This window comes from Acanthopagrus latus, chromosome 19, assembly GCF_904848185.1.
Source record: "Acanthopagrus latus isolate v.2019 chromosome 19, fAcaLat1.1, whole genome shotgun sequence".
Taxonomy (NCBI): Eukaryota; Metazoa; Chordata; class Actinopteri; order Spariformes; family Sparidae; genus Acanthopagrus; species Acanthopagrus latus.
The window spans coordinates 14,785,211-14,907,999 of record NC_051057.1 but is presented as its reverse complement, the minus strand read 5'-3'; the positions used below and the strand labels follow the sequence as shown (position 1 = coordinate 14,907,999).

General features: G+C 41.4%; 14 protein-coding genes and 1 long non-coding RNA gene across 18 annotated transcripts; 5 read left to right on the top strand and 10 right to left on the bottom strand.

Moving 5' to 3' along the window:
• Positions 1 to 17,994: 17,994 nt before the first annotated feature.
• si:ch211-161h7.4 (muscle M-line assembly protein unc-89) lies at positions 17,995 to 28,100 on the bottom strand. The gene is made up of 17 exons (XM_037079338.1): positions 27,594 to 28,100; positions 27,086 to 27,129; positions 26,829 to 26,893; positions 26,583 to 26,737; positions 26,093 to 26,150; positions 25,460 to 25,673; positions 25,170 to 25,259; positions 24,933 to 25,013; positions 24,371 to 24,550; positions 23,312 to 24,234; positions 22,530 to 23,039; positions 21,373 to 21,973; positions 20,506 to 20,576; positions 19,437 to 19,577; positions 18,725 to 18,885; positions 18,499 to 18,589; positions 17,995 to 18,307 (listed from the first exon to the last, which is right to left on the bottom strand). Exons 1-17 carry the CDS (start codon positions 27,615 to 27,617, stop codon positions 18,225 to 18,227), a joined length of 3,492 nt encoding a protein of 1,163 aa, XP_036935233.1. The 5' UTR covers positions 27,618 to 28,100; the 3' UTR covers positions 17,995 to 18,224.
• Positions 27,156 to 36,239, top strand: LOC119008720. Its single transcript, XR_005071495.1, has 3 exons — positions 27,156 to 27,597; positions 29,100 to 29,215; positions 35,881 to 36,239. It is a non-coding gene; the product is annotated as an uncharacterized LOC119008720 (long non-coding RNA).
• Positions 28,442 to 31,802, bottom strand: LOC119008718. Its single transcript, XM_037079340.1, has 8 exons — positions 31,768 to 31,802; positions 31,056 to 31,164; positions 30,512 to 30,656; positions 30,186 to 30,299; positions 29,777 to 29,921; positions 29,549 to 29,697; positions 29,309 to 29,448; positions 28,442 to 29,176 (listed from the first exon to the last, which is right to left on the bottom strand). Exons 2-8 carry the CDS (start codon positions 31,156 to 31,158, stop codon positions 29,025 to 29,027), a joined length of 948 nt encoding a protein of 315 aa, XP_036935235.1. The 5' UTR covers positions 31,159 to 31,164; positions 31,768 to 31,802; the 3' UTR covers positions 28,442 to 29,024.
• LOC119008719 lies at positions 32,695 to 35,655 on the bottom strand. Its single transcript, XM_037079341.1, has 8 exons — positions 35,518 to 35,655; positions 35,296 to 35,413; positions 35,056 to 35,200; positions 34,817 to 34,930; positions 33,702 to 33,846; positions 33,447 to 33,595; positions 33,229 to 33,368; positions 32,695 to 33,108 (listed from the first exon to the last, which is right to left on the bottom strand). Exons 2-8 carry the CDS (start codon positions 35,393 to 35,395, stop codon positions 32,957 to 32,959), a joined length of 945 nt encoding a protein of 314 aa, XP_036935236.1. The 5' UTR covers positions 35,396 to 35,413; positions 35,518 to 35,655; the 3' UTR covers positions 32,695 to 32,956.
• A 1,400-nt stretch (positions 36,240 to 37,639) lies between the features above and the next one.
• nanos2 (nanos homolog 2) lies at positions 37,640 to 39,742 on the bottom strand. Its single transcript, XM_037078873.1, has one exon. It carries the CDS (start codon positions 38,474 to 38,476, stop codon positions 37,985 to 37,987), a length of 492 nt encoding a protein of 163 aa, XP_036934768.1. The 5' UTR covers positions 38,477 to 39,742; the 3' UTR covers positions 37,640 to 37,984.
• An 8-nt stretch (positions 39,743 to 39,750) lies between these two features.
• Positions 39,751 to 47,807, top strand: kpna1 (karyopherin alpha 1 (importin alpha 5)). Its single transcript, XM_037078872.1, has 14 exons — positions 39,751 to 39,891; positions 40,633 to 40,766; positions 41,449 to 41,562; positions 41,696 to 41,795; positions 42,104 to 42,198; positions 42,452 to 42,583; positions 42,804 to 42,892; positions 43,003 to 43,102; positions 43,293 to 43,456; positions 43,790 to 43,868; positions 43,958 to 44,083; positions 44,190 to 44,317; positions 44,776 to 44,951; positions 45,790 to 47,807. The coding sequence occupies exons 2-14, from the start codon at positions 40,641 to 40,643 to the stop codon at positions 45,975 to 45,977; spliced, it is 1,617 nt and encodes a 538-aa protein (XP_036934767.1). The 5' UTR covers positions 39,751 to 39,891; positions 40,633 to 40,640; the 3' UTR covers positions 45,978 to 47,807.
• A 233-nt stretch (positions 47,808 to 48,040) lies between these two features.
• On the bottom strand, positions 48,041 to 51,152 carry fam162a (family with sequence similarity 162 member A). Its single transcript, XM_037078874.1, has 5 exons — positions 50,985 to 51,152; positions 50,192 to 50,296; positions 49,657 to 49,768; positions 49,136 to 49,244; positions 48,041 to 48,926 (listed from the first exon to the last, which is right to left on the bottom strand). The coding sequence occupies exons 1-5, from the start codon at positions 51,025 to 51,027 to the stop codon at positions 48,810 to 48,812; spliced, it is 486 nt and encodes a 161-aa protein (XP_036934769.1). The 5' UTR covers positions 51,028 to 51,152; the 3' UTR covers positions 48,041 to 48,809.
• A 387-nt stretch (positions 51,153 to 51,539) lies between these two features.
• Positions 51,540 to 54,021, top strand: ccdc58 (coiled-coil domain containing 58). Its single transcript, XM_037078875.1, has 5 exons — positions 51,540 to 51,646; positions 52,382 to 52,507; positions 52,607 to 52,753; positions 53,568 to 53,627; positions 53,719 to 54,021. Exons 1-5 carry the CDS (start codon positions 51,596 to 51,598, stop codon positions 53,761 to 53,763), a joined length of 429 nt encoding a protein of 142 aa, XP_036934770.1. The 5' UTR covers positions 51,540 to 51,595; the 3' UTR covers positions 53,764 to 54,021.
• Positions 54,022 to 56,200: 2,179 nt separating this feature from the next.
• LOC119009157 (leukocyte cysteine proteinase inhibitor 1-like) lies at positions 56,201 to 57,034 on the bottom strand. The gene is made up of 3 exons (XM_037080191.1): positions 56,877 to 57,034; positions 56,673 to 56,774; positions 56,201 to 56,514 (listed from the first exon to the last, which is right to left on the bottom strand). The coding sequence occupies exons 1-3, from the start codon at positions 56,949 to 56,951 to the stop codon at positions 56,380 to 56,382; spliced, it is 312 nt and encodes a 103-aa protein (XP_036936086.1). The 5' UTR covers positions 56,952 to 57,034; the 3' UTR covers positions 56,201 to 56,379.
• Positions 57,035 to 58,944: 1,910 nt separating this feature from the next.
• Positions 58,945 to 60,873, bottom strand: LOC119009156 (testis-expressed protein 30-like). The gene is made up of 5 exons (XM_037080190.1): positions 60,588 to 60,873; positions 60,111 to 60,347; positions 59,968 to 60,019; positions 59,488 to 59,702; positions 58,945 to 59,185 (listed from the first exon to the last, which is right to left on the bottom strand). The coding sequence occupies exons 1-5, from the start codon at positions 60,603 to 60,605 to the stop codon at positions 59,024 to 59,026; spliced, it is 684 nt and encodes a 227-aa protein (XP_036936085.1). The 5' UTR covers positions 60,606 to 60,873; the 3' UTR covers positions 58,945 to 59,023.
• A 1,908-nt stretch (positions 60,874 to 62,781) lies between these two features.
• LOC119009158 (leukocyte cysteine proteinase inhibitor 1-like) lies at positions 62,782 to 63,605 on the bottom strand. The gene is made up of 3 exons (XM_037080192.1): positions 63,452 to 63,605; positions 63,248 to 63,349; positions 62,782 to 63,096 (listed from the first exon to the last, which is right to left on the bottom strand). Exons 1-3 carry the CDS (start codon positions 63,521 to 63,523, stop codon positions 62,962 to 62,964), a joined length of 309 nt encoding a protein of 102 aa, XP_036936087.1. The 5' UTR covers positions 63,524 to 63,605; the 3' UTR covers positions 62,782 to 62,961.
• An 8,477-nt stretch (positions 63,606 to 72,082) lies between these two features.
• LOC119008678 (leukocyte cysteine proteinase inhibitor 1-like) lies at positions 72,083 to 72,910 on the bottom strand. The gene is made up of 3 exons (XM_037079274.1): positions 72,753 to 72,910; positions 72,549 to 72,650; positions 72,083 to 72,397 (listed from the first exon to the last, which is right to left on the bottom strand). Exons 1-3 carry the CDS (start codon positions 72,822 to 72,824, stop codon positions 72,263 to 72,265), a joined length of 309 nt encoding a protein of 102 aa, XP_036935169.1. The 5' UTR covers positions 72,825 to 72,910; the 3' UTR covers positions 72,083 to 72,262.
• Positions 72,911 to 79,113: 6,203 nt separating this feature from the next.
• LOC119008236 (cystatin-B-like) lies at positions 79,114 to 80,574 on the bottom strand. Its single transcript, XM_037078297.1, has 3 exons — positions 80,413 to 80,574; positions 80,214 to 80,315; positions 79,114 to 79,461 (listed from the first exon to the last, which is right to left on the bottom strand). The coding sequence occupies exons 1-3, from the start codon at positions 80,482 to 80,484 to the stop codon at positions 79,333 to 79,335; spliced, it is 303 nt and encodes a 100-aa protein (XP_036934192.1). The 5' UTR covers positions 80,485 to 80,574; the 3' UTR covers positions 79,114 to 79,332.
• A 3,531-nt stretch (positions 80,575 to 84,105) lies between these two features.
• Positions 84,106 to 87,373, top strand: si:ch211-161h7.8 (thiosulfate:glutathione sulfurtransferase). The gene is made up of 4 exons (XM_037079507.1): positions 84,106 to 84,327; positions 85,671 to 85,793; positions 85,873 to 86,035; positions 86,983 to 87,373. Exons 1-4 carry the CDS (start codon positions 84,150 to 84,152, stop codon positions 87,035 to 87,037), a joined length of 519 nt encoding a protein of 172 aa, XP_036935402.1. The 5' UTR covers positions 84,106 to 84,149; the 3' UTR covers positions 87,038 to 87,373.
• Positions 87,374 to 87,566: 193 nt separating this feature from the next.
• Positions 87,567 to 112,294, top strand: drd3 (dopamine receptor D3). 4 transcript variants are annotated; one of them, XM_037079504.1, is made up of 8 exons: positions 87,567 to 90,310; positions 92,054 to 92,380; positions 100,239 to 100,351; positions 103,188 to 103,324; positions 105,146 to 105,339; positions 106,963 to 107,028; positions 109,942 to 110,317; positions 111,231 to 112,294. In XM_037079504.1, exons 2-8 carry the CDS (start codon positions 92,096 to 92,098, stop codon positions 111,425 to 111,427), a joined length of 1,368 nt encoding a protein of 455 aa, XP_036935399.1. In that variant the 5' UTR covers positions 87,567 to 90,310; positions 92,054 to 92,095; the 3' UTR covers positions 111,428 to 112,294. The 4 variants fall into 4 exon arrangements, with proteins under 4 accessions (XP_036935399.1, XP_036935400.1, XP_036935401.1 ...); XM_037079505.1 differs by lacking the exon at positions 87,567 to 90,310 and having other exon boundaries at positions 91,931 to 92,380; positions 109,945 to 110,317; XM_037079506.1 differs by lacking the exon at positions 87,567 to 90,310 and having other exon boundaries at positions 91,931 to 92,380; positions 111,292 to 112,294.
• Positions 112,295 to 122,789: the final 10,495 nt, after the last annotated feature.

The following is a 122,789-nucleotide window of genomic DNA, read 5'->3' as shown; positions in this document are numbered from 1 at the left end:
CCTAAGGAAGGCCTCTCGGATGCCAGTTAGGGAGGCATGCAGTTATGAGCGCCAAATTTTCCCTGGTCTGGAGGCTGAGGATAAGCTCTCTTTGCTTAAAGGCTCCCCGTGTTTTAAAGGATGGTTTGCACTTTGGCTTTGCCTCTGTGCTCTGTGCGACGGAGATGTGTTTGTTAAGCACTGCCGCAAGCTGCCGCGAAGAACAGAAAGATGAAACCGTGATATACATGGTGCATCATAACGGACGTAAGCCACTGACAGCCAACTTGATTTTCTCCGTGGTGAGGTATGGAAGAGCAGCCTGCCAGCTGTGGTACAGAGCCACTCAGCTGTCATCTTTTATACTTGAGCTATACATTCTCATCCATGTCTGTCTCTGCATACACTCCCCTCTGCCATGTGTTGATGGTCTATTGATGAGACAATGAATTTGACTTCGTTCTCAAGATTCCCTGCAGTCAGCTGCTTGAATGTCTAAATCACTCTGGAAACTGTATTTAGACCCCCACAAAAAAAAAAAAAAAGAAAAGAAATCGTCATCATCCACTTACTCGTTCATTTCCTCGAGCTTTCACCATGGATGAAGTGCAGACACTCGATGTGATTATCAGGTCCTTGAAAAACTTTTTTTGACCATTAGCATCATAGGTCCTAATTGCAATTTTAGCGAAGTCATTTCAACCATAATCACAGTGTTCCTCCAATCTTGACCTAAATCTAATCAAACCTTAACCATAGCTGTGTAATATCACAAAAAACGCTTTTATTTCCTATTTTTACAACAGTGAGTTTGAAATGTGTTTTGAAGGCACAGAAAAATTGCAGTGCTCTGTCGATAAGAGGCATCTGAACTCTCTCCGCAGGTCGTCAGGTACTGATGATTTAAAGTAAAAAATGGTCGTAAATGTCAAACACAGTTCTTAATGTGCGACTTTAACTTCTCATGTTGAGGGAGTTGACCTGAATAAAAGGATCTAAGTACTTCGTTCAGCACTCGTCAAGACCCCTCCATTTTCTTCAGAGGTGATTCTAGGGTAACAAAACACGCAAACACAATCAGCAGCGACTTGATGAGCAGTCTGAGCCTGATGCTGGAATGACTTCGGCGTCTCTTCGAGCACAAACAGATAGCCTCTTTTCACCTGTCAGAGTGCACAATTTTGTGCTTGGCAATCATGAGACCATTGTGATTGACAGACTGGCAGACAGGGACGCGTGACGTACGGTGACATCAGTGGTGAGTGAGCCGCTACATAGACAGCGTGCCATTGATCTGCAATCAGCACAAGATGTTTTTAAATGCCTAACCACTGTCATGACATGATGGAAGTATCTGCCATTTGGTTGAAGGACTTCCTCCTTCCCCTAAACTCACCCATTGCTCCTGGTACTGATCAGACTGTCTTTGACAGAGAGCTGCTCCTCGCTCACACCTCCCAGGGTGGGAAATTAGTTCAGCAGAATGCTATTTCACACTGAGACCTCACCTTTGCTCCAGTGTAATCATTTTGTTTCTGGAGTGTAAAATGGTTATGGCCTGTAGACGTAATTGAAGGATCTGAGGTTTGACCATGTCCGCTGGAATAAAGTAATGTTCCTTGCACCTACGCATTTGCTGGAATTGTAGGGCATGTGGCATCTTGTACTCGACAAGTGATGCATACCATGTTTTCAATTTCAGTAGTGTTACAGATATAGGCCTAACTTTATGATATGGACATCCATTCAAACACCCCTTTCTAGTGCTTGTCCCTGTCCAAGTCTTGCTGGCTCAGTCCTCCTGTTTATAGGGATCGCAAGAACGTTTCAAGCCAGATGGGTCGCATAATCCCGCCGACGTTTTGTGGTTCTTCTCCAAGTCGATAATGACAGGAAAACTGCCACAGGAAGGCTTTGGGGAGGTTTTCGAACAAGATGGTCAGATCACCATCACAATAAATAAACTGGCGAGGGGATGTTGCGCAGCCGAACCAATCAGCGCCGTGTTTGCCACACCGGCAGATCAACACCAGTTGGATGGATTACTGTGAAATAATGTGCTGACATTCATAGTCCCCGGAGGACAAAGCCTATACTTTAATAATCTGCCTTTTCTCACACATGTGTGGTTTAGACTGAAATATCTAAACAACTATTGGATAGACTGGGAGAGACAATCATAAACCCATCAGGATCAATTGTAATAACCATTTATAGAAATCCAGTCCTTTGAATTAAAGCCTGATAACTGCAAAACTAATGAAATTCACATCAACCAAAGCTCCCCTATTCCCACATGTCATGTGTTGGGTAAATACTGATAGCACAGTGTAATGGCTGTGAAAGAGTGACGTCATTTACGTATTGATCGGTTCCCTATAAACCGCGCTGGATTTTCCTGGAAAAATACAAGGTCACATTTTGCCAGAAATAAACTCTCCTGCCACTGCGAAACCAAGACAGGAAGTAGTATAGTTGTGCTCTCATCCCTAGCTGACGGTGGAACATCTGGAATAACTGTTGAAACTCCACACCTTAAAAAAAAAAAAAAATCCCCACCGATGAGTCAAAGAGAACAAAGAGGGAGACTGATAGCAACTCTCAATGGAGAGCACCGGTGTTGTGTGAAAGTCTGTTCCCCTGCTGAAATGGGTTCCCTCTTATTTAGCAGTAACTTAACAGTTCAAAAAGCAGCATTATTTCTGCTGGATCAGTAACATTAATGCAACTAAGGGTTTTACTCTTGCCCTTTCATCGCACTGACATCCTGGTTGCTTTGAACAGTAGCCAGTCTGCTAGCGGTAGCCATGCTGCCAACGCTGTCTTTGCTCACAGAGATGCCATCGTGACTGTAGACGCTTGGTTCTTAATTAGGGTAATAATTAGGGTATTTATGAATAATTCTAAAATGTAATCATGACTAATTCAGAGCATCAGCTAAATACAAAACTTCCACATGTACCGTGCTTTACTGACCAGAGGGTTTTGCCTCACATTTCTTCTTCTGCTTCTCCTGTTACCCTCCACTTTTAACAACCTAATAATCTATTATTTAATACAATTCAGTGTGTGTGTTCAGGCTAGCAGGAGGGTCTGTTCTGAACATGCTCTGCAAGGACACCCGGAGAGCTGCCTTGGGAATCAAAATGAAATTGGTCCATTTCTAAACCTCAGCTCGGCAGAGTAAGAGTCATTTTGTTCAACAGCTTTCATTTGGCAGCGACAGTTAAAACGGCCACATTATTGTCCAGTGACTTGTTCTGTCACATCTGTGTGAGCAGCTCTTTGATTCTCCCGAATCACCAAAATTATATCGTCCTAATCTTTGACTGCATGATAAAACACTGTCAGGGTAACTGCAGCACAGTATGATTGTGTCCAGGTGTTCAAAGTCAGAAAGTTTCCCAGGTGAAAAGATGCATTGTTGACTTTGATAAAGTCGTAGTTGACCAAAGTACAGTCAGATATTCTCTTTTGAAATCCCTGACCTGTTGGCTGTGGTTCAGTTCCCGGTGAGCAGCGCTTTGCGAAACTGCAGGGAGACAAACAGGCTTGTCTGAAAGAAGCAGGCCAGCAGAGAACTGAGACAAGAGGGAAAATGACTCAAGAGAGGCCCCTTAAAATGGAAAGCTCAAGGATTTTAAACTTGGACAATAAATCTGGATCTGCCTCGCTCTGAACGTTCGGCCTGACAGGCACAAGACCTGAAGATGAATCGCCGACAGCTTTGAGACGTGTACTGGCATTTGGAGAACATGTCAGTCAGTCAGGGTTGGTCTATTTTAGTTCACCTGTATGTGTCTGAGCGACTGTTTTAGACTGAAAACCATTTAAACTCTGATAAGAAATCAATGCCGCAAAATAAGATAAAAAAAAAAACTAGAGAGAAGATGTATTTGTGGTGTTTATAGCTGCCGAGCAAGGTGAAAATTTCACATTTGTGTAATAGTGTAACCAAATGTCCAGATTATTTTGTAGGCAAATTATTTCATACTACAAATAAACATTCATTTTGTGTGGGAATTGTATAAACACTGACCACCTCCCTTTGCGGAGGAGCAGTTAATAATTTTTGCTTTGCTTTATGACTTGATACCTCTAAAACTGACACTCCCATCAGCTTCAGCTGTACCATGAGTTTAGTGTTAATTTGCAAATAGTACCATGCAAACACGCTGAACAAAAATGGTAGGGTATATCATACCTACTTAACATCAGCATGTTGCCATCATCATTGCGAGCAAGTCTTGTTTGTGTGTCTGAGTCAACCATCTGAGTCAACATCCAACTGTTAACATAATCCGTCTCATTATAAACTTGGGATGTGGCTATATCGTTTCCCCTCAAGACAGACAAAGACTAATCCTGAAATGGTCTGATGTAGTCTTTCCTCTCGAGATGAAGGAAATCGTCTGTGTGAGCTCTGTTGTTTGATGAAGTGATGGTGGCCAGTCTCTATCAGAGAGCATGATGGTTCAGCAGGGTAGAAAACATCATTGTGAATATTAACTTCATATTGGCACGCAGGATTTTTCTGCCTTAGCAGCCTCTTCGGCATCAAACCACCAGAGTCAGTCACCTCCAGCAGTGCGTCGACCGAGTGCAACACGAGTGGCATGATGCGTTCCGTCGTACCAGATGATATTCCATGACTGTAAAGTCGAGAGTTCTTCTGTTTTGAGCGGAGATGACACAGCTTGCTTATGGGGTTGTCTGGTGTGATTACATCACTGCTGGGAGTCACTGTAGGCCGTCTGGAGAAACAAACAAACAAATAAGAAAGGAAAAAACATTCACAGTTTTGACTGCCGGCATGCTGAGCCCCGGCCACGGACAGCTGGTGTGAGCTAAAGGCTCAGTGAATGTGGCTCCAGAGGGACGAGTGTACTCTCTGAACTGAACATGAAGCGGCCTATAGCTTCAATGCCGTCAGTCGCAGTCTTGATCCTGAGGATTGATGCTCTTCACAGGCAGTGGCTTTTTAATTTAAAAAGAAAATGTCTATTTACTCTCAAATAGAGCCGTCACACAGCAACATGTTTCCCCGTGTGGTGCACGCTGGCAAAGACTTCACAATGAACACTGAACTTGTGTTTTAATGCTTTAGGTGTTCAGTTCACGTTTTATATACAAGGTTTCAAGGTGTTACTCAGCTTCTTATCATGCATGTAAAATGAGCTACTGAAGGTCTACAGGTCTAATTAAGATTACATACTAATATAGTCAAGGACAGAGGATTTCATCCACTTTCTAGTTAATTGCCCTCTCCCAAAGGGAGGTGGACAGTGTTTATAAATTTTCCATACAACATGAAATATTCGTTTGTCATGTAAAAATGTGCCTTTAAGCTACATCAGTTATTGAATATGAAGTAACTGATGACATATCTCCCTAAAAGTCATCAAATACAGAAGTGTATTTGTTCAAACGAACATGATACATGTGGAAACTTCACATATAAGTAAACATTTCAAATTACTGTTTGTTCTCGTGTCATTTCCAGACTGGTGTAATGTTGAATTGAATTTCACATGTAACATTTGCACACGACACATTGATATATAGCTCACTCGGCCTTCAGTCACATTTATTCACCTTATTAGAGTTTCGTTGCAGGATTATTTGTGTTTATTTGCCCCAAACAGCCAAAAATCCTTCACTGTACATAAAGTGTGAGATAGCCAGCACTCTCAAGGAACTCAGCACTCACCAGAGACTCCACTAACCCCTCCAGCGGCAGTCGGCATTCAACGCGGTACATGAACACCTGACAATGGTGGCTACGTCCGTCAATCACTGCTGCAGTCAGGTTAATAAACAGGAGTGAAGATAGAAACGGCTGTGAATCAGACCAAATCTGAGTCCAGGTGTTTATTCCTCCAGACAGTTTGGCTCTGCACACAATCCCGTGGTACGTGCACTTTTTTCCCCCAAACTGTAGTTAATCAAGACACCATTAGATATGTCAATATGTTGGATGAGAAAATACTATATTATAATCTCAAGGTTTCACTTTATTCATGTCGGTGGAGTCTGTTGAATTCTGTTGAAAAAAGTGTCTGCAAGGTTGGTGACTGAGGCACTGAGCGCGTGTTCGCTTAATGAGAAAGAGACAGGATTAAAGGGTTCATCTGATCCAGTAAATAAACTCAGCTTCTCTAAATTACTCCAACAGCGACTGAAAACAGCTCAGCTCACATCATCTCTGACTCCAGCAGAGAAAATCAATGTTAAAAAAAAGGGAAAAAATCAATTTCATGATTCTCCTTTGCTTACTCTGTGACTTTTGAAGTTTGTTGGTTTGATGGACAGTTCAGAGCAGGTTTGTAAAAGATGAATAACGACAATTTAAGAAACTGGAATTTTGAAACCATAAAAACAGAAAATGTAACTAGTTTTGTTAGTAACCTTCTCGCTGTTTGGTAAGTGGCTTGCTAACACCTCTATCCTCACTTTCGAAAAATGTATTGTTTGGTCTTTCATCTTCGCACGAATGGGATTAAACCGATGATGTCACAGATCGATGTTGTTTTGGTGCCAGAGACCAGTTTGTGCGCACAGCAGAATGCAGACATATTTGAACATCCTTCTGGGCCTGTCTGGATGAACACTGTGCCAGTTTCTGGTGTGTGTTTTTTTTTTTTTTTTCTCACCAAGCGTGTCACACTCTTTATTCATTACGTTTAACTGAACCTTTCAATTATTTTACTGCGTTTTTAACTCCACCAAAGTGCCTCGGAGGTACGTCCTGTGCTTCGTTTCAATCCAACAGACCTCTGCAAGCCAAATTACATGAATCAAAATTCAAAGGTGTCCGTCCAATCGCCCGGCTCTGCTTCACTTTCAGCAGGAGCGGCATCTGAATAAAAAAACACCATGATGGATCGACAGCCAAACCTACACACAGAATATGGATGCAAATGTGCGACGCCATGTGAATAAATTCCCCACATAATGAGTTTTGTTTGACGCGAGCAGTTTTTTCTTCCGCCATCTCCTCTCCTCCATCCCTCATTGAGTTTGTACTGTCAACTCACATTACGGAGCAGAGCTTTGCCAAGTGGGACAGGATATTAACCTGCTAGCTCTGTATGAAACTGACAAACTGCTTTATCAGCTCTAAATCAAATTTCCAGCCTTCTTTTTACACAACACCCTGATTATACGTCAGACATCCGGGATCAGGTTTACCCCAACAACATGGAGATACTTTAAAAGTACATCAGATAAAATGCATGGACACGTCTCACCGCTGAATTAGCACATGCCTGCCACTCCAGTTAAGCTCCAGTTACTGGTTTAATGTTGACCAGTAAGATACTCGAGATTGGCCACACAAGAAGATGTGCACTCATAGCTTCCCCACCGCTGTATATGCTGGCACTCATCGCTGAATCTACGGAGTGTAAATGTTGATCACGTAACAACTCACATACTTTTATTTGTTACTATAATGAAAAAAAAAAAAAGCTGGCATGTGTTGAAGCCAATATGAGAAATCTCAAACTGTAACGCCTCCCATTTTGGGTTAAACCAATAGAGCATCACAAAGAAATGTTAACACGTATCGCAGAGACTAACCAAAAAAAAAAAACAACAACCCAGAACTGATGGGTTAAAACAAAGTGTGTTGACATTTTCCGGACAAGTAACCTCCAGTCATTGTGTGAATTATGTTGTGCGTCAGCACAGGCAGACGCAGTTTGACATATTTATAGTGCACAAGGAGTACAAAGTGTCTGACTGTGGTGTTGGAGTCCCGTCTGCCACAACAGTTAACATTCCTTTCTTCAAACTATGACCTCAAACTTTCCTCCATCCTCCCCTGGAAGTTTTGGTCGCCCCACTAAAAGCTGCACAGTGAACAGCGGTTTCATGAATAAAAGTCCTGTGATCACTGATCTCAACCACCCAACCCCAACATCCATCGTAGACAGACTTTTTCACCCTAACGTTTCCTCACCAAACTGCCTCCTTTGCTGCCATAATATTTGCTACAGCCACTAGAGGTCACCACCGGATAACTATCTTCAGTATGGAGTTTTAATGAGCTGCTTTCACAGTCGACCGAGATGATTACTTTCCTGATGAGGATGAGCTGGATTCACTGTCTGGGTTGAGTACTGTTGTTCAATAGTGTGTTACTGCAACTTCAATTGTCTTACATGACAAACATCACCTTGAGGCTTCAGCCTCAGCAATCATTTTCACACAGTGTTGTACATTTACCTCAGGCTGTGCTTGGCAGTACACCTTCACAATGAGGAACACAGGCACATATGTTACTCCTGTTAGAGCACCCAGGGGAGAAACCCCCCCATACATTTACTGTTATGAGTGTCGTTTGCCCTTTAGGCACGGTTCAACACACGCTACACACATGTTGCTCAATCAACCCGCAGATGATGTAAGATTCACTGGTGTAGAAATGTGGGACTCGAAATAAAACGTTGTGACTTGAATGTTGATGTCGTCACCAGAATGTTATAATTCCAGCTGCTGGTTTAAGTTGTGTCGCTCAACAAGATACAATTTCCTGCCTAATCATCTGGAGCTGTTCTCTCCGGTATCACTGGAAAACTGTCCACAACACAGGCAGCAGAACCGCTGACATGAGCACCTGAAGCCAAGATCGATCAATTTAAGGGTAGAATATACACCGTTCTACCCTGAAACACTGTTGGGAATGCGCTTATTTGGACAATATCCATCACAGTTAAAAATTAAAAGTTTCCAAACAAAAGTATTTTCAGATGTTTAAGATATCAGCAGTTCCAGTCTGGTGTGGAGGCATCAACAGACCATAATGCAACAGAGCCAGAGGACATCCATGAGTAGGAACTGCAACTCCGAAATAGAAAAACTCGCTCCTTTGCTCGCGCCTACTGAGCTAAAAACCCTCGACACACAGCTGAAGGCAACAGGTTGACACACTTTATTGGAGGTTTTCAAAAATAACTTGGGGGAATAAAGGAACTCACTACCTGGAGACGACTGGCTCAGAGTAAGTGGGAGTAAATTGCAATACAGTATCATAAAATAACCCAATGCGCCAACATTGATCGATGATGGGGAACGTTGTGAACAAACACAGCTGTATTTTTCCTTTGAATGTGTCTTTATTGGCTCTTTCAAACTTTGTGCGTCCTTCGCAAAGCATTAAAAGCCGTGTAGGGACAGGTTTTTTTTTCGCTCTTTAACAACATTCATCTTGATAAACATTATTGTTTGAAACCCCAGGCTCTTGAATTAGGAGGTACCTGAGAGAGCTGAGTCTGTATATCGCCTTTAGATTAATTTACTCCCTCAGACCACAGATGGATTTCAGAGGCTATTGGCTGCTTTCCCCCTGCCATTATATCTCCCTCCAAATGTCACACTCACAAGGTGAAAGAGGGGAAGATCCGCGGAGCTTTTATACTAATTGCTGGCTTTATGAGTGCGACGGGGAGACTTGGCAGTCCTTCTTTAACAGCCTCCGATGAGCCTCCTGACAAAACATCCCTCCACAGGGTGCCAGCTGCTCAACTTTGATTGTGGCTAGAAATAAACCTTAACGTGACTGTCCTGTCCTCGCTTTCCTTCCGTGGACATCCTGTCGAGAAACACGTGTGAGAAGGCTGGAAGGAAAAATGTTCCAAAAGTCACATGATAAAAGTGAATACTTAACAAAATTATGAGAATGACTCTCTTAAAGTCATGAAAACATCATAAGCGTCAATGTGTTAGTCCGTCTCTCAAATACTTTTTTATATGATGACTGTCTGTAGCTCTCAGCTCACAAAACATTGTCAGCTACTGAAGTCACAAATCTTGCAAGGTCACAGAAAGACACCTATATCTTAATCGTTTTTTGTTTTTTGTTTTTCTTTAAAAACCTGAATTTCTCTGAAACCACTGAATGCCTGTTTCGAGTAAATAAACTATGGTGAAGTTATGGTTATTGCAGCTCTGTGACGTCATGCCAACTCCACCACAACTCTCTCACCCTCACCTCCCATAAAGAACGCTCCCATTGCCTGCATTTAAACTGAATGCTGGCAGTGAATGTAAATCGTGAGGTGCATTATTGTGCACTCTGGACGTAACTCCAGGAGACACTCCTGACAGGAGGCTTTATACAGAAACAAAATGCTGGAGGTGGCTGAACTGCACTGCCTGTGTTAATGGCACCCAGCGCAATGATGTGGCTTGTTGCATTATAATAGTTTTCAGTGTGTGTGACATTAAGAGCAAAACAGATTACCTCAGTTTTCACCTCAAAATCAAAGACTGTATCTATCTGAGAGGCGGTTAACACCATGTAAACGGTAAGTGTTCGCCAGCTTCACTTTAACTGAACTTTCACTGCAACTGAAGATGAATGAGTTGTTTTTAACCTTGGATGTGGCTGATAAATGAGATTTTAAACCACTGATAATTGAAATGTGGCATCTTTATCCATGGATTTTTTTCTTAAGAAGAACTGAAATACAACGGTTATTCATTCATTTATCAAGCTCAGAGACATCTCCGCTTACAGCTCATGACCTCCATGTGCTATTGTCAAATAATCATCATTGCTGTCGTCATGTACCACAGAAGTATCTCTCACAGGAAGCTTATACTGGACTGTATGAAAATGTAGAGCGCTATAGCATGAGAGATTGAATTTCTGGAAATATAGCTGTTCGGGTCCGAGGCAGCACCTCATCCTGCTCGGATCTACTTTGTGTCATGCTTCCCCGCCCACGCTCGCTTTGAATTTACTGATGTTGGTTTTTTCTGGACTGGATGGAGGGATGCAGGAAGAGAGCCCGAGCCTCACGCACAGCGCTAACATGATTATTCACTAAATCACCGTGTGGTGACAATGTCAGTATTCAAGTCACCGTGAAGGAACTTCACAGAAACGTGATTGCATTGGGATGATACGTCTGCCAGAGGAGAGGCCCGGCAGGATTAAAAATAAACTGATGGGATGTTATGGATGGGGACCAGTCTGAGAGGAGACAAACATCTGTCACATAACTGTCTCATGTTAATATTCGAGAGTAAAGGTTATCTCACCGCTCACTGCAGTGATGACTTGAAGCCGAAAGCAGGAAACAAAGTGAACGACTGAATGAAAATGACTCAGCTGGAGAGGGAATCTTAAGAAGAGACACCCTCACCAGTGATGTTCATATTTTTTTAAACCCTCAAACTGACCTTTTAAATTATTTTTTCAGCCTTCCCACGTTAAAGACAGAGTGAGAAATAATTTGTTTGGGTGGTCAGCTTAGATTATGCCACGAGAAGGAAAACTGAATGATGAGCCAGATAAAAAGGGCAATAGAAAATATAAACTGCTGCCACTGCTGATGGTGATCTATTGGAAATCAACAACCAATCCCTGAGGCTGAGACATCGGGGCAAATCTTACAGCCCTGTGTCACATTTTATGATAACATGGGTGACAGAAGGAGGATGCCGATACTCCACTGCTGCTGTGAATGTGTGTGATATTTTTAAAAATGAATAATTTTTTTTTAATGTATATCGGATCCGATAAGCAACGGGAGAAATTGTGTCATGAGGACGCTGTTATGTTTCCCCTCCCCCGCCCGTCATGTTCCAAACATTCAATTAAATTGATTTTCAACACTTAGGTCTGCTCGGTGCGCCTGTCCTCCTCAGACGAACGACCGCATAGAACAAAAAATCAATCCGGCAGGTCATGCCAACCCATATTTACATTCATTGTTTGGTGGCAACCTCTGCTGGTTGTGGTCGGTATTACAGCTGTCAAGGAGGACGTGAGGATAAGAGGTATGAAGAGCGACGGCTCCATGGGAAGGCGGTCAGGGATGGTGGATGGGTCAAAAACAAGGACGGGACATCAACTCAGGAGACCAGGTGTGGCACCAACAGTGAGTTATTTTGAGGTAGCAGTCAGTTCATTACATGAGCACTTTGTCAAGAAGTAACCATGATGTTTTTTTCTAAACCTGACAAAGTGCTTTTCTTGCCAAAACCTAACCAACTGAAAGTGTATGAGGAGAGTCTGGTTCTTATGCTGCGGAGCCACTTTGTTACCAGTGATTCTTCGATAAGACTAAAGGAATCGTCACTGATTCAACCTTTTGGTCAGTATTAGCTCACTGATTGGGCTTTTGTTCATCATTGTTGGCTAACTGTTTGAGGCCATTTATTGTTTCGCACAGCTAAACGTTTAATTCTTTTAACCGAAACTACCAGCCAACAGCCGACCAACTCAGCCTTTGATCACCACTTTTAGCGAACTGTTTCAACTGTGTTACAGCAGAAAAAAAAAAAAAACATTCCTTTCCTGGATTCCCATTTAATGCACAATTAGCTGCATATGTGTATTTGCATTCCCCCTTCCTGTGGAGTCCTCTAGCTTTATATTGCAGAGTCTGGGTTGCCCACAAGCAGTTCACATCCATCTGGACATGCTGCTGTCATCATTTATTTGCACTTTTGAAAGTGTTAAAGGGCAGCAGGCTGAATTTCAAGCAAAGAGAGTTATGAACAGGCCGTCCAGAAAGGTGTCTTAAAGTATGCATAAAACCATTTCAAACTGATTGGCTGAATCAATCGCATGCCGCTTAACAATGGGGACGCACAAACTTGTAGATGCCTGTAATTTTTTTTTTTTTTTTTTTGGTTTGTATAGGCCTATTGATTTCTTTTCGAGCGAATATTGCGAACAAACCTATTATGTGGACAAAAGGAACACTTTGGGTTGAAGCTACTGAACCAGCTGCCAAGGGATAATTGGAATTTTTGATTCAAAGGCTGTTATTGCTCCCAGAGGACTAATCCAAGTGTACCTTGAGCATGTACTCTGCTGCACCCAATATCATTTATTTTGTTACGTTCTCAAAAAAAAAAAAAAAAAAAAAAGAATCAAATTCTTTGTGCTTTTTTCTCTGAGAGTCCGTCCGCTGTGTAATCTGTGTGCAACAGAGGCTCAGAGGATGAAGGCTCAAACTAACAGGGGAGATTGTGGGTGGATGTAATGAGTTAAAACTTGGGTGCCGATGGGTGACAAAAACAAACATGGATTTCAATTAAAAATGGTCCCGGGAGAGATAAATGTATCACAATGATCTTTTTATTCACAGAAGAGCTAGTGCTGATAGATGTCCTGTTTAAACACTAATAGCACACAGTGGACAGCTGAATTGTCATTAAATAGAGCTATCATTTTTCTTTATCAACACACTGCGATCGCCTGATTGCCAAACAAATCAAGTTACACTATGAAAATGAGTTTTCACGGTGCCATATTTCAGCCAAAAATGCATTTATTTTGCATCAGAAACAAAGGGATCTTAATTATTTTTTGGAAAATGGAACATTTTAAGAGGTGAAAGCATCTGCTCAACTCTCTTCTTTGCAATCACCCACTTAGTGTCCAAGCTTTCAGTCTGAGTGGACAATCCGACTTCTCACTCAAACAAATAAGTGCCTGACCCAGCCCGTATTACACCCAGTACATTGTTGTCAGTGTGTTATTGTGTTGTCAGTCAACTACGTGAACTGCAATCACGTCGCTCTCTTCTCTCCTCATGCCCCTTAAATAAAAGCCAATGAATTATTAAACACCTCAAAGTACTGTTGGTCAGCCATTTCGTGCACTTTTTTCAAAACTGCATTCATTTTGCCTGCTCGTCTTTACACACACGATGGGTAATGCAGTTCGGTGCATTCTGCTGTTTGGCAAAGTCAAACGAAAGCGCCTGGACTGGACTGAAGGCAATTATTTCACTGATGGTTCCCCCTCCGCTCTGTTTAACCAGAACAGGGCGCACAGTCTACCTACGAAGAGGTTTTGTACGCTACACACCTGAAGCATCATAAATTAGGCCCCTGGTCTGAAATGTATTTAAATTAATATTTTTATCATTTATATTTTTTTTTTTAGCTGATACCTTTGTCTTCCTGCCCCCCTCGCGTCTGCCTAGCATGAGCCAACAGGTGCAACTCCAGTTCTATCAAAACCAAACAAAAGACGTTTTATTGTTGGGTGAGCCGGGCAGAGCGTGACGGCGCAGATAGAAATAAATGAACAGATTCTGCTCTGATTCAGACCCAGAGGAAGCGCTCAGAGGTTACTTTTAAACTTTGGTAAAAAAAAAAAAAAAAAAAAAATTAAAAATAGCAGATTCATCTTCACTCCCAGTCATTAACCTGAGTGCAGCAGCGATCCGCGGAGGTGACCTCCATTGTCGGGTGTTTATGTGATGTTACATTGAATGCAGGCTGCAGCAAGAGGAGCAAATGTCACTTTACATCATGGATGGAACATTACAGAGATGAGAAGGGAAGAAGAAGAGATGGAACCAGAGTCTCTGCTGAGTGCCGAGTTCAGTCATTGACCTGAACTCAAACACAAAGATGACATTTACAGCCCCTCTGTGTTTTGATGCTTCATGTTTTGATGCTAAGGTCCAGTGAAGTCATCTGGCTGTAGAATAAGATAATCCCGTGATGAGACTCAGGGTAATGTTTTAGTTTTGTTCATGTTACATTTGGAAGCATTTGCAGACTTCCTTCCTCACTCTACAGCCACGGGTGACCAAATGAAACGCACCGTTATCTTGAGCAAATGTGTGAATTTCTCAGGGTTTGATCACAATAAAGTAATCACACGAGCAAAGGTCTAGTCATTTTTATTCATAGTAATGCAGAATAATTCCATATTATATCTTTTAGATTAAGGTGGATAAGACATCGTGTTGCACCTCAGTATTATCTGCCACACAGATGCCGATGGACCCTGTTGGTAGTCCTGACCTGCTCGGCCCTTCAGGGCGAGGGAGCACTGAGTTTATCAAGTGCGCGCCTTGCTTCATCCGCTCTTGTCAAGAAGACTGAACAACTTGCTCCAAACATTATGCAACACACAGAACCAAAAGGACCTCATGTTCAGGTTTTTCCCGGTCAAGTGCAAAACAGTCTCATAGTTCAGGCCGCATTACAACATGGAAACAGCTCAGTGTAGTAAACAGATGTGGCGTTTTTGTGCATTCTACGCGTATTTCCACGTTGCACAATGGATGTGTTTATCATTTGTCGTATTAGTGGCTGGGACATTGAGCTTGTTTATAAGAATGAATTCTTCATTAATCAAATAAATTGCCACCAGCGGTGCAAAGATTTCCTCAAAGTCTTGTTGTCTCTGTCTGTGTTGCATGTTGCAGTATTGTCTGTTTGGGTGTAGCCAGGATGTTAAACAAATCCAGTATGGGGAGGTGGGGTACGCGTCTTGTTCTGCTGTTTGTCATGTGGGTGTAAAAATTGCATAAACGCCGCCTCCAAAAAGCATTAAGAGCCTTTATTTCCCTGTTAAATCAACTGCTTCCTTGTGTAAAAATGAATAAACATTGAAAAACGATTCCTGCTATTTGCACGAACCGGAAAGAATTCCTAGATTGTTAGAGGGATGATTCATGGAGCGGCACACAACAGACGATACATCAGCTTCATTGTCGAGAGTTTATCAGCCACTCTTGCGCCCGTTGGCTCAAGTGCTGCCGCAAAGAAACACTGAGGGCCGACTTGAACAAAGGAAGGAAATCATACTATGCTTGAAGTCTGTTCCAAGAAGTGAGACTCACAGAGAACCTGCGTAGCCTTTGTGTGGACAAATGAATGCATGGCATGCAAAGCTCAGCGATGGGCGAATACTAAATATACTCAGATTACTGAATGTGTCACCAGGTTTTGTTTTTTTCCTGCTTCTTCAGGCCTTCGTCGCAAGGGAGTTACATTTGTCACTTGCATTGTAAGCATTCGCCGAGTTTAAGAGGCTTATATTAGGTTTCACTGCCTTGAAAAAAACTGTGGTTGAAATAAATTAAAATACTCTCAGAACTCTGAATATTTCAAGGGTGATATCTCTGGAGATTAGAAGAAAAAGTGTAATGTCACTGTCACAAATTGAATGTAATGAAGTTTCATGAATACCTGTTGATGTCTCTGTGAGTCGCCTGGATCAGATGCATTAAGAAAGAGCAAACAGGAGTGAGACAGCAGCAGAAAGTACAGGGATAAAGGATAAGCTCCATGTGAGGCAGACGCTCAGGAATACATTATTCAGCAGCTGTCTCACCGCTTACTTAACAAACTTAACCAAGGATGGAATTCTGCATTTGAGCTTCACCTCAAGTCATGAAGTCAAACAACAAAAACACAGGCTGCTTTCGTTCGTACTTTGGTACGACTGTACTCTTTGTGCCACCAGCGAGTCAAAGTCTTCATTCATCCTGTGAAATATATCAACTTCCTTTACATGGACTCGCACAACGTTTTGTACAGATATTCATGGTTCCTCAGCAAAGTATTTTAATGACTTAGACGATCGCCCGACTTTACAGTCCTGCCTCAGTTAAAAGGACAGCGATTCCTCACTCATTGGGTGGCATATCTTGAGTGAAACGCACCAAACAAGCCAAAACCCAACACCTTCATCTCAAAGTGTTCATTCTGTACGGAAAGTCTCTCACAAACAATCCTTTTTTCCTTCACGGGAACACAGGCTGGCAGATGTATCCCAGCCATTTCGCTGCACAGATGTTATGTTAGCGGCAGCATATTTGGTCATCGACATGGTTTATAATTAAAGACCTGGGAGGTCGGCCCTGTTTATACTCTGCTGCATCCACTTCTCTGAAGGGGATCCTGCCTGGAGGCATGTCAGACCGCTGGTGCACCAAGCACAGCTAAAACTAGACATTCAAAAGTAATAAATTATCAAACTGGCAAGCTGTTACAGCTCTACTGTGGGTAAGACACTCTTTTCTGTTTTATTATTGAGGGACAGCTAAATCGGCGTGTAACATGTTGGGGCGCAATCAAATATTAGACAGCAATCCCAAGGTTCCTGTTTAAGAAACATGTCGGTATCAGTTTATCATTAAGTATTCAGGGGTGCACAGGGAGGAGAGATAGCAACTCTCAAACAGAAAGATAATCCAGCCCTCGTGAAGTAGGTCAGTAAATGTTTCATGACAGAGCAGTGGGTATGTCTTGACGCCCACCAGAGGATGTGTGTTGTGTCGGAGTGGGAATGCCAGTGTTTCTGTTCTGCGCGAGAAACTTTTAATTGTGTGTGAGCTATTAATTTCCAAAGGAGGAGACGAAGCCAGAGACTGATAGCGATCACTCTGAAGATGTAATACGTTTAAGACGTCTCAAGGGCAGAGCAGTTTGTCTGATGATGGCTCTTCAGCGTGGAACAGCAGCCATCAGCGTGAGTCCACGAGGCAAGCATCATTAGAGCTGCCGAACCTTGAGTTTGGGTGGAAGGCCTTGACATATCGCCTGCAAGTGTTTTTTTTTTCCCGGTCCTGTTCCTGCATGTTTCAGACGTTTCCCCGCTCTTAACTTTGCTCTAAGACACCTGATTCAAATGATCAGCTAATCATCGGGTGCGTCGGGGTTGCAAACCATGTAAAAAAAAAAACATGTTGGGCAGCGGGCACTCATGACTAGGACTGAAAAACACCAATCTACACCATTTAAATGATGCCCTCCTGCAAAAGAAAAAAAAAAAAGCCAAAATGATGTTCTCCACAAATAAGACACACAACACACTCACCACTCTCTCACCACTTTCTTCCACGTCACTTTACATTAAAAGGTGGCAGGAGTGCACATTAATGTCGGCTGCTACCCGCCATAAAACAGGGAGAAAAACAACACAGTAACTCAGCTTGCTGCTACCACAGTGTGGCTACTACAGTCTCCTAAAATGATCACTATTGGTAGATTTTATTATGAATTCTTTTGGTCAGGATAATCATGGAGTGACGACTAGACTGGAATAGACGACTGGTGTATGATAATCTGAGGCAATTCAGATTTTACAAATATACACCTACACTTTACTATATTTGTGGATTTTTTTCCACACAATACTTGCCTTTTTCTTGTCTGCATGCTGATTAAAATCATTTGTGGACTACTGCCTCTAAGAGGCTGGAAAAAGTACATGCACAGTCAAAGGAATTGGCCCAATACAACTCAAGTATCAAAAAGGAACAGAGCTTTATTTACAAGTCTTTTTTTTATCCGTTTTATCAGATTTAAGTCATTACAAGCGTCACGGCAGATGAAATCATTAAAACCAAAAGGCAGAAAATGTCTATTTACATCTCAGATTTCATCACAGAAAATAAGTCACACTTAAATACAGAAATAACATCACAAATTCAGGCGTCTGACATTTTTTTTAAGGAAGAATACAAAACACTTCAATCTGAACTTTCTGCTAAAATCCTGGTGAAGTACAGAACTGCAGGCTGTGCAGTGATGTTCTGGATGCTGTATGCATGTCCTGCAGGAGTAGAACAGTAACGTCAGTACGTGAAAACAAACAAAGCACTATTAATTTCTATAGGTGTGCATCAGAAACGTGTACAATTACAGTTAAACGGTCTTTTATTGTCACTTCCCAAGAAGGAATTTACTGAAATACAATGAAATCTTAATTCTGCCTTAATATCTGTTATGATGGCGTATTCTTACCACATTGCACCATGAAAGATTGTCCTGGACTGGAACGGGACTCCCTGCTGTTGACTGTTACACTCACAGAGCTTGTTAGTAAGTTAAAAACCTTTAAAAGAAAATACAACAATGATTAATAGAAGAAAGCATTTCAAGACACGAGCGGTGTACAAGAGGACAGAGAGGACAGAGATGACATATAGAACACAACCACACGAGAGACGAGAGTGAGAAGTGTACTGACTGTTGTGGCGCTGTGATCCACCCACAGAGGCTTCTTCATGTAGGAGCCCAGCAGGATTTTTCCACTACAGAAGGAGCCACCATTCACATCCACCATTAGGCCCATCGCTCTGCCTTGATAGAAGTACCAATCAAAGTGGTCCGGACTGATCTCAGGACCATCTGCAACAATATCAAACAGTAAGAATTATTCAATAACAGGTCTGGACAACCATTACTTGTGTTGTATACCCTTTTGTAAAGACTATTAGAAGATAATACAGGGTTTTGATTAAAAAATATGGTATCTATGTTTCAGATAACAAGCAAAAACTAATTAAAATGCTTTCATGCAGATGTGAAACAATGTATTATGTGAAAATTAGTTGTTTTATCAAGTATTTTTGATGGATTGGGACATCTATGTGATTGTGATTGTGATTATGCATATTAGTGCCTACTTTTGTCCACGTTTCCTGGCCTTTCCAGGTCTGTTAAGATTTCATTTACATTTTTAATAACCAAAAGTAATAACAAAAAATATTATTGTTATCAGTCACAGAATATCTCTGAAAGACTTCATACAGTGTGTATGAGGAATCTAAATAATATTGGTATAACATAAGTGAATTTAAATCTGCTCAGCTCCATAAAGTAGACAAATGATGTCACTGCAAGTATATCTGTAAATGCTTCGAACAGTTGCTTGTTTAGCAGAAATTTCATGGTCTTACTTTCGATGGTGGTAGACCAGAGACTCTTGAACCACTCTATCAGGTTGGCCTTATCCTTCGGCTGTAAGATCAGCGGTTTGAGAGGAGGAGCACACAGGTCCGAAGCAGACAGAACAGCCTCGCTTCGGTTTGACGGCAGAACTGGAACAAAGCAAAGACAAAAGTAGAAGTTCATTTAAATGATTTAAAAGAAGAGGAAAACCCCATTTAGTAGGCACACAATCCATGATCAAACATTTGTCATTTATGTCAATCGAGGTGACAATGAAAGCCCCAGAGGGAGCGATTTAACCTAGTGATGTGAGCTACACATCCAGGTGAGAAAGAAAGAGCTGCTCCATTTTCAATCCCCAACAGAAGGTGAAAGGGCAAAGAATAAATATTTCAGTGTGGCTGCCCACACTCAGGACAGAACAACTGTCAAATGTGGCATATATGCAAAACTGAGCTCAAATGGCTATTTCTCTCTACAGTGCCTGGAATGAATGTTTATATTTCAGCCTACATTCATGAGTTGCAACCTTGACTTTTTTGTTCTGTTTTGTTAGTGTAACAAAACTTGCCTCTTAGAGGCTATTTATTATCACAGTACACATTCATTGGGGTACATTATTTTTTCAGCCTTGTAAGAAGCCCTGTGTACACTGACAGTCCTCACACTGGTTGATTTTCATGTAAACTTAACAAATATTTCAATTAACACTGCTTGTGCTCTCAGACTGTAGCCATTATTTTGGTCCAATGATGGCAGGAAAGAGATAAAAAGCCAGATAATATAAAGAATCATATGTGTTTAAGGTGTGTGCGTGTGTGTGTGCGCATGCGTGCATGTGTGTTTAAAGACTGTCTGGATAAAGAAAATTCAAAAATCCGAAATTTAGAACCCAGCTCTTGATATTATGATTGGCCGCAGCTACTTTCCAAGACCCAGCTCTACAGCCCTTACAGATTAATTAATTGTTTCATAAAACATGACTGATATAAACATGTGTGTTGATTTTTTGTTATATTATCATACTGATCTACAAATAATAAAGTTTATATGTGTGTTTTGTGTTTAACAACATACTCATGTCATCATTCTCCTCAAACTGTTCCAGCTCGATCATGGAGGACGGCCCACTTCTGAGGGCTTTTAACCTGCCAGAAAACAAAAATAATTTAGTTGTAAACTCACATAAACCAACAGAAGCCCAAACTGGAGGGAATTTGACTGGAAGGTCAAAACGAGGTATTTCAGAACTCGTGGAAAATATGGAAAATCTCCTGCATTATGTTGGAGGGGTTCCGAACAACCAGGTGACCGGTCACACATATTATGGGCCTGTCCAAGTCTGCCATGTGACCGGGGGATGTTGAAGAGGAAAGTAAAAACAGCAGCTCTTAAATATAAAATCAAGCAGTGGCCAGGGGAACATATTTTGGGGATCTCTCTATGAAATCAAATAGCAAAAAAAGAAACGTAATTAAGTAACGACCCTTTATCAGCCAAAAACAACTACAATCCTATAGTTGCAGCAAACCCCCTCAAACATAAAACAGTGGCAGCACTAGGTGAATGAGGTGCACATTATGTAAAAGGTTGCAGCTAAAATACAGCCAAAAAATGGACTCTCTGGAGATATGGTCTCCATGGATACCAGCCAGTCAAAAACAAAGTGCCAAATCACTAAGACATGGAAAAATGAATGTCTCATTTTCGATATAATCACAAAAATGAACTAATAAATTAAAAAGTTTGTTTAGTTTTTTTGTGTTGTGCTGTTTTATTCTTTTAATTTCTTTGGTTCTTAACTATAGTCCAATAAATTCATATGTCGAGCTAAAAGAATGTGGTAATGTTTATTTACTAAACAATGTGATGTATGAATTTTGCGGTATAGAAAAAAAAACAAAAAACATTTGTATGGACCAAAAGAGAGAAAAGCTTCCTTACGTGTTCTCTGACTGATAGTGGTCGTCCTGGTTCAGGGGGCTGATGGACTCACCAGCATCCATACTGACAATATCTTCATGTTTCTTGCCAAGTGTTGTATAGTCAGTAACAGTCACTTCCACAGCAGGATGTGCAGTAACTTTACATTTTTTCCTCTGACCCGTTTCTTTACTGCTCACAATAGTCGGTGTGACTGAAGTGGAAATGTCATTAAACATAGCCAGAGAGCGTTTGACAGTCTTAGGAGACGACAATGGCTTCACTTTCAGTCGAGGCACAGGAGCGCCCCCTTGTGGTTTTGGAGAGACAACCATGTTGCCATTTATGGGCGTCCCAAGTCCAGGAGATCTGCTCTGTTTAGCCTGCTTTTTTCTGTCCTTGCGTGGTTTGGGCCCCTGCTGCTGGGGCGGCAAGGAGACACTGTCTACATCCTCAGACAGGCCATTAACAATCCACCAGTTACCGGTCGGTCTCCTCCTCCGTTTCCCAGGTTCTACCGATCTGAGCTGCTCCCTCTGTCCTCTGGGAGAGACTGGCGCTGGTGAGGCGGACGCTTTTTCGTTAGGGACGTGATGGTAGACTCTTTGAAATACCTGATCCCCTGTAAAACATCACATTGTAGTCTGTTACAAAGCATAGAGGTTATGTAACTGCTGTAACTGCAAGCCCAGTAAATCAGCCATGGTCTGAGGAAGCACCATCAAGTTTGCTATCTAACTCAGAGAGGTGTGTGCAGCAGAGTCAATAAATGCCTTAGCTTAAAGCTGCCAAGTGAAAACAATATTATTGTACTTTACAACAAACATGTAAGGCACTGCAAATAGATAAATGTTTGGTTTTTGTAATGTTTGTACACAATGCTGCTTTAGAAGGACTTTCTAAATAAAAGGGGTATTCAAATGATAAAAAGTGGCCTTGTGCAGTAACATAGATACCTGAAGATGCCATACACTGAGATGCATCGAGAATCGTTTTGCAATCGAATCGTTGACAGCAGAATCTCAATGAAACAAATCATGAGGCCAGTGAAGATTCACACTTCTAGTTCGTATGGGTAACTTTCCCTTTTACTAAAGTATTATTTTAACAGGATATCTTTACCTTTACTCAAGTATGACTTTTAAGCATTACATTTTCTTCAAGGTCTGCGTGTTTACCTCTGTTTTGGCTGTGCTCTCTGTGAGCAAAGACCAAAGGGCTCGACTCCATGTCTTCGTCCGCGACCTCCTGCTCTTCAATCTGCTCTGCCTCAACCATATCGAATACTTCTGATGCTTTCACCTTAGCTGGAGTGTCTCCTTTTGTTTTTCTGTTTCTGTTCTGGCTGGTTTTCTTTTCTTTAGCTTTATTTGTCTTCTGACGAAGTGACGGTGCAGGTTGATTCCTTCTTTTCATACCTCCATCCTTCTTAGTCTTTACAGGAGACAAGACTGTCGCGATGGGCTCCTTCTTGCTCTGCCTTGACTTTTTCAGGGTGGTCTCGCTGTCTGAAACCTTTGTTTCCTCTGTGCTCGGAGAGCCGCTCACCCACCACTGTCCAGGCTGCCTCCTTTTCCTTTTCCCAGGAATCTGAATGTCTTCGGATGAACTCTCTTCAGATACGGCCAGTGGTCTGTTCTGTTTATTCTTTTCACCTGATTGTGTTTCAGAATTCATGATTTCTTTCTCTGTAAGAAGAAAACACAAAACAGTGTATAGATGTTCACTTAGATGCGGATAGTAATCTCTACTGTGATTTTAAATGTTTACATAATTTTCACACTGCATCACTTAAAATCTCCCTCTAGTGAAATTTGCCAATTCTCTATCAGTTCTCAGGGACTACAAGAGCAGCTTATACAGTTCATTTAAAAAACATTTACATTGATTAACTTGACATAATAACTACCATAAAAATTCATATTTGCACACATGAAGAGTTTTAGCTGAAGGAGATTACCTGGAAGAGCATCTACAGGCTCCTGACTTTGCTCCTCCTCAGCCTCAACACGCACCATCTCTATCACTGCACCTGACTCCTGCGGCACTTTTTTGTCCCCCTTTAATGACTTAGCCCTGCTTGTCTTGGCATTTTCATTCCCCTCTTTCAAAGACTTTGATCTCTTCATGTCAGAGGAGTTCTGAGCTTTCTTTTCCAGAGTGGGCTTCTTTTCTTCATCCATGGCTGTGTCTTTAGGTTGCTCCTCTGCCTGGTCACTTTCTTTAGAAGATGCCTTCTTCAGTCTTTTCTTTTTGTCTGGTTTCTCTTGTGTCATTAGGTCATTTGCAGGAGGTTCCTCAGGACTGCACAGTTCAGGCTGCTCCGCTGCCTGGTCACCGTCTTTCGCTGATGCCTTCTTGTGTCTTTTGTTTTTGTTTGGTTTCTCTTGTGTTATTAGGTCAATTGCAGGAGGTTCCTCAGGACTGCACAGTTCAGGCTGCTCCGCTGCCTGGTCCCTTTCTTTCGCTGATGCCTTCTTGTGTCTTTTGTTTTTGTTCGGTTTCTCTTGTGTCATTAGGTCATCTGCAGGAGGATCCTCAGGACTGCACAATTCATCCATATCATTTCCAGGTTCAGTCACCTCATTTTTCTTCTCTTTCACTTTCATCTTCTTGATTTTCTGATTGACAGTCTGACTTCCCAGTTTGCTTCTTGCCTGTTCAGCTTCCTGCTGTTTTTGTTCAGTCTCTATGGGGCTATCCTTTGCTCCCTTCTCATCTGAGCCGTCCTTGCTGTTGCTGGAAGTTTTGTTCGGTCTCTTACTGGTGGCACTTTTACTTGGGATGCTAAACCAAAGAGGCGAATCATCCTCCAAAATCAGGAAATTGTCCTCTGGCTCAGGAGGAGGGGGTGCTTTTATTGGTGAAAGAGACTTCCTAGAACTTAAACACAAATATTTATTGGATTATTCATAGTTTTAGTACACCAACATTACTTAGTATACATATTTTGGTTATTTTCATTTTTCAACGGGAAGGAAGACTAGCTGCAACTTATTAAGGTGCACTCTTAACTCACCATGAGGGTTTAGGCTTTGTAGCTTCTCTTAGCTTCTGTAGAAAAGTGGTCATGTCGTGTCCCACACGGGCAGGTGCCCCAACAAACGGCTGCTTCCGAGCGCTTTCTGTCTTTTTCTCAGGAACTAAGACTTCAGGCTCGTCTCTCACTGCTGACATGGGTGGGTCTAGGATTTCTTGCCTGATAAACAAAAAGAAAGAAAACATACCAACCTGTACCTGATGCATCGAAAAATGTATGTGTGAGGTTTTTCTGTATTTTTGCCTTTTATTATCAACTACTTTGACTCATGATATGGCTGGAAACATCTGTGTTATAAATATAATTATTATAAATAACTTGTTCTGCCTGTCATGTTTATAAGCAAGTTTATTGTAAATAAGATATTAAGCCACACTTTAATGACCAAATTCATGCGACGCCAGACTTGATCATCAACCAGGACATTGTACACCAAGTTAATGCAGAGCAATACGTTGTCAAATGTCGATATTGTCATTATATCTTAAGTGAAAGCATAAAACTAACTCTGATGATATATTAAACACTTATTAGTTCTCACCTTTGTGCTTTTCTTTTGCCTTTCAGATCAGCTGTATGAGGTTTCTTGGATGCCTTTTCTTTCGCTGGCTGACTCTCTTTGCTACAGAAAAAAAGATTTAGAAAAAAAAAAAAAATCACATACATGTATGTAAAAACTCTCGAAGGGCAGTCCTCAAGTGATGAACATGAGTTCCAAACAAATAAAGGTCAAAACCAAACACTGTATACTGCAATCACTTTTGTAGAGGACTCTTACCATGATTCCTCCCCCTTGTTTTGTTGACTGGGTATGGGTTTGCTTAAAGCAATACTGCTTGGAGGAGACTCCAACTCAAAATCATCCAATCTAGAGGGAAATAAAATTGTTTAAGCTAATGTACTGTAAACAGTGAAAATTTACTGGCAAACGCTGTTAGTGCTGACCATAAGTATCGAAAGTAGAATCCTAAAATGTGTACAAACGAAACCTCTGAAATGCAAATAATCATTCAAAGAATTTATGTCAAACAACTTATTTCCCGCATGAAAGGCATTATCATTGCTTACTGCTCCGCAACGAGCCCGTTGCCTTGCTGTTTCTGGGTGGGTAGGAACTCTGTCTCTGCCTCTTCTTTTCTTTGATCCTCATAGACAAAGAGGACTGGGGACATGACTGTGTCTTTTTCATTATCCATCTCTACTTCGCCATCCACAATTACTTTCTCTTCAATAGGGCTGGATGTCTTTCTTGGGCCATGCACTTCAAATGGGATGTCCAAATCTGTAATAAGAAAAAGCAGCAGCTTTAACAAGATAAACATTTCTAGACAATCACCCACCTAAAATGCTGTACTGAATTCTCTTCCCAGAAAGCTTAACAACCAGACACACGTGGGCTCACCTAGCCAGAACATCCCACATGAAGGCACCCCCATACAGGGTTTAAGAGCATGCAACTCCCCTCCAACTGGGTAGAACAGAGGAAGCCTTTCGGATGTGGAAACATCTTCAAGAAACTGAAACAAGTCCAGCCGCCTACAGTATAACACTTAGAATTACCATGACCTGGATGGCTAGACCTTCATCTACACTTTTCTAAACATTTTTTTTAAAAAAAAGCAAAAAAAAGGCAGACATGTGACCTGTACATTTAGAAAAGTCAGGTATTTTCACAATGGAATAAAGACTTGAGTCTCTTACCAATGTCTAGTTTTGGACTGGGTGCCCCTGTTGTAGGATGTAGATCTCCTTTAGGCTCCTAAAGAGTTACAAAACATACATTTCAAGGCATCAAATCTTTCGTAAATGAAAAATCTGCTTAGTCTATATACAAGCACAAAATCTAAAAGTGGAAGACCTCTGTTTAAACTACGAAGCTTCAGTGGTCAAACACAATGTGGCTACTTTGTCCCACAAATGCAAAAATCATCCCACTGAGTTACTATGAAAAGTTTAGGTGAATTTTGAAGTGTAAAAAGCAAAATGTGTTTTGACAGGCTCATCTGTCTTTTTTCAAGTGAGGACAACACAACAGTAAACAGCTGCTTTTAGATGACAAACAAAAGCACTCCTAAATGTTAAATCAATCACCAGAGGCTTGTCAGAGACAGAGACAACACTTGAGTAAGACACCTTTTTACTTCTTATATGCATGTCAGCAGACGTCATCATAGTAATGATCGTACATTACCATATGGCAAACTGGAACTTTTTCTGTTAGTTGTCCTTCCTTCTCCGGGTCTGAAGGAGAGTCTCTACCCGTCTGATTTGCGTCAGTCCCAGTCTCAGAGATCTGGAGCAGAAGCGACTGAGGTACTGGGTCATCTTCTTCAAGCGAGGATGGCTCTGAGAAGAATAATGAAGTATAGGTTAACATAGTGACAATGCAAAACAATCTGCAAAATATTAAGGTCAAATAATCCCACACTCGACTCACCCAAGTCGTCAAACATCTTATCGATGTCTTCCAATTCCAGCTTTCCCACCCATTGATTAGATGTACTGAAAACACAAATGTTTATATGGTGACTAATAGATCAACAGCTCAGCATTCTCAATACATTTAAATCTGCATTTAAACATCTTTTCAATAAAGCCAATTTTACAAATGCACATACAAAATTCACAACTTTAATATAATGTGACAGTAACTTATTCATTATTTAAAATAACAAGGCATGCCCTTTAAACTACCTTTTCTTGTTTGGCATGTAGCAGAGTTTCCTCTTTGGTCTCCTCTGTGAACAAGCAGTTGAAGAAAAATCAGTTAGTTTTTAACTGTGATTCAGATAATTTATATATCTCACAACAAAAGAGAAGATCTAACATCACTTTAGCGTCATGGTTAGAAGCCAGTTTATCAGTTTATTAGGAACACAAACTTAGAACTACTGCAGTATATTTGATGCAACAGGCCTTGCTCATGTTAACTGCCACAGGATGGATACAATATTACGGTTCAACGACATCATAAGCTACATCCTCATAAATCATCATGACTCCCAAAACCGCAGTGAAGCTTCGAATTATTAAATTGCAGCTTTATTGGTCTCAGCTACATGAGCTTGTTTGTAGTTGTACATGGCAACCGAGGGTTACAAGCCCTTCCTCTTGGTTTCGGTTCACGTTACGTATTTGATCGCCCCTCTTTCCTCGCAGGAACAACAACAGATAGATGCAGATTAAAAATAAATTAACTCACCAAGGTAGGGTAGTTTTCCTCCATGTATGTTAGCTAGCTATTTCAAACGTACGGCGATAACGTTAAGTGACTGTTCGCGACAGCTAACCCGAGCTAACGGTTAGCCAGCTAGCATTTTGTTTTCACTAACTGCTCTTCTTATTCGGTTTGCCCCCGGAATGAATATGTTTGAAGACGCTCTCTGAAATTAAGCTGTGATTAAATCATTACTAAAGTGAACGCTGATAAGAAAGCTATTTCGCCCATTTGATAGGCGACGTTAGAGACAGTTAGCACAATGGCGCTGTTTACAATTTGTAAATAACCCGCGCGCTGATATACGTGGGCCACTTCCTGCCCTCAGTCCGGCCTCACAGACATGCCTGTCGCTACAATGGCAATCCTTACGATTACGTTTTTTTCAAAACCATAGAATAAACTTGACTACATCAACAATATAATATCAACCGAGCTATATTACTGATGGAGGTTGTTGCCAATGCGCGAAGGCTTTGAGTGCAACGACTTTGTTGCCTGAAAGAACACACTCAGGAAAAAATATCACAACTACCAGCTGATGTTCTTCTTCTACGTTTTAATTTTGGCAGTTGGCGCTTAGCTTTCCTGCCCACTACAGGTTAATAGTGGTGAGGATAATTCTATCCTTAAAATGAATGATAAGTTTTTTGTTGTTGTACATGATCAACTTTTAGCAAATGACTTACATTCTGATGTAATATTCAATTATGATAGACCTTTTTTAGTAGCAATTTTCTTCTTTTATTGTGATATTCTTGTTAATTTGCCACATTATTAAGTAAGCACCCTCATTGCGGCTGTATGTTTAAAACACTCGGTATCAAGCATGATAAATTTCACAATTCCTTTATTTCAAATAAATATGTCAAGATGAGAGAAGTACAGTAATCACTGGAAGGGAACATCTGGTATTAAACAAACAAACTGTAAACAAATGGTAAAGCATATGGCCTATATTGTTAAGTCTTTGATTACAATGTGCCCCTGTGCAGTGTTGTAAAATTATCCTAATCAGAGCCTAATGAGTTGTGTTAGCAATTTGTATGTTAGAAAAGAGGCACAAGGTTTAAAGATCAGTCAGACAAATTACATTTATTACATTATTTTACAATGCAAATTGTACTAGAGTGTATTTTAAATAATACTGTGTGACCAAAATGTAATAAGATTTATTAAAGGTGCACTTTGTTATTCTGGAGACCCTACTGCCTCTCTAGCTTTAAACACTGTTCTGGGGACCTTTTTTCCTCTGAGAACCGCTTGTTTATTGAGTTATGAAAAATTCAGAGTTTGAATTTCTTCTCCAAACCTACATAGTGCCCTTTTAAATGTTTCATAATATGACAAAACAAACCAAATGCACAACCTAGCACATTTGAAATCACTAGTCACGGTGTGACATCTTAAAAATGTTCAGCTAAATATCTTTTTCTGCTTCTTGGCAATCTCCTTTGGTTCCATGGCATCTGGACTGATGTCTGCGTACAGCGGCTGCTTGATGTGTCTCCACACCACCAAAACAATCCGGATGGCAAACAGCACACAGGCCAGGGCCAGAAGCACAACTGAGAGAAGAAAATCTAGTTAGTCCTCATACACTAGAGGTAAAATGTTACTCTAGTTGGACCACTGTTTCAAAAGCTCTCTAACTACATTTACTTTCACATATTATTATGATGGCATTTCTCCTGTCTTACCAATGAAGATGCCATTGCGGCTGGGCGATTCAGCATTATAGTTTTTGTCCAGGTTTCCGGACAGCGCCCAGATCACAACGGGGTAGACGATGAGGACGTACCTCACGTGTTTGTCAAGGACAAAGTTTTCCAAAACAAACCTTGCGAACACAAAGAAGATTCACATTGCCTCACAATCTCACAGACATTTTTGCGCATTGCCTCTCTAATTTTGGGCATTTTTAATTGAACTTAACTTACCACACAAGCAGAACAACAGACAAAACAGAGTACGAGACGGTGGCAGCATCCAGTGGGGACATATTTACTTCATAAGTCAGTACAATAGCCACGTTGATTAGTGTTGCGATGGTTGTCCACGTTGTGTAGATCATCACACCGTTCTGAACCTGCACATATCATACATCACGTTAATTCAACGCTGACCTACACTTGATGATGCAAATCCTGTATGACTGTCGTACTGACCAGCACACGGATGAGCCACAGATCAGCGTTGTGGTATTTCTTGAGCCAGGGTCCATAAATATGGAGTCCATGGCAGATGAAGAATAGCATGGAGTAATTTGTGCAGATGACCAGGATGAGAAAAATCAGTGCTGCAATCATAATTCTTTAGAAAGGCACAAGAACAGCAGGAAAATAAGTTTATTGTCTCTTTTTGGATCAGTTCCTATGACAGTAAAACAAAGTGAGACCTCCCAGTCCGGACAGCTAGCTGCACGGCTAACTGAGCTAACTTGCCCCCAGCAGCCACAGTAAATGAGAGTAAGACATTACTGCAGTGAAGTAGAAGAATTCAAGAGGTGGCTGATTGTTACATGTTGCACCCCTAATTGTAAAAAGAATAGTCAGAGGAGACATTTCAAACCCTTACCCTTTGTCCCAAACAAGCAGCCAGCCGATATTGAAGCACAGATTGATGCACCAGCTAATAAAGAATCCGTAAGGCAACACCGCAGGGCTGCAGTACACGTAGCCATAGCCGTTCCTTCAAGAAGAAAAAAAAGACACATTTCCACACTGTGAGTCTCTTCAGAACAGCAATTATCAGTTTAGGGAAATATTGTTTTCTGTGGCTTTTACTTTTTTCTGCTACACCTACATTTGTCTCATGTTATCCCCAAAAAAGGTATTACAGAGACACAGACTGACCCAGGTTCAAATATCTCTAACAAGAAAATATACAATTTTGGCCCCTACTTCCTGCAAAGTCCTGAGACAATGTAGATGACCATTGCTGTCAGCCAGACGTAGATGACACTCCAGATGTTAAAAGTCCATCCTGAAGGTGTGATCTGGGTGTCAAACACAGCAGACACATTGGCCGTAGTGGTACTATAAGGACCTGGAGAGGGAAAAACGCAAATAATGAGTGCGATGGAGAGGAATGTAACACGTTCAACTAATATTTGTGATTGGCAAACAATCTTAGGGCGCACTCACAATCGGCCCAGAAAATAAGGTCCCCAGAACGCTGTTTGAAGCTAGAAAGGTGGAAGGGTCCACCACATATAAACAAAGTAAAACAGTATGAAACTGCGTTGTCCTTTAAGATCAGATTGTTTATTCTGTTTTTTCAGTCATGAAAACGAAGGAGTTTCTTTATTTAGTTTGTTCATTAAAAATCAAAAAAATCTTCCTCTGCTTTCAGTATTTAAAACATCTCTCCCAAAGCTACATAGTGCACCTTTAAACGGAGGAATCTAAACACAAAAGAGAGATGGCTGACGATGCTTTAACTCACCAAGTCCAACTACAGACAGCCCGTTGAACACCAGACTTATTGCAAAACCAGCAAGAAATGCCACGATCGCAGCAAGACGTCCGGGATTATGTTTTGCCATCATGGTCTACTGTGAAAGAGGAAAAATAAGCAAAGAGAAACAATTTTTTTTTAGTTTAAACACATCCATGTAACTGCAAAAAGCTTCCTAAGCAGACAAATTAAAGAATTACTATGGATATAGATGACGGATTAATTCTTTGGTTTCAATGCATTGTGGCATTTGTGGCATCAGTGAGCGAATAGATGTGAGCTCAAAGCAACTTGTTTTCAGCTTCACTGTCGATGACCTGTATTTGAACCTGACCTCTGACCTCTCTGAGGAGTGGGAGAGTGATAACAATCAGTCACTTTATGTACTTTAGCATGTAAGTTGCCATTCATATACTTGCACAATGTTTTTGTTTTTGTTTTTTTTACCTAAATCACAAGCTTTCCTGTAACCTTTTTTCAAGATTGTCAGCAAAAAAAAAGTCATTCTAAGGAAATTACTCCCCAGAATTCAAATAATAACGACTGAATACATTTTATATCAGGTTACAAAATTACTTGTGTAACTTCCTAAAGGTCCACGTGCCGCCACTGCATGTTGATTTTCTAACAGGATCATAAAATGTTGGCAGCAAAACAAAAAGAGTGGCAGCATGATAAAGTAAAAGAGACGTAGGCCTACCTTTGTCTGTGCGAGGAAGCAGAATACTGTGCAGAGGACGAGGGGGTGTCCGTTTTATAGAATATCTTGTTGTGTAAGATGAAGTTTTACAACCACTCGGGGCATCACGTGCACCTCTTATCTTGGACGCATTCCTGCAGCAGAGGGTAGAATTGTAAAAAAACAAACTGTCAACATTTGACATTTGACCCTGTATAGTGCACTGATTCATCCGTTTATCTGCTGGTCCTCTTCTTGATCAGTAAATTTGTTTTGTACTGAAGTCACAGTTACCCCCCTGTTAACTTCAGCTGAGGCGAAGAAAAGCAGCAGAGTGGTGCATTGTAAGAAGCTGAAACCACAAAGTGTTTCCGGCATTTTTGAGTAAAGTTAGTGTTAAAGGTTCTGCACATAACATTATCAACAGTGATATAGCTGCTAAGGAATATTTGCTATATAAATACATAGAGGAGTCACATTGTGACTAGAGAATAAAGTCTCACTTTGTACACGTGCTGTGATCCAAGCTTCTCTGGTCTTTGTTTTCGTGGCTGCGCTGGCTGCCTGGTTTCAACCTGACTCAGTGCTGAGCTTGTGTCTGTTCAAAGCTATGAAATTTCATGGGTATGTAACTTTAGTCGCCATGATAGCTAATTCGCTCTTGCCGATATTACGGAATTGTTTGCCAATAGTGAAATGGCTAGATGTTGCTGAATGTTGTATATATTAATCAGATGTCAAATCAGAAACTGATACATTTTCTGATAATTGAGAAATCAGCTAATTCAGTCCTGTCACCCATCCGTTATCATTATTGTTAGTGATCCTTCCTTATTTTGTCATCAGTACATATTACTGCATCTCGAGTGACCTATTAGGGACATTGTTGTACTGTTAGAGTATTTATTATGTCTTATATACCATAAATCATTGCATGAAGGCATGACATGAGGGAAAGCAGTATTTATTTCAAACAGCATACAAAGTCAAAATGCACAAAATGAAAACAAACAATAAACAATCATTTAGGGAGGAATTGTTCACATTATCACGACTCCTGCGTTATTCCTGTGCCACTTTTTTTTTTTTTTTCCCAGAAGCTCTGAGGCTGAATTTATCAATAACACTATATACAACGCATATAGACATCTCACACAGAAGCTGAATACAAAAATGTTTATATCAACAAAAAGACATCCACTCAACATTTTCACTTAAATATCCTGTTCTGCTTCTCTGCGATCTCCATCGGGGACATGTCATCTGGGCTGACGTCTTTGTAAAATGGCCTGTTGATGTTCTTCCAGGTGACCAAAACGATCCGCGCGACGAACAAGGCACAAGCTGAAGCCAACAGTGCAACTAGTGGGAAGAAAATACCAGAGGGAAGCATTAGTGTGCAAACCATCTGTGACGTATCGCAAGCAGATGACGTAACCAGGTTTCATTTCCTGTTCTGGTCAAGATGTTTAAGTTCCTCACCAATGAAGATGTTATTGCGAGTCGGATTCGCAGCGTCGTAGTTTTTCGTGAATACTCCCGTCAGTGCCCAGATCGCCGACGGGTAAATGGTGAGAATGTACCTTACATATTTATCGAGGACGGAGTTCTCAAGGATGAACCTGTGACAGATCCAACACATTAGCCTCTGGAAAGACCCACTGAAAGTAATCCAGAATGAGAACCTGCAGTGCACTTACCACACAAACAGCAGTACGGTCAAAACTGAGAGTGAGAGCGTGGCGGCGTTCGTCTGGGACATGTTCGCATCTCTGGTCAGCACAATGGTCAAGTTAACTAGGGATGCGATGGTTGTCCACGTTGCATATATGGCTATGCCATTCTGAACCTACAGTAGAGACAGCAGAGTGGAGTTTCAGCGGGATGTGTCTCAAACCAATAGCTTGTGAGATTTGATGTTAAACACAAGCTTAGAATCGAGCTTCGGTACGCACCAAGACACGGTGGAGCCACAGGTCGACTTTGTGGTATTTTTTGAGCCAGGCTCCATAGCTGTGGAGACCGTGGCAGGCGAAGAATATCACCATGTAGTTAGTCAAGGCGATCAGGATGAGGAAAATCAGGGCGGGAATCATCGACCTTTGATAGGGGTGAAAAATAATAGAATGTTAGATGTCATGGTGGTTTCCAGCAACTCGTGTGCAGATTTTGTACTTCTCCACCCATGAAGCCCGATGTATTTTATCCACACATGCCCAAAGACAAGAGAATATTAAGCTCAAGACTATTGTGGCATTTGAATTTTGAAAAGAGGAGAACAGTAACTCTTGTTTACTTTATATGATTTATAATTGAGGACCCTGCAGACCCTGCAGTTCATCGCCTCCCCCAGATTTTTCCAGTCTGCAGTAGAATATGTCCTAAATCCAAGTGAGGTTATCTAAAAGTATTTATGTTTTTCTATTGTTGTGGTGTTTGTACTTACTGTTGTTCAAACGTATTCTTTTCAATTTATCCTGATACCACCTTTACAATATGCACATAATACGACACTGTCCACACTTGAAAATGCAACTTGAAAATAAAATATAAAGTGTAATAGGTAAAGAACTGACGGTGGAAAACAAGCCCCATTCATCTCACTGCGGTGATACTTTCTAGGTGATAGTGTGTAATAATATATTTTTGACAAGCGATATATATAATATCTAATAATGGGCAATAAACTTTATTGATTATTATGTATCAGATACTTTTTTTCCAGTATATTTGTAAACACTTGGCTCAAATGAGAAAATATTGATCTATATTGATTCGGAATAGGCAGAAATAACAATACAACCAACAACATTCAAAAACATGAAGGTCAAGTTGACTAGAGATTCAAACTCCTTTCACAACCTTTGAATGTGTCACTGTGCTTTTCTGCCTTTAACCATGCTGGCATAGCATCAATTAAAGACATGAGCATGAACTCGAACTAGCATTGTTCTGTCAAAATGGGCCTCCAATACACATAGAGCAAATTGTTCATCTGTTCGAATCCATTAAAGATATTTTTTCAACACTGTGAATTGAATAAAAAAAGACATTTCATATCCCAACTCACCTTCTGTCCCACAGAAACAACCACCCAGTGTTCAGGGCCAGATTCAAGCACCAAGTCTGAAAAAATCCTTGTGGCAAAATAGCAGGACTGCAGTAGACGTAACCGTAGGCATTCCTGATGAAGGAAGTCACAGAGGTGAATGTGTACTTCGGCAAACCAGATACATTCTAGGAGACCACGAGAACCATTATTTATTAGTGCAACTGTATTAACATAGGAAAAATGCAAAAAGTACATACTTCCTAAAGATGCCGGAGAGGGCGTAGACCACCACCAAAGCCTGAAAGACATAAATGATCGACCAGATGCTGAAGGTCCATCCTGCAGGGGTGATCTGGGTGTCAAACTCATCTGAAATATTACCTGTGGACTCCAAAAATGGATCTGAGGGACAAAAATTGAAAATTACTCTAAAGACTTATTTGACACACTCGGTGTTGACTGAACCTGATATTACACAATAGAGTGTGAGAACTTACATATTCCCGGCGCTGCCAGAGCACTGAATACCATAGTGACGATGAAGAAAATCAACGCCAGCACGATGCCAATCATCAGTCTAATGTTGTGATTTGCCATTGTTGATGACTAAACAATCTACAAACAAGTAAAACACATGGAAACACACATTATAGGGTAAAAAACAAAAACATTCAGGCGCACCGTGATGATAATTCACCCTTAAAATCAGTTTGACTTACCGTTTATTGGACCTTCTTGGCTGAAAGCAACATGTAGACTGCTCTTGAGGACGGGCTTTATTTGCACTAGAACGAGCCCGTTGTGTAACTGCACATCTTTTACGGCCTCTCGGCACGTGTGCATGTTTGTCACTTATATCATCAAAGTTTGCAGACGTCTTCCATCTGTCCCCCTGTCTTCAAACAATGAACAAAACTGATCTGTGCATCAGTGACAACATAAATTCATGCAACTTCAGATGAATGATTATTTTGTTCATAATTCTACGCATATATGAAAAGGCTGGACTTTGCCCCTTGCAGTAGGATCATGTTTGGTAACAGGTCTTTATCACCCGCTGACACCTGACTGTGGCCCCGCAGGTGCGACCGGAGTCTCTTAATCTTCACTGCTGATGAGGACGAAATGTTGGCTCACTTCCAGATGGAGAAAGGGCAGCATGGCAAAGGTGGTGGGTGCAGGGTCGCCGTCACCTCTGGAGCTCATAACAAGTTTACTCCTGTAGGTGTCATAAGGTTACGAACAGAGTAAACAGATCCTGAGGTTCTGGATGGGTTTCAAGACACTGGGCTAGGACAACTTTTACTGAATTAAAGGATGTGTACACGTTTTCCACCCATGCATCTGCTCTTTCATCCCTGTCCATCAGCTGCTTTGACCCACAGTTGCTGTTTTTTTTTTAACCAAGAGATCCGTTCGCATCTTGAGCAGCCAGCTGCGAACCGATCACTTGGTTTTGTCTCTGTAGGTGCCAAGTTTGATAAGCTACAATTTAATAACCACATCACAATAAAAAAACAGTGAGTGGTATTTAAGATCACGGTCATGATGTAGCACTGAGGACACTTTACAAAAGAGTATATTGGCTCCTGTGGTGGATCCAGCCTAGTGCAGTTTTTTTCCCATTAGCATTAACCGTCTGTATATGAAAAGCTGGTCAAACTTTGTGCGTGATGGTTTGATGCACATGCTGATTTGGTGACGCTGCTGGACAATTTTGTTGATGTATTTTGAATTCGGAGTGCTACACTGGCGTTTGTATGTAGGGAGAATGCAGGATAGTCACCGACGTTCTGTTTTTATTGCTGTTCTGATGATTATGCTTGTTCGTTGATGCAGTGCTGCCAAGCCTGTTAAATCATGTTAGTTCTGTTTTTGTTTTTTGCACTTTATGCTCCAAAACCAACTGCCCTTTAGAGACAAATCAAGATGAACTCGAACCACCTTCAACAAAGTTCAAGTTTGAGATACTTGTACTTTAGTATTTCCCTAGTGTACAATACAGAAGTAAAATATTGTTCTAACTCTAATTTACTTGAGTTACATTTTTCAAAAATAAAACATCTGATGATCACACAGAATATGACACAGAGGATCTATAAGAATCAGTTTTCATACATCTGTTGAGATCCTGGTACATATTTTTACTCAACTACATATGTTCAATTTTGAGGTATTATTACTTCAGTATTGCACATTTCAGATGCAAAATATTGTACATTTTATATTAGTTTTTTTATGAAGTTTTACACACAAAGCAGATGATGACCACACAGACTATGTGCATTTACATTTTCACATCGAAGCATCAGTTTTATTATCCAGTCATATAAGATCTATAAAGGGTCACTGTCCACACACTTGTTTAGTAACAGCGATTTATCACCTGATCAAAGCGGTTTGTGGGTCCTTGAATATGAATCGAGTTATGAAATGCTGACTTGCAGCTCTCACTATTACAAAAGATATCGTGACTCTGACTGTGTCTGACCTCTGTTACTTAAGCTGATTGATTGAAGATATATTTTCAGTGGTAAACATTTGCAAGTGTACTTTAGCAGAATTTTGAGATTTTCAATCACATGCTAGGCTACTTAGGCTTCTGCATCGCCACATTTCAGAGAAGAAAGTGCGCTTGAGATTAATGACACATGAAATAGTAGACAATGATTAGGGAAAGCTGACCGTTGAAATTTAGATGATAGCATTATTATTATTACTAGTGTTTTGATATTGACCGTGTATATCTACAGATTATCATGTGTGAAAATATCTGTTAGTTTCCACAAAACTTTAAGCTGAAGGGTTAAACACCTTTAGGACAATAACAAGAAAGTACAATGAACTTTACTATGTTTATTGTTTTGTTTTGTTTCAACATGATACACAAAGGATAGGTTTCAGTTTCCAAAATGTCAGTTTGACACTTGAGTTCTTCTTCCAGGTTTGATAACGTGTTTTGCTTGAACAGGACAGGTGTGTGATGAAACTGTCCCTCCCTGCACAGCAGAATGTAATGACAGCAACACATACGGACTTAAAAACAACGCCAAACATGGAACTTTAAAACACATTGACGACCCACAACAGGTATGTAAACATGAACCACGTGACCGAAACATCTTTTCATAATTATGTACAGTCTTTACAGTGTCATCAGTCTCTCGCTGTCCATCGTCAGCTGTTCTACCAGAGCCGGGAGCCTGGCAGCTTCCTCGCCGCGTCCTGCTGTTGCGCCTGCGGGCAGTAGCGGCGCGTGTGAGCCTGATCCCCCGTAGCTCTGCAGATGGGGCAGGTGTAGTTCCAGAGGACGGGGCAGATGACTTTCCCGTCGTCAGATTTCAGCTTGTGTGAGCGGTACACCCGTGCAGACTCCCCGTTCTGCTTGCAGAAGCGGCAGAAGTCTGAAGAAGTCCCGGTGGAGCTGCTGTCCGACAGGCTGCTCTCTGATTCGGTCCCCACATAGTTCTTGCGGTGCTGCCGCCGGGGGGTCTGGATGTGGCTCCGCGCTCCGGCTGCGGCTCCGGCTGCTGCTCTCAGGGGTCCCTCGGTGTCTCCTCTGGGGTCCCCCTCACGCAGATCGCACAGCTTCTCCATGACTCTGCCCAGGTTCATGTAGTCATGCCACATGTCGAAGTATTCCCCGTCGGGCAGGAGGGAGCTCTGGACTCTCTGCATTGTTGCCGTCTTTTGGGGGAGAAATTGCGCACAGTTTGCGCCCGTGTTGGAGCGACCTCACATTTAAAGACGTCTTGAAAGTGCAACAATGTTTGGATCGTAATGGCTGGAGGTGGATCGATGGACAGGTGCTGTCTGGAGAAAACTCGAAATGTGATTGAAAATGTGTTTTCTTTCATCTCAGCAGCCTGGCTGTCGCCTGGCACAGGGGCCAGATAATACAACCAATATATGAATAAATCCTCAACCACTTGTATTTATAAGACCCACAGACGAGTGAAAACAACAAAATGTTGTGTTGCATGTTGACTGTTGTGCGTCGGTGGACAAGTAACATTCCTAAACCTTTTCCAGATAGTTCACCAACTGTGCTTTATGTGCAACTAGGTCAGACGGGGTTTATGCATTATTTGACCCGTTAATCACCTCAGACACACACACACACACACACACACACACACACACACACACACAAAACCCACATTCCAAAGATGAAAATATAATGTGTAATTTCAAGTGCGCAGACATAAATGAGATACTGATAATGAAAAGGTGAGCCTATATCAGTGTAGAGGAAGAGGAGCTCTTATGCAGTCCTGTGTCTTGTTTCAGTGTAAATGTAAATAATATGTATGGTGTGAATTTAAAAAAAAAAAAAAAAAAGATTATGATCATGAATAAACATGAATATGTTAATATTATTATCTTATATCACTGTTATGTTATCCCAATTAAATGTTACAGCATATTGTGTTCCACCTGTGTGAAGACAACACGATGTTTTAGTTGCATTAATTCAGCTTGCATGGCTTTACAGAACGAAAGTAAATCTGGGTTTATGATGACGCTCGACGTGGACTATCTGGCCTCCATCGCAGCCGCTCGTGCCCCCTGAGCGTCTCTCCTGTGTGATGACTGTCTGCTGTCCTGTATGTCGCGTGTGTGCAGCTGCACGCGTCCGACACATGACCGCCGGCGCCGGAGCGTGTCTCCACTCACACAAAGTATCGTTTGGCTCTAAAAGGCTCATAGTTTACGAACACACACACAACTGTAGGTCCGCACTCCCCAAAAAAGAAGCTGCGCGGCTCCAACTGCGTATTATTGTTATTTCACTGCGGCTGTGCCTTCACACGGACAGAGCCACGAGCAGCTGCGTCAGACCTAACATGTGTTGACTGACATGTTTTCCTATGTAACTATTACACGTTTGCAGTAAGCGTGCAGTATGTCAATGTGGATTATGGAACATGTTTGTCTACTTATTTACAAAGGCAGGAGCGGAGCGTCGCGTGGGTGGGGCGGAGTGTCGGTGCGGGGGGCAAAATATCCCGCATGCGCAGTAGTTTACCGGCGACGGCTGTACAAACGGTGGCCTAGCGAACCAGGGGATTACGGAGAGCCCAATTTGACAGGTCAGTTTACAAGAATTACAGACACTTGAGGGTCTGTGTATATCAACGCCGTGTAACCAGAAGCTAATTCAGTTCTTTTTGTCGGCCAAATTTGGAAAATATTTGGCTGTCGCATGAGCTAACGTTAAGGTTGCATTTCAGAGCTAAAGTTAGCCAGCTAGCTAGCTTTCGGCAGTACGTTGTGCTAACAACGGGTTTGACATTTGCTAGCTGGCTAGCTAGCTGACTACGAGTAGCGTCCCCTTAAACCGTGGTTTATGAATTTTAAATTGTTTCGTGCTCCGCTGATTTGTGAACTGAGAGGGGGAAACATCACCCCGGTTCATTAGATAATGATATGTCTCGCTGCTTTTAAATCAAGCAGTGTTAAGACACATAAAGCTAACCAGCTAGCTAGTATCCTTAGATGCCCCCATTTGTTGAACTGTGGTTGCTGAGAGGAATGATGTCCTATTTAGTTATGTAAACTACAGTTGAAGTTTATATATCAGCTTAGCTATATTAGTGAGTGATTGTCTGTTGTTTGACACAAACACAGCTGGTGAAGGATGCCCTGCTTTCGGCTAACTTTGACATGATATGGCTAGAGATACATTCAGCATATGCATTGTTATACAACCAATGGTGAAAATTACGAAAATGCCAACTAGCAGTACAATATTCACTTCCAAATTGGAAATTAATGAACTCTTCAAACCATATCATATTCTGAATACACAAACTATTTCTTCACCTATCAAGGCTACACAATGAGTCAGGGTAAGGACAATGCACGACTCAAGAGCTACAAGAACAAGTCCCTCAACACAGATGAAATGAGAAGAAGGAGGGAAGAGGAAGGCCTACAGCTCCGCAAACAGAAGAAAGATGAACAGGTGAGTTAAGCCTGGTGGATCTAATCTAGCCCTCCTTAGCAGAGGATGAGTTATCAGACAAAGAAATTATCAACCAGATATTAGGAAATAGATATTATTGGCTATTCGTCAGTATATGTAAGATTCTAGCCAATAAATACATTTAATAATTTTAGCAAAATGTCTCTAATTGACTTAACAAGAACAGCTTTTAAAATCTCCGATACAGTAGGTGGCAGTATAGACCTTGAAACTTTGGTTGTGGCCCACCAAAAAACAAAGAAAAGAAGTAGAGCGAGGTAATATTAAATCATGCATCTTTTCTCATTATCTGTGATTTTCTCACCTTCAGGTCTGCACAAATATCAGGTTATGGTCTTTCTAGAATACAAACATGTGAAATTATCCTTCATCTTATTGGTTTCCACCATGATAAATCTGCAGTTACCGTTAGCATATTTGCTGAAAAAGAAAAATCTGCATTGTGCATTCCTAATTTTAGCATCCATTATTTTTGAAGCACTACTCCTACAGGGAAATTAAAGGCATTGTGACCTGTCTCTACAGATCACCATTTAACATAATCAATGTTAAATTTAGGATTTAAACCAGAATCCATACTGTGATCCTAGCTGTGTAAGGTTGATGAGGAAATATGTTTAGAAAGACCAAAAATATTTATTTGAATGATATTCTGTCGCAGCTTTTTAAGAGGAGGAATGTTGCCACAGTGGAGGATGATGGCCTCCCAGAGGACGACGGGATGGCCGATAGCGGCTACCTGGAGTCCCAGGCTAACAACATGGACCCACTCATGGTAAGAAGAGAAAGATCGATCAAACCAGTAAAAAAACAATCCTACCATCTTTCTACGTTCACTGCATGTTTGAAGTCAGAAGTGAAAGCATTTCCTCTGTGTTTTATCATATCTTCATGTCCCTGCTGCGCAGGGTGGGGTCATCTCTGAAGATATGACTCAGATGATCTTCTCCAGTTCTCCTGAGCAGCAGCTAATAGGCACTCAGCGCTTTAGGAAACTCCTTTCTAAAGGTAAGAGTGGCATAAGTGGCTATTAATACTCGTCATAGATACTTTTCACCCCTGTTAATGACCGTGGCACTTGGCTGTGTACCTTTGCACAAGTAGTGAATGACAATTTAATGGCTTCAACAGGGAATATGAATCATTGCTTCATGAGTACATTATATAATCGGTCTAATTTTCAATCTGTATCATTGTTGCAGCAGTAAAATACATATTATTGCTTTAGAACTTTTAATCCCAAAGTGAATATTTTCTATTAATTGATATCAAGTTAATGTTGTCTATTTTTGTCACACTGTCCCCTTTACACACAGAACCCAACCCACCCATCGATGAAGTCATTGCCACTGCAGGGGTGGTGGAGCGCTTTGTTGAGTTTCTTAAGAGGAGAGAAAACTGCACATTGCAGGTACATTTGCTCAGGGTGTCTTTGTTACAGTGCAGGTGTGCACAAGCTGACTAAGCTGGGGAGAGTTGAAGCTGCTTAATATTCTGGCAGGGTTGTTGTTTGTTATGAACTCCTCCTGCACTAACAATGCTTGTCACATACTGTACGCACACGTGTGTGGTGCAGGTAGAGAAAATAAAATGCTTGACAGATTTAAATCAATACTGAGTCATTATTATGTAATAAATGAATATTTTTTTAACTGTTGTTTTAGTTTGAAGCTGCATGGGTGTTGACCAACATTGCATCAGGTACATCCCATCAGACTCGGGTGGTGATCCAGGCTGGAGCTGTGCCCATTTTCATAGAGATGCTTGGCTCAGACTTTGAAGACGTACAGGAACAGGTACCGACGATTCAGATGTGCATTACATCACTTCCCTCTGTTAGAAAAATGTCTCCCTACTAACAGTCACTTGTACCTCTCTTTTTTGTTTCCCCATTTTAACTTTTATCTAAATAACAACATGTGCTTGACCACTTGATTGAAAACATATAGTTCTCTTATTAAACACTGTACATTTTAATGTTGATCATCGACTGACCTGAACTGCTTTGCCCCTCAGGCAGTGTGGGCCTTGGGAAATATAGCAGGAGACAGCACAGAATGCAGAGACTTTGTCATAGACTGCAACATTCTGCCTTCCTTGGTGCAGTAAGTAGCAGCTCAATGTCACACTGTCTTTCCCCTAAATCTTCTTACAACGCTTGAAAATCAAGACTAACTTTGATCCTGTATCCTCCATAACAAAACTCCTTCTGCAGGTTGTTGGCCAAACAGAATCGTCTAACGATGATGAGAAACGCAGTGTGGGCGCTCTCAAACCTGTGCAGAGGAAAGAACCCACCTCCGGACTTCACTAAGGTAATTTGCCAAGATAACCATGTCACTATGGCAACGGCACACTTCTCACTTTGCTAAAGTACAACATATCTCACACTACAAGGTCACAGGCTGTATGAAGTTGCTTATATCTAACCTGGTAAAACAATAACTTTCATCACCAACATGTTCCCTCCTGATGTGCCTATATGTCCCATTTCTTTCCACCCAGGTGTCCCCGTGTCTCAGTGTGCTGTCCTGGCTGCTGTTTGTCAATGACACAGACATTCTGGCTGATGCATGCTGGGCACTCTCCTACCTATCTGATGGCCCCAATGACAAAATCCAGGCTGTTATTGATTCTGGAGTCTGTCGCAGGCTGGTGGAGTTGCTGATGTAAGCCTCTACAGAGACACTGTAAACACATACACAACAAAGATATTTATTGCTGGAGAAGAGCTTTGTACAGTAACAGACTGTACCATGTGCCATTGGGTGTGACAATCCAGATGTGGGTGTGTTGTGAACATACACAGACAGTTACGGAGTTTTGCTAATGGATTACCAGCTGTAACAAACTGCAGAAGTCAAGACATGATACATTACTCTACACAAATAGTCCCTATAGTGTTTCCATATGAAAAAACAACTTGTGAAATCACTGTTACTACTGTCATGGGGGGGGGGCGATCAGGTTGATTGCTCATACCTTACAATCCTTTGTTCCAGGCACACTGATTATAAGGTGGTGTCCCCTGCACTGCGAGCTGTTGGGAACATAGTCACAGGAGATGACCTACAAACACAGGTAATGGCAGCTTGAACACACACAGAGGTTATACTTACCCAGAATGTGAATAGTTATTGACTTTGTGTGTAATTTGCCCGATTGCCCAGGTGATTTTGAACTGTTCAGCACTGCAGTCCCTTCTTCACCTCCTGAGTAGCCCTAAGGAGTCCATCAAGAAGGAAGCCTGCTGGACGATCTCCAACATTACTGCAGGGAACCGAGCACAAATACAGGTGCGTGTGTGGATGTCAACGTTGCGACCCAAAGAATAACCTTCTATCTCATAGAAGTTTGAAAGCATTCCCTCATTTAATCATGTCTTGTTTTCCCTCTCTGTAGATGGTGATAGATGCGGGTCTGCTGCCTCCTCTCATCACGATCCTGCAGGTAGCAGAGTTTCGCACAAGGAAGGAGGCAGCCTGGGCCATCACCAATGCCACCTCGGGGGGCTCTGCAGAGCAAATTAGGTAAGACCACTGTTGCAGCCAGTACGTACAGCCAGTGTGTACAGTACTATATCCAAGGCTTCACATCCATAGAAATGTGGCTTGTTCCTCTTAAATTAAAGGCATTTTATGAAAGAGTTATAGCACAAGGAAGTACATCACTGCTTTGTTACATTTTATTTAGGGCATTGTTTAATAATTTAATCATGGCAGACATGAATACATTTAGCAAAAAATCTCATTTGGACTATAACTATTAATTACACCTGTATGAATCATTTGAAGCTGTAGGGAGACTTTCTTTTAGCTGTTGTAGTTATGAGTAATGTAGTAATGTGGTGTAGTTTTATCTTTTAATGCAGGTGTGGTGTCTTGATAATGCTTTGTATCTACTGTTAATCCAAACACAACTATTTGCCTTGAATGAGTAATAAAAGTTCTGCCCTGTCTCTGATCTGTGTGCGTGCTGCCCCCTGCAGGCACCTGGTGGAACTCGGCTGCATTAAACCTCTGTGCGACCTGCTCACTCTCATGGACTCCAAAATAGTTCAGGTGGCTCTAAATGGCCTAGAGAATATTCTGCGACTGGGAGAACTGGAGGCCAAGAGGGGAGGAGGCATCAACCCTTACTGTGCACTCATTGAAGAAGCCTATGGTAAGTATACACACAGACACTCAATATAAATGATGTAATTACATTTAAGCAACTCTAAATGTACCCACATGATCAAAATATCTGAACACACTCTCAGATCTCTGCTTATTCTTATAAGATAGATGCATCCCTCTCAGCATGTGAAAGATGAGCAATTGTATTTCCCCATTTGTGACGCATTATGTGAGGTTTGGTAAAACGCCCAAACTCGTATTTGTATAATCGGGTTTAGTTTTACAAGTCCAGAGTTCAGTTTTGTGCACTACAGTATGTAATGCAGTTTTCATAAACAACTTAAAGAAACATGGTTTTACAACTAAATGACATTGTTGGCCAGTTTGTTGTTTTTCAGTCACCCTGAAAGACTTATTGGAAACATAAATGTTTAGGTGGAAATTGAGCAAAAATATATAAAATGGTCAATCGTGTCATGTTGGCTTTTATGAAGTCATTTATAGCTCATGTTCAGCAACTAATAATTATTCTTGTTAATTGTCTGACAGTTAGCTCTTCAATTAACTGATTAATCAAGTAATCTCATTTTACTCATGGAAACGATGCATTTCATTTGGTTGCCTGCTGCTGTTACCTGTAGGAGAGCCATAGAGTGTGTTTGATTCCAGAAAATGTGAAATTAGCCATGGCAGGATTACTTGTCCAAAATTGACGGATGGTCAATTTATATAGATTTAAAACATGTGGAAAACCAACAAATCCTCACATATGATAACTTGGATAAGACACTTACTGATAAGTTAACTGTTAATTAGTTACTTTATTGCTGGTAGTTATTCCTTTGTCAGGAAATGAATAATTCCAACACTGCACTCCTTTTCAGGTCTGGACAAGTTGGAGTTCCTGCAGGGCCACGAGAACCAGGAAATCTACCAGAAGGCCTTCGACCTGATCGAGCGCTACTTCAGCACTGAAGACGAGGACCCGTCTCTGGCTCCTGCCGTCGATCTGCAGCAGCAGCAGTTCCTCTTCCAGCAGTGCGAGGCCCCGATGGAAGGCTTCCAGCTATAATGCTAAATCCTCCCTCCCTCCGTGCTCCACCTTCATCCTCACCTCTGCTCATTTCTCTCACTGCCACGATCAAGGGTTACGACGACCCTCGGCTCCCCTCCTCCTTTTTTCCCTTCTCATCGTCAGAGAGGTTGATTTAATCATTATCATGATTATGAAAAATGTAACATTATGGGAGCACATGTGTGTGAGTGCGTCCAACGTGGGTCAAGTTCTGCAGTCTTGTCAGCCAGCTCGTGAAGGTTTCACTCATCATTCTGTCTTGCGCCGATCTCACCTCTGCGCCTGAACCCCTCCTGCCTGCCCAGGGCCCAGCATCTCCTACTAGCAGATTGTCCCTCCAACAACACCCCCGTCTTACTTTTTGGACATCCTCCTCGGCTCATCCCATATAAAAATCACCTCTCCACATTCCCGCAGGATTGGTGACCCCTGTCTCTGATGAAGAGGGAGTTTGTAGGACTGCACTGCTTGCCAGATTCAAGCATTAATGACTCGCAAGACAGACAAATATGGACGTGAGTTTCCCCCCCTCCTGCAAACACGCATAGAGAAGAATGATCTAACCTAAACACTGGACTGACTACGAGACGTTGACCACATGTGTGTGGTCTTTGGACTGAGCTGCCCACAACCAGGGCCATGTGGCCAGTCCCAACCCAAGGACTCACCTGACCTCTTCGAAAGGCACTTAATCGACTCAAAAATGGAGGTTCCTCACTTCCTCTCTCCGGCCATTGGAAAAGTGACCACAGATGGACAAATTAGAAACTTGACTGTGTCGCTGAGGGGTGGAGCTTGTCAGTGACAAACCAGGCTGCTTGCATTCCCTCCTGGATCTCATATCATGCATTCCTCTATCCAGAAATGGGACATTCCACCTGCACAGCTCCATCCTGAAGAGTTTAGACTGCCTGCCGCCTCTGGTGTGATGTGAATAACCCCATGGAACCATGGGAATTGGAGTCTTCCCGCGCACTGAGACAATTGGACAGACTTGGACAAGACAAAAAAGAAACAGACTATTTAACCCTGGAATCTGTCCAGCAGCAGACCAGCGGGAATTTTTATTATCTTACCATAAGTTCATTTCATTTGCAGCACTTTAGTTCAGGACTGACGCCTGCTCTTCGAGAATATACAGTAGTTTTTGCATTAACTATTTAAATGATTCACAGCGTGGCTCTTCCCTCCTCAGGAAGTGAGGCGCAAAGAGATCCGGTCTGAATCCTCAGTCCCCTTCTGGTATGACAAGGATTACAATGTACTTCACTGTTTACTCAAGCAGATTGTGGACTGAAACTGTTAGCACACTAATTACAATCAGTTGATCATGCTGCCTCAGCAAAGCTAGAAGAACTGTATTGTGACAAAGTAAATGAGAAAATTGGCTGTTTAGCTGTGAGCCTTCTAAAACATGACTTTCCAACACATGTTCAGGTAGTATTTTCCAATTTGATCACGCCAAATCATCGACACTTGTGTCAGCTATTGGGTCTAAAGTGGGTCTTTTTTTTAAAAAAGCATAATGTTGTTTTTTAGTTGGGGTTAGCATCTGTCATGTTGCTGATGGTGCCATAATCTTTATTCCACAAAAATCCTTCCAGATCATTTCAACAAAAATCCAGATTAAAACTTGAAAATACTGGTGATCACCTTAGTTAGCAGAACTGAATGTTTGTTTACCAAGTCCTCTTTACATTGCTTACTTTTTGTCGAAATCTCTGCAAGAGATGACCAGCTCTTCATGTTAATTACTGTTTGTTGTACTGAGTTTGTGCAGCTGTCCCCTGTTATGCCATTTGCATAAAAGCTGTTTCATGAACCACAGTGTAAGTGAATCAGTTTCATTGTAGTGACTATACAGGGCAAATCATTTTGGGAAGCATTTTCTTTGATCAAATTGCTGACATACAATTAAAGGAATAGTAGTACGTCTGCATAAGGCAACAATTTATGCAGATTGACTATTTTCTTAATTAATCCTGTGGACTATAAACTGTGAAAATGACTCTAGACTTGTAGTTATGAAACCAGATCAGGACATTAAACCAGACAGGAACTCTCAAGACAGATTACTTTATTGATTTGATGTTTTTTGGTGCTCACTATTTACAAACGTAGATATCACATAAGTCATGAACAAACCAGCCAAATTACAGGAGTATCAGGTCAGTACAGGCTGCGATGCAGATTGTGCCTGATTCAACTTCTTGATGCTCTCTTAAAAGAAGATCATTTAAATCCCTTTAGGGGCCAATAAACAGCACTGTTGCCTCTGAGAGGAAAAAAGGTTACCTAAGGCATTTATGTTGGAGAGTTTGAGAGGTATGTGAAGGTTCACTAGAAGCATTTTATTGATCCCAATGGGAAATAGACATTGTTGCATCTGTTTAACAGATCTCTTAACCCGAAATCATTGTTTCACTGTGTAGTAAAAACAATTTGTTATTTTAAAAAAAAAGAAGAAAATCCTAAAACCTCCATTACAGTACCAGGTTGCATCACACTAAAGTTACCACTCTGCTCTGGCGACCAAACACTACCAACAAAAACATTAAGTGAAACAGGTGTCATTTTATTACCTCAGTACATTGACTGAAAAGATAAAACCTTACACTGGGTGTCAAAATTATTCAAATGATCCGTACTTGCTCTGTGAAGGTCAACCTCCAGGCTGCAACAGGTACTGGTAAGAATGAAACACGCAGATAACTACTGGTCTCTCGGTGTGATGGAAGTGGAGAGAAGTTGTGTTCACATGTAGTAAGAAGGAGGACCGGCAGGCTCAATATTTGGAGGAAAATGACGAAGCTGCTTTGTTTTCCTCCATCACTGAGCCTTCTCCGACAGGGCGACAGCAGCCTCCCTCTCTTTCTCTAGTTCCTCCCTCCATCTTGTCTTCTTCTCCATGTTTTGTTTCGTCAGCGACTCGTGCCTGCCTGCAGCCTGCGACACAATGAGACAAATTACGGGTAAGAGCTGCAAATGTCAGATTCTGCACATGATATTTAGATATAGCAGAGTAGAACAGAAGGGTTAACTTTTAAGGCAAAGCAACAAGCAAAAATAAAGAGACTCTTTCACATTGTTGTGAACCATTCAACAGAAACTGGAGAATGCATGCAAACAGAGAGCTGTCAACTACTGTCACTCACCCGTTTGCCCATGATGACCATCACCATACAGGCCCCTATTGTGGCGGCCATCATCATATAGCAGATTTTCACTCTGACTTTATTTCTGGCAGCATCAATCATCTCAAACCTGAGACAAAAGTGTGTACAAACAGAGAAAGGTCAGTGTAGCCGGATACACAAATGGTATTTTGACACATTTGTTAGTGACATGGAGATCAATGTTGACAGCAGTAACATAATTCCAACATCTCTTTGCCTTGCTTCAAGAGGTGGGAGGTCTGCAGTTTGTATGCGTGACTGCTAAGTCTTTTATCACGGCAACAGATCAGATATGATCTCTACCCTGATTTCAATTATGTCCAGCCACAAACAGAACTGCAGCCGTCTTGGAACATCAGCTTCCCGCAGCAGCACCACCACCACCACTCATCCAATTAGTTTGCTCTGTTCTTGTGATGTATCTTAACTAGATCACCCAAAGAGCCAATCAGACATGAGTGTGCTAGGAGGTCTGGTATAAACAGGAACATGATACTTACGAGATGATCTCTGGTATCTGGTCCGCTGTCTTAAAGCGTCCCGCCCAAATCAGTGTCCTCCTGTCCATCCCTGAGGGTCTGTAGCCTGGGACTCGGAAACCGGCACGAGTTGCTGTGTGAAAGAACAAACAAACAGAGGCTTAAGTCCACAAATCCACATCTTAAACTGAAAAAGAGGGAACGCGGTGAAGTTCACTTTCACAAGCCCCAGTCATCAGCTCCATCACCCCAGAGACAGTGATTTCCTGTGTCCCTCCTCCCTCTGGGACTAAAGAAAACTTTCACACACTCGGCTACAGCAATTATAAGTGTGATGTCCAAAATCCTCTGCCAATCAACACAGGGATGCTTTATCTCTGACTTGGCAAAGGAGCTCTCTAACCCCTCAAATTATATGTTGATGGGGCATTAGTACATCTTGTCCTAGAAAAGATCAAGAATATCAGCAGTCCTTAAATGTTTGAAGTCTGGATTAGAAGTGAAAAAGAACGCCAAAAGAAACGAAAATCTGGCTGTTTATGATCCAAAACTGTACCTTGTGCCGGGGCTGTAGTCAGAGGGGGCTCTGCTTTGACCTCCTGTGGTTTATTGCACATCCCTCTGTGGCTCCATGTTTCAGTGACCTGCGTGCACCTCTGACCTGTTAAAATATGGTGATAAAGGCAAAAAACCTGAGTGTACTTCACATGGAAGGAATGCCATATTGGTTATCCTGCTCAGTATTTTGCCAATTTATCATTTCAAAATTGAGATTAGAGATTTCTAAAGCCATATAGAACTTTTTTTTTGTCCAAACCAGTGAGGTTCAATTTGAGATCACATTAAGCAGAGGAGCTCAATTTTAAATGCAGAGGCTATCTAAGTAATCACAACATGCCTCATGCAAGTACAATCATAAGAGAAGAAAGGCTGAGCCACTGTGCTGTCCACTGTCATGATAAAAAGTAGGCGTGCCAGGTAAACAAATGCCCAGAAATAACGCGTGATAAAAAGCTAAAATGGTTTACAAGGTCAAAGTATCTTGGTGGGGCTTTTTTAATGGGATGATTTAACCTGAACACAAATTACACATTTCACAATACAGGAATAGATATCATCTTAACCTGCGTTACCTGTCCAGTCACGCACCTTTCACAGCCACGAACTAGCCAGAATTAAGTAAAACAATAACTACAACAATACAAATATATAGCCTATGTTAGCAGTATGTGAGATTGTAATAAGTGTCACTAGCTGCTAATTTAACAATTAAGTTATAAACAGAGAGGGTGCTGGTCCGTTTTAAATCTAAGGAAACACGGAAATTCGAGAAATTGACAAATACGAACCGATAAAGTTGCCGATGGAAAGGCGAGATCTGACGAAATTCATGTTTTCTGTCAAAGTAAATAAGGTACAGCGTGTCTCTCAGGCCATTAAAGTGCGTCGCCACACTTCCAGCCCTGTGTCAGCTGTTGAAAGTCAACTAGCTAAGCCTTCGGCAACTGCCCCAACAGGACCCCGTCATATAAGAATCAGAGTCTGTGCCGTATGCCTGATCAAAAATAAGACTGGTCCTTTCCTAAAATCAGTTTCCCATTTGCCTGGAGTCATATCTTACGTCTAGTTATGTTTATGTTATGATGAGCTGAAACAAAATTGCTGTTTGGGGTTAAGTGTAGGTGAAAGTTGACGGGAAACAAATATCGATGACACAACAGCAAAAAACGAACAACACGTTATGTAACTGTTCTGTATTTAATTAGTTAGGTAGTGCGTTTATTTAAATGTAGGCATTGACTTTGAAGGTATTTCGAGATACTAATATGTGGAACGGAAATGCCAAATAAAACACCAGGTGATTATAAATTCAGCTTGACCGCGGCGGGTTTGTTTTTATTCAGGCACTCTGTCGACCAGTCAACTCGCGTCGCATCTGGAGAGGACCCAGCAGTCCACTATGGCGGCGCCCGATGGAACTTTAAACTGTGAGGACTTTTCAATGTTTCAGGTAAATCTAAAGGAGGATTAATCGACACGTACTAACTTGCCACTGGATCGCAGCCGTTCGAATTACCACCGTTTGGTAGTTCGCACGCCATGTTGTTTATTTTGTGAGTGAGCCGGTGAATGAGTGACCCTCCTGATCACTGGTGCTCACACTGTTCTGTGCAGGAGTTCAAGGAGCAGCTTCAGCAGGAATGTCAACGGTGTATGCGCTGTATATGGTTTAAAAGTGACTGTCACGGTTCTCCAGACGAACATCCTATAACAGTTGGCCAGCATTTGATATCTAACCTGTTGAGGGGGCACAGATGTCTTTTGACAGTCATCCAGATGTCTCAAACTTGCTTTCATTCCAGCTGAACACCCCTTTATGATGGGTCGTCACAAGCGAGAGAGCCCTGGAAGCACTGTGTACTTGTAACATGTACAATAATAATTAGATAATGTTACAAACTCAGACATGTTTATATGTTCTATAATTGAATAAACAAGCTGATCTCAGAGGAAGCTCCCAGAACACTGTTTGAAGCCAGAAAGGTGGCAGGGTCCACCAATATAAACAACATGAAACTGTATGAAATGGTGTTGTGCTTTCAAGGGTCATTTTGTTTATTCAGCTTTTTAGTCATCGGTCTCTATTCTGATGTACAACAGCACAACATATGTTTGCCATTGCTTTGGTGGTTTTAGTTTAACCAGAGCTGCTGGCTGTCACTTTCCCCTACTGTGCATTTCTCAGGAGGTACTGAAGGTGATGCGCACCATAGATGACCGCATCGTCCACGCCCTGAACACCACCGTGCCCACAGTCTCCTTCTCGGGCAAAGTGGATGCCACACAAACATGCAAGCAACTCTATGAATCTGTGAGTGCGACTGCCATGACCAAAACACATTGTATCTGAGTCTTTCCTCCTCACCCTTCCATACCACACCGTTACAGTTTCTCTCATGTGCTCCAACAGCTGATGGAGGCCCACCTGAGCCGAGACAAAGCCATCAAGTCCTGTATAGCCCAGACATCTCAGGTGGTGGGACAGCTGCGTGAAGAGAGAGCAAAGGACAGCGAAAACCTGGTGCTCATCAAGCAGCTCAGAAAGGAGCAGACCAAAGTAAGTGCTCTTTTGAACAGCAGAGGGCTCCAAGCACCACCAAAACTGTAAGATGTGAGCCAGACAGCTCTCATTTGGAGAGGATTGGGCTCATTTCACCCTAATCACAAAGGTGTTTTCTCACTTGGTTGTAGTTTCATGTCTCCAAGTTCTTTGGTATCTACCGCTGCACCTCTTCTGCCATATCTGCTCACAGCATTGGTAACAGAAATGGTGTCCCAGTCATCCAAGACAAGCCACCAAACTCACTGTGGACAGATTTTACAGGGAACCAGAACATTGTTGCCTGAAAGACACACTCCATGATACTTTTTTTTTTTTTAAAGGGACATTAGAGATATTAAATTATTTTTACACATCACTGGGAGTTCTGCTCACCCTGTGAATACAGTCACAGTGACGTAATCAGCGTTATCTGTGGTCAGGCGTAAAGACAGAAGGCTGTGTGAGGGTGTGGAGTTAGAACGAATTGGGTATATTTGATGAAGTTGGTATTCCAATGAAATATGTTATCAAGCTGCTTCCTGGGAAATGTAGGTGTGGTTTTTATGTATCTTTTTGTTTTTGGAGTTTGCCCCATCCTTGTGAGTCAATACTGAATCACTATAGCAACCCTTTTAATTTAATTAATCCTCACACTGATCACCACACGCCAAATTACTATATGTTGTCCTACATTGTACTGGTGTGGTGACATTCTCATAACAATTTAGGTAAACTGAACTTTTCAGTGAGGTTAATAAGCATTTTTGTAGTAAACAGAAATGATTATTTTTATATATCTCATCTCATTTTCTTTCTTCCTCGTCTCCAGTTAAAGCTGATGCAATCTGAGCTGAATGTTGAAGAAGTTGTCAATGATAGAAGTCTGAAGGTATGCTCGTTTGCCCATCAAGTCCTATAATCACACATACACGATCGTTTGTCATATGATATGAATGCTGTTTGTCCTTTCTTTTCTTCAGATCTTCAATGAAAGGTGCAGAATACACTACTTGCCTCCAAAGTGAAGCTCCGTCTGTGGAGAGGCGCTGCGTCACTTGAGGTTTGAATCCAGGCTGGAGCTGAAACTGTGACCTGCTGCTGAGTCCTGACTGCAGGCGGTTCTCCCTCCGGACCACTGTGACCTCCTGTCCAACACACTTGTATTCCATTGTGATCCTTGTTTCGCGTTACCACAGCTGTAAAACAATCATCCGTGTGCTTCTTTCATGGGCAACATTGTACAAAACGTTTTTTTAAAAAGACAATGAAATGTTTTCACTCTGCTCTGTGTTTTCACTGTTGTCTATGATACAAATCATTTGTGAGACTTTTTAGGAAGTCAGTTCTTCCAACATACGATGAGGTTTTTGCAGTTTAATCCACTGTGTGCGACATTCTTCAGTAGATTCAATGCAAACATTCAGGGATGACAGTTTTTGTGAGGACTGAAATAACGAAACTGTCAGGTGGGTTGGCATAAAATCATGAAGTGACACTGAGGCTTCCAAGATGAAGATCCAGAAGAGCTTCTGACTTTTCCTCTTGACACCAACAATAGGACTGTCTGTGGGGTGAAATACCTTTATAACTAATTCAGTGGATTGCATGTAATGACATTTGTTACACATGCCCCACTAAGGACAGTTTGAATATCTTGACCCTTAGCAGGTCCACATGTCTATCTGCCAAATGCATGATAAAACTAGTAACATTCCCATCAGCTCAGTCTGAGTTTATTGATAACTAGCACATGTAAGTATGCCATCATGCTTAACTATTAAACTGTCCAGGGTAAACATTAATTAATTAAATAATTTCAGCATGTTATCATACAGAGGTTACCATTAGGTCAAAGCCTGACTGCCTTAGTGCAGCCTAGATTGCTGATACCATAGTTGGACTCTATTAAAAGGCCTTCAGAGCACAATATTTGATCAGTATTTAACCACAAACCATAGCATCTATGGCCTAAGCTATTTTGCCATGCCTGCCCACAGATGGACCTTTCTGATACATAAAATAGAACATCAAATACACACAACAATAAAGACACAAACTTAACAAAGAAGACTCATATTAAGAACACAGAATTCATAACTCAGTAAGAAAACACAGACCAATACACCCATAATTAATCATAATACAGTGAACCACTATAAAGAACAAGCTCCAGATCATCAACCATCAGGCTGAGGTTAAAATGATCCCAATCAGGATCCAGTTTGGGTTCTGCTGGTGGGGAACAAAATGGTGAAGGAAGATGTTTAACTCACCTCAACTGCTTCACATGGAGCCGGAAGCCTGCCCGGGGTCTCAGTTATCAGGGATCTCTGAACTACTCAGTATTATGTATAAATTTACATGTAGTAAAGTATTTCTACAAGTAAAGTAATTGTCATGAATGAGTACTCACTAGTTTGTGCGACACAGCAGCTGGTTCACATATAATCAGGGATAACAACTTATGAAGAAACTGATGAGTATGTCGGTTCACAGTACTCATCATCAGCCTACATAAGGATTCATTATTATAGCACCTCCCAGTCTGTTCTTTAGGAACTAATAGCAACTAGTAAAGCATTACTAATGATTGTAATGTTTCTAAAGCAACTCTGTACAGTTGTTTTAGTCACCGGGGGGAAATAAGTTAATATTTATTGTTGGTGTTTTTTCAGCAACCTCTTCTTTTTGTTTCAGCTTCAGCTACTGTCATATCTCAGGGTGTAACAGTCACAGCAGATGGAGAAAGGAATTTTATCCCAGTTGGGAGTCGAAGACAAAGTTGCCAGAAATTCAACGAACATTTTTACGGAGTGACAAATTGCAGTGTGGTGTAATACAAGAGGGTTAAAAACTACGGAAGTCCTAAAAAGCCATGCATTCATATATATTATTTCCTCCGCTTTCCTGTGATAACGGGATAATTTTTTCTAGATCTCGAGATAACTAAACTTTGTTTTCCCATAATAAGAAGTTAATTTCATTTGTTTTCCCATATAACGGGATAATTATCTCGAGATCTCAAGAGAGCAAAACTTTGTTTTCCCGTGATAAAAAGTTAAATTTCATTTGTTTTTCTGAGATAATTATCTCGAGATCTCAAGATAACGAACATTTGTTTTCCCATGATAACAAGTTAATTTTATTTGTTTTCCAAGATAATGGGATAATTATCTTGAGATCTTGAGATAACAAAAGATGATTTAACAGTGATGTCATCAGGGTTGTCTGTGGTCAGGCAGTGGGTATTTGGGAGATAGTGTGGGTTCTAATGATCTAATGTTATCAAGAACTTTCTGGCATTTTCTTTTAGATTTCACCATAGTTGGAACTACAGCTCAGAATATTCTTTTTTTTCCCTTGCAAGTCCCTTATAAACTTAGACTGCATGACTGGAGGTCTTAGTTTGAATTTCTTCTCCAAAACTACACAGAGCCCCTTTAAGAATCACAATCAGACGTGTTAATGCATCCATCCTTTATTTCTTTAGATGGCAGTGCAGTCAGTTTGCTCCTTCCAAACAGCAGAAGTCTTGATACTTATGTTTTAATACATTCCAGATGTAAAATGATGTATTGTAAAGCAACATAAGGAAGAATCATTTGAGAGCATCTTATTGAGAGACTGCAGCCTGTAAGTATTTAATTGCTGATAGGTTCGAGGGGGTGGTCTTGGGTTTTGTCCTCCTGGACACCTTTCAGCTCAAGATGTCCTCCGTCACAGGGAAGTGCTTGGTAGACCTGAACATGAATGTAGCTGCGCTCTCCAACACGAACCTGCAGGAAAAAGAGAAGTGAATTGGATCTTTTAGTCAATATTTTTCTCTTGATCTCATGTTATTGAGCAGTGAGGAGCAGTGGATGTAACACTTCATTCACTTCATGTATCTGAGACATTCTTACTTCTCTTTCAAATAAATATCACAAGAACAAACCTGGAAGAGGTAGTTTGTTCCTTTCACAGGCTGATTCCTGGATAAAACTGCTCTGTATTCCTGGTAGATCTTGTTGGTCTTTCCCTGCACGAGGCTCCTCACCTGTGTATGAAAGAAATAAAATGTGATGTAAATCCAGACTGAAGATCAAACCACAGAGTTTTATGTAGAGATTGTAAAGAGTGAAGACAGAGTGAAGCTCACCTGATCGCAAATCCACTGAGTTTCCTTATCAGTGTACATTGTATGACTCCATCCTCCGTGTTTTATATCTGCCATTGTCTCAAGTTCTGTTGGGTTTAACAGAGCAGTCAACTTTCTGCTTTTATGTCTCAACTGTTTCAACTGTGTGTCAGATACACATGTATTTATACAGAGTAGCCACACCTGCATACATCTGAAGGGTGGCCCCACTGCATGTTGGGTGGAGCTACGTGTAACCACAATCATGACGTGATGGTTCATTTTGTTCCTCTGAATATGTAATTGTTTCAGGCTTTTCTCAAAATACATGTATTGAATCATATCAATTCGATTTTGATCACTTTCATTTCATCATCCTGACCTAAAATATAAAGATTAATATTTAAGCGTTTAATTTAAGTGTCGTGACCTGCTCAACTATTTCCCAATATTCCCTGAGAAATTAATTTGAAAAACACCACACAACTCTCACAATGTTTAAGGAAGTGAGAAAAAATTTGTACAGTTGTTTAAGTCACCAGTGGGGAACTAAGTCAATACTAATTGTTGGTATTCTCAATTTTCAGCAACCGCTTCTTTTTGTTTCAACTTCAGCTACTGTCATTTCTCAGGGTGACTTTCAACAGTCACAGCAGATGGAGAAAGGAATTTTATCCCAGTTGGGAGGTGAAGACAAAGCTTTCACAATGACAGAAATTCAACCAACATTTTTGCTGAGTGAGGAAGTGCAGTGTGGTGTAATGCAAGACGGTTAAAAACCGTGTCGTGACCTGCTCAACTGTTTATCAGTATTGCCTGAGAAATTAATTTAAAAACACCCTATCTCACAATGTTAAAGGAAGTGAGAACACATCTGTACAGCAGTTTTTGTGTAATCCTGCTGACAAACCAACAAATGATTTAAGGAACCAGGACATGGCTGTCCGATGGACACATTTTTAAAGGGGCACTCCACCAGTTTTATATATTAGATTCAGTTTACTAATCACTGGTAGTACTCACCAATATGTGAAGACAGATGATGTAACAGTGATGTCATCAGGGCTTTCTGCGGTCAGGCAGTGGGTATTTGGGAGATAGTGTGGGTTCTAATGAAACATGTTATCAAGAACTTTCTATCATTTTCTTCTTCTATCTTTCCTCTGAGAGCAGCTTGTTTATTTAGTTGTGGAAAGTGTGTGTTATTACCTGATTAATGTTGTAAATATTAAAATTCCAGAGTCCAGAGTTTGAATTTCTTCTCCAAAACTACACAGAGCCCCTTTAAGAGTCACAATCAGACGTGTTAATGCTTCCATCCTTTATTTCTTTAGACAGCAGTGCAGTCAGTTTGCTCCTTCCAAACAGCAGAAGTCTTGATACATTCCAGATGTAAAATGATGTGTTGTAAAGCAACATTGTGAAGAATCATTTGAGAGCATCTTAATGAGAGACAGCAGCCGGTAAGTATTCAATTGTTGAATGTTTCGAGGGGGTCATCTTGGGTTTTGTCCTCCTGTACACCACTCAACTCATGATGTCCTCCATAACAGGGAAGTGCTTGGAAGACCAACAGATGAATGTGGTTGGTTCCTCCAACACAAACCTTTATACACACAGTATGCAGCCTCATTGTAACCAGCACTGAATTGACTCAGTGTGTTTGTCTCAGTTGTAGTTTAATGTGTTAATGAGGCTTAGCCTCCAACAAGAAACCGCAAATAAAAAGCCACAAATATCTGCACAGAAAATTCACACTGATGATCGTTTCCAAACTAATTCCCACAGATAATTTACACATTTTACAGGACTTTTTTCAAGACAACAGCAGAGCACCACTGTTTAAGATTGAGTGCTATGAAATGTATGTTTATTAAAACAAATATAGATCTTCATACTTGTTTGCTCGTGCTGAAGAGCTCATTGTTTCACTGCTTCTGAGTCAGTGTTCAGTACTGCAGTATCATTTCATGTCAGATCAGTTTTGCGCAGGTGAAGAGTTCCTCTGTGAGGTGATCAGCAAAACAGGTTTAATGATGAAAGTGTCAACAAACTTTTGATTAAACTATGACACAACTCCATAACCATATTTTGTGAAAAAAGTAAAAAAATCCTTTATTAAACAAGCACAACAAAACAAATAAAATACAATCTTGCAACATATTAATCTATGCTCCTTGCTTGTTCATCCAGGTGATGACCTGTAGGTTCACATCATCCAGCACCGACTCCTCAGACCTTCCTTTCACAGTCAGGCCATGGCTGCCTCCTTCTATCCAGAAGACCTCCACTTGGGCTTTCATTTGCTTTACTGTCCCTTCGAAAAGAACCTGAGCGAAGACAGAAAGCAAAAATCACAACTGTGAGACATAACCATCGACATCTCTCTTGAAAGATTATGTCCTGATGCAGAACAGAGTCTAATCTAAGATATATAAAGAATAAACTGAGTGTGAGAAATATAAAAAAGGTGAACAGAATATATAAGATATACAAATATTCTAATATAATACATCAGAGGATACAGTATGCTGTACTTTAGTATACATAAGTATAATTTAAGAATAAAAAGTAATTTAACACACATACACACAGACATTATGTATGTTTGTAACATCCTAACCGTCCTCACCCTGTCACACATGTTGTCCTCGGTGCCTGACACAAACAGCACGGGAACATTTTCAGGCAGCCCCCTGAGATCGTCACTGCGCTGCTGATGGGTGTGTGTCTGTGCGGGTGGGTGCAGGGGGAACGACAGGCAGATGACACCCTGCACTGCATCCTCCGATTCATCGCTCAGCTTTCGGGCTAAAGCTGCAGCAGCGCGGCTTCCCATGGACCGACCTGCGGACACGACATATTGAGACGAGATGTCACCTGATGTACAGTACTGAGCATTTTCAGATTCTCACCCAACGGTATTAATTTGACATTAAGTATCGTTCACTTAACTTCAGTTTTTTGTTACTGCCTGCTTTGATTTATTGCTAATTGGTTAGATATGATGTTATGTTATCATGATGCAAACTCACACATGCACACAGACATACCACATGTATTTATGTATGTATTTCATGTGATATACAGTAAACCCAGTGTTTCTGCTTACCTCCAACAAATATGTGCTTGATGTTAAACCTCTGCAGTGATTTCAGATAGTCCTGAGGAGGAAACATAAGTGTGCACAGAGTCTTAAAGTAGCACAGAAAGACTATTCTATGAAGGAAATATTAAGTGAATGAAGATGCTCACCCACACAGCACGGTAAGCCTTCACTCTGTAACCCAGGTTCAAACCTTTGCATGTGAAGCGGAGACACAGGAAGCCCTCTGAGGCCAACGCCTGTGCCAGAGACACCAGATGTCTGAAGTTCATGTCTCCACCAGCTCCATGTGTGAGAATAACAGCTGTATGGACATCTTGATCTGAGGCGGGGAAACACAAGGCAGCATCCAGGCACTTTGTCCCAAATGACACCTTCACTGTGTCCTGACAAGTCAGTGAGCAGTTAGTGAGCACTGCTGAATGTTGTCAGGAGTATTTCAAAACTGAACAGAAACAAAACTTCTTCACTGAACTTGATAGCATCTGATCTTCTAAACCTTTTTAATTATTCTTTACTGTTTATACTCTCTTAAATGCTGATTACCAGGGTTTTTAATCATGTTTTACTATGCTTGTCTATAGTCAGTGTCAGTGTAAACGATCGGATTCTTCAAGAAAATGTACCTCGTCAAACTTCTCCATGAAGAGTTGTTTCTGTATATGACGAATGCGACCTGAACCTGCCGGTGTCTGCCATCAACGGTTTTCTTCTTCTGTGGTTTTTACGACAGTTAGCAGCCAGCGCGCTACCTCCATCTGCTGCTCCGGATTCACAGATTAAATCCTACCAATTCATTCTGTTTGTTTATTAAACTGAAAGAAAACTCTGTTGCTGTTCTGATTTTAATTGTTACATCCATAGTTCAGCCCAAACTACTACTACTACTACTACTACTACTAATACTACTACTACTTCTTCTTCTTCTTCTTCTTCTTCTTCTTCTTCTTCTTCTTCTTCTTCTTCGTTAATTTGTAGTTGGCAGACGAGCTCAGAGGTGCGTAACCGATTTTCTTCATTGTCAAAGTGAAACAGTAAACGTTGTCTGTACATTCATGAGTACCTTGCAAATAGAATCTCCAAATAGCTAATCCGGCATTCATTACAATCACATTTTATTTATGAGGCACCATTTAAACAACGCAAAATGCAATTTAAGGTGATTCACCTGAAAAATCAGGAGATAAAGAAAACAAAATACATAAACTGAGACAGCAAAACCAAAAATGGGTGGTTAAAATAAGAAAAGATAAGGAGTTAAAAATACAATCAATACAAAAAAATGTACCACATGTGTATATAGATGTTGCATTAAAACAAATTAAAAGTACTTGCGTTCAAAAAAACACGAATACAGACACACACAAGTCGTCCACACAATAAATGAAGAGCACTGACAGTAATAACAAAGCCTCAATAAAAGACACTTTATTCACAATCAACAGCTGCGACATGATAAAACTTTTTGACTTTCAACAAAATGAGCCTGTATGGCTAAACCTGGCATATTTACATGACAGACTTTGATGATCATGTTAATGTGCATTGTCACTTCTTTTAAAAAAATGTTTTTTAAAAAATAGATAAACAAATTATTAGTATTACTATTATACTACAGTGTCAGGTAATAAATAAAACATTCCACACACACAAGACAATACAAGATATACTAAGCAATGAAACTGGTAATCGCTTTCATTTCTTCATCCTGACTTAGAATTCAGAGATGGGATTTTAAGGCAGGACATCCATTTAATCCCACTCAGGTGTGTTGACCTGCTGAACTAAAACCTGAACAGAGGGGCTGATAGTGAGCAGTGTGCTCCTCACACATGCTTCAAACCTCTGCCAAGGTCCTACAGTTCACACGACTTTGTCACAATGTCCAACTTGTCTGGAGGATTCATCTCTGCTCTGCTTCTAAGTCTGGATTTACCAACAGCAAAGCAGGAGGAAGCTCAGGGGGTCTGTTCAACTCTTAGGTTAAATAAAACCTTAATACATTAACTAATCCATGAGTTTTTCTATCTGAGTCATGTAGGTAGCTTTTCATTTACAGCGGTGGTTGTTAAAGATGACGCAGTCTTTCTCCAGAACTCCTCTGGCAGTAAAGTCTTATCTAAACAGATGATGAATGATTAGTAGCTGTGCTCATATTTAGTGAAACATCATTTCATATAAACACAGAAGGAAATGTTTGTATAACTGTCCATATCTGAAATGGACACAGTTGATTTTACAGAGTAAATTATTCCCAGACATGAAGTTAGTGATGAACGGGCACACGAACATGGCAAATAAAACTCCAGAGTGGAGCTTGATCGTGACTTGAGAAGGACAGAGGAGACAAAGAAACAAGACAAAGATAACAGAGCCCACACCTCACTGATGGGCCTGGTGTTTGATTGACAGGTTAGATGCAGCGCTCTGATCCAAAACCAAACTCTTCTTAAATCAAAAGCACTAAAATAAAAGATCTTCACAATTGAAATGTCCTCAGAATGAAGTCATGATTGTGACATATCAACTTAAATGATGCAATGATTCTTTGTTTTAACATCACATATAGTTCATTGATGGTTTTATATTGAATTGTTGTCTTTTTTAAGTCCCATGAAATGATATTTTAATTAAAAAGTGCATTTATTTCATTGATCACTACTAGTTTTTGTCTTCATTGTTATTTTCACCCCTCATATGGTTGAAAAGTCAGCACTCTAAAGTTTTATCATCAAAACTTAGCATATAAAAAGTTTATGAATAAGAATATCTTGATTTAATGTGTCAAATGTCTTTAGAAAATACACTCAGGACGCAGGATATGCTTCAGGCTTTCTTTATTTCTTTAGAAAGGAGTTCATTCAACTTGCTCCTGCCAGACAGCAACATTTTCATCTTTATGTGTAATGTGACATTCAGAGTCAAAAATCTCGTTTGGTTAATCAACATTGTGTGGAATCATTTCAGGATGAAGAAGCAGAGACTGCAGCCTGTAAGTATTTAATTGCTGATAGGTTCGAGGGGGTCGTCTTGGGTTTTGTCCTCCTGGACACCTTTCAGCTCAAGATGTCCTCCGTCACAGGGAAGTGCTTGGAAGACCTGAACATGAATGTAATTGGGTCCTCCAACAAAAACCTGCAGGAAAAAGACAGGAAATTTGGAATTGATTAATATCTTCATCTTGATCCTATGTTGTCTAAAACTGAGGAGCAGTAACACTTCATTCAGTTCATGTATCTGAGACATTCTTACTTCTCTTTAAAATAAATATCACAACATTAATTACCTTGAAGAGGTAGTTTGTCCCAGCCACAACCTGTGTCCTGTATTTGATTGCTCTGTATTCCTGGTAGATCTTGTTGGTCTTTCCCTGCACGAGGCTCCTCACCTGTGTATGAAAGAAATAAAATGTGATGTGAATCCAAACTGAAGATCAAACCACAGAGTTTTATGTAGAGATTGTAAAGAGTGAAGACAGAGTGAAGCTCACCTGATCACAAATCCACTGAGTTTCCTTATCAGCATCCCTTGTCTCAGTCCATCCTCCACACACTGTATCCATCGTCTGAGGTTCTGTCGAGTTTAACAGAGAAGTGAACTTTCTGATTTAATGTCTCAACTCTTTCAACAGTGTATCAGATACACATGTATTTATACAGAGTAGCCACACCTGGATACACCTGAAGGATGGCCCCACTGCATGTTGGGTGGAGCTTCATGTGTAAGGACAAACTCAACATGACCATTGAGTCATCTGACTACTTCCGCTTAATCAAATGTATGTTGAAATCAAGCAAAGACTACAAATGTCTGGAGCTTTAGAAATCTGTTCATCTGGACATCAGAGGAGAAACATAAGAATTGCAAAATGATCTCATTTCCTGTTGCTTTATTTAAAACATCCCTTCACAAAATAAAGTGTTCAACTTCCTCCCACTCAATGTTGAATATCCTGACCAGCAGACACAAAAATGCATATAACCACTGATGCCACTCAGGTGTGTTGACCTGCTGAACTAAAACCTGAACAGAGGGGCTGATAGTGAGCAGTGTGCTCCTCACACATGCTTCAAACCTCTGCCAAGGTCCTGCAGTTTAGACGACCTTGTCACAGTGTCCAACATGTCTGGAGGATTCAGCGACACATGGGATGCCTCTGAGGACATTCAGAAGATTTGTGATGAGGTGAGCTTCAGTCTGCCTTCATTCTTCACGACCTCCACACAAGAATCTCTGCTCTGCTTCTCAGTGTGGATTTACTATCAGCAAAGCAGGAGGAAGCTCAGGGGGTCTGTTCAAGAGCTCCTTCTCATTTAGATGAAATAACAATTTCCCCTTTCAGGCAAAATGTCTTTGAGATAAATGACGGCCATCCCCAAATTATTCTGTGTTAAAGAGTCGAAAACTTATTAGGCTTTTGTTCTGTGTTTTGTCGAGTTGTGGTTAGATTCCAACAAAGTTCAAACTCAGAGAAATACATACCTTTCCTTAAGGTCACGGTTTGTTACATTTGGCGTGTGTAAGTCGAATAAAACTTTAAAACATTAACTTTTCACTGGGTTTTTATATGTGAGTCACATCGTAAGATTTTATCTGTAGTGGTGGTTGTTAAAGATGACGTGTTCTTTCTCCAGAACTTCTCCTCTGGTCGAAAAGTCTCATCTTACTTCAGACCAACAGTGTAAAAGTGTTCAAAGGACTCAAAAAGTAGAAGTGCACAGAAGCTAGTCAAAGCAGGGTGACAACAGACATGAGCCGTTTTAAGACAGAGCACCGCCAATTATATTATTATCAATTAATAGCCGCCTTGGAGGGGACACTTGCCGTATTTCCACCTCGCCTGCTATCTAAAAACGAGGCGGAAATGTGCCGGCCTCTGAGTGAGGTGGGCGGAGGTGTCAATGACCTGCACTGTTGTACGACCCACATCCGGGGAGTTTTAAAACCAAGAAACAGCTGATCACAGCAGTCAGTCCATCACTTCATCCGCGGACATTAAGAACCGCTAAGAACCCAGTTCTAAATGGGGTGTAATGTAAAGCTCTTATTTTGAAGACAAATTCTAAATTTGGAGGGCCTTCTTCTTCTTCTTCTTCTTCTTCTTCTTCTTCTTCTTCTTCTTCTTCTTCTTCTTCTTCTTCTTCCGATCTTCTTCTGAAAGTCCTCAAACATTCCAAATAAGGAGGGAGAGATTGAACTGCTTGATGTCTGGGAGAAAGCCTCTTACCACGTCAAGCAGGAGAGATCAAGCCGCTGGATCTAAATGAGGACCATCACAAAGACGATCCCATTATATCTTTCTAATGTGATTACACACATTCAACTGCTCACTGCCTCTATTCATTTGCAATCATGTTACATGTGGTGTTTCATTCCAAAACATGAACACATCAGTATGTGAGGATATATAATGTTGGAAGGGAGGCAGTTGAATAAATCTATTTTGTCAACTTTACTACAGGCCACATGAGTACATGGGTATTTACCATGTAAATATGAACTGCATACTGTAAGTACCCTAAACCACATGGTTTAAGAGCTGATATATTTTCAGTAAAGCTTACAGTGTACACAACCTGTATGGGATTATGGGACCTTGTGAGAAATATTAATTCTGTTTTATGTAGATTTCCATCAGTAATCTTTAACTTTCATATCTTAGCTGATCTGCTCAATGGACAATTTTACTTAAAGTCACTCAATATACGACTTTAACAACAAAATGATTTCACCTCTTCTCATCTGCTCCTTACTTAATCCTTAATCCTTACTTTTGGAATTTACATCAGAAATCAGAATCAGAATCAGAAAACAATTTATTGCCAAAAAGGTTTTAACACCAACGAGGAATTTATTGTGGTGTGGGGTCGGCCACAATCCTACCTGCACGCCTCTTGGACTTTGATTAGTTGTTGAGTAGCTCAAGAACACCTGTGGAACACAATTTCCTGCATGTGACACATATTTCTTCAGTACCAGATACCATCTGTTGGAGGAACTTGGCGTCCTTACAGAACATACAAAAGGTAAGTTTATTTGTATTGCACAATTCAGACACAATGCAACTCAAAGTGCTTTACAAAAGGTACCTGTTACTGAAGAAATATGTGTCACATGCAGGAAATCGACTTCCACACAAGTTTTTGAGTTAGTCAACAACTAATCAAAGTCCAAGGGGGTGTCACCGCCTGAAGGTTTTGATTTTCAGTTGATTCATTTGTTATATTATTGTTAAATTGTGAAACCTTTCACATATTAAAGAAACTTGATAGAGGACCATATTGATGAACTTCAAATCTGACAACAATGTCTTCTAGTGACAAATTAACAGCATAGAAACAGACAGAATACATTTTAAAACACTAACCTACACCAGGCCTGTTCAATTTGAAAAAAAAAATGTAGTGCCAAGGGGCCAGACTTCTACGCTCCTATGTCTGACCTGTAAAGTTCAAAATTTGAATATGTTACAATATTCTTTTTCCCTCCACTTTGCTCATTAGTTTCAACAATTGAAAACACTGTTACACTGCCTGGATTAAACTTTAACAGACTTTTACAAAAGTATTTTTGTCACAAGCAATAGAAATAACTAATGGATAGGCTAATTAACCTATTGGCAAAATGATTAAATGGCCAGAATGAGGTTGTTAAAGGGCCACATTTGGCCCAGGGGCCACCAGTTGAGCAGGTCTGGCCCACACAAGGCAAATCATGCAAGATGATGGACCGTTACTGTCAGGAGAGCACTTCCTGTGGCAGCTGAAGAAGTTCAACCTGCCAGAGACGATGATGGTGCACTTCTACACTGCCATCATCGAGCCCATCCTCACCTCCTCCATCACCGTCTGGTATGCTGCTGCCACTGCTAAGGACAAGAGCAGACTGCAGCGCTCTGCTGAGATGGCGACTGGCTGCAACCTTCCATCCTTTCAGGACCTGCACAGCTCCAGGGCTCTGAGGCGTGCAGGTAGGATTGTGGCCGACCCCTCCCATCCCACTCACAGACTTTTGGAGACTCTCCCCTCTGGCAGGAAGCTGTGGTCCATCAGGACCAAAACCTCCCGCCACATGAACAGTTTCTTCCCTTCTTCAGTTGGGATCCTGAACAGGTCCTGGGACCCTCACTGACACCGACTCTTCCATCCTTTATTTATTTTTTTATTTTTTTATCTATTTCTTGTCATTCCTGTATAGCTCTTCCATCTTTATTCATCAGTCATCCCACACTTGCATCTCTGTTTGTTCATACATATATATAATATATCCAGGATAAAAGCACTTATGTCTCGGCAGGATTTGGAAAAACTTGTCCGTGTATTTATCTTCAGCAGACTCGACTACTGTAACGGTGTCTTTACACAACTCTCTAAAAAATCCATCAGACAGCTGCAGCTGATTCAGAACGCTGCTGCTAGAGTCCTAACAAGGACCAAAAAGGTAGATCACAACACTCCAGTTCTTAGATCTTTACAGTGGCTTCCTGTCTGTCAAAGAATATTTCAAAATCCTGCTGTTGGTTTAGAAAGCCCTTAATGGTTTTGGGCCAAAATACATTTCTGATCTGCTTCTGCGTTATGAACCATCCAGACCTCTGAGATTGTCAGGTACAGGTCTGCTTTCAGTCCCTCGAGTCAGAACTAAACATGGAGAAGCAGCATTCAGTTATTATGCACCACATATCTGGAACAAACTCCCTGAAAATTGCAGGTCTGCTCCGACTCTCACCTCTATTCAATCAAGACTGAAGACCTTTCTGTTTGCCACTGCTTTTCACTGAAGTGATTTTAAAGCTTTGAACTGCACTGTGACTTTTATTTTCTAGTCTCCTTTAAACCTTTTTCTAATTCAGCCTACTTCCCCATTTCTTAACTTGCTTTACCGCAGGACCAAAACCTCCCGCCACATGAACAGTTTCTTCCCTTCTTCAGTTGGGATCCTGAACAGGTCCCGGGACCCTCACTGACACCGACTCTTCCATCCTTTATTTTTAATTTTGTTTTTAATCTATTTCCTGTCATTCCTGTATAGCTCTTCCATCTTTATTCATCAGTCATCCCATCTCTGTTTGTTTATATATAGTTTATATAGTATATTGTGTATATACAATAGTCATTGTTTGTTTAATGTTTATTGTGTCAAAGTATGCACCTTATTCACCACAACAAATTCCTCGTTGGTGTTAAAACCTACTTGGCAATAAATCGTTTTCTGATTCTGATTCTGATTTCTGATGTAAATCCTGTTTTGAACAATGGCAGGACATGTTCCAAAAGTAATCAACTGTTAAGGAGCAGATGAGAAGAGGTGAAATCACTTTGTTGTTAAAGTCGTATATTTAGCGACTTTAAGTAAAATTGTCCATTGAGCAGATCAGCTAAGATATGAAAGTTAAAGATTACTGATGGAAATCTACATAAGACAGAATTAATATTTCTCACAAGGTCCCATAATCCCATACAGGTTGTGTACACTGTAAGCTTTACTGAAAATATATCTTCCTTGTTCACAAAAATCAATCTGCAGTTCATCAATCATTGTTTTCTCGTGATAAAGAATGCATTTATTTCGTTATCTCGATATAAACAAAGATTGTTTTCTCGTGATAACGAATTAATTAATAATGTGTTTGTCTTGATTTCAACCTGTAAGAGCTGCCACACACGGCTTCCGTAGCCTCTGGCTGTAGCTGGAGCCTACCAGTAAGTTACACTTTACCTTAGTTTGTCTACTTGACTGGGTTTGTTCAGGGGCTACTGGTTGGCAGGTAAGGTAACGTAAATGTTGTGTCACAAGAAACAGAAAAAAATACCATTGGTAAAATCCAACATGAGCTTTATATTCACATGCATACAAGTTTGGTTTAAACTTTAACAAACTTAAGAATTCTCTTTATCCTTTGAGGAAATTATGTCAACTGGAACGCTTTTGACTTTATTTCATCATCAAATGTAGTTACACTTAATATCCACCAGACGGAGCCACACTCTGTAGAGTGGTATAATGTGCCTAAAGGCTGTTAAGAGAAAGTAAAAAGCAATCAGTTTAATTTCCCAGTTATTGTTATTAATAACAAGAAAAAGCTTAAAGCCATCAAGGTAATAACCACAGGCTACACTGATGGACAGCAAACTCATAGTTGTTCCTTACCCTCGTCCTGTGGCAGAGACACGGGAACAGGTCGTCAGCAGGTTGCTCTACGAGCTCCATGTCTGTACGAACCTTGGGCTCCCTGACCTGGAGTTTGGCGTACTCCTACAAGACCAACATTAAAGTCACAGAGAAAATCATGACAGGGAGGGGAGGTACATCCTGAAAACAAGTAAGCAATTTTATTCACACTTGAATTGATTTGACATAAGGTCACCTGTGATAGAGGAAGGCCTCACCACAAAGATGCAAAGACAATGATGTGGACAGTTATACCACAAATCATGGCAAATCATTTGAGATAAAAAAAAGTGGATTTTACTTCCTCTCAACAGAGCAATTTGTTATAACATAGAAATACAGTGATGCTCACACTTATTATTGGATATAACTGTTTTCACCCTCAGAAAAAAAATTGAGACATTCTTACTGCTCTTTCAAATAAACATCACAACATTATTTGCCTGGAAGAGGAAGTTTGTTCCAGCCTCAAGCTGATCCGTGGATAAAACTGCTCTGTATTCCTGGTATATCTTGTTTGATATTTGCCATCTTCTCAAGTTCTGTCGAGTTTAACAGAGAAGTCAACTTTCTGCGTTTATGTCTCAACTGTTTCAACAGTGTGTCAGATACACATGTATTTATACAGAGTAGTTACACCTGGATACACCTGAAACGTGGGCCCACTGCATGTTGGGTTGAGCTTCATGTGTAAGCACAAACTCAACATGAGCATAGATTCATCTGACTACTTCCAGTTGATCAAATGTATGTTGAAATCAAACAAAGACTACAAATGTCTGGAGCTTTAGAAATCTGTTCATCTGGACATCAGAGAAGAAAAGTAAAACTGCTGCGTTACCTAAGACACAGATGTAGTAGCAGTTCACCATCAAGCAGGGCATTGATGATCTCAAATTAAAACTCTGGTTTCATGATTCATATCCAGGTGTGCAGACAACCTGCTCCCTGAAACAAGCTTCTTTCTGTATGTGTTCAAACAAGTCAAATATAGTGTTGGATGAAATCAAAAATCCACCTCATGTATTGGTCAAGATCCAAACTGTCTGCATTACTCCATCTAGTGCTCAGAGGCAGGACTATAAATCCACAGAAATAAATGAAGAAAATTAATCCAGAATTTGCCTGAGAATTATTGTGTTTTTAGGTTTTCTTCATTGTCAAAATGAAACAGTAAAAGTTGTCTGTACATTCATGAGTACCTTGCAAATAGAATCTCCTAATAGCTAATCCGGCATTCATTACAATCACATTTTATTCATGAGGCACCATTTAAACAACGCAAAATGCAATTTAAGGTGATTCACCTGAAAAATCAGGAGATGAAACAAACAAAATACATAAACTGAGACAGCAAAACCAAAAATGGGTGGTTAAAATAAGAAAAGATAAGGAGTTAAAAATACAATCAACAGAAAAAATGTACCACATATGTACATAAATATTGCATTAAAACAAATTAAAAAGTACTTGGGTCCAAAACAAACACAAATACAGACACACGCACGTAGTCCACACAATAAATGAAGAGCACTGACAGTAAAAACAAAGCCTCAATAAAATACACTTTTTTCACAATCAACTTCAACATGATAAAACTTTTTGATTTTCAACAAAATGAGCATGTAAGGCTAAACCTGGCACATTTACATGATAGACTTTGATGATCATGTTAATGTGCATTGTCACTTCTTTTAAAAAAAAAATAATAATAGATAAACAAATTATTAGTATTACTATTATACTACAGTGTCAGGTAATAAATAAAACATTCCACACACACAAGATAATACAAGATATACTAAGCAGTGAAACTGGTAATCGCTTTCATTTCTTCATCCTGACTTAGAATTCAGAGATGGGATTTTAAGGCAGGACATCCATTTAATCCCACTCAGGTGTGTTGACCTGCTGAACTAAAACCTGAACAGAGGGGCTGATAGTGAGCAGTGTGCTCCTCACACATGCTTCAAACCTGCCAAGGTCCTACAGTTCACACGACTTTGTCACAATGTCCAACTTGTCTGGAGGATTCATCTCTGCTCTGCTTCTAAGTCTGGATTTACCAACAGCAAAGCAGGAGGAAGCTCAGGGGGTCTGTTCAACTCTTAGGTTAAATAAAACCTTAATACATTAACTAATCCATGAGTTTTTCTATCTGAGTCATGTAGGTAGCTTTTCATTTACAGCGGTGGTTGTTAAAGATGATGCAGTCTTTCTCCAGAACTCCTCTGGCAGTAAAGTCTTATCTAAACAGGTGATGAATGATTAGTAGCTGTGCTCATATTTAGTGAAACATCATTTCATATAAACACAGAAGGAAATGTTTGTATAACTGTCCATATCTGAAATGGACACAGTTGATTTTACAGAGTAAATTATTCCCAGACATGAAGTTAGTGATGAACGGGCACACGAACATGGCAAATAAAACTCCAGAGTGGAGCTTGATCGTGACTTGAGAAGGACAGAGGAGACAAAGAAACAAGACAAAGATAACAGAGCCCACACCTCACTGATGGGCCTGGTGTTTGATTGACAGGTTAGATGCAGCGCTCTGATCCAAAACCAAACTCTTCTTAAATCAAAAGCACTAAAATAAAAGATCTTCACAATTGAAATGTCCTCAGAATGAAGTCATGATTGTGACATATCAACTTAAATGATGCAATGATTCTTTGTTTTAACATCACATATAGTTCATTGATGGTTTTATATTGAATTGTTGTCTTTTTTAAGTCCCATGAAATGATATTTTAATTAAAAAGTGCATTTATTTCATTGATCACTACTAGTTTTTGTCTTCATTGTTATTTTCACCCCTCATATGGTTGAAAAGTCAGCACTCTAAAGTTTTATCATCAAAACTTAGCATGTAAAAAGTTTATGAATAAGAATATCTTGATTTAATGTGTCAAATGTCTTTAGAAAATACACTCAGGACACAGGATATGCTTCAGGCTTTCTTTATTTCTTTAGAAAGGAGTTCATTCAACTTGCTCCTGCCAAACAGCAACATTTTCATCTTTATGTGTAATGTGACATTCAGAGTCAAAAATCTCGTTTGGTTAATCAACATTGTGTGGAATCATTTCAGGATGAAGAAGCAGAGACTGCAGCCTGTCAATATTTAATTGCTGATAGGTTCGAGGGGGTCGTCTTGGGTTTTGTCCTCCTGGACACCTTTCAGCTCAAGATGTCCTCCGTCACAGGGAAGTGCTTGGAAGACCTGAACATGAATGTAATTGGGTCCTCCAACAAAAACCTGCAGGAAAAAGACAGGAAATTTGGAATTGATTAATATCTTCATCTTGATCCTATGTTGTCTAAAACTGAGGAGCAGTAACACTTCATTCAGTTCATGTATCTGAGACATTCTTACTTCTCTTTAAAATAAATATCACAACATTAATTACCTTGAAGAGGTAGTTTGTCCCAGCCACAACCTGTGTCCTGTATTTGATTGCTCTGTATTCCTGGTAGATCTTGTTGGTCTTTCCCTGCACGAGGCTCCTCACCTGTGTATGAAAGAAATAAAATGTGATGTGAATCCAAACTGAAGATCAAACCACAGAGTTTTATGTAGAGATTGTAAAGAGTGAAGACAGAGTGAAGCTCACCTGATCACAAATCCACTGAGTTTCCTTATCAGCATCCCTTGTCTCAGTCCATCCTCCACACACAGTATCCATCGTCTGAGGTTCTGTCGAGTTTAACAGAGAAGTGAACTTTCTGCTTCTATGTCTCAGCTGTTTCAACAGTGTATCAGATACACATGTATTTATACAGAGTAGCCACACCTGGATACACCTGAAGGATGGCCCCACTGCATGTTGGGTGGAGCTTCATGTGTAAGGACAAACTCAACATGACCATTGAGTCATCTGACTACTTCCGCTTAATCAAATGTATGTTGAAATCAAGCAAAGACTACAAATGTCTGGAGCTTTAGAAATCTGTTCATCTGGACATCAGAGGAGAAACATAAGAATTGCAAAAAGATTTAATTTCCTGTTGCTTTATTTAAGACATCCCTTCACAAAATAAAGTGTTCAGCTTCCTCCCACTCAATGTTGAATATCCTGACCAGCAGACACAAAAATGCATATAACCACCGATGCTACTCAGGTGTGTTGACCTGCTGAACTAAAACCTGAACAGAGGGGCTGATAGTGAGCAGTGTGCTCCTCACACATGCTTCAAACCTCTGCCAAGGTCCTGCAGTTTAGACGACCTTGTCACAATGTCCAACATGTCTGGAGGATTCAGCGACACATGGGATGCCTCTGAGGACATTCAGAAGATTTGTGATGAGGTGAGCTTCAGTCTGCCTTCATTCTTCACGACCTCCACACAAGAATCTCTGCTCTGCTTCTCAGTGTGGATTTACTATCAGCAAAGCAGGAGGAAGCTCAGGGGGTCTGTTCAAGAGCTCCTTCTCATTTAGATGAAATAACAATTTCCCCTTTCAGGCAAAATGTCCGTGAGATAAATGACGGCCATCCCCAAATTATTCTGTGTTGAAGTTTCTAAAACGGATTAGGCCTTTTTTTCTTTGTTTTGTCAAGTTGTGTTTAGTTGCCAACAATGTTCAAACTCAGAGAAATACACACCTTTCCTTAAGGTCATTGTTCGTTACATTTGGCTGCCTTCCAAGAAAACATCAGAGAATGCGGAAGGCAGGCAGAGAACACAACAGTGTGTAAGTCGAATAAAACATTAAAACGTTAACTTTTCCCTGGGTTTTTATATCTGAGTCAGGTCGTAAGATTTTATCTGCAGTGATGGTTGTTAAAGATGACGTGTTCTTTCTCTAGAACTTCTCCTCTGGTCATAAAGTCTTATCTTATCTTACTTCAGAACAACAGTGTCTAAGTGTTCAAAGGATTCAAAAAGAAGAAGTGCACAGAAGCTTTAACGTCACATTGCTATATTAACACCTCATCTCAGTCAATATTGCCACTTTGTTGGCCGTGATTATTCTGTAAGTAATCGCTGTGTAAACAGATAATGAATGATCAGTGTCTGTGCTCATATCTGATGACACATTATTACAGATCTGCACAGACAGGAGACATGAGGCAACATTAGCATCTGGAGCTACGTTCTGACCGACCAGGTTAATTAATTAAAAAGTACATTTATTTCATTGATCACTACTATTTTTCTGTTCATCGTTATATTCACCGCTCATATGGTTGAAAAGACAAGATTGCAAGCACAAGTTTTATCAGAAAAAATCCAGGACGCAGGATATGGCTTTCTTCAGGCTTTCTTTATTTCTTTAGAAAGTAGTTCATTTAACTTGCTCCTGCCAAACAGCAACATGTTGATATTTAAATTTTCATCTTTATGTGTAATGTGACATTCAGAGTCAGCAGCCTGTAAGTATTTAATTGCTGATAGGTTCGAGGGGGTGGTCTTGGGTTTTGTCCTCCTGGACACCTTTCAGCTCAAGATGTCCTCCGTCACAGGGAAGTGCTTGGTAGACCTGAACATGAATGTAGCTGCGATCTCCAACACGAACCTGCAGGAAAAAGAGAAGTGAATTGGATATTTTAGTGAATATCGTTTGTTGTCGTATCACAACATTAATTACCTGGAAGAGGTAGTTTGTTCCTTTCACAGGCTGATTCCTGGATAAAACTGCTCTGTATTCCTGGTAGATCTTGTTGGTCTTTCCCTGCACGAGGCTCCTCACCTGTAAATGAAAGAAATAAAATGTGATGTAAATCCAGACTGAAGATCAAACCACAGAGTTTTATGTAGAGATTGTAAAGAGTGAAGACAGAGTGAAGCTCACCTGATCACAAATCCACTGAGTTTCCTTATCAGTGTACATTGTATGACTCCATCCTCCGGGTTTTATATCTGCCATTGTCTCAAGTTCTGTCCCGTTTAACAGAGAAGTTAACGTTCTGCTTTAATGTCTCAACTGTTTCAACTGTGTATCAGATACACATGTATTTATACAGAGTAGCCACACCTGGATACACCTGAAGGAAGGCCCCACTGCATGTTGGGTGGAGCTTCATGTGTAAGCACAATCACAGTCTTCAAAGGAAATTATAGTTTATATTTCCCCCCAAAAAAGGTAAAGCATGAACATCAATGTACAGATCTATGTTGTATATAAATCTTAATTTTGCAATAAATAAAACATGCCACTCATAAGATAATACAAGACATGTGAAACAATGAAATTGGTAATATTCTCTGTTAGACTTTAACCACTTTCATTTCTTCATCCTGACCTAGAATACAAGGATGAGTGTTTAAGGCAGGATATCCATTTAAACCCACTCAGGTGTGTTGACCTGCTGAACTAAAACATGAACAGGGGGGCTGATAGTGAGCAGTGTGCTCCTCACACATGCCTCAAAACCCTCATTCATACAAAGGTGAAGAATCAAGCTGAAGAAAAGACAAAGAAAAAATATGTGGACTGTCTCATCAAGGTAATCAATGCTGTGATATCACTGATTCATATTACAGTACATGTATATGGACTAGATTCATTGTGACTACTGGTGCAGTTGTTAAAAAGCTTCCTGGTGTGGGAACATCCTCACTACACTCACTACAAAGATCAATATATGTACTTAGACGTACCATCCATGCAGATTTTGATTTCTAATGTGTTTACGGTATATTATTGCATTAAGAGTGAGATGGGAGCAAGCAGTGAAAGAATTTTTGAAAAAGCAGCACGTACTGAGTCTGGACTGACTTGTCCTCGCTGTACTTTGTCAGTCATCCACAGATATATGAGAGGAGTCAGGAGGAGGTTGTGGCGGAAGCAGGAATTTAGGAAGAAAGTCTTGAAGGAGGTACAACAACAGCCCACAATGGAAGGTCGAAGGTCACAGCTTCTAGCTGAGCTGTGCTAATGCTTGTGGCTCCAACCTGAGAGTCTTATTCATCCTGGAGGGGTTGAGCTGTAAAGTGTCCTCTTGGATGTAACTGTAGTGGACAAAACATGATCGAGTCTCCTCTCTTCACTATGGATATGTCATGGCTTTGTGGTGCCCATCTGCACGCAGCTAGAGCTTTTTATTATTATTCTTTCTTTTTCAAATTGAACTGGCCTGGTGTAGACTGGTATTGTTTTAAACCGCATCATATTGTGACTATTTCTATACTGCTAAATTGTCACTAGATGGCACTGTTGTCATATTTGAAGTTCATCAACTTGGCCTTGTATCAGCTTTCTTCAGTATGTGAAAGGTTTCACAACACTGTATAACAGCCGTATGTGGATAATTCAGCATCACAGGTTCATTCAGCCTGCAGGGGCTGAGCCCTCTTGGGCACATTCATATCATAATGCTCTGCTTCTTTATCAAACTCAGAATCTGTGACTGTTTTTCAGAGAGCTGTATGCCTGGGCCCTGCGCCTGATAATGCCAAAAATGTGACAGCGCTAATTGCAAGAGCTGCTTTGGTAGAAAGATGTTTAAAAATCAGTTTAAAATAAACAAGTGTAGCAGTGTCCACCTCGTGGATTGGACAGGACCCTGAGTCTCCCAGAGTGTGAGCGCTGTCCCAACAGACAGCGCTCACACTCCATCTAGTGCTCAGAGGCAGAATGAACTCTCTGATGTCTTAGAATATGAGATACCTTTGATATATCACCCTCTCAGACTAAAGGCTTTTTATTAATTTGGGGACATCTGAACATTTAAATAATAAGTCTTTATTTAGTCAATGATTTCATTGGTGCTTGCTCCAAAATTAGGTGGAGAAAAAACAAAAGCAAGTAGAAAAGTCTGAGGGCATCAAATAAAAAAAAAAAGAAGAGCAGAAGGGGCTTGTGAAAGTGTTGAAGGTTGAAGTGAGGGACAGACAGACAGGCAGACGTCAAGTGTCAGCTTGTAATTTAATCTTTTTGTAGGAAATGAAATCCTGCAACATATGTTCAAAAAAGAGGAACTGTAGTCACAAGATGAATCTAATGCGGGTGTGGCTGACTGATGTGAAGCTTGACACACATGCTGACACACAACCTCACGAGGCTCACCACAGCTGCAGTGTGAGTCAGTAAGTTTATATTGCGAAGTAGCGAGAGCGGTCGCTGTGGTAGTGTCAATAGTTCTTCTAGCATGGTTGCAGGATTTCATCTGGCTTGGGGACCCCTGATCAATTCTGTTACAAGGACTGAGTCAATTTCATTCAACTGATGTCTGAAGAAGGATATTTACATTGTTCTTCTGGAAAAGTGGAAAGAATCACAAGGAAAAAGACAGTTTTGTCAGCTTGGTCAACAGTTTAGTTTATGTGTGTTGAGAATATCCCGTCCTGTGTACCAGAACAGTTATCAGTTTGAACAGTGGTAAATTAAAAAGGGTGTTATACCTTTAAAACAATGTTATTGGTAAACATGGCCAATTGACCTGTGTGCACAGAGAGTGTGTGGATTTTCTTCCAGAGATAAATACTTGAATACTTCAACCCCACTGACCTGACACTAGGCCGGTCCTAACAAACTCATGCGGTGTTACGCATCAATAAAACACACAGGATCTCCAATTCTAGTAGAGATCCCAAGGTAGACTGCTACAGTTTCTCACCATAACAGTTAATAACTAATGATGAATAATAGCCATATAACATGCACCGAATATTTAAATGTTTATTACTGTTCTTGTTAAAGGTACACTATGTATTTTTGAGGAGGAAATATTATTCAGTAGTGAAACATCTTGATTGATTGACTTTTTTCATGCTTTAACAAACTAAATAAACAAACTGTCTTTGTTAGTATGACTGAATAAACAAATTATGTTTATATATGGCGGACCCTGCCATCCATTTAGCTTAAAACAGTGTTCTGGGGAGCTTATTCTCCTGTGTTGATGGTTTGTTTATTTAGCTATAGAAATATGTCTGAGTTTGTATTATTACCTTATTACTATGGTACATATTACAAATCATAGTTTGAATTTCTTTTCCACAACTACACGGTGAACCTTAGATTCCTGATATGGTCCACAGCTTAAAACAGGAATATGTGCATGTATCCATAAAACAGCTGATTCCTGTTCATTCAGGGTTGGGCTGTCACAGAACAAATACACAATAATGGTGTCATTGTGATGTCTATTAAACATTTACATAAAAAATAAGGCTTGTCCATCAAATTCAACCTTAAATTTGTGTTCAGCAAAGATCCACAAGTCTAAACAACAGTGGTAGATGTATTCACATATCATAGAAGTATTATTAACATGATATCAATATCTAATTTTTCAATATGCTTATCGTCAAGGGTAATTTAGTGAACTGCATTTAAAACTGTTTTAAAGTTTCAAGCTTCATAAGTCACATGTGACACATTAAATCTTATCAGTGACATACACTTGTACAGGGCATGATTATCACGACAGTCTTCAGTTCGAATTCAACAGCTTTCATTTTCCTATGATTGAATGAGAGGACCAGTAACTACTTTGTCATTCATGAAGTTTGGTTCAAATCTGAATTTATTACGAGTCTTCTGAAAATGCGACCATGATGTAGCTTTTAATTTCATCTTCAAGTGTGTGTTGACTTTTGACAGCGACTGTGTATTTTCCTCCACATTGTAGAAGCTGAACACACACTTATGAATCCCATCCACTGAACTGTAGGAGAATCATGACTGATGACCGTGTCTAAAGGGTAGCTCTGTTGGACTTTAAGGGGCAAGAAATAGATTACATTAACAGGAACTAACAGTGAGTTGTGTGTTGTTACACAAATCTGTGTCTGAGTGGATCACAGATGAGGAAGACTGAGATTGTGTAATCTTAAGGTCAATGAAATCAATGAAGAACCTGCAGCAACGTCCACGACTGACAAAGAGCTTATGTTTAAAAATAGACTTTTGTTTGCCTTCTCTGCATCTGCGGAACGAATGTTTCTTTCAGCTGTCTGTCAGCTGGAGACCTACGCCCCCAAACTGCAGCCATCTCACAAATCAGATACCACAGACAGAAGAAACAACATTTCAGATGTATTTATTAATCTTTTTCAAAATAGTTCCAATTTGCCAGACTCTAAACATCATGATTTACGGTACGAAAACAGTTTGTTATTACATGTTAGGAAAGATAACATTGTTACACTGAGTCAGGGCAATCTGATAATAACTGGGTATCGCAAGACTGCATCCTTCAGGCACTGGTGCTTTGCTGTGTTTGGTTTGGTTTTAGATCTCCATTAGAAGTAAGCAACTGGGTCAGCATGGGTTTTGTTATGCTGCATACTACTCAGTGAAACTTCTTCTCCTGCATGTGGAAGTGTTTTGTATATACGGAGGTGGACGTGTTCGTCTCCTCCCACATGGACCTGCGAGTAAAAAAAACAAAAGTATTAGGGAGATGTTAAAGGGGGCGCTCGTCCCCAAATCACAAATACATATTTTTCTTCTTACTTCTAGTGCCACTTATCTATAGGGATTGTTCTGGTGCGAGTTACCAGGTTTTATATATATTGGCCATAGAGACCTTGGCCTTGTCTTGAATATGGCAACATCGCACATGGTTTGTAGTGTTACGATGTCAGCTATGTCTCTTTCACAAGTTAGCCTCACCGGAAGAAGAGGCGAGAATCTTCTAATGGACGAGCGGCTCGCAGGATGTAAACATGGATGAGATGACACATGAGATGCTAGCTTGAGATGTTAGCTCTCATCCATGAGTAGCTCCTTTTGAGCGTTGATACTGAGGGAAAATAGTGCCGGCATGAAACTGTTGAAAACAAGGTTTGTGAATTATCTAAAGTAACATTTCTTTTTACAGCTTTTCAGCATCACAAGCTGAGTCCCATCTAGTTCCATTACATTCAGGAGAAGGCAGACTTCTCCACGGCTGGTATCTCCAGAAGTCAGACCCTCACACCAAAACTATCTATATGGATAAGTTGCACTAGAGTTACAAGGAAATCTATGAATTTTTTTATTCTGGGTTGGACTGTCCCTTTAAACCTGTATTTATTGTCACTTGCAGAGTAATGAGCTATGAACACACAACACTTTTCTTCACTAAGACAAATACACTAAAACACATCGTCAGCCGTTTGCAGTAAAAACTGGAAGTTACCTTAACGAAGTAGTTCGTCCCGGCCACAATCTGCTTCGCGTAGCTCTTGGCTGTGAAAGCATCGAAAGTCTTCCCTGCTTTTGTCTCTGCATCGGCCCTTACCTGAGTAGCAATGACATGACAGTGACACAGGATGAAATCCAGGCCAAGTTCACTGGAGGGGAGAAACTCGAGGTCTAATTACATGTTTTCTACTCACTGTGTCACAGAGCTGCTGAATTTCAGCGTCAGCCGCAACGGCCTCGCCGATTCCTCCACAAAGCATCGGCATTGTGATAGTTTACAGAGACACAAATCTGCGAAAAGAAGAAGAAACTCAAACCTGCCTGTCTCACTGGCTTCACTGGGGCGGCTGAGCTGAATCAGGAAGTCATATGACACTCTGTTTTGGACTGTACCATCAGCGTGGGGGTGTCTGCTTTAGTTAAAACGACGTCACAAACGGACTCAAACAACAGATAAAGTCTTTGAGGTGTAAATAACTCTAGAAAAAGACTCTGAAATGTCTAGTGAGAATCGCCCAAAGAACAAAATGAGATACACTACTTAAATATATATTCTGCAATTATCTCTGTACACCCGCTTTCCAGCCGATGTGGGTTAGTCCGAGGCGTGCCTGTGTTTGGATGGGGCCCAGCACATTACCGGGACGTGATTTGGACAACAAGGTCTGGTTTGACTGGAAAACATGTGTGTTGGGGCTTTCTGTATCACAAATGAGTCACGCACTAACTAAACAGCCCAACAAGGGTTTCTTCAATTCTCTCCAGTTTCCCCTTTATACAGTCATTTCTTCTTTCTACACAAAACTCCCTAATATGAACAGTAGGTTACAGGCTACAGACATCAGCATTATTTTTGGTTTATTAAAATAGATTTGTTATGTTCAGTGATCCAGTTTTCTAGCATAATGATTAGATTTCCAGTCACATTTTCTTGAAACATCAGATTTCACAAGCTACAGTATAAACCACTCAACAGGCCAGAGGCAGTGGTTCATCCACTTTTGTGTCTTTTTTTTTTTTTTTGGTGGTGTAAAAAAAACGACATGCATAAGTAAGTCCTTGAATTCAATGTAGGGCTTGGCAATATAAGGAGTCATCATTATCGTGCTATGAGACTTTAGATCATCGCACATTTTGGCGAAGTTTTGTGCTATAGTGTATATAAGCAACTGTTTGCCATTTAGTGATTTCAACGTGCTTCTAACATGACTGACAGGGTCTATAATGAAATGTGTTTTAGGTTTGGTGTCAAAGACAATGACTGGCCTGCACAGAGCAATGGCTTCAACCCTTTTTAAATCTGTGCCTGAATGAGAGCATAATCTATAGGAAGCCGTCTGCAAGCATACAGCATGAGTACTGTACAATGGCATCCAGAGTTGGGCAATGTCACTAATCTTGTGTTCTTTATGATCAAGCTTTCTATTTACCTTAACGCCCTCCCAGCTTAGAAGACATACAATGTTCCCATCATGTAACCTGTCTCTCCAGTTTTAGATGTACTGACAGGGTCAGGGGTGAGATCTGTCCTCTGTGCAAGACCTGAATTGAGTCTGCCAGATGCAGGATTGAGACGTTTAAGCAGGCAAATGGTAAACCTAACAGTTCTGAAGAACTTGCGGTTGTGAATGCTCCTTGTTGACAAGCTAGCTTTAATGAATGAAAACATGAAAGTTAAATATAGTTAAAATGTTGGGAAATATATGGTGTTTTTGTTTGTGTGCATGTCTGTGCGTGCTTAAGCATAGCTGTATATATGTGTGTGTACATATGTGGACATGTGTGCATGCTTACATATGCATATATGACTGCATTTGTGTGTGTGTGTGTGTGAGTGTGTGTGTATATCACACTGACTCATTGATAAATCTGTCTCTCTCTGTGTTGGCCCAGTTGGTGATGGTAACTGCGTTGGTCCTGGACAGTGAGAGTTGATTTAATAGTAATTTCAGCTGAGGCTCACCTCACATTATTATGCTTCTCACTCCAAAACTGTAACTGCTATCACTCAAATAATGATATGGTAGAAACTATGACAGCCTTGTGAGCATTTTGTGAAGTTTGTGTGTGTGTGTGGTCAAAAATGTATGTGGAGCATTTTAGAAAAGTGGATGTGTTTGCTTGCCTCCAGGTATTTTTCCTCTCAGTTTAATGGGACTTAATTCGACAGTTGGTCGGTGTTCCTGTCAGATAAACACCCACCGAGCCAAAAGTTTTTGTCCAATTGCCTCCAGAGATCGACTGTAACACCACCACGAGTGTACCTAGGTACAAGGTGATTATTTTTCTGCTGGAGTGAAAATTGTGGAAGGTTTTAATGGGATTTGAAACATGAATACAACCTTGAATATAGATAAATTGTGGAATATTCCAGAGTTTGAATGGAGTTTCTACCTGGCCACATGAAGTTTGGAGGTCTGTTGCGATTGACTCTGCAGAAAGTTAGCGACCTCCGTCATTTTACGTGGCCTACCACTTTGTGGCTGAGTTGCTGTCATTCCCAATCGTTTCCACTTTGTTATGATACCACTGACAGTTGACTGTGGAATATTTACGAGCGAGGAAACGTCACGACTGGACTTGTTGCACAGGTTGTGTCCTTTGACAGCACCACGCTGGAACTCACTGAGCTCCTGAGAACGACCCATTCTTTCACAAATGATTGTAGAAACAGTCTGCATGCCCAGGTGCTTGCTTTTATACACCTGTGGCCATGGAAGTGATTGGAACACCAGTTTCAATTATCTGAATGGGTGAGTGAATACTTTTGTCAATACAGTGTATGTTGTGAATGCCTCCTGTATTCACAGCCAATGAGGACATCTGCTGGACAAGTGTGACAAATCCATCTGTGAGAGATTCAGCTGCGACAGACGCTGTAATTCTCTATCAGGATGAGTAGATCCATCAGTGATAAATACAATACCTTCAGTTCTATATTAGTGCTACAACACTGTAGTTTAGGTTTTGTTTCAAATTGTTTCCTAAAGAAACCCTGCCGTTTCAAAATATCAATCACTTTATACTAAATTTGATTGGGAGGATTTTTAGACTCACTGATTTCTGGTCTTTTCTATCTAAAATGAAACTTCAGTCCATGAACTTCTATTTTTGGTTTGATTTTGTATTAATAATTGTAGTATCAATGTGTTGATGCACATTGTTTTCATTATTTTAATTTCAGTTTTTGTTTTATTTGAATAACTGACCATGTCATCAGAGTGGTTTGGTTTGGATCGGTTTAATTCTGTTGAAAGCGTGCATTCAAAGTGCAGGGTTGGGTAGTAACAGATTACATATAATTGGGATTACATGATCAGATTACAACAAATTAAGAAGCTATCATTAGGCCATATTACAAGTGAAAGACTGTGTAACAACTGACTACTAGATGACATTTTTAAGCAGGCTGAAATATAGCTCTAAAAAACCCAGCAGCAGAGATGTTGCTAGTTTTGTAAGGATAGTTTTGACTTGACTTGTAAATGCTGTAAATGCAAAAGCCATGTTATATGCACTGACATTCTTGTTTTATTAGATTTTGATAGAAGAAAACCATTTGGGTTTTGGGGGGGAAAAGTTACAGTATGAGTTTGAAGTCATTCAAAAAGTATTCATCTTAGATTACATTTTGTAATCCATTGCATTGTGTTACAATACTCTTGTGTTCAGTAACAAGACATTATCTCAGAGTGATCTCACTCAATATATTCACAGTGAAAAGAATTTCAGCATTTCATTTAATAGCTTACATTAAAAATATCACACCAAGGCCACCCAGGAATGTTAATACTTTCATTAAAAAAAAAAAAAAACCTTGTCCAGCCTGAGGATGGCGGCAGCAGATGCAGCATGTGGTGTGGGGACACCTCTAAACAAGAAGAAGGAGAGGAAGAAGAGGAACGTCTGTAAGTGAAAGTGCACGGTCGTGATGACGCCTCACATTAGTATTCAAGGCGCGCTTCTCTTCATCATGTTGTCCCTTCTGCTGTCTCGAACTTTGTGCCAGGTGGTTGCGGAAGTGAACCTCAGGGCCTGCCCGACCTATGCTTCAGCTTTTCGGGCTTTTACAACCTCGAGTCCGATATGTGGAGAAGCTTCCGACAGCGGTAAACATTTATTTCCTGGTTTACAATCGGCCGGAATCACCTTTTTTATGGTCCCGTCATATATTTTCTGTTGGCCTCGTCTCATTTTATAATCTGTTCTTAATCTGCTGGGTGTCATAATGCTCTTCATCACAGTGGTCGGTGCGTTTGAAAGCGCTGATCATCGTAAACGTGTTAACAAGTGTTATATCAGTGCAAGTAGTTATTGCGTTATGATAAGCCGATTGTGCGTAATGCTGCCGGCCAGTGGTGGAAAGTCATGACCTCACATCGACTCAAGCCTGAATCATTTTTATTTTCTGCTGCGTTTTACTTAAGTCAGAGAGCAAATACTTCAGAATTCTCAATCAGAATTAGAAATTACTTTATTAGCGGGGAAATGTGTGTGTCGCAGCAGCCAAAACACAGGTCAGTATAATGATAAACAATATTAATATTTAAAAGATAAACAGTATGATAAAAAAAAAAGGTGAGAAGAAGAGAGCAGAAATAGAAATGGTACAATTATAAACAGCGTCACTATAAACACTGTGGGCAGTGTATTGTAATAAATGAATAATAATGATAAATATGGCTGTGACATTTTTACATGTATTTGATAATATATGCTGATACAAAATATAATCAGCGAAGAATAACAATGTAATGTTTGCAGGTTAAGATCAGACTTTGCATTAATAAATGATGTGGGCTGGTGGACTTATAGGCTTTTCTATCTATCTATCTATCTATCTATCTATCTATCTATCTATCTATCTATCTATCTATCTATTTATTTATTTATTTATTTATTTGGTGGGCCTCTTTGGACAAAAGATGACAACGGTGAAACAAGTAAACTTTATTTTAGTGCCGTACCACCAGACTACAGAGCAGTTTCCCTCCCTCAGTTCATCCTCAGTGCTAGTTTTAATTTTGTGACTTATCTGTCCCGCTGACAGAAAATCAAGAAAAAGTCATAATTATAATATCTTCTTGCTGATGGTGGTACGTTTAAGTCAAACATCTGAGTACTTCTTCTGCCACCGCTGCCAGCGTTGTCAGATTGAATAGACTGAAGAATGTGTATTCAGTGATTTTCATGCGATTGTTCGAAACAGAGAGTTTGGTCGACTCTGGCATTTTTGTTACAAATGGACAACAATATACATAGTCTGTCAGGAGGGAAAGCTCTAGTGTACCCTCACAGTGACATTGACCAGCAGTAAATGAACACAGCTTGCTATTATGTCAATGGATGGTGAGTTTATAGGTTTTTTTTTTAAGGGAATCTGTAATTTGGCAAAACGAGAAAAAAAAAAGTGAATATGAACTTCATGTGATCTTTTATGTTTCCACTTTAGCTTCGGTGGTGACCTACTCGCAGCTGAAGACCATGCTGGCCAATCGTAACATTCAGCTCTTCGACGTGAGAAATCCCGACGAGTACCAGGCCGGACGCATTGCAGACGCTGTCAACATCCCACGTAAGTGATAGCTCATATAAAGTGGTTTTCATTAGACCTTGACCTTCACATTGTCTGTCTGTATGTCTGTGAATATCAGTGGGCACCCTGGAGGAGTCTCTGAAGCTGTCCCCAGAGCGCTTCCAGCAGAAGTTTGCAGTGAGGGCTCCTGGGAAAGACGACGACAACATCGTGTTTCACTGCCGAAGTGGCAAGAGGAGCTCACAAGCGCTGGACATCGCCCGTCAGCTGGGATTTAGCAGGTGAGTAATTATGCCTCAAACACTGACTTTAGGTTTTCAAATTACATGCAAAATTTTCTGTCTAATATTATAACATAGGTTCAATGTGAGGGTCACATTTAAAGGTGCAATATGTAAGAGCTTTAGTTGACAACTTCCAAAAAAAATACTGAAATTAGCAACAAAACTAACAACTGTTTTGATGTTCAGAGATACAGTATCTACGGAAGATAGCATGCTAACCAGCTAGCCGCAGCCTGTCGCAGTCCAAAGCTGCTGTGCTGTAAACACCATCACTTTCTTCCTGCTCCAAATCCATATTCCAGACCGCTAGATGCACAGCTAACTGAGCTAACTACCTCAGGCTAGCTATAGTTAGCAGCTAACTGAGCTAACTACCTCATGGCAGCTACAGTTAGCAGCTACAATTAGCAGCAGTTTGCGGTTACTCTGTGATATGTTTCCCCCTAATGGTTAGTGAGTATGAATTTGACCGATGACCAATTCATACATATTGCATTGCACCTTTATTGCAGAGTGACTATCATATTGATTATCAATGTGTATAAATTAAATAACCACGTGTTCGAAAAATTACAGGAGATACAATAATGCATTGGAATAATTATGTTAATAAGAGAAAAACTTAAATGATAAACACATAATCAAAGCTGTTGTAATAAAGTAAATAGCCACATTATGTTGTTTTAAATCCTGTATAAACCCAACTGAATTTCTGTAACATTGGTAATGTAGACCTTGCTCTACCACACACATATCCAGCTCTATAAACATTACATTTTAGATGTGTTGTTACTTAATTATTAATCAGTCCCAGTGCTGCGACTCGAGTTCAACGTCCCCGGATGCTGCTCTGGTTTGCCGAACACTGGATGACCTTTTAGTGTAAAAACAAACACAAGTGATAAGAGACTGAGCTCTTCTCTCTGTGTGCTTCTTCTTCTCAGGGCCAGACATTATAAAGGAGGCTACAGTGAGTGGGAGGAGAAGGAAGGGAAGTGAATCCAGGCTGACTCCTGCACATCTTTATTAAAAAATACGATGAGTACAGAACTACAAAATATGAATGAGCGATGAAACTCTACTGTTACTCTTGGGCGACATTCACTTACAGGTTTTTATCATGTCGACTGTTAATATGTTACAGTTCAGTTTCACATCAGCTGCTTTTTTAGGTTAACGCTACTTTTGCCAAGTTACATTTTCTAAGCTACTGATTGAACCCAATCGCTGAGGTTTGCCATACGCTGTGTGCCATTACTACTCTGTGTGAAGACACGTGATTCAGCTGATCAATGTGAAAGTGGTTGTGTTAAATAAACAGTGTACAAATTTCAACAGGGCTCTGTACATCTTTTCTCTTTTGTAGTTGGCATTTTAAAAAGTCGACATACTGAACTTTTACCTTTATCTGTTCTGAGAAGTTTGAAAAAATGAACATATAAATGCAGCCAAACAAAATAGTAGAAAACAATTTAATTAGGCACCTTTTCTTGCATTATATACACAACAATAGTCACCTGAATAATCGCAAGGACATAATAATTATAATAAATGAAAAAATCAATAAACAATATAAACATTTAAGGCATGGTATAAAACAAGACTGAATAAACTAAAATATTGTAAATAAACAAACAATTATATTTTTGTAATAAGCACAATCTGATCTCCCATTATACATTCACATAGAATATTTAAGACATCCTCTAAATATCAATCAGAAAAAGAAATTAATACATTATTCAGCAATAATTTTGATCATCAGCTCATTGTCACTTTTTAAGCACTTCTCAGCCTATTTGTTGAGACTTTTTACTGTTTTCTTTTTACATATGACTCGTGGACTTCTGATGATGCATATCATGAAGGACATTTTGCTGTATGTTCTGACACTGAGAAAATAACCCACAGATTAACACATGCAGCTCTGCATGGCCAACCTTTGATTTGGTTTTAGCAGGGAGTCTCTGGACCAGTAGATGGCAGCAAAATGTCAACCAACTCTCAAAATGTTGGTTGTATTTTTTTTCCCCTACCACTGTCCTTTATCATTATTGTAGCAGTGCCCACCATAAGGCCTGACCTTCACACTGGTAGTTGGTTTCAAAAGCGATACGTCCTGTGAGTAACAGCTATGAGAGCAGCTGCCAAGAGCCCGATCTGCGCAACATTCATACCTCACTCATCAGGGCAAAGACGATTCCCACTTCACCCTCCTCCTTTCCAACCCATCATCAGGAGTACCTGCAAAACGTCGACAGCCCAGCAAGTGTGTGTGTTTGTGTGTGCGTGTGTGTAGGACTCAATTCACTGTTTCTGATCTCTGTAGGGACTGAATGTGTTGTGATGGCCCCCTGTAGGGGATGTATCTAACATCTGTTTCTCTATGTGACCATGTTAATGGAGTTTGAAGGTTCCTCGATTCTCTATGCCTCTATTGGTTTTTGGTTTTTGTTTTTTTGCATGTTTTGCTCGGCATCATAAATCACCAAGTCAGACAGGAAATGGCCCCTCCAGAAAACAAAAAAAAACAAACAAATAAACAAAAGGACACCCTTCCAGCAGCTGCCACTCAAGTGGGAGGGACTGAGATTGAATTCCTGCACGTTGCACAATGTGCATAAACGGACGATGTGGGAAATCTGGATTTATTGGACATGTTCTGTATGAGAGGAGAAACCCCTGTTACATACTGCCCGAGGTCAAAATCCAGTGTGTTATGGATGTCACGAGCCGCCGGTTTTGTCAAGATTCAAATGTATGGATTCAGGCCAGCTACAGTGTGTATTAGGATTCCTCCCAGCTCTGCAGTGCACGAGAGGCTTTCTCTAGCATGGATGCTGCTGCTAAAGGCAGGAGGGTGGGTCAAATTTCCACTGAGCAAAGACATTTGGACACCTTCCTGTTCATTAAAACACAGGCCGACTGCAGGTTGGTGGTGAAAAATGATCAGCTGGGTCTGTTTGGGTCAGCTGCTGTGGTTTTTTTCCAAAAAGCTTTTGTAATGTGAAGCCGCGTATCTGATTTCATTAAGGGGACGAGAATATCTTGAAACGTGAGCTACTGTGTGTGGCGCTCATTCGCCTCCAAACCCACAGAGAAAAAAAAAAAAGACCATAGATTATGTATTATAGGGGCACTGTGCAGTTTGGGTGAAGAAATTCGAACTCAGACATATTTATTTTTCCATTACTGAATGAACAAGCTGTTCTCAGAGGAAAATACGGTCCCCAGATCACTGTTTGAAGCTTTAAAGGTGGCAGGGTCCGCCACATATAAACAAAGTAAGGCAGTGTGAAATTGTGTTGTCCTTTAAGGTCAGTTTGTTTCTTCTGTCTTGCGATCAAAGACACTGAGTTTGCTTATTGAGTTTGTGTGAACACTAAAACATCTGATTACAATTTCTTCCCCAAAACTACATACTGCACCTTTAACATTCCACCAAGTACTTACATCTGTTTGCTGTGCAGCTGCTCTTGCCATGCTTATTACTCTTATCTCAAAATGCGGAGGGTAGCAAAACAAAGCACGCTGGCTGGGAATGTCAGATAGAAGACAAGTGCTGCAGGTGCTTTTTATCTGCACTGAGGGTTTCTTCTTTGTGTGGAGGGGGAGTTGGAAGGGGACCAATGGGATGCCGGAGCTACAACAGTGGTACTGTCCATACGTTATTATTTTTTTTCCACCCAGACTGACCTAATTTACGCTCTGTAGATCTCACTGGTCCCGTTTTATGGGGCCAACATAAGGCTATTTTTACGCGAATGGCACTCCCAGCGAAGCACGACCCAGACCGGTTCAGGGTCGTGTCGAGGAGAACGGCCGCGGGTAACACAACTCAAGCCCATGCGGTCATCTGCAGCATCTTCTAAACTACATTCAGATTAAAACATATGCCATTCTGATGGAGGTTTTCACAGTTCGTCGCTTGGCGCACAAGCAGGAGACACCTGGCGTCTCCAACCACGCAGGCGCGCCCCCGGCGTGAATGCAAAAACCAAAGGTGTGAGAATGAAATATTAATAAGCTGAACGCGTGTTACCTGCCGTCACGCAGCCACGGAGCTCAGGGTGGGGTGGGGAGGGGAGGTGGAGAGTGCGCCGCGGGTTGAGAGCTTCCCACGTTCACATTCTCCACCGCGCGTAATGGCACCGAGCGCTCCTCCCGCTCGCCTCGCGGACCTGGACGCGATGACCGGATAACTTTTAACGCTCGCACACGGGCTTTTCCTCGATGGCATCTGATGAATCCTCCACTCGGAAACAGTAACAGGTAAGTGTGCTTACTTGAGGGAGGAGGATGAGAGAGGGGGGGGAGAAGGGGGGGAACTACTTCATGATGCTGAACTCGCTTTTTTGTAATCTTGTTTTCATGTTTCTGCTCCGGTGTCTGCGCACTGAATGACAGTCGGATCTGCCGCTTTTGTTTGGTTAATTGTTCCATTCTGTGTGTGCTCTGATATGTGACCATGTTGGAAAGTCGTTTCTGCGCAATTATTTCTTTGTGTCAGCGGAGAAAAAAAAATGACCCCAATCTTTCTGGGAGTTTGATTATGGAGTCTGACAAAGTGTGCTGTCATGAGGTCCAATGTCATTTTTACGATTAAATCTCGTCCTGGCGCAAATTAACATTCCCCTGGCTGCTGGAAAACAGTCGCTCACAGTCAGTCATCTAATTCACTTCACCTAGAATTCGATTTCTGACAATGTGCCCTATAAATTCAGGTTTTACATAGTTAAACATCTCCTCCTCATTTCCAAGTGGCTTTAGATCACACAACACCACATATGCAGCTGATACATATGTGGGCATGTGCATTTAAAGGTCCAGTTTTACGCAGCAGGTCAGAGTCCTGCACGCTGACACTTTAGTGGATCAGCTGGTATTTAAAATGAGATGGAGCTCTGAGGGGGAGAAATCAGTTTCACTGTCACTTGATCTGCAAGTACAAGCAAACAAACATTCACTGGAGCTCTAATATAACCAGCGCCAGCAGGATTTAAAAATGAATGTGCGTGCGCTCCGATGTGGTTTTTACTTCTCATGGCCCGTCGCACCTAATTTTGCGACAAACCCGCTGTTGCACTCCCACCGGGAGACGCCAAGGTGACTTGTATCAGTGGCTTCTTTTCCTTCTTTGCCTATTTAGATTCTCTGGCGGTGAATCATATGAGACTGGAGCCACCGAGAGGAATTATAGACTGAGGGAAATCTTTAAAAGCCTCCTGGATTCGAGCCAGAGTTTAAGACGCTCCTTTAGTTTCTCCCCCTATTTCTGTCACAGAGGGAGAGGAGAGGAGGGAGGGGGGATGCTGAATGAGATGGATCGGTTTGTTTTAACATCCAGGCACAGGTGTGAGCATCACCCCGCTGGACTCCGGCCAGACAGGGAGGATTGGGAGTAAACGAGAGGAAGGATGGAGTAGAAAGGAGCGGAGCCTGGGACCGGAGCCAACCGGACCTCTTAGGGTGGCGTCACAGGCTTAGTCCCCCTCCCCGATGAGCTAACCTCGCCGACAGCGCTCCAAGGCATGCCGCCAGCCCCTTATTAAAGTTCCCTGCCTCGTAGTATCTGTTAGTTGTGCGAGAAGCCATTTGCAGGAAGGGAGGAAGGAAGAAGGGGATGCACATGATGATGACTGGAACTATTAGAAGTGCATTGCTAGACAGACTGTCGATGAAGTTTTCTGCTGAGTCTTTGTGAAGGAGCCGGTGGGGAGTCAATATGTGGCTCCAGCTCTCATTCTAGGAAAAAATAAAACTCTTGTGAACGTGTGCAGTGATGTACAGCAAAGAGCTCCACAGCCTGGGATGTTCTCTCACCTGTTTTATTTATCAGCTCATCTGGCTACTGTTGCCAGGTGCCAGGAGATGTTCCCCAGCGGCGGCCTCGTACCTGAAATGATACCGACAAGTGACTAATGAGATGTACCAAATGTTCTGTTTGTGAGAAAGGAAGTTGTGTTACGGACTGTGTTTGTTTGTTTGTTTGTTTGTTTGTTCGTCCTTTGCTAGGTCTGCCAAACCTCTCACCTCCCATGTCACCGGAACGCCTCCATGGCGATGTTTAGCAGTGCAGAACAGCTCTGGAACGAGTCAGAGAGTCCCGGGTGGGACGAGAGGAACGCGAGCTCGGAGGCGTCAGGGCAGGATGAGCGGAACTACTACGCCATGCTGTACTCCCTGCTCATCCTGGCCATCGTGTTCGGGAACGTGCTGGTGTGTCTGGCCGTGCTGAGGGAGCGCTCCCTCCAGACCACCACCAACTACCTGGTGGTCAGCCTGGCTGTGGCCGACCTGCTGGTGGCGTCGCTGGTCATGCCCTGGGCCGTGTACCTGGAGGTGAGGAGTGTTATTTGCACGACTTTCCGTTAACCCTCTTCCGGAGCATTGATCTACAACAGTGTCTCCCAAACTTTTTTTTTTTTTTTGTCTTACTTGAATGTTAATTTGTCAGTGTTTAGATTGTTGTGGTCAATTTGATATTCCCAATTACCACGTAGTATCTTTAAGATATCTCAACCATTTATCCAACAGAAGCTATTTGAACTGTTCATCTGTTAGCCCACTTTCAGCTAACTATCTCAGCCGTTTGACTAGTTGAGACAGTTAGCTAGTTGAAGTAGTTAGCATACAAGCTAACCATTTCAACTATCGAGCCATGACTTTAGGCTAGTTTTCTAATCTTTTTTAGCCTTTACTTTGAGGTATTTCAGCTAGGCTATGTATCAGTGAGCTAACTATTTCAGTCGTTCATGCATTACTTTCTGATAACAACTGACACTGCTTATACCTTAGCTAAACATCAATTGTCTATAAATCAGCTACCAGCCTTTAGGCTATTAGTGTTAGCCAACCATTTCAGCTGATTTTATGCATTAGTCAATTATTTTGCCCGTTAATGATTTCGCTACTTTTGGCAATGCTAACTGTTTTTACTGTAAATTAATTAGCTGCCAACCACTCATTTTTAGCTAACCATTTCAGCTGTCTGTTGTTAGCTGACTGCTTTTTACCTGCAAACATTCTGTTTAACTCCTCAACAAAACATTATCATACGAGCAACCGGGGACCATTAGGGAACGTTCTGTAAGGTTCGCCTAAATTCACACTGTCAGTGTTTTTATATCACCAACTTAGACCCATGAGGGAACATCTCCCTTGTGGTCATATAGGGAACTTTCACTGCAGTATTTTTTTTAAACAAGAACATTTTATGAACGTCCCTAATTTTCCCTGAAGTTGTGGGACATTTGTCACTTTTAGAGAAATTTTACGGAACGGAACGCAAGGTCCCCAGAATGTCCACTCCAATATGGGAAACTATTACTTTTAGCTTCAGCTGTTTACCTTAAATTTTCTAAACTTGGTTGGACGATGGGTCCAGAACAGATCCCATAGAGTTTTGATGCAGATCGGGATAAAGGGAAGGATCCAGGAATTTCTTCTCACTTGACACTTGGTGAAAAAAAATCAGGCACATTTTAGGTGGCTGGCAGCTAGGATTGAGTTGGTGCAGATAAAGGAGACTGCTGGGCCTTGGTGGAGGTATGCGGTCTAATGAGGGCCATTCTAGTTTCAGCTGTTGTCTTTTAGTTATTTATTTCAACTGTTTTTCCTTTGATTTGAGGTGGGCTTACTATGTAAAGCTATTGAATTGAAAAGTTACCATTAAAAATCATTATTATTCTACGAATCATTTCAACTTATCTGCTCGGTTGCTTGCTGGCAATTTTTCATGAAATCTTTTTGGCAAAACATGGCCTGATATTAGATACTGCATGTGAAGGATTTAGTGGAATGAAGCGGTGAGGTTTCATATGACGACCAACTAAATTAGGGCTCTACACGGACATTTTTCCCAACGAGCATATGTGCTTCTAAAGTAAAATATCTTGGAGCACAAAGATATATTTATTCATCGAATTCTTGAACAGTTCACACTTAAATAGGCTGCCCAAACTAAATGATTTACAGTGTTTGATTTAATTTTTTTCATTTAATTTTTTATCCAATGTGTACTAAACACAAAGGATGTCAGCTGTCCAAGTGCTTTCATATTTTTGCCACCTCGTATGTTCAGAACTCAGCCAGCTTTCCACTGCAGGAGTAGGATCAAACTCCTCAATGGAGGGCTCCTCCAGGCTGATCCTTATCAAGTCTTCTGTAGTGGAGACTCCGATGGAACTTCATGTGGAGTTTTTTATCCGGGTCTGGGCGGAAAACCCCCTTTCACACTGGGCAGCTGAGATGGGCAGCACCAGCATCATCTGCACTGACTCAAGCATGTTCTATGGAAAAACGTCTTTAAATTTCATTTAAACTCTCACCACCCGCATACTAAAACCAAACAGAGGATAGTAAACATAATCACTTATGTCTAACAAACACCAAATTCTATCCTTCAAATTGAATAATGAAAGATGAAAACATTTTATGTAAACAGTCATTTCGTTGTTTTGATGCTCTACACGTTGATTTTACATTTGTTCAGTTTAGGTGGTGTCCAAAATGGCTTGGGTACTGCACATAAACCTTAACCATAAACCATAAACTCCGCGTTTCACTGACTACTGCAAAGTGACTGCGTAAATCAGTTGTTGTTGTTGTTTTTGATTGGTTGGAGATCGCTGAGGCTCATGGGTATTGGAGTAGGTGTCATGGAAACGACGGAACACATAAAACATTTACGATAGCAGCAGCAAGAGAATTAAATATTCTATACTCTCACAACAATGATGCAACTTTACATTTTTTATAAAGAAGAATTATGAATTGCATAATAAAATAGAAAATCTAGAAAAAACTCACCAGTAGTATGGGAGTGCTTTAGAGGCTGTTGTCCGACCAGGAGAGTGACTGGCTTCCCATTCTCCAATAGATGCATGCACAATTTCACACTTGGTGTTGGATATGTCGGTGTCTCCATCAGTCAGCACAGCCAAATAGTTTGCTGCCTTCAGCTTCAATGACAGGCCGTGTTTCATGAGGTTGGCGATCTCACTGATCATTTCGGCGCATCTTGCGTCGTTGTCATGCGGCGGATTGACATCGACTCCATTTTTTTGGGGGAATCTGATCAGCGGTCCAGATTTCACAAAAGGCTCTTCTTCCTTCGTGATAAAGTTAGCAATGTTTATCTTTAACTGTCTCCTTTTTTCCTCCTCTCCCAGAAAGACCTGTCTCCTCAAGGCTGCCAACACCGTCCCTAATGGTTTCTCATTATTTCTCAAAAAAAAGTCTCTACACTGAATGTGCTGCCACAATTTGTTGTGTTTTATGAGGCTGTCCTTCTTCATGTGCGGGTTTCCCGACACTAACAATGAGTTGCCCGCCAGCTTCTGGCCCCTGCAGTGTTTGCAGAACATCACTTTGTCATTTTGAAGCCACAGGAAAGTTCTGAGCCAGTTGTATGTTGAATTCGTAGGTTCTTCCTTCAGGCAACATCAAGGCTATCACTAGCCTCAACAACTTCCGCCGCATCACTTACGACTTTCCACTTTTTCCAGTTCCTCCTCTTTCTCTCTCGACTTATCTCCTGATTCCTCCTTCTCATTGTGCTCCTGTCGCTCCCGTTTAAAAAAATATTCAATTTATTTCATCCTGCTTTTGCACTCTCATTTCTTCTTACTGGCAGTTACTGGCAGTTCACTCTCTTTTTTTCCCTCCATTGACTTGTCACCTCTCGCGTGACACTGGTGGCGTCATTACAGAAAACTACTGTGATTGGTGCGTTGCAGCCTGAGGATTGTAGTTTTTGAATGATCGCAGATAAAATAGGTTGTGATGGTAATTTGTGACCTTTGCGCCAAAGTCATTTTCCTCTCACCGTCCAAGTGGCCAGCAGCTGTTTGGTCTGTCTGTTTTGTGCAACTGAGAAATCTCAGACTCCGTGGAAAACCCAACAGTTCATATTTTAAGGTGATTATACACCTGATGAAGAATTAATTATAGATATTATATTCAATTGCTGCTGATGGATCCCCCTAAATCCCACACACTGGACCTTTTAGCTATCAGCCTGCTTATCTCATGTAGCTTACTGATTATTATGACAGTGAATGAAGACATGCTTGAAGACCAGCATCACCAACATTTGTAGTCATAATTCGATTCTATGTTGTTTTTGCGACTGCAGATCGCTATACAAGTACCCGTTTTTTGGGGGAATTCACTGATCTAAAGCTCTGAAGCAATGAAAGATAAGGCAGTGAAGAGGAAGTACAGAGGATGTGGGAGTGATTGAAATACAGATGCTTGGCAGTGCGGTGGAGTGTGGAGCTGACACTGTCGAGGCGAGAAGAGAAGGGAGGGAAAATGACGGGAAGTTGAGTGGGAGACAAATTGGACTTTTGGAACAAAAAAAAAGGAAGATTCAGAGAGGAAAATGATGAGGGTCATTTGGAGCTTATTATGTGGTGACAACTGTGTGGGTGACAAAGGGACAGTAATGATGATAGATAGTGTCTCACGTAGATTATACATAATTGCTAAAGGACATATTGCGTATTAACAAATAATGACTTCATCGGCTGCAGGTAATTGGCTGAGCTCTAACACAGAAATCTGTGAATTTAGTTTTTAGTGACCTTCTTCTGGGCAAGTTGCGAATTTTGTTGTAGCATTTGATTTTTATTTGCACCTCACAAATTACTCAAGTGAGACATAGTTTGTCTGCTAATTGCTAATCACTCACTCCTCAGTTACTAATTAACTGTGCTGGCTTACAAAAACCTTCAGGCTTCCACTTCTTATCAGAGGAGTACACTGCATTCCACCAGGTGTCCGCAGGCTTGTGTACATGTGGAATTGCATCCCTGAGGCTTGAGGGCAGGTGTTTGCCCACATGAGGTCTAAAAATCGTCTGGTCGAAGTCCACTTATGTATAACAAGCAGCCACCCTGCTATCACAAGTTTGCCCACTGTCAGCAGAAAGCACTATTTATAACAGTGTGCAGGAGATTCATCAGCCGCTCAACCAGACAAAGAATTAACACACTCAGTGAGCAGAAGCCGACAAATTAAAGGCGATCTCAACCTGTGAAAGGTGAATTAAGGTAGCGGGGGGAAACTCGACGGGATTCAGTCATGAGTTTAACTTCCATGCGAGCAGTCATGCTGTAAGAGCATGTGATGCATTTTTCATTTCAGATACAAAGGGGAGACTCACAATCCCACAAGGAATAGGTCATTAGGAGATGGTATGACACAAAGGTGCAATATTTTTTAATTTAACAGGAATGTAAAGGTCAGTAATATCTTGGATGAGGCTGGGAAAAACATGTTAGTTAAGAGTCATGGGACTTTTAGCTCCCAAGACTGGCACTGCGAGCACCATCAACCTGCCAGCTCTAATCTGAAGGACAGGGGGGATTAGATTGTTGTGACCAGAGGGTTGCTGGTTTGCGTCTTGTCAGGAAAAGTGACTGAGCACCACCCTCCCTACCCTCAGCAGGTACTAATAATGTGCCCTTGAGCAAGCCACCTTCTCCCCAGATTGTACAGTTGATGTACGACTTGCACTTGAAGGAAAGTGGTTGTATTGGCAGCAGTGACTGAGTGCTGACATTCCACAATTCATCCTAAATGATGTTGCTCGCCCTCAGCAAATGTATGACCTGACTATGGAAACAGCTCCATTGGAGGGTACTCCTCGTTCAGGTGAAGATTTTATCGTGTGGAGTACGGTGAGATCTGACAGAAAACACAAGGTTAAGTGATATAAATGTGCTCCTGCATTTCTGACTAATTGAAGTGAAAAAGTGTGAAAATCTTGACGGAATTAAAAAGTGATATCATCTACATTTTTAAACACAGATTTCCTCCCTCTGGCAGATGCTTCTTGGACTACTTGGTCCCATTGTCCTGCCAATTTCGCCTCCTGCTGTGTCTTCTTTCTGAGACATTAAGTACACTTCACTGCTGTGAAAATATTGATCACATACATTCAAACGCTGTCGATGTGAGGTGCCTGCAGAGCCCCACTGAGTCACCATTATATTCCCACACTGTGTGCAATACTCAGCATGTACCCACATGTTTGCTTCAGTCTTTGTGTATGTTGGGGGTTGACTGGGTACAAACTGTACATGCAATGTACAGTTTTTTACAGAGAAAGAAAGTGAAAATTAGAGAGAGAAAATGGTCAGAATTAATGCCACAGCACTGTGTTCCAGTTTCATACTACAAATGCACTACTAATTGTCATAGAATAATGAATAATGTTTTTTCACTTAGTACATAAAATGATCAACATACTTTACTGTTGTGTAGTTTTTCTCACAACTGTGTCACCACCGCCTGCACTCACTGCTGTGAGCAACTCAGTTTCCTTGCTAGTATTCATATTGACTTTTTTGAGTGTGTGTGTGTGTATATATATATATATATACACACACACACACACACACACACACACACACATATGCAGATACATCATTTATATGCAGATAGATCATTTTACTGCTGGGGCAAATCAAAGAAAAAAGTTCCCATGAACAATTCCTGACAGGGACATCGAGACATCTGAAGGGGCTCTGTGGGACATCTTTGTTGTGCTGGATGCCGATAGCTTTCGCCGGCGGTCTCAACTTCTAAACTTTCATGGCGGCTGTTCACAAAGAAATCCTCAGTTAAACATCTCAAACAAATCATCACAGGTTTGTGTGGGCAACTTAGAGGGGTTATTTTTCATAGCATGGAACAACCTGTTCACATATGGCTAAAACAAATGTGAGTAATACATGTAAGTTGATAGAAATTGTTACACAGAGCCCCTTCAACTGTATATAGAGAAAACACTGATTACTATTAAACTGTACTGGATGATAAGGGCTGTAGCAGCATAACAGAAGTTGCTGCTGATTACCAGTATTGTGGTTCAGATTTAACTGCACAGTAATCGACCGAATAGATTACGGTCTGGTTCTTAAATGGTTGTAAATAACTAAATTTGTTTAAAGGTGACTTTTGCATAGTTCCTAGATCAGCCAACACCACCAAGCACACTGCTAGTATTGGTCCAGAAATGCTGGTTCCTAACTGTCCCATAGTGCAGTGGAATAGCATCTTTGAATTCACTTCACATCCTTCTAATTGAGTGGCCCTAATTTGTGTCAGGGAAAATGGAATAACCTCAGTGATGTGACGATGACATCAGCTGGTTTATTTCCTCAGACATGATTAACAGAAGGCAGTCTGCAGCTGTTTCCGCAGGCTGAGTGCTATTAACCATGACAACCAAACAGATTCTCATGTGAGAATGGATAAGGAAAAAAAACACAAAAAAACGCAGAGCTCCTTTATAAATGGTTTCAATATTATGTGTCTGGGGGCGGAGGTTAGATTAAGTGTTATCTGTGTTGCGGTGAGTTAAGTTTGGAGATGAATGAGTGTTTCCGTATCAGAGTGTTTGAGAAAACAAATGTGTATCTGTTTGTCTGTTTCAGCTATGTGAAGGTGAGAGAGAGAGAGAGAGATCTGTCTATTTGTGTCTTTGTACTTGTGTGTGCCTGTGCCTGTGCGTATTCCCATGTGTGCGTGCCGCCTCTTTGTGCAGGTAGGCGTATGTTCCCGTCTCGGACTTTCAGTAGTCAGGCGAAGGAGCCCGGGTCTCATTTATCTTTGTCAGACAGTTATTACCAGGCATTATGGAGTCAAAGTGAAAGCCTGTTGGCCTGAGCAGGCCTCTGCCGGTGGGGAGGGTGGATGTGGAGAGGATGGTGCAGGGTGTTATTGGTTTAGCCTTGGGTTAATGTCCTATCTCAGAGTTGGAAAACTCCCTTGAGGACAGTTAGATCCGCTGTTTGACACGTTCCCTCGATTCTACATTACCGCTCACAACATTATGCACATAGTCCATCATCACAGAACAATTTAAGACCGTTTAAGAGCACCTTGCTGTATGCTGACACAAACATGTTCACTAAGTCATGCGTGCTCCTAATGAGTGTCCCTATTAGTATAAACGCTTGAGTTTTAGATATTAGGGTTAATATTTAGGCAGCTCAGGTTGCTTTTTCTGTCTCCGTCAATGCCCGGACTCTCTCAATGTGCACATTTTCCCCTCTTCCTTTCCTTTTCTGTCACATGTACGAGTGTGTGCGCTCATGTGTGCCCTCAATACGGTCTTCACACTTCACGGTAGAGAAGGAGGAAAAGAAACGTGTCCATTGTTAATATGCCTGTCTGTCCTGTGCAGGTGGTCGGCGGTGCCTGGCTTTTCAGCCGGCTCTACTGTAACATCTTTGTCACGCTAGATGTGATGATGTGCACCGCCAGTATCCTCAACCTGTGTGCTATCAGCATTGACAGGTGAGTGTGCAGTGAGTGTGTGTGCGTTTGTGTTCTTACCTCTGTGCTGCAGGTTTGACTACAGATGTTGTCATGACATCTCCGGCATAAATGTCACCCATGAGCAATTTCCATATCTCAAGACACTATTCTTTTGCTCACCTCACCTCATAGAAATTTCAAGACCTCCCGGAGAGTGACACTGTTTTCCCATCCTGTTCATATTCTCTTGATACCGGTGTGTGTGTGTGTGCATGTCCGTGTGTGTCAGTGAGTGACAGTGAGGAAGTGACGGAAGCGAGGAGAGTTCGTTCACACGGCGTGCCTTTGATTTCGGGTTCAAGGTTCTTGTGCATGTTTGTGTCTAATTGCTGTGCATTTGTCAGCATTAATGCTGGAGTGCCATCAGTGCCATCAGTATGAAGTTTTGCTGTAAATAAGCACATAGTATTTACATTATTTATTTGCTTAGTTTCTGCATGTGTCGCAGTTAATATTTAATAGCTCCCTCGAGTCTCTGAACTTACAACCCGCAGGCACAAAGAGTTCAACTGTATAGAATGAATAAGGGAGGACTGGAGGTGTCATGGGGATATATTTACAGTATGTATGGAGGCCTCCCTCTGTTAGTAAGACTTTCCGATGGATGCTTTCATAAGACGGTGTCGTCATCTACAAAGCTGGATAACCAACAGGGCAAAGCAACACCAGCTCATGGGCAGTTGATACATTTTAAATCCAATTAACAAATCAGATGGCTCTACACTACTATCAGATTGTGTGCGCTTGTCTTGCAGTGTCAGTTTGTCACTAATTATTCCAATTTATCACATGACAACGTGAAAAGACTCTGACAACATGTGAAACAGTTCCATTCAGCTTTGCCGAGCTTCATAGTGAGCTCATTGTTTAGCTTTGCTAAACAGCTTATTCTGTGAACCGTCACTGTAGCAGGCAGCTGTCTTCTGTTAAGCACCTTGAAAAATAGACACAACCTGCTCAGCGTCAAACAGATGGACTTAAAGCCCTTAAAACATTAATTAAACAGATTTTGATATTGTGGAACTCGGATATAATCAGCTTTTCTTCACTTCTGGTTCCCTCATCTTAAAGTCAGTGGGTTTTCTGAATGAGCTTTTGGTTAGATGCCTGAAATAAGATCTGTGGTTCACACAAGCTTAAGAGGTTCTCGCGCTGTATGTCAGTAGATACCCTTCATGCAAATTAAAAAGCAATTAAATGTATCAAAAAAGGTTGTTGCTTACAACCCACAAAATAGGTGTGGCCCAGATCTTGCTCCACACACCAGACCAGATTGCCTGTTTTCTGTGCATCTGTGTGTCATTTGTTAATGTATCCCTGCATGTTATGAGTCTGTGTTTTTCATTCACTCTTTATCAGTTTGTCTGTATCTCCCGTGTCTGCTCCTTGGTCCTGCAGAACTGAAAGGGTTAATTGGACAGATATGGAAAAATTGGTGCAGTGTTACTGCTGGAAGTGTAAATAAGCAACTATGTACTACTTTACCATATAAACTTATTAGTCGATGTTAAATCAATGTTATGTTGTTTAAGGCTCAAATTACCACAAATTATTACACAGAAAAATCCCTGCAGCCAGGACTGTGTCTTAATGAGAACATAAAGGCGTCGGGGCAAATACACAGTGCAGAGTGTTTACACGATCGTATAAGGTAAGAATTAGTTTATGATTTTAATTAGTTTTGCATCTTTAATTGCACATGGTTACATGTCGCAGTGACAATGAATAATTGCTTTTCGAGGGATGAAGTTCCTTTGGAGCCCTGTGGTTCTCTATGATTGATCATTGGATGAGTCAACAAGCCTTCTACAGTATCACACGCCTGGTGAGGTGCTAAATAAAAGAAAGGCTCCCAGGGCATTCTGTGTCAATGATAGTGCATAACACACCCGCGTTACCTTTGTGACAGCATTTTTTATTTATAAGTTTACAGCAAAGCGTTGCAGTGATAGTAGGGAAGATTTGTCACCTCTCTGGAGGAAAAGTCATACTGGGCTTCTCATAGGCAGCATCAAAACACCAGACGCGAAGTTTTTGCATCAAGCATCAAGGTGAGGTGTCTTTGTGAAAGTATTTACAGCATAGGTCATACTGTGGCCGGCGACCCAGAGCTGAGTAGCCTTGTTTTCGTCCTCAACTAAAAAATGTAACTTAAAGCTGCACTTCTGATCAATAAATCATGGACATGGTTTTTCACCCCTCTACTTTTTCATCAAGGCTTTTATTTAACCCGACAGCAACATGACAAGAGGGTAAAGACAAAGTAAAGCAAGCAGGGAGGGAAGAGTATTTTTAGTAAATGTCTGTGCTCAGGGTTTCACCCCGCATTTTGCCCAGAGAGGGACCAGTGTAATTAGTCTGATGAGGATAAACAATCATGGCAGTTATCTGGCTCTAAACAACATAACATCACATCCATTTTGGGTCCAGGTCCAGCGTAATTGCTGCTCCGGCGGAGCCGTTGCTGAACCCAGTTTTCCCGGGCTCATTATACACTCTTGGCATATAGTGTGCTGATTAACTCTTAAATCAAAGCTCCACCGGTTTTATTGCTGAATACCCAAATTGTTTCTAAATAGAAATGCCTGCTCTGCTGTCCCGTTGTTCGTCTTTATATTATCCTCTTTTTCTCAGCAGTGCATTTCCTGGAGTCCCCGAAGACCAGCTCCTTTCACAGAGGCTCTTTTTCTCCTGCTAATTATTCTCTTTCACTGTACTATATCAGCACTTTTCTATTCATTCAAATGTCACCATGAATCCCCTGTACTCACTCATTTTCAAAGCTTGGCTCTAACCTGTGCATGTGCATATGCAGGTACACAGCAGTGGTGATGCCTGTCTTGTACAACACCACCCATCGCTCCCGGAAGAGAGTTTTTATGATGATTGCCACCGTGTGGGTCCTGGCCTTCGCTGTATCCTGTCCTCTGCTGTTTGGTTTCAACACCACAGGTCAGGTCAACAACATTTTGCCTTCATCTTCCTGACTAGACGCGTCGTAGCGGAGAGTCAAGTTATGTAGGATGCGGGATAGGATGCGGGATAGGATGCGGGGAATGAAGGCCCCATGATATTGTGAATTTCAGGGTCAAATTCAGTCATCTCACAATTCGGGGTCAGTGGAGGTGCCAACCAAAATGGGATTTAAAGGTGAACGCCACCAATTTAGCATGTCAGAGTCCATTTGCAGGTCACGCAGAGTACTGCATGACTCAGCCTGTGCAAAGTCTGTATAAAGTCTTCTGTGGCTCTTGAGCTTTGCCAAATCTGAAAAAAATAAGCAGCAATGATGAAACTTGAGACTAAACATTTGTTGTACAAACTGGAGCATGTTTAGTAGACATGACCATGATGTCACCCACTGGTTTGTGGACTACTGTTTTAAAGCCATGAGTTTGGCATTATGGTGGTTGCCATTGTGTTTTTTTGTTTGTTTGTTTTCTTTTTGTTTTGTTAGCTGGATGTGACCATATTTGGATGAGAGACTGTAGCTAGGGAGGATTTCTTGATTGATATAGATACTTCGATTAAGCTACACATTCTTCTGATTATGTGACTTGCTCACCGCTCCCTCCATCGTTTTGCTTTTTGGACAGCTGACACTAAAGGATTCCAGTTTCACTCATCAGGTGAGAGTAAAGGCTCAAAGTCGCAGTAACAGGAGGCTCTTTTGTTCTTTGAGTGCACATTTTACATTTTTAAATATTGCATGCGTTCGATTCTGGTTAGATGGGATTACCCCAGATGTCTGCTTGATGAGTCTGGGGGATTTTTTCATGTTCTACATAATTTGCTGTGCAAACAAAATAATTTTGGCCACAGATTTGTGAACAAGAGGAATCAACCACCAAAACAATAAAACGGACTGTAGAAATGCGAGAGACATCAACAGTAGCTATTTTAATTTCAGTACCCAGCAGCACAGATGCATGACTGCACACGCACAATGGAGAGCATTAGTCAGACACAATGCAAAGCTACTCACAGAGATCCAGGCATTTGGTCTGTAGGTGTGTCCACTTGCAATCAATGCATCACAATGCCTTGTGATTGCAGGATTCCCACCGTTTTGTCAGTAACCATGTATTAGCATTGGGAGGCGGGAGTGATGGGATTAGATCAGACTTAAAAGAAATGGATTGAAAAGGAGCAGCAAGACAAAAAAGAAAGACAAGCGCTGCGTAAGTGCCAAACAAAAGGGTTGAATAATATGAATCTAGAAACTGAAGGCGGCTTGGTGTGTGGCTTAAAATAGGCCGCATCTGTCCATGCTTGTTTCCATCTCTCTGTGTATTGAGGTATGTGTTATCGATCCAGGGGAACATCCAGGGGACAGTACTGTAAATCACTTCAGTTTGTTCATGCCACTGACATCCAGTATGCATGTCACAGCTGTGGCCAAAGCCTGTGTCAATTCTCTTCAAACTTCAATTTACAGCACTATTAGCTCACTTCAAAGATATTTAACTCTTGCATTCTGACTGAATAATTGGCCTTTACACGGTCATTATCATGTCACAGGGTCTTTTATCGTGAATTTATGGCGCAATTATTGCCATATCAATCATCCCTTCGTCAATGTGCGCGTATGTGTGCAGCCACGTACGATTCAGTTTGTCTGCAGAATAATAATGAGGACGAGTCATCGAGGTCATTGTCAAAATGGAGGGCATGCACCAGGGTCAGAGGGTGACTGTAATTTACACCTGCTGTCTTTAATCATCCCTGTGATCTTGAGTCTGTTTTACATAATTTTATCTTCCGTGGTCACAGATGACCCCTTGGTGTGCTCCATCTCCAACCCCGACTTTGTCATCTACTCCTCGGTGGTGTCCTTCTACCTGCCGTTTATCGTCACTCTGCTGGTCTACATCCGCATCTACATCTTCCTCAGGATGAGGCGGAAGAGGATCACCTTTGGACAAGCCAGTGGGAAAGTGCAACCAGGCTCAACTCCACCATCAGTGGTGAGACAGTTATCCCATTCCCATTTCCATCTACCATATCTTTCATAATAGAGTATTATGTTGTATTATATAATATATAATAGTATATGATGCTGTTGGGTAGATGTCAAAGTCGCTTGCAAAGCACCACAGTACATAAAATAAGCATGGATAAGTTGGACCACTCTGGTTTACTGTACACCTTTAAAGGTTCCAGCTGAAAATGATGATTGATGATTAAACAACAACACAGAATTTTCACATCCCTGAAACCAAACAGCTATCTTATTAACAGTTGACAACTGGCCTGTAAAGCTCCATTATAAAGGCTGTCTTATCAGTAGGGGCTACCTGTCATAAAGATGTCTGCGGACAGAGAAAAACACCACTATTAAACCACATGCACTCATATTATGATGTGCAAATTACATTTCACCATTATATTACGCCATTTCCTTCTGACACACTCACCTTTCCCAGTAATACTCCTCAGATAAAAGTCGTAAATGAAGGCTGACTGTAGCCTGTAGGATGACAGGTCGAAGATGAAATGTCAATGTGTAGCTCGATTTAAAAGCAGAAACGTCTGTCTTCTCGATCAATCTTCTTAATCAAAATGGCTAGAGAAAAAAATGAATAAACCACTATCCAACAATTATTCACAACACTTTCATCAGGTTAAAAAAATTCAATAAAGACTTTAAGATAGATATGGCCAATAAAATATCAAGGACAATAGATTATTTTTTTTGTTTAATGCTTATTTTGAGATTTTTTAGATCAAAACTCATCATGTTTTTAACGTCACCATCAGTAATGTGTTGACATGTGTGACAGTGTTCTTCAAATGTCATGATATTGCAAATCTGAATTTAGTTTCCAACCAGCTGTCAGTTCTCTGATCACATCCGTCACTCTAATATTCGCCCCAGTTAAATCTATCACACAATGATGGCTTTATACTTTTAACCCTGGGCAAGGAGACATCAGGTCATCTTCTGTGCATCTGTATCTACCCTATTTTTAACAAATGTGTGTATAAAAAGACACGATTAGCTAATTCCAGCCAGTATCTTGACCAGCTTTGGCATATCCAGGAGCTCACTGAGTAATGTGTTTGGATACGTTCCACTCACATTTTTCCCTTCACTGCACAGAAATTCAAGTCCTCCATTGTAACAGCAGGTTATGGATAATTGGTCGTGGTTGAGCCACAGTTAGGGATCTCATCCTTGAGTGGAGTCACCCGTTGTAAAATCCGAGCCCTGGAGGAGTTCAGGCAGAGAGAGTTATAATGGAAATGTGTTGAAATAACACATTAGAACTTTCACTCAATCAGCAGAGGGAACATTTGAAATGACGAGGCTTTGAGGTTTTTTTCGAAAGCTATCTTTATTTCTGAGCTTCGAGTGACAAAGCATTTGGCTCGATCGTGAAAGCGACTGAAGATGTGACAGACATGAATAGTGATTCCCTTGATTTATTCTCTCTGTGACCGTCAATGAGATTTGTTTGAAGCTTGATAAATACATCCTCCAAGATGAAAAGACACGAATTGATGAGTCTCCATGTGAATGGCATAAACATTCTGCACCTGTACATTAAACAAGGCTCGTGGTGTTGAACTTTCCTCTGCTCCCCTAGGAGACTTGTCTTCAAGAGGAGCCTCCCAAGGTGAATCAAGACCTGTCACCTATAAGGATTAAAGTGGTAGGTGCACTGCAGATCCAACACAACAACAAGATTCTGGAATAGATCTATATTAGTCAGACATGAGGCTTTGCTGCATTCAGAAAAACTGCAGCGTGGCCTCACACCTGACTAACTCTCTTTACTGACTGTGTTGGCGTATTGTGGCGCGGTGGCACGCATGGCGCTACTGTTTCTGGCTTCTCAAGCAACTCTGTCCGCGGTTATGTTCATGCACGCATGGGTTTTTCGTTCCGGTGTGTGCTCTCGGCGCATGGGGGGGGCGCAGAGAAGAAGCTGAAAATTGTGATTCTGAAGCGTGGCCTGTTGCCTTGTGTTTACTTTGTGTCACCTGGTCACCGGTCAGCTGAGCGAGGTCTGTGGGTGACGCACTGCAGCACCTGCATAATACGCAGACTGCTGAAAGGCGAAGGGAATAACAATCTGTGATTTTCCGTTGAGGAAAATGTGTGAAGAGAAGAGTGTGTGAGTAAGAGCTGACTATAAATATTCGTGTTTCTGGACTCACTGGAAACGCACATTGCACAATATTTAGAATTGACGTCTCTTATTACTCATTACACTGCAGAGAAACAGCTCCATTTGTTTCATTAGTTTCAGAGAGTGAAGGTGCTTGCTGGTAAGAGGTCTTTGCACAGGCCATGAAGAATGATACAGATACAATAGTCGTGCTGATGTGTGTTCAATACTGACTGTGCCTCTGTGACTTATAAACTTGTCGTGGAGGTGCAGGAAGAGCTTTGTCACCACTTTCTGTCAGTTTGCACAGCACTCCTGAAATGTGTCGGCCATTACCTCCAACCTTTTGAGTCGTTCTCACCACTTTGTCAGCTTATTGGACTACCACTCAGCTTCTAATACTTTCTGTATAACGTTTAAGCCGGGCGAGATAAAAAAGTATTCACTCAAGGTGAAGCAATGTCTGCACTGAAATACGAACATTAAACCTGCGATGATCGGTTTGTTTTTGAAAACTGGGGGCAGCAAAACATGATGAAAATCACAACATTTACACAATGTCACCTTGTGAAGTTGTGGCAAAGAAGTTAGCAAACATCAGTATGTGTTTCCTCAGAAAGTTCCACTATTTTTTGAAACCTCCTCCTCCTGTCATATCATCGTGTCTCACTTGAACTTTTGGCCACACTGCCCCACACAGCTACCACTGTCTGTATCCGTGCTATGGACAGAAGGCTGCATCCATATCCATATGTGAATGAGCATGAATGAGCCTTTAAACTACCAAACAGACTAGGTTCAGTGTGCATCTCACATTTTGAAATGTTTATTACAACAGCAAACCTTAAGTTATAGTAGTCACTCCCCGTGGATATGTTTTCATAGAGATATTGGGTAGTGATGAGCAAAACGTCGTGAAGACGTTTTGCTCATCACTACCCAATACCGCCACATTGACAGGGGGTGTTAGGTAGATGAGTGTGGAGAGCGAGGCTTGTCTTGTGTATATCAGTGTGGCTCGAGTTCCCGGCCTGACCTAGCTCGCCGCCGTAGCTCTGTTCCTAAGGCCCTGTCCACACAGCGCGGGTATTTCTTATAACAATGCTGTTCCTATGCGTTCTGACACAAACAGCATTTTAGGTCACTGAAAAATGGCCCTTTGGATCTCCTTGCAGAGTGCTTTTTAGTGTTTAACAGTGTTTAACATATTTTTGGAAACATTGCAGAAACACATGTTCATGTCTTAATTGGGCCTCATCAGTGTATGCATTATTTACATATGTGAATTTGGATAATTAAGATAATATGGTTATGAAATTGTGGAGTATTTGAGTTTGCGCTTTAAGAAAAAGAATGTCACATAATCTGTGTTTAGAAAAACAGAAATTAGGGCTGGGCGATAAATCTGTAAAATCAATTAATTCGAGTTGTGATTTAGGACGATTTAAAAAAATGAAAATTGATTTTGTTTTTAACTTGCACAACAACATGGCAGCAAGCCAAGAGTTTGTTCCTAAAAAGGCACAGTCTCGTCAATAGTTTGGTTTTGTGGCGTCAGACCTTGAACAAACTACGGTCCGCTGCAAAGTTTGTTTAAAGGCTGTTGCAACTAAAGACAGAGGATGGACCCTTTTATTGCAGCATCTCAAACAGACGCGTGCATCACAGTGGGACACTTGTTGTTCACTCCGAGATGTACAAGACCACGGCAGCCCACAAACACCCACTAAAAAGCAGCCAACATTAGCGGAATCATTTAATCATTGAAAGGAAAGGGTCCCGGTGGACAGTTTTTACGGATGCAGCCATGTTGCATATCGTTAAAGATGTGGTGCCCGTATATACAGTGGAAAAGCTGAGGTTAATCCACATGCTGAAAACTTTCAACCCCAGGGAATGTCTCAAGTCAGAGGTAAGAGACGGGCTCATCTTCCTGGACAAAAATGGGTAAAATAGACAGCAAGCACACACCTGATGTCCTGTACATCTACCAACATGTCATGTTTACTATGCAGTGCATGCAGATGTTTAATTTACTTTACATATCTTTAGGGATACAAAATACTGTTTGTAAACAAACAAAGGTACTTGAATTTAATGAAAGTTATGTTCACACTTTATCAATACCAATATGACATATGCTAACATGCTATTAGTATGGATCAAGATTATTTCTGAAACGGTGCTAAAATGTTTGTTTGGAAAGGAGGGGGTTTTTTGTTTTAAAACCCCATTTTAAAAAAAATCTCCCATGTACGCTTTCACTGTAAGTTTGTCAGAGCCTTTAAACATTAAAGATGCAGGCCAGAAAACCAAAACAATGAGCTGAAAGACGCCAAAGCCATTAGATCCTTTGTTTATATGAAGTTGAGCGTCATGACATTTTGAACACTACAATAAATGATTGTATGCGCTGTAAAATGAGCTTACAACGTGTATAATTTTTCCTGGCAGCAGAGTGTAGAGCCTTCAGCTCCCTCCAAGCCCAGCCTGCTGTCGGGATGCCTGTGGCACAAACGCCCAAAGACGGGACCGGTGGAGGACTCTGTGCTGCCCCCGGTGGACATGCAGAACTGCTGCAGCATGAGCCATGCCTCCTGCGGCCGCACCGAGCTAGACTTGGAGCAGGAGCAAGCGGAGGAGAAGGCAGAGGGAAGCAACCAGCTAGAACAGCCTCCTGTAAGGATGGGCTGCGAGGTGAAGGATCTGTCCAATGGACGGACACACACGTCGCTGCGGCCGGTGTATCAATCATACACCAGCAACTCACGATTCAGGAGCATGCACGCACGGGAGAAGAAGGCCACTCAGATGCTGGCCATCGTGCTCGGTGAGTGAAGCCTCTCATGGAAAAGTCATGGTAACACATTATTCATGTTATTTTAAAGATGAAATAAACCACAGTCACTTATTCCACTTCAGCTCCTTTAACATTTTGTTATGAAGTTTTCCGCCGCACTTACACCTGCACTGCACTCTCATCTGGCTGTGTTGGCAGCAGCACAATTTGCTAACTCCATGTGCATTTCCTGCGTATTTTGCAGAGCCACAATAAATCAAGCTGAAATATATATAAATAAAGAAAGAAAAAGAACCGGCTGGCTTCAGGTTCATAGTGTGTGTCCAGACACACACCGCAGCTCCTGACAAAGCTTCCACACGCTTCCAATTATCAGCCAGGTTGCTATAGGCTTGTTCAAGTTAGCTCTGGCACAGCATAGATCTCACTGACAAAAATGTAATCAGAGGTGTCTGACTACATTACAGGGGTGTCAGTGAAAACTGTGGCACGCACATGGAAAATTACCTCAGTCAGGCCCACTTCCCTCCTGCTTTGCAGACAAGTGCCCGCTGCTTTGCCCTGATGTTGTGACCCCAATTATAGATCTTGGATCAAATCAGTGTTTCAACCAGGCTGCAGCATTTGTAGTTGTTCACAAAGAAGCCAAAGGTCATACTAGAGTAAAAGTGTTGAATATTGTACTTTTTATTCAACTACGTGCTATCTTTAGTTACTAGTTACTTTAGTTACTAGATATTGACTGCATTTATTTTATGACACATTATAAGCTCATATTAGAAGTAACACTTCTCACCACTGTTGGCAGTTATCTACTTAGCCAACATGCACACTTTTTTCATCTTATGTTACAGAAGACTGTTTAATCCATTCCTTTCAATTTTGCTCTTGTGTTTTTGGTTTCGTCCTTCCTCCATACCGCCCTGCTCTCTGGCTGCTCCAGGGGTGTTTCTCATCTGCTGGCTGCCTTTCTTTGTGACTCACATTCTGAACACCCACTGCAGGACATGCTACGTGCCTCCTGAGCTTTACAGTGCTTTCACCTGGCTGGGGTATGTCAACAGCGCCCTCAACCCTGTTATCTACACCACCTTCAACATCGAGTTCAGACGGGCCTTCATCAAGATCCTCAGCTGCTGAGGGAGACAACGTGCCAGGAAATTAAAATGAAAATGAGATTGTGCACCCATGCTACAACTCTGTCATGGTGCATTTGGTACATGGTGACCACAGCTGTACACTGGTCGTTAGGGGAAGCGAACCTGCTTTTGGTCCTGTGGGGGTTTAACAGAACTGCTGTGCAATAAATGCAAACAAAAGAGGATTTTTTTTTTTATTATTCCAAGGAGACTCAAACTTTGGGACTACATTTGAACAGTATTACTCCTCAAGTAAGACTTGCTTCCTGATAGCACAAGGTGTTTCTTGTGGGTATGTCTTGTACAGTATGTGTACTGCTCATCGGCACAGTTCCCCAGGACCTTCCAATCGAGTTCAGAAGCTCTCTGGAGCCGCGATGGATCTTTAAAGGCTTGTGAATTGATCAGAGAGCCGCTTCGTCCTGAGGCCTGCTGCCACCGCACTATGTGGAATAACTGATGTTCTTCACATCTCCCCACTCCCTCCCTCCTTCATCATCATCATCACCGCCATCAGTTACCCATCAGAGCATGCACAAATCAGATTTCAAGGGCGTCCACTTGAATTGTGCCGGAAGGATCGTATTGGTTTCCTGCCACGACTCACATCATTTTAAAAACTGTCATTGTGCTCCGTGTGGATTCATTAGAATTTTTTAAAAATGTGAGATTTTTATGTAATGCACAGTGGAAGCATTCTCAGTGTTTTACTGTCTGTTTGTTGGCGAACCTCCACATGATTTATGCGCTGCTGAAGCTTTGTGGTCTTAACCAATCAAGCCGGATTGTAAACCATGTGGTGGGCAGGTCTATCATTACAGAACATTTACTGCAGTGTGTTGTAAATAAAAACAAAAGATGAAATGTCCTCCGGGCTCTCCATACACGTATGCACGAGTATGTCGATAATGATTGGACACGGACACATACGGTGAATGAAATCGTTTTCTGGAGGGAGGAACTGAGCTGATAGAGCAGGATGTCGCGAGGTGGGAGATTCTGAGACATGAAAAGAGGCGCAGCAGTGACACACAGGGAGGATGAATGTGGAGCAAGAAACACCATACAAGATAAGAGATGTGGGGGGAGCTGAGTAGGAGGGAACAGAACCAAAACGGGAAGAAATGAACTAATAGAAGAAGGATCAAAGCTGGGTGTAGGAGGGGAAAGAAAAGGGAGGGGGTCTGTCTTTCTCAGCCTATATCTGAAGCACTCCCATTTCTCTAACAGGCATAAACACCTGCTCCCCTGACACTTTTTGCCATTGCGTCGACTCAGCCTCGTTCCACTGAGGCTACTTAAAATAATGACGCACCAGGTGTGTGTATATGTGCACCCGTGTGTGCGTGCGTGTCTGTATTCACGGATGGACGCTCATGATCATCTCACTGCAAGCATTAATGGCTCACATCATTAATTTATGTGTCCTCTTCTAAAAAAGAAAAACCTATACGCATCAGCAATCAATATTAAATGCATGTTCACAGGCAAATGTGAGGTTGAGATTCCGCCGTGATCACAGAAGCCGCTTGTTCTTCCGTTCCGTGAATTTAAATTTAATTGAGAATGCAATTTAGAGTGCACATGTGCCTGTAGATTATAACCAGTCACTCAGAGACAATAACTGCATCCCCTCTTTTACTGTAAATGAATTGCACATACACCTCAAGCCCCGAAGGCCTGAAGCCGCTGTGTGAGCCCCCAGAGGCTGCAACGCTCATAACATCCATTAATATGAAGCAGCTCGACGGCGAAGACGCTCTCATGATATACATGTAGTTGTGCATTGTCATCTTCAGTGAAGGTAAACAAGAAAAAGTCACGTTTGTCTATAGAGGCTGCTAGAAGGGAAGGTTACAGGGTCACCACAAATTAAATGGTTTCTCCCCCTGGGAGCATCTCTGAGTTCACCCAATTTCACGTCAATCTGCCAATCAAAAGACAATCTTGGGTGCTAAGTTGACACTTTAACCCGCAGGTGACGCTTGTACTCCACGAGCTTATTAAATATCTAAAGTTGTGTGGGGGAGCTTCATTCTTAACACTGTGGTGAGAGTATTTCAATCAGTTTCTAAATCCAATCAAAAACGTCTAGATGATCCAAGAAATGAGACTGAAGATGGACGAGATTGAACGGCTGAGGAGTGACAGGAAACAGGATGAGAGGGAGGAGATCATACGCAGCAAAGGGCCACAGGTCAGACTCAAACCCCGCGCCGCTGCAGAAGAAGAAGAAGTGACTATACTTGAGGAAAATGAGGAAACAGATTACATCAATATTACCATATAAAGTATACTAATAATTGACTATTATTATCATTTAAATTAATTTATTTCTGTTGAACTAGATAAGGTTTTACGGGAGACATATTTTCTGATTGACAGATGGCTTGTTGCTAAAGTAACCGCTAAATGCTGCTAACTGTAGCTGCAGGTAGCTGGTTAGCTCACCCGGCCTTACATCCGATAATATTCTGACAGAAACATAAGATTTGTGTGGTTGCTCTCAGAATATTGGTAACTGAATACGAATTCCTACATAATGTTGCTTTAAGGTTCCCCTGAATCAAATGATGCACGGCACCTGATGCTGAAGGCTAGAATAACGCAGGAAAAACTCATTAAGAGCAGGAGAGTCGGACTGAAAGATGATGCATACATCAAATGCTGTTTCATCGCCCCAATAAAGCTCAAAAGGCTCGAGGCAAAGCATTTTTCTTTTATTTAACGTCAAAGGGTGAGGTAATTTTGAATTATTCCTCTGGTGCTTTGAAGAAATTGGATGATTTGTTTTGCCAAGCATACTCATTTACAATAAATTTTGTTTTTGGTGTTGCAGTAATAAAATGTATAACTAACATATTATATTGTATTTCCATATTTCTTTTCTATAATCAGAAAAAAATGTGGCCCTTTGCTAACGAGAGGAAATGTTCAGCAGTACACAAACATTAAAATTCATCATCACAGAAACACACATTCAATCTAATCTCGTTTAATTTACACCTCTAGACCAGCGGTTCTCAGACTAGTGGCTGGCCCACCGAGGGAGAGAGGAATTGGTGGCACTGCAGGGGGTCGCGTGAATGACAAGGGGGGGAAAATATAGAGCAGAACTGAAGCTGAGTGGATCTGATTAATGTGTGAGTGATGGATAAAAAACAAAAGTGCTTTCATGTTTCTTTCATGTAGCTTTTTAAGATTCAAGCTACACAGAAAAACGGTAAGTAATTCTTTTGACAGGCGGGAAATGAGAAAGGGGCGATGCTGCAGTAATCAGGGAAATGTGACGGTCGAGACGAAACTGAGACGCAGACGTCTCGCAGTCTGGAGGGTGATATTTCTCCACAGTCCTGATATACTGTAACTGATACTCCAGTATAGCAGCATCTACTCTGATTTCTTTCTGAAACCACGTTTGATGACAAAGGAGTGATCGACAAACAAGCATTAACATAACTGTTGATTTCAGTCACTAGAGGCAGTTGTTTGATGCTGAACTCACAACATTTCTTCTAGACCGCTAAGAAAACACTGGTGGTCTAACACTGTTTTAGATATATGGCACCCTCAAGACTCCGGCTTCTACTGGAGCAACACCAGAAAAATACCTTTGTGCTTTTTTTTCTAAGTGGATAAAACGCCACACAACTGATGTTAACTGCGTTTGTCCTCCGCTTCTTCCCGCCCGTCTTACGAACTCTCCTCATTCAGTATGAACACTCTGCCGCTATATGCACATGTGCCTGGATGGATACATCCATGAGCTTTGGGGGATTACATTACTTGCTGCGTGGCATGTTTGAGCCTGACGGGTGCATGTCTGTGCAAGCACAAACAGGTGCTCTCCTCCCCCGTGTCTGCACGCGTTTATTCGGAGTGCAGGGTGGAACCTGTGTAATCAGATCGAAGCGAGCAGCGAGCTTTAAAAATGAAGTGGCCCATCCGTGATTGCAAGGCAGTGGAGGGGGGGTTTAACTGCGCCCAGCTCACCTGCTAGTTAGGGATGGCACATCAGGGAGGGGAGGAGGAGGAGAAATGAGAAGGGTAGAGGACACTTGTATGAGCGATGGCTGCTGCAACTTTTAGTTTCCAAAGTCCCTGCTGCTCTGCACCTGCGCGAGGGGAGGAGGCAAAAATAAAGTCAGCGACTGAAATGGCCACCAGTGAATCCCCTCCTGCTCCTTTCCTTTTGTCTGAGTGGATATGAGGGGCTTTGAGCATTTCTGTGGGTGGACGAACAGATGTGATGGGCGCTCGCAGTGTTTAGCGGCGGCTAATGATGATGGATAAAGATGTTGATTACGGACAGGGGTGGCTGCACGCCTTGACTGACTGTCAGTCTGTCCCTCTCTCCTCCCAATGCCCCCCCTCCCCTTTCTATTCTTCCCATCAGTGTGTCAAAGCAGCATGATAATCATCCTCCCCTCTCTGTCACTCCCTGTCCTCTGTGCACACACTGTTGATTTAATGCTATTTTGGGGTTCAGAGGTCATGTGTTGGGAGGGAACCGATCCTGAAATGGTGGGAAATGAGCTCAGGACGAGATGCAACACAAAAGGCTCCACGCTGGCTGCATGAACGCCAGTGTAGCCGCAGGGTTACAAGGAATAGTTTGACATTTTGGGTAATTGGCATATTAACTTTCTTGCTGACAGTGACATGAAAAAAAATTGGTTCGCTAAGCTGGATATGAGAGGCATGAAAACGAGTATGCACATTTCCCAACCACTGACGCTTGATTGGAGATTAATATCAGGCTCAGGTTAATGCTAGGGGTTATGCTGTTTTAAGACGACCCGATGTCAGCCTGGTTATAGCGCGACCCGACTGACGTTGCGTGTCAGGGGAATGAAAATGGACCGTTTTGTCCCAGGAATGCCTCATGGCATCCTGACTACTTGATGTGCGTTGGTTTTTAAGTTGACCAATGTGAGTGCGCAGCGCTCCTCTATGACACAGTGTCGATGGCGGTGGAAACAGGCGGGAAAGGTCACCGAATGTTTTTTTCTTTCTTCTTCTGCTTTTCTGAACACAAGGCAGCCAGTATCATACACATCACCATGATCCCTTTATCTGACAAAGTGACTGAACAAAATATTGGCATCGGTCATTAAGCCGTTAAGTGGCCGTTATACAGGCAGTGGATGTCAATACAACATCCTCCTGTGTGTGTGTGTGTGTGTAGTCACAGCTTAATCATGCTGATTGCTAATCAATGCACAATGTGTCCAAGACAGATGTTAAAGCCCTATAAACATGTCAACCAGTGACAGATCAAAGTGTGTGAATGAGCCTAATCCCCCCCCCCCCCCCGCCCCCGACACACACACACACACACACACACAGATACACACAAACATGAAACTCCAGCATAGATTAAGCGAATTATACGTGTAATCACGGTGAAGCTGATTGGTTCAAGCAGTGGAAGGATTCATTCAGAAATGATCCGTTTCTTGTTTTTTTTTTTTTTTAAGTAAGGTTTGTGTTCATACATTACACACCTTCCCGGAACGTGTCATCTCTGAACCGAGATTGGATTTTACTTTACATAATCATAACACTTTTCCGCTCCAGTGCTTTTACCCTGCAAATGTTATAACTGCTTAAAAGACAACCTGGGGACATGTGGGAGATGTTCTGGAACGCGTCTGGAAAAGATTAAAAGATTTTTTTTTTTTTTTTTAAAAACATGAAGTATGTCCTCCCACCGTCTCTGTGCTCTCAATCACATCCTCATCATCTGGTTTGTAAATACACTTTTTTAAAGTCAATCCAGCTGCTAGATGTTGCAGGGTGTCACATGTAAATGTCAGAGTAGAGACAGTGTTGTGTTAAACCTCAGCACAGACACAGGTGGCAACACTACGCACATTCTTTACTCATGTAGAAGCACTACACCAGTACGTAACTTCTCTTTCTGGCTCTCATCTTCCACCTGGTCCCAGCTGCGTTTCACCTTTCACCTCATTTTTATCTGACGACTTGATTGTTAGTGTGAAGCTGTGACCGAGCGTGGGAGCGTCCATGTTTTTCACCGTCGCCATCAAATAAACGGCAAATGGCACTGTGAAAATAACAGGGTTGCCGCGGGAATTGCGAGAGAAATCACTGCAGTGGAAAAGGCCGTATCGGAGGTGTCCTGTCACGTCCTGTTGGGCGAACGCCGTCACCGAACACTCCTGACGTGTGCGGGTCTTGAAGGGTTGTCCCATTTCATACTGGGAGATTTCCACTGCCTCTTGTTCTGAGGGGCAAGGAGGCGTCGAACATGAGGAGTAGAGGTAAAAACTGAGCCACAATCTCATTATTTTGATCTACTGTCTAATCCGTTTGATTTAGAAGCTCATAACAGTAATGTAGAGTCTTAGAATTTGACTTCACCCACAGCCTACATTTGCTCTTTTTTTCCCTCTCAGGCAGGAATGTATTATATTATAACTTTGTTTCACACCTATCCTTGACAGTTCGGGTGTCGGTGGCGTCCTCAAGGACACTTCAACATCTGGGCGGATGCGAACCACCACCCCTATGATTAATGGCCAATCCCCTCTACCGACTCAGTGGCTGTCGTGCATGTATCTTTGTATATAATTCAAACTTTATCTTGAGTGTTGTGTCTTGAACTCTTCTTCGTTTCAGGGTTATTCTACACTGATCGGCCGGTTCTCTTGCTGTAGTTCGAGATGTTAAAGCAAAACGTGACCAGACTTTCTTTTCTTTTTTGTTTTGTTTTTTTTAATCTCCAGCAGCTGTCGGGGCAATCCCAGCTAGCATGCAAATTTCTACATGTTCATGCGCTCTGTTGTAAAGGAACCCTTGAAAGACGTGGCCCTGCTGTGCTTATCTCAACCCTGTGATAAGGTGTAACAAGAGGAGGAAATGGCGGCCCGGTAGAGGAGGGAGTTCTCCCCGCCTGACGTTCCTAAGCAGCGTTGAGGGCTTGAGGTAACTGTTCCGCGATGATTAGATGCAATTAGTTCTGGATGGCTGGTGATGCAGAGTGTCGGTAAATAAGACAGGCAAGGGGACGTTTCAGAGGACTTCTCAAAGTGAGCTACTTCAGGAGGACGCCTTTAAAAACCTAGATTCTTGACATGAAGCTGAAGGAACACGGGGGAAATGTTCTGACATCTGTGTGCAAACTTAGAAGTGAGGATGCGGCAACTACAGCTCATGTTTCCTATTCTATGTGTGTAGTCAATTAGGGATCACCCCATAAGCCCAAGAGTAACCTTCATCCCCGGTTTCATTCAAACACCTGCACACAAAACGAGTGCACAAGCAATCACACTTGAAGGTTTTCACAGCAGCCGGCGTTCTCCACCTCTTCAGCGCTTTGTTGCAACGTGTCTTTAGATCCCCTCCTGTGGACGAGACCGATGGGCAAACGCTGCGCTCCTGAGAAATTAGCATCACAATGCGGTCGACTGATTATCATCTGCAAGCCCGGCCTCAGCCAGGCTGCTACTTTTCCAAGCTAATGAGGAACAACTCGCCTTCCTGGGAGAGAGCTGCAATGGGTTCAACTCACCTCAGCGTTCATCCTGGATTTCCCCAGAGACGCTGCTAATTCTCGGCAAAATTGTGCCAATGAAATGATTATTCATCCAATCTGAAGGATGCACTGGATCTTTCCAATTGCACCTAGCCGCAGATAAGCTGTGCTCTTTAAATAGACACACGCATTCAATAATGTATCAGGAGCTGGCATGCTTAAGTAATGCATTCTATGCACGGTCACTCCTTTCTCACTCTGGACCCTCAGCACCTGTGCTCCCCTTATTCTGTCAATCTGTCGAGCAATTAAAGCGAGCCCTCCCTGCCTCCTCGACACAGCTGATGGGGACTGACTTGCTGTGTGAGTGGTATGTGAGGAGAATGTGCATGCTCGTGCAGGAGGGACGCAGAGAGACGGTCACATAAAGGTGTGCCGATTATATTTTCCTCCTATAGCAGTGGTGTCAAACTGATCCAGTAAAGGGCCATGTGGCTGCAGGTTTTCATTCCAACCAAGCAAGAACACACCTGATTTGGATCAGGTGTGTTCTTGCTTGGTTGGAATGAAAACCTGATTTGGATCAGGTGTGTTCTTGCTTGGTTGGAATGAAAACCTGCAGCCACATGGCCCTTTACTGGATCAGTTTGACACCCCTGTCCTATAGGGTTCAGAGTACCTGTACATGCGCCATTAAGTATTGCATAATTGCCTCACATTTTGATCAGTGCCACCATAATGACCGCTAATTACACACTTTGTCCTCACGCTTGTCGTCCATTTCGAGCAGGCTGCCAACAAGGAACACCGAGAAGTGAAAAAGCTTCTTTTCCACATTCTTTCTGAGAGCTTTCCACGTTTTCCAGAGTTTACTTTGAGTTTTTAAAAAAAAAATTTTTATCACACCCTCTCAAGCTCCTGCATGCAACTGGTTGCATTAATCAGCGCGCAGACACACACACTCCACCGCCTCTGTTTCCTCTGCTATCTCCTCCTGCTTGCTCTCAGTTTCAATTTTCGCCTGCTCCCTGTTTGCTCTCTCTGCCGGCTGAGATGCTCGGCACATGTGACTCCGGCACCAAAGCTACAGTTTTTCTGAGCGCCATCCTCAACCGGTCCCTGCACACAAACCTTATTTTCTTTCCCATCTCCTGCCTTCTCCTGTGTCAACATTCCTTAATTGTTCCATCAGCGGGCTCTTTCTGTCACGTGTGCTCTGTCTGTGTGTGTCGGCTCTCATGTATTGATTGTTAAGCGGCGATGCACAGGTGGTTGTTCCAGCGAGGCAATATTGACCTCTCTGTGGCTCCATGCTTCTCCTCCAAGTCTACGAGCGGTAAGAAATCAAGACTGGACTTAATCAAAATGCAGTTTTGCAGAAGAAATTCTAGCTTTTAATCTCAATATTTACTGTAATTAATGCGGTGGTAATATATTTTTCCATAAATTAATTTTTAAAAAAGCTGTTCTGAGAGGAAAATAAGGTCCCCACAACACTGTTTAAAGCTAGAAAGGTGGCAGGGTCCGCCACATGTAAACAAAGCAAAACTGTATGAAATCGCGTGCTCTTAAAGTCAGTTTGTATATCACTTTATTCACTCATGGAAATGTAGACAGTTTCTTTATCAAGTTTGTTTAGGCAGAAAAAGAAATCAGTCACTGAAGATCTTTATTTTGATTCAAATGCACTTGGTGCACCTTTAAAGGAATAATTCAACATTTTGGGAAATGTGCCAAATTGTTTCTTCTGTCGAATGTTCACTCTTATATTAAATCAGAATTGGTGGAGGTGAATAAATAAAAATAAAATGACAGGTGCGTTTGTTTGTCTTGTCTTCTTGTCAGTGATGCTCGACTTGCTCTAGCCTGGGGGCCACTTTTTTCAAAATGAGAGGAGGCCAGAGGCCAGTTAATAATAATTCAGAGTTTATTTATACATTCACCGTATCGAGAGCAGACGTCACAAAGTGCTTCACCGAGGAAAAAAGCAGAAGATAAACAAAGGAGAGAATAAGACACAGAGCAGAAGACATTAAAATCAGACAAACGGCTAAAAATGTAACAAAATCAAGTGTAAACAACTGGGTCTTGAGATAATATTCAAAGGTCTACCTCAAAAGCACTCACTTTGTCTTAGCCTGGAGCCAAGAACAAATAACACGTCCTGACCTCAGGACCTCAGATTCTTTCTTGTATTAAATGGCAGCAGCTCTTCAGACATACAGTGTGAACCACAAACGAATGAATTATGTAAAATCTACCGCTCGGGGGGCTCAGAACAGAAGACATTTCCCAAGTGTGGCACGGGAGGGCCGGGCGTTGTTACAGAGAGGCGAGGGGAGAAGAAGAAAGACGTGCCGAGTCTCTGGTGAGTGCTTAATGAAGTGAGGTTTGACCTGAATTCAGACACAAGGACACACGCACTAACTGAGGCTAGTGTACAGGGAAGTAAACTAGCACACTAAGCTAAACTTGAACCTGCCATCAAAGTGGTTTCACTGGAATGCACCATCAATCTGGTGAAAATCTGTCTGACGTGACTCGGGCACAGATGCACACAGACAAAGTAACATTGTAATGTTTAATTCGTGTTATGATAAGTCTTCACCAACGTCCCTATCCTGGAAGTATCAACGAGCAACCTGGTCAAACGCACCAGTAGCTGGAGTGCACATGAGGACTTCTCTCTGCTTGAACACTGTTGGAAACATCTGGGAAAACATTACGGCAACAAAATATAGAATTAAAGGTTGAGTCGTTTTTAAACATTTCCATACAGAGTTCCTCAGTAATATGTCTTTAGCAGGCGGGTGTCTGGCCATGAAACATGATTACAAAAATGTTGTGATCATAAACAGACATTAATTCTATTCATCAGATCATCAAGAGGCCGTAGCTCACCTTATGTACTTATTAACTACATTAACCTGGCTCAAGGAAGGACACTTGACCTGTGTGACAGATGAGTCATATATTTTGATGCAATTTAAAAGCTGCAACAGCAGCTCAGTTGTAAATGATTTGGTTACATCAGAAAGATTTATTACAACATTAAACACAGCTGGAGCCTCGTCCATCTTGCAATCATGCAAATGAATCATGAACCATAAACTGCTCCTGTTATTTTGGAGTTTTTTTTTTAGTTTGAAATACACAAAGCTGCATAGCTCAGCGTCTGATCCATCACCGCGAGGCCAGCCTATCTGTTGCTACAGCCTAATTTATCCCATCATACAACACTGCCAATATCTGCCAGCCAAAGGACAGTGTTGACCCTTCACTAATTGGTATTCCGGTGGGAATCAATTTGTTTTCATTGTGGACCCGCATCCCATTTGCGTCCTTGCTGCCGTGGTTACAGAGACTCAGACGCACGTCTTTGTTCCATCAGTCCGACCTGGAGCAATGTTCAGCAGGGGAGCACCACGTCCACTCAGTGCAAGGGCAGAGGACGCAGAGTGGAGCTATTCTGACAAAGCAAACATCAGCCCATGTCTGAAATCTGATGCTTTAGTGTTTTCATTTCAAATGACGGGCACTGAGACTCTCAGACCTGTCGGCTCCTGCCACATGCTCTTCAACACCGAGGGCAGCGACAATCTGCTACAGGCAGGTCGACACTGACCTACAGTGGAACTGGTAATCCCTCATTTGTTTGAACCACACTCTTTTCAAAATAAAATACATTTTCCAAGCAGGCCACCCAAAAATCTATAGTTTTTCTTCATTTCTCCACTAAATATTTGCTAAAATATCTATTTGTTTTTTAATTATTTTGTTTTCCTGATCCACCTTTTGTTTATATTAAATTATTGATTTAGAAGAAGAAGAAGAAGAAGAAGAAGAAGAAGAAGAAGAAGAA

Excerpts from the sequence above, each read along its gene's own strand:
- si:ch211-161h7.4 (XM_037079338.1), bottom strand. The coding sequence starts at position 27,617 with ATGGAGGAAAACTACCCTACCTTG. Across the intron at positions 26,738-26,828 it reads TAAGATGTTTGACGACTTGG|AGCCATCCTCGCTTGAAGAA; the intron begins GTGAGTCGAGTG and ends TATTCTTCTCAG. Across the intron at positions 18,590-18,724 it reads TGGATCACAGCGCCACAACA|GTTTTTAACTTACTAACAAG; the intron begins GTCAGTACACTT and ends TTTCTTTTAAAG.
- si:ch211-161h7.8 (XM_037079507.1), top strand. The coding sequence starts at position 84,150 with ATGACGCCTCACATTAGTATTCAAGGCGCGCTTCTCTTCATCATGTTG. Across the intron at positions 84,328-85,670 it reads TGGAGAAGCTTCCGACAGCG|CTTCGGTGGTGACCTACTCG; the intron begins GTAAACATTTAT and ends TTTCCACTTTAG. Across the intron at positions 85,794-85,872 it reads AGACGCTGTCAACATCCCAC|TGGGCACCCTGGAGGAGTCT; the intron begins GTAAGTGATAGC and ends TGTGAATATCAG.
- fam162a (XM_037078874.1), bottom strand. The coding sequence starts at position 51,027 with ATGAATTTCGTCAGATCTCGCCTTTCCATCGGCAACTTTATCG. Across the intron at positions 50,297-50,984 it reads TTCCATCGGCAACTTTATCG|GTCAGAGGTGCACGCAGGTC; the intron begins GTTCGTATTTGT and ends ATATTTTAACAG. Across the intron at positions 48,927-49,135 it reads TGGTCATCATGGGCAAACGG|GCTGCAGGCAGGCACGAGTC; the intron begins GTGAGTGACAGT and ends ATTGTGTCGCAG.
- ccdc58 (XM_037078875.1), top strand. The coding sequence starts at position 51,596 with ATGGCGGCGCCCGATGGAACTTTAAACTGTGAGGACTTTTCAATGTTT. Across the intron at positions 51,647-52,381 it reads AGGACTTTTCAATGTTTCAG|GAGGTACTGAAGGTGATGCG; the intron begins GTAAATCTAAAG and ends TGCATTTCTCAG. Across the intron at positions 53,628-53,718 it reads TCAATGATAGAAGTCTGAAG|ATCTTCAATGAAAGGTGCAG; the intron begins GTATGCTCGTTT and ends TCTTTTCTTCAG.
- LOC119009157 (XM_037080191.1), bottom strand. The coding sequence starts at position 56,951 with ATGGCAGATATAAAACACGGAGGATGGAGTCATACAATGTACACTGAT. Across the intron at positions 56,775-56,876 it reads CTCAGTGGATTTGCGATCAG|GTGAGGAGCCTCGTGCAGGG; the intron begins GTGAGCTTCACT and ends TTTCATACACAG. Across the intron at positions 56,515-56,672 it reads GAACAAACTACCTCTTCCAG|GTTCGTGTTGGAGAGCGCAG; the intron begins GTTTGTTCTTGT and ends TTTTTCCTGCAG.
- LOC119008719 (XM_037079341.1), bottom strand. The coding sequence starts at position 35,395 with ATGGCAAATCACAACATTAGACTGATGATTGGCATCGTGCTGGCGTTG. Across the intron at positions 35,201-35,295 it reads TCTGGCAGCGCCGGGAATAT|ATCCATTTTTGGAGTCCACA; the intron begins GTAAGTTCTCAC and ends TTTGTCCCTCAG. Across the intron at positions 33,369-33,446 it reads ACCGTACTGCTGTTTGTGTG|GTTCATCCTTGAGAACTCCG; the intron begins GTAAGTGCACTG and ends GATCTGTCACAG.
- LOC119009156 (XM_037080190.1), bottom strand. Across the intron at positions 59,703-59,967 it reads CAAGCACATATTTGTTGGAG|GTCGGTCCATGGGAAGCCGC; the intron begins GTAAGCAGAAAC and ends TCGTGTCCGCAG. Across the intron at positions 59,186-59,487 it reads AGGACAACATGTGTGACAGG|GTTCTTTTCGAAGGGACAGT; the intron begins GTGAGGACGGTT and ends GTCTTCGCTCAG.
- drd3 (XM_037079504.1), top strand. The coding sequence starts at position 92,096 with ATGGCGATGTTTAGCAGTGCAGAACAGCTCTGGAACGAGTCAGAGAGT. Across the intron at positions 92,381-100,238 it reads CCTGGGCCGTGTACCTGGAG|GTGGTCGGCGGTGCCTGGCT; the intron begins GTGAGGAGTGTT and ends TGTCCTGTGCAG. Across the intron at positions 110,318-111,230 it reads GATGCTGGCCATCGTGCTCG|GGGTGTTTCTCATCTGCTGG; the intron begins GTGAGTGAAGCC and ends TGGCTGCTCCAG.
- nanos2 (XM_037078873.1), bottom strand. The coding sequence starts at position 38,476 with ATGCAGAGAGTCCAGAGCTCCCTCCTGCCCGACGGGGAATACTTCGAC.
- LOC119008678 (XM_037079274.1), bottom strand. The coding sequence starts at position 72,824 with ATGGATACTGTGTGTGGAGGATGGACTGAGACAAGGGATGCTGATAAG. Across the intron at positions 72,651-72,752 it reads CTCAGTGGATTTGTGATCAG|GTGAGGAGCCTCGTGCAGGG; the intron begins GTGAGCTTCACT and ends TTTCATACACAG. Across the intron at positions 72,398-72,548 it reads GGACAAACTACCTCTTCAAG|GTTTTTGTTGGAGGACCCAA; the intron begins GTAATTAATGTT and ends TTTTTCCTGCAG.
- LOC119009158 (XM_037080192.1), bottom strand. The coding sequence starts at position 63,523 with ATGGATACAGTGTGTGGAGGATGGACTGAGACAAGGGATGCTGATAAG. Across the intron at positions 63,350-63,451 it reads CTCAGTGGATTTGTGATCAG|GTGAGGAGCCTCGTGCAGGG; the intron begins GTGAGCTTCACT and ends TTTCATACACAG. Across the intron at positions 63,097-63,247 it reads GGACAAACTACCTCTTCAAG|GTTTTTGTTGGAGGACCCAA; the intron begins GTAATTAATGTT and ends TTTTTCCTGCAG.
- LOC119008718 (XM_037079340.1), bottom strand. The coding sequence starts at position 31,158 with ATGATGGCAAAACATAATCCCGGACGTCTTGCTGCGATCGTGGCATTT. Across the intron at positions 30,657-31,055 it reads GCTGTCTGTAGTTGGACTTG|GTCCTTATAGTACCACTACG; the intron begins GTGAGTTAAAGC and ends TTCCCTCTCCAG. Across the intron at positions 29,177-29,308 it reads CCGCAATGGCATCTTCATTG|TTGTGCTTCTGGCCCTGGCC; the intron begins GTAAGACAGGAG and ends TTCTTCTCTCAG.
- LOC119008236 (XM_037078297.1), bottom strand. The coding sequence starts at position 80,484 with ATGCCGATGCTTTGTGGAGGAATCGGCGAGGCCGTTGCGGCTGACGCT. Across the intron at positions 80,316-80,412 it reads TTCAGCAGCTCTGTGACACA|GTAAGGGCCGATGCAGAGAC; the intron begins GTGAGTAGAAAA and ends ATTGCTACTCAG. Across the intron at positions 79,462-80,213 it reads GGACGAACTACTTCGTTAAG|GTCCATGTGGGAGGAGACGA; the intron begins GTAACTTCCAGT and ends TTTTACTCGCAG.
- kpna1 (XM_037078872.1), top strand. The coding sequence starts at position 40,641 with ATGAGTCAGGGTAAGGACAATGCACGACTCAAGAGCTACAAGAACAAG. Across the intron at positions 41,796-42,103 it reads TAGGAAACTCCTTTCTAAAG|AACCCAACCCACCCATCGAT; the intron begins GTAAGAGTGGCA and ends CTTTACACACAG. Across the intron at positions 42,893-43,002 it reads ATTCTGCCTTCCTTGGTGCA|GTTGTTGGCCAAACAGAATC; the intron begins GTAAGTAGCAGC and ends CTCCTTCTGCAG.